This window comes from Lontra canadensis, unplaced genomic scaffold, assembly GCF_010015895.1.
Source record: "Lontra canadensis isolate GAN:19392208 unplaced genomic scaffold, GSC_riverotter_1.0 scaffold58, whole genome shotgun sequence".
Taxonomy (NCBI): Eukaryota; Metazoa; Chordata; class Mammalia; order Carnivora; family Mustelidae; genus Lontra; species Lontra canadensis.
In genome coordinates, this window is record NW_022631052.1 from 6,719,223 (window position 1) to 6,863,401 (window position 144,179).

General features: G+C 43.0%; 4 protein-coding genes and 1 non-coding gene across 13 annotated transcripts in view; 3 read left to right on the top strand and 2 right to left on the bottom strand.

Moving 5' to 3' along the window:
• Positions 1–14,023: 14,023 nt before the first annotated feature.
• On the bottom strand, positions 14,024–91,126 carry PTPN11 (protein tyrosine phosphatase non-receptor type 11). Of its 2 annotated transcripts, none has more exons than XM_032876239.1 (16): positions 90,945–91,126; positions 69,494–69,616; positions 62,464–62,658; positions 59,860–60,052; positions 54,946–55,062; positions 54,164–54,277; positions 38,659–38,755; positions 35,830–35,909; positions 35,539–35,697; positions 31,737–31,868; positions 27,428–27,594; positions 26,191–26,258; positions 25,547–25,698; positions 17,081–17,193; positions 15,237–15,338; positions 14,024–14,347 (listed from the first exon to the last, which is right to left on the bottom strand). In XM_032876239.1, the coding sequence occupies exons 1-15, from the start codon at positions 90,956–90,958 to the stop codon at positions 15,269–15,271; spliced, it is 1,794 nt and encodes a 597-aa protein (XP_032732130.1). In that variant the 5' UTR covers positions 90,959–91,126; the 3' UTR covers positions 14,024–14,347; positions 15,237–15,268. The 2 variants fall into 2 exon arrangements, with proteins under 2 accessions (XP_032732130.1, XP_032732131.1); XM_032876240.1 differs by having other exon boundaries at positions 27,428–27,582; positions 90,945–91,124.
• On the top strand, positions 75,597–76,298 carry LOC116878602 (charged multivesicular body protein 4b-like). Its single transcript, XM_032876241.1, has one exon. It carries the CDS (start codon positions 75,597–75,599, stop codon positions 76,269–76,271), a length of 675 nt encoding a protein of 224 aa, XP_032732132.1. The 3' UTR covers positions 76,272–76,298.
• A 15,663-nt stretch (positions 91,127–106,789) lies between the features above and the next one.
• Positions 106,790–111,651, top strand: RPL6 (ribosomal protein L6). Its single transcript, XM_032876242.1, has 7 exons — positions 106,790–106,808; positions 107,709–107,945; positions 108,034–108,132; positions 109,219–109,362; positions 109,880–109,928; positions 110,490–110,674; positions 111,461–111,651. The coding sequence occupies exons 2-7, from the start codon at positions 107,709–107,711 to the stop codon at positions 111,611–111,613; spliced, it is 867 nt and encodes a 288-aa protein (XP_032732133.1). The 5' UTR covers positions 106,790–106,808; the 3' UTR covers positions 111,614–111,651.
• Positions 111,652–129,092: 17,441 nt separating this feature from the next.
• HECTD4 (HECT domain E3 ubiquitin protein ligase 4) overlaps positions 129,093–144,179 on the top strand; it is a 186,823-nt gene continuing 171,736 nt past the window's right edge. For all 8 annotated transcript variants that reach the window (XM_032876243.1, XM_032876244.1, XM_032876248.1 and 5 more), the window contains exon 1: positions 129,093–129,442. In XM_032876243.1, the coding sequence (XP_032732134.1) occupies positions 129,266–129,442 (177 nt within the window). In that variant the 5' untranslated portion in view covers positions 129,093–129,265. The remainder of the gene's footprint in view (positions 129,443–144,179) is intronic.
• On the bottom strand, positions 140,530–140,646 carry LOC116878733. The gene has a single exon (XR_004384879.1). It is a non-coding gene; the product is annotated as a small nucleolar RNA SNORA67 (small nucleolar RNA).

A 144,179-nucleotide genomic window follows, 5' to 3' on the forward strand; every position in this document is an offset into this window, starting at 1 on the left:
TTGCTGAGTGAGAGCGCTGCTTTGCATACATATAGCAAGGAAGCAAGGAGCCATGAGCTATTTCCGCCGCTGAATTCAGTCACCCTTAAACTTGCAAGAACCTGGAAGCCTGCAGACTGCGCCTGTCAGACAGGTGCCTTTACCTGCTTGTCTTTTCCTGCTAACACCCTCCAATGGTTCTTCTCCTGGCTGGTATTTCCTTTGAGTTAAGAAATGGCAGATGTTAATTGTGGAGGCAAAAGACTCCTCTGCAGGGGAAAAATTAGGTCTATTACCTTGACCACGTGAACAAGGTTAATGTCATCACTGAAGGGACACATGACACGAGCCTCGAGTTGGGACCCACTGGGGACACAACATCACCCACATGGCATTTTTGCCAAAAACATTGAACCTGAAATTAATCATAAGAAGCAATCAAATCCAAATTGACAGACATTATACAAACAAATGGCCTGTGGTTTTCAAATACAAATGCCATGAAGGACCAAAAGGCAAGGGAACTATTCTGAAATCCAAGAGACTGAATAAAAAAGACAGCTAAGTGCCAAGTATGATCTTTGATCAGATCCTGGTTCAAAAAAAAAAAAAAGAAAAAAAAAAGGCTGTAAAAGACCTTTTGGGGACCACTGGGGAAATGAAAATATTGCCTGTATGGTAGACAACAGTGTTGTATCAATGTTCAATTTCCTGAGTGTGAATATCGTATTGTGGTTATGAGAGCGGATGTCCATGCTCTGAGGATTTGCACACTGCCATACTGAAGATAAAGGGTCATGGCGTCTGTACCTGGTTCTTAGATAAACAATGATAGATGATAGATCGACAGATCCATCGATCGATAGATAACAGACAGATAGAGAGATACATGGTATAAACAGGGCACAATGTCAGAAATGGCCCCGTCAGGGTGATCAGTAGATGACTACTGATTGCACTAATCTATTATTCTTGCAAGTCTTTTGCAGGTTTGAATGATTTCAAATTAAAAATTGTGGGGGAAACTGTTTAATATCCACACACAACCATGTGCGAATACACACACACAGGCCATTGACATGCTGTCACAAAGGTGCAGAACCATCTCCCCAGTGGGGAACATTGGGATAACCAAGCATCCCAGTTTGTCTAGGACAAACATTGTTAATAGAGCCCCCTAAAAAGTGCTCCCCCTACTTATGTCAAGGGCGGTTGCCAAAAATGGAAAGAAAACATCACCATCGTCTGACTTCTGTTGTATCAACTTCTATTCATTCATTTCTCAAACATATACTGAGTCTCTAATGGTGTACCAGCAGCTCAGTCAGTATACAATGCTGAGTAAAGTCAACAGGGTTCCTGCCCTCGAGGATGAAACTGATCATCAAAAAAGTCATGCCTGGCCAACTATAACCCACGGGCCAGATCCAGCCTGCTTTTTGATAACTCGTGGGCTAATAGAAAGAAAGAAAGAAAGAAAGAAAGAAAGAAAGAAAGAAAGAAAAAAAGAAAGAGGAAAAAAGTTACATTTTTAAATGGTTGGAAAAAATCAGAAGGAAAATATAATCCTGGGACATATAAAAATTAAATGAAATTCAAACTTCAGTGTCCATCAATAAAGTTTTATTGGCACACTGCAGGACTCTGGCTGTCTCTGGCTGTCTCTGGCTGCGGTCCTGCTCCAACAGCATAATTGAATGGTCATTAACAGACATCATATGGCCCACAAAGCCAAAGATATTTAATGTCTGGCCCTTTGCTGAAAAAGCTTGCCAACCCCTGGTGGAAAGCTGTGTTTTCAGTGTGGTGCCCCTGGTTGCTGGAAGATGAAATAAAGTGATATAAGCATAACAGCACCACTGGTGCCTCGCACTTAACAACATGCTCCACAGATGTGTGTGGGCTATGTGCCTCAGTTCACTCATCTGTAAAATGAAGACAGTAAGAACATCTACCTGGAGTGGTGGTTGCGTGGCTGTAATAAGAAAATGGAGGTCAAACACTTGGCACAGTACCTGCATATAGTAATCACTCAATAAACAGTAACAACTGGCTATTAATGGAGCTGATTGCATCACTGAACTTTCTACTGACAAGCTGATGGTCTCATTTATTGTCTCAATTAACCTGCTTCATGTTTCATGTGGAAATATCTCGAATGTTCAATAGAATACATGGAACGTTTAATCTTACAAACATATGATCTTCTATAATTGGCTATAAAAATTAATAACATGGAAACATTTAATGAAAAGACATTTTTAAAGCCTCTGGCACCCCACCTGGCTCCTCTCTGATCTCATTATCCTCCTCCCTTCCTCAGACCAAAGCAACAACTATCCAGAGACTGGGGCTTATCCTTCTCATATTTTTCTCTCTAGTTTCAGTACAAGTAATTTTGTTTTCTCCACACATCACATTATTGCTTTCCTATGGTGCCAAAGAGGCAAAATGAATGGTCTCATTCTGTTCATGTTCTTCTATGATTTGCTTGTCCCTTGGTTTGTATGGTTGGTCTACCCTGATGTGATCTACCCCTCTCCTCTGCTATATCAGACACCAGCGTATGGGAAACCCCCTACTGAGTCCATCCATTCTTCTGCTGAAGGGGCCATTTGGGGTATCTTCCATTGCTTTGCTCCTATAAATGAATGGCTGTTCTTGTTTGTGTATGTCTACTAACTCACTGATTCTGCACAGCTGCATGGGAAGTACATTGTGATGGTCAGCCCCTTCCTCAGGGAGGCTCTGAAATCTTAAGTTACTTGCTGACGTCTCACAGGCAGGACTCAGGACTGGGTCTTTATTCTCTGCCTTCCCCCAGTCTCACCTCTTTCAAAACACCCTCTTAACAGTTTGAAACAATTTCCCAGTTTTCCAAAGCGGAGGACATGATCGACCCATTTCTGTTCCCAAGATTAAAAGCCATTAGCAGGGACGCCTGGGTGGCTCAGTCAATTGAGCATCTGCCTTCGGCTCAGGTCATGATCCCAGGGTCCTGGGATCGAGCCCCACATCAGGTTTCTTGCTCGGTAGGGAGCCTGCTTCTCCCTCTGCCTGCCTCTTTCTCTCTCTCTCTCTGTCAAATAAATAAATAAAATCTTTCCAAAAAGTAAAAAATAAAAGCCATTAACAAAAAAACAAAAGCATGTTGGCACTTTCAAAGTATATCTGAATTAAGTTTTGCATTCTGTGCCAAGGAGGAAGGCTAGTGAAGGATTTGCAGTACTAATTGATGATAAAAGTAAAAGATTTTTACCCAACAATGACCTTTTCTAAGGGCTGTGTAAACCTGAATGTAACCCATGAATTTTATTCACATCTTCCCTGCTATGTGCCATCAACAGGTAAATCTGTATAACACAGGAACAGGCTATGTTAATGGCTGGCAAGACCTTCCCAAGCCCTACAGGAAGATCACAGATGTTTACTGAGCATGTACTAAGTGCTAGGGAGAGCATTTATTGCCATAAAGTTCTCAATGGTCCTTCACAGGAACTACCATGATTTACATTTTCCTGAGGAGGAATCAGAATCGAAGCCTTAACTGACTTGCCCAACATCACACAGCTAGTAAGTGGCAAAACCAGGAAACAAATTCAAGCCTGTGCTGTCCCAAATCCCAGATTTTCCAAGAAAATCCACACACCTAGGACTGAAATGTCCTATCTCCACTGGACCCCAGGTGTATTTAGTATCTTAAACCAAAATGTTTATCCTAATTTACCCTTAGTGGAAACCTGATGACTTATTCTAAAATATAAAGATAAGGATCATATGGTCCCAGCCAAGGATTTTAATCCATTTTCAAATACAGAAAAGGAATTAAACACAATAAATCAGTTCTCAATAGGGCACGGCTAGAGGATCATTTGTGTGCGTGAAGCTCGGGGTTTTTTTCTGTCCATAACTCAAACCTTTGTTAGGCATTTTCTAAAAACTTCATACAAAGTAACCCTTGGGGGAATCAACCCTTTAAAAAGACAGAAATTGATTTTAATGTGGGGGGGAACACATGGTAATATGGAAATCAGCAATCAAACATGTATGAATGATGATGGGAAAAAAATTGCTTTTACAAGTCTAGGAATCTATCAGGACCCAGACATCTGTCACCTCCTGAACAGACTTTAATTTTAGAGTTTGCTTCCTTTAAAATTCTTTCCCCTTCTCTTCCCATAGTTAGACGGATTTCACATATGCTTGGGATTTCACAAACTCGGTCTTGGTAGATGTGATATCTAAGAATATCTGAAGCCGTTTCCAAGTTGCTGTGGAATAACGCTTGTCTTGTTCTCTGAAATCAAGCCTTTGGGTTTTTCTTACTCCTCGTGGCTACTCTTGTGACGTCAGGTGATTCTCAGCTGCATGTCTGCAGACACGAACTGACCCAACCCTGAGTATCATTTCCAGTGGCATTTAGCGGCTTAGAAATCCTCCAGTGCATCACGTTTCAAACTACAAATGTGCCTATGCATCCGCTGGTGATCTTGTAAAAATGCAGGTTGTGACTCAGTAGGGCTGAAGTCGGACCTGAGACGGCATAGCACCCCAGGTGATGATGGTGTCGGTTGCAGACTGCACCTTGAGTGGGGAAGCTCCAGTGGGCTTTTTATTCTCTCTTTACCCCCTCACCCCACCCCAGATCCATTCTCTGCCCTACAGACTCCAGCACCTGGACACCTTGGCTCTCTGGTTTACAGGTGAGTTGGCCAATGGAAGGTGAGGTTAACGGATTGAGCCAATGAGAAGCAACAGCAGGACATCAGAGTGCCATGTACTTAACATGGAAGAGGACTATGTAGGTGTGATTAAATTAAGAGTCTTGAGGTGGGGAGATTATCCTGGTTTATCTGGGTAGGCCCAATATAATCATTTGGGTCCTTATAAGTGAAATAAGGAGTCGGGAATGTCAGCATCAGATGTGACCAGCTATTTGTGGCTTTGAAGATAGAAGAAGGGGCCAGGAGGCAAAGAGTGTGGGAAGCCTCTAGAAGGTAGAAAAGGTAAGAGAGTGAATTTTCCTTTACAGTCTCCAGAAGGAATGCACCCCTCCAAAAACCTCAGCTGTACTCCAGTGAAACCCATTTCACATTTCTGACCTCCAGAACCGTAAGATAGTGAGTTTGTGGTTTTTTAAGATTTTAAGTAATTTCTGCACCCAATGTGGGGCTCAAACTTGCAACCCTGAGATCAAGTGTCGCATGCTCTACCAACTGAACCAGCGGGTGCCCCAAGTTTGTGTTGTTTTAAGCCACTATGTTTGTGTTAAATTGTTAATGCAGCAATCAGGGATCTGGGGAAGAACAAGACAAAGTCCCTGTCCTCTCAGAACTGACATTCTGGTGGAGAAGACAATGAACCAACAAATAAACAGAGCAGGTAACTGGAGGTAGCGACATGTGCTGTGGCGAACACAAGACACGGGGGACATAACAGAGAGCGTCTTGGGAGGTCTCCACTTTGCTTAGGGTGGCACAGAAGGGTGTTTTTGGGAAGATGACATTTGAACTGAAATAGAAAACGACAAGAAGTCAGCCATGTGAAGATCCGGAGGGAGAGCATCTCAGCAAAGAGGATCAGCACGTGCAAATGTCCCGTTCCTGAAATCCACTTGGCAGATGTCATGAGTACATGACTGTAGGGAGCTCCCGCCATGGACAGAGGCTAGAGAATCACACAGAGCTTCACAGCCAGGGGAGGTACTAACATCCTCCAGGGGAATTTGGTAACACATGGGGGCGCTTGTGGTTGCCACAGGGACTGTGGGCACCACTGACATTTACCAGGTCAGGTCCAGGGATGCAAAATACTCTAAAATATGGAGGAGAAGAGCGACTTGGGTGGCTCAGCCCTTAAGCACCTGCCTTCAGCTCAAGTCATGATCCCAGGGTCCTGGGATGGAGCCCCACATCAGGCTCCCTGCTCGATGCCCAGAAGGAGTCTGCTTCTCCCTCTCCCCCTGCTTGTACGCTCTTGCTCTCTCGCACTTGCTCACTCTCAAATAAATAAAATCTTAAAAAAAGAAATAACTAAGATATGGAAGATATGCAGGGAAGATATGCAGGGAAGTTCTGTCCACTCCAGAAGCCCAGTAAGGAACTGGGATTTGATTCTGAGCATGATACAAAGCCACTGGAGAGCAGAGGACTATTGGAATCCAAAGCGTGTGTTTAACATACCCCTCTGTGGGTCTGACTTGAGCTGAGGGGGTTAGAAAAAGAAAGAAAATCTGAAGCCATTCTCAACCCAGCTGCTGGGACAATTAAGACCAGTCCCACGTGGCGGCTGATGTAGAGACCTGAAGCTAAGAACGCATTTCCCGAGCTGGTCTCCTCTTTCCCCCACCCTGAGAATTATAATCACAGCAAGACCAAAACCACAACTCCCAGCCCAGACAGATGTATCCCGCACACACCTACAGAAGAGTAGTTGACAGAAAGCGATCCTGGTGACTCGGGAATTCCAGCCACCTCAGTCAGTTGTAGAGAATTCAGTATCTTTATTCCCCTGGAGGTGGGGGAAAGATAAAATAAAATAAATTAGAAAAACAGAGGTTTATTCCTAACCTCAAAACAAGACAGATCCAGAACTAAATAGAAAAAATGTCGGGGTGCCTGGGTGGCTCAGTGGGTTAAGCCTCTGCCTTCAGCTCAGGTCATGATCTCAGGGTCCTGGGATTGAGCCCCGCATCGGGCTCTCTGCTCAGTGGGGAGCCTGCGTCCCCCCTTTCTCTGCCTGCCTCTCTGCCTCCTTGTGATCTCTCTCTCTCTCTCTGTATCAAATAAATAAATAAAATCTTTTTAAAAAAAAAAGTCAAGCGAAATGAAGAGTTCACAAAAAGGCATAAAAATGCTCAGCCTCACTTTCGTGAGAAATGCAATCAGAGTTACATCGAGCTATGATTTTTTTACCCACCAGGCGTCAAGGTGCAGGTTTGACAAATGCCAAGCAGATGAAAGTGTGAGGCAACAGGCTGCTAGGGATAAAGCAGGTTCAGCCTCACTAGAGGACAATTCAGCATTACCTATCCTAGTAAGAAGTGTAAGACCCCCTGGAACCAGCACTTACGGTAGGACATGTGTTCAAAGTTGCTCACTGTCCTTGGGGTATGATGGGAAACTCTCTGTGGGAGAAAGGCGTGGAGGGCTATTTCCCTGTGTGCTCTACTGAACCTTTTTTTTTTTTAAAGATTTTATTTACTTATTTGACAGAGAGAGATCACAAGTAGGCGGAGAGAGGGGTAAGCAGGCTCCCCACTGAGCAGAGTGCCCAATGCGGGGCTCAATCCCAGGACCCTGGGATCATGCCCTGAGCCGAAGGCAGAGGCTTTAACCCACTGAGCCACCCAGGCGCCCCTCTACTGAACCTTTTACATTTTGTTCTAAGTGAATGTATTACCGATTCAAAAATACACAAAATTCCAAAATTCAGAAGGGCCCTAAGCCTCAGGAGGGGAACCCTATAAAAACAAAGCCATGTTGGCAAATGGATGCAGAGTTTCGGTTGGGACAATGATAAGCTTCTGGAGATGGACGGTGGTCACTGCCATACAACAATGTGAATGCATGTGAGGCCACTGCACTGTCCACTTAAAGATAGTTAAAATGGTCAATTTTATGTTTTGTGTATTTTACTATGATAGAGTTAGTTTGAAAACAAAACAAGCACACGAGACTGAATCATGAGGCCACATTCAAATGCCATCATTTCCAAGACTCAACCACACTGATGAAACTCAGGGGCTCAGACCACCTGAATTCTCCATGAATAGTCCTGATTGAATATAATGTCATCATTCTTAATAAAGGAACTTTGTTAATTATAAAGCTAAACTGCAATTTTTAAAAGTTTTTTATTTATTTAAGTTATCTCCACACCCAACATGGGGCTCAAGCTCAACGACCCTGAAATCAAGGGTCACATGCTCCTTGGACTGAGCCAGCCAGGCGCCCTAACTAAATGACGATTTAACTTTGCTTTGTGAGAGTCTACAAAAACGCAATGCAGGAGAAAAAAATCCTTTGCCCCAACGACATGAATTTGATTTCTCCCTTAAAAAATGTGATGTTGTTGATGATTACAGAGTGAAATGGCTCATTCCAAACCATAATGTACACTCTATTATACGAGGAAGTCCCAGCAAAACTGGCCTAGATTACCGAAAATAGTGACTTTAGACATCAAGAACTGAACAGTTAAAAATGCAGTGGATAGATACACAGAGAATGGAAACACTAAAACATGTAAATATGTACTCCATTTTGTTGCAAAAATGTGTCCCAAAAGTGCTAGAAAGGCCATTCATATGAATCACAATACAGAGAATTATTCTCCTTTGTTCAGTGATGGAGATGCAAGAGTTGAACAGAGAAACAGCTATTGCTTGCAAGTTCATTTTTAGAAAGAGATACACACACACACACACACACACACACACACACACACACGTTTCCCCACTGGTCAGGAGGAAGCTCAAGCGACCTCCACCACTGAATTCTAATTCCCTCTAATCCACTCCTATGTAACTTTCACTTGACATTAACAACCTGGACACTGTCTACTCCAGTTCAGTTAGAACTACCTGCCTCCCTTCAATTAGACCCAGCGCCTCGAAAGTAGGAACAGTTCTGTTCATCCATTCCTCGGGGACTAGCCCCTTGGGGTGTGGGTTTCATCTTTGCTGAATGGAAGAGAATCTGAAGCCCAAATCCCTGCCAGTCCAGTATAACTACAGTCTTATCAGGTAGCGAGGACTTCGAGTCTGCAATCCCTTTGTGCATACGCTGCCAGCAGGCTTTATCGGGCAGTATCACTTTCTCACAACCTTCATTTTAGAAGCGGTATTTTATATCATGATGTCACTTCAGGATTTCTCAATTGTCTGACCTCAAATGACATGAGTATCAACTCGTTGGTAACTGCTGCTATTGATAAAAGAGCAATCTCTATTTTGGACTCATTATCATTTTGCAAATTCAGTTCTTTGGAAGCATCGCCAGCTCCTGGGCGGGAAATGGCACCTGCAGTGAAGCCATTCACTCGAGGTCCTGACGGTCCCTTTGTGTGGCCTCTCCCAGAGCCAAAGCGAACGGCTGCATACAAAGCATACATGTAGCGGTGCCCAACAATGAGTAGGGACTTTCTTCAGAAACTTTCTCACTGACAAGATGACCAAGTCCATCCAACCCTCAGTTCTCCATCCACCCCTCAGTTCTCCATCCACAATTGATTGGTTACGGGAATTCCCGCTTTGTCTCTAATCTGCACATTTTCTTGGGGCTTTCCTCGTGCATAGGAACGAAGAACGTTCCTTGTGCGTAGAGCTGGAAGGCTCTTTCACAACACGTAAAGATATTGCCGATGCCTTCTCAAGCATGTATGGCCCAGGATCTCAAGAAGGATTATGGGGAATGAGGCATCTCCAGGCTGGCGGCGCACCCAGCACCGTCTCTGGAACCCCAGAGGGTCACCAGCACAGCAGCACAGAGGCCCTCCATCTGTGGAAGGTTACGTGCCCCTGGGAGAGACAACGAAGCCCCTCCTCATAATCCTCATCATTTGGAAGTGGTTGTCTGATCTCTGCCTTTCCTGCTGTGTCTGAGCAGCCCGCATCTTCAAGCACTTTCTGCATCCCAGTGGGAATCTCTGCCTTCTGACCTGTGCAAGGCCCAGCTCCCACTAGGACGTCACCCCTGGGAGGGTGGCCACCATGTCTGTGCCAGTCACCGCTCAGCCCGAGTCTAGCACAGGGGCAGCGTCTGGCATTGCCCAGGGGCTCCCTATTTTGAATGGCTAGAGGTCTGGTCACACGGGTGAAACCAGCTAAACCTGACGGATACGTGTTGAGTAACTCAGCCGAGACTGAGAGGACAATATTTCACAGTGTAAATAAGTAATATGAATCTCTTCTTAGATTTACAACAGAGAACTGAGAACTACCCATTGTGTTCCTTATAAAATGATTTCTTTCTGCCAAAGTTCACGTGGCGCTGTCAGAAGCAGCAAATGGCCTTGTTTACTTGTCGCCTAAACTTCAAGGGACGAGACAGTGTCCTGTGGTACACAATTTACGAGCCTCTTCTATCGGGTACCATTTACGTTGTTTGTATGTTTCCTGATCGTGTCCTGTATGTTTTATACACATACTTTCTATTCGTTACTTACTCCTAAGTTCTTGCAAATAGCATCCCCTGCCTGTCTCCCAAAGCTAGTCAGAGTGGGCACTGAATGAATGCCTGAGGAACTGACTCATATATTCTGTACTCCCAGATACCTTTCCAGGTAAGAGATGCTAAATGTCAGCATTTGGCTAGTGGAAGAGGTTGAGTGACCTATCATCCCGGTTTTTCCTGGACATTTCCAACGAAGTAAATGACTAATGCCATAAAATAAGAAAATGGTTTTATTCCTAATTTTTAGTTCCCATACAGTTTACAAATACACGTTTACTCTGATAATACGGCTTTGCAACTAGCAATGCAACTGAACTAACACCCATAAATACAGGTGGGGAGACAATTAACATCCACTAATGTTTCTCTACATAAACTATTCCTTTCATGTCATTTTTTTAAAAAAACAATTGCAAACAGACTACATAATACATGGGCAAAAAGGCAATTAAGTGAATCTCTCGAAACACTAAATGTATAATAAACAGTGCATATTATCAACATTTACATGATTCACATCAAAATGATGACATCCTAAAACGTATTCCTTTTAAAGGATAGATTTATCAATAAAATATTACATATCTTTTAATACTCTGGTACAATACTTCATATACTGCAGGAAAATTAAATGTAGGTCTAGTCATCAGCTTAATAAAGGATCCTTTTCCATTAGCTTTTATTAATAAAAGAATCACAATTATGTCATAAATAAACAGGCAAATTATTAATTACATGATTTGAGGTTTAGGATGAAAACTTGTAAAAATTAGTTTGATATACAGTAAAGTTATACAACACACTAAAACCAACTGTTTAATATTTTTGCCTTGTGTGAACTGCCCATACTGAAAAAAGAACAAACTTTTCAATGATAGAAGAAACAATAAACTGTATTTTCAGGAGGAAGAGGGAGAAAGGTTTCAACAACATTAAGGGCTATTACAGAGTCTAATAAAGGCATTATGAAATCAGGGAGGCCATGTGCTTGCTATATAAAACTTTATTCCCCCAACAACATACAGAAAACAGAAACTGCACTGGGTGTGTCCTTATGTCTACAGTCTAAGTTCCCCTCATGGATTAATAAGCTACAACAAAACACTTCACAATTGCATACCTTTCCACATTCCCCCAAACTAGAAATAACCCAGGATGTTATATTAGTTCTTCAGATCCCCAGTAAAGGTACCCCTAAAAATAATCTTGATAATCTTCTTGGCTGTTCCAAAGCAACTGGGCTCCATAAAGAATGTACAAACACCAAGAAAGTCGGACGGCAATTTTCTCATGCCCATTTTGCCACCTCTGAAAAGTCACTGATTCAATGGGAGAGACGACCATGATTTTCAAGAGGGTCACCCACTGGAGGTGAGGTGTCTTTATATATATATATATATTTTTTTTTTTTTTTTAAAAAAAGCTCTTAGGACTCTGAAATTTGGCTTTTTTTAAAAAAGAAACCCCAATACCATGTGTCAGATAATTTCTTCACCCCAAATACAAAAACCCTATGAATATCATTTTAAAATACTCAACCAGCTACAGGATATTGTGCAAATTTAATGTCTACCAGCAATCCAGGAGCAGACTTCATCCCTGTATCTATCACACCTACTTGCCAGGTAACCTGATCAACCTATTCAAGTTCTGACCGCGCAGGCCCCACACCTCTGACCTCCTCACAAACCACCTCTTTGGAACTTCCATTTCCACAACTTTTAACACCTGCACCTCCAGCTCCCCACATTTTCATCGCCCCTCTCCCCGATTCCATCTCGTGGAGAGGAATCTCATCTGAGAACCTGCAATCCCCTTTTCATCGGACACATGACAAACCTGAGCAACCTAGGGGCTACAATAATCTTGTGTTGGCAGAGGTTTACATCGAACATGATAGCTGGCTGACTTCGTGGAGGGAAATCTAAATGAAATCAATGTCCTGTAACAAGCAAAGCTAGCCTAGATCAGGCGATTCTGTTCTGAGCACGGAACAACTCCATCTTAAGCTACAGGCGGAGACATTAATACAGCAGGTAAATTTGTACAATCGAACCCTTGTATGCTGGTGAAAGACTTTGCCCTCAAAGTCCAGAGTCTCAACTATAGCACAAAATCAAGGCAAAGGAGGAGAATTCAATGCGACAATGCAATAAAAGGAGTAGGATTCAAGACCCTTGTTGCAAATACTGAACTGGAATCTCTTGCTTTACAGGCTTGACAAGAAGACAGTAGTCACTGACATTCCCCTTAGAAGGTGATTACCTTTGGGCCACACCAGTGTTCTAAAGCCATTCTAGGTTCACTGGTTTGGGGGGGGGTGTTGGGGGGGGCGTCAATGTGCATTTTGTCTGTGAAAATGGCGGCGGAGGCAGTTTCCAAACTACCTCAAGACTTCACGGGAGGTAAAGACCTCAGAACCGAAGCACTTGAGGGGCTGGACCGGTCAGGAGCCAAAGCAAGAAGACTGTGCAAGGAGACCGTAACCTAATGGCCAAGCCGCCATGGCACTTTACCATCTTTACAAAGTCAACCAGTGATTCTTTCACTGAAACACACTCACCGAAGGATGATTCCACACACAGGGCAAAGAGGATGTCTTTGGAGAAGGCACTTCAGGTAGAACGGTAGCAAATCCTACTGCTTGACTAGAACAAAAATGAGCCACTGCTAATTCAGTCAGAGGGGCGGCGGCGGCGGACTGAACCCACGCGCGGGGAGGAAGCACCACCTGCGCCGCCGCGCCGCCCTCCGCCGGAGCCTCGGGGTGGGGGTTCTGCGTTCAGATGCCCTGCCCCCTCAACACAGCCCTCCTTAGGGACCAGTTTCCCAAAGTGCTGGTTCAGAAAATATGCTCAGAGCCAGCAGAAGTGGAAGCTTCTAAAAGGCCCTCTATTTGTCAGTCTGACTTCCAGCTTACACCAGCAATCGCAAGCAGCTTCCACTTCCCAAGGTCATGAGCAGCTTCTCCTTCTAACCATTGCTGTTCTCGTGTCGCACTGCTTCTGACAGCCCATTACTCTGGGGGCCCCCGTGGATCACACCTCTCCACTCCATCCCCTGGTGCCATCCCCCTTCCCGAATCTGGGCTGGCCCTGGGATGCTTTAATCACGAGAGGGCAGTGGAAGTTCTGGGTTGAAGTCTTAAGCAGGCCCGGCCATTACTGCTTGATACCCTTGGGAGTACTGAGCGGCCATGTAGGCGGCCGGCTACCCTGCTGGCGAGGCCACTTGGAGCCATCGCACGCAGAAGAAAAGGCCAGGGGCCTGCAGAGAGAAGCCCACCCACCCCTGACCACACGGGCAACACCAGTGAGAGGACAGGTACAGGTCAGCGGAACCCAGCCCAGACTGAGAACAGGGAGGAGGCAAACAAGAGAAGTATTGTTTCAGCCGCTGCGTTTTGGGGTGGTTTGTCACCAACAACGATAACCACGACACTGGTTAGGTATCCACACATGCGCTTCCCCGCCCCCCCCCCCAAATACGAGACAATGACTCAAATGAAAAGAAAACGTGACAAACATTTTCCCACCACATCCTTCTCAGCCTGGTCATCTGCTAAGAAGAAAACACATCTTTTCTCCCAAGTTTCCATGATTCTTTTTTCCCATGATTTTTTAATGGCAATGCAAAGGTAGATAGTCGACTTCTGACAGTCTGGGGCCACTGGCTTAATTATCATTTAGCCAAAAAAAGAGGCCATCAAATGAATTACCCACTACTGGATAAGCAATGATAAATGAAACTGTTCTCAATCCCACAGGATGTTGTCACCTTTTCCAAAACGTTTTTCCTCTTATAAAAGCCCTGCCATCCCTCACGAAGAGAAAAATAATTGAATTTTTAAGGTCATAAAAAGAAAAGAAAAGAAAATGCCAATAAGTAGAATTTGAATCACCATCATCATTAAAATATAGAACACAATTAACGGCTTCCTCAATTTAAAATAAAATTCTATAAAATATAACACTGTCTACATTGTAGAGATGATTTCTTCTTATCTGAGGAAATGAGTAATTGGTAATCAGGTATTGTCGAGTTAGAATATAGTGGTCTTTAAATAGTTCTGAATTTTGCTTATCCAAAGGTAGTCAACCACAACACAAGCCTTCCAAATTCAAATTCATTCTTCGCATGTACTTTCTTTCATCTGTTCTTGATCTTTTCAGGGAGAGGGTAAAGGTCCACATCTGGGGAAGAAATAAGCTAGAATTTTTAAGGAGCACACATCTAAAAGTTTCTCAAGGCATTAAACCATTTTTCAAGCACATTGAAATCTTTTAAATGTACTACCCATTGAGATGGGAATTTCAACTTGCAACATTGAAACTATGAGTTTCCAACAACCCTCACAACCTGGGTGGCTGTCTACAGAGGTGACTGAGGGAGGAGACGTACAAGGGAGAGGAGATCCCAGAGACAGTGCTGGAAGGTGAGAGGGGTATAGGCCCGGGGAGGCCAAAGCCCAGTCACACAGCCAGTCAGGGGCCAAAGCGGATGAGAACTCGGGCATCCTGACGCCGACCCTCCAGAGCTGTCCCCTGCTTCCCGGGCCCCCAAAGACTGTCTCCCCGCACAGCTTGGGTCAACTGATTCTAATACAAATGGAAGGTACAGTGACCCCTGCCCTTCCTCACCCACATCAACCGTCTCTCTGCCCCTCACAGAATTAATTCCGAATTTGGTTTCAATCCTTAATGAACTCAAAAATAAATCCAGCTTGGGAAAAAGGAGCTTAGGAAGAGAAAAAAGAGGCTGGTTTGTAAAACTTCGTTGTGGTGCCCCTCGCTAGAACACTCACAAATTATCTGCCTGTTAAAAACTCCACCAATGAGGGGCGCCTGGGTGGCTCAGTGGGTTAAGCCTCTGCCTTCGGCTCAGACATGATCCCAGGGTGCTGGGATCGAGCCCCGCATCAGGCTCTCTGCTCAGCGGGGAGCCTGCTTCCTCCTCTCTCTCTGCCTGCTTCTCTGCCTACTTGTGATCTCTCTCTCTATCCAATAAATAAATAAAATCTTTAAAAAAAAAAAAAAAAACCACCAATGACATAAACCACCGGGAGCACGTCCATGTAAATACCTGTGTCTGTGCTGAAGTCTTGCTGGGTGTTCTCATCTGAAACTTTTCTGCTGCTGCATCAGACCCACATTTTCATAGACTCTAGCATTATCTTCTCTCATTCTGAAAAGAAAAAAAAAAGAAAGAAAACATGAATAAAAGCGCTGACTACGCTAAGCGCGCACAGTATTTATAAAGCACATAATCTATTCTTTGGGAGACCCGAGACGGTACAGACACAGGCCCCAGGAGCTAACGCTCTAGGACAGGCTGTGAGACACGAACATACAAAAGCAAGCTAACAGTAGAGTAAGAATCTTGAGCCCCTGTGTTCTCTGGGGTTGGAGGAAAGCGAGCCGTTTTTCTGGCAGGCAGAGCAAAGGAGGCCTATACGATGAGGACTTTGAGTAAGGCCTTCAAGCAGGGTAAAATGTGAGCACATAGAAAGGACCGGTATTCATTTCAAGCAGAGGGATCCTAACAGGCAAGAGGTCCAAGGAAGGAAAGAGCAGGGGCAGTGAGGCCCACAGACCCACGGAACCCTGAATCCCGCTACATGAAGGGGAACAGTGAGGGTGAAGCTCATGGTGGTGTAGGGCCCGGGGATGGAGGGCCAATGCACCAGAGGCCAGACTCCATTCTACTGAGCAGAATGGAGATCAGAGCAGTCCCTGGGGGACAGAGGACCCAGCAGCCATATATGCCAACCTGAGAGGGACAAGAAGGGGCTTGGAGTCCGAGGTATAAGGAACACGATGGGAGTGGAGAGGCAGAGAATGTGTCACGTGGAGAGGCCACTGGCAGTAAGGGAGCGGTCATAGTTCCTGCGCTGTGCCAATATTCAGGGAAAGATCTCTGGCCAGGACTCAGAGCCCTGATGAGCTTGGCGCCACGGCACATGACAGCAGACTACAATTTAAAATATCAACTTTCCCGATCAGTCCACGGGGAAAGCAAAAAGCAGGCAGAAGAGGCAACTTGGAGGAGAGAATACTTTTGCTGTATAATTTCATTTCAATGTTAACTAGAAGCCAAATGTAAATACAAGTCTCATATTTGCTATCTAAAATGTGTATATAGAGTATTAAAGTCAGCAGGGGTTTAAAAATCCACATCAGAAGCAAACAGAGATAAGACTCTTGGGCAAAAATAAAAAGTAAATGTTATACCACAGACTACCTTAGAATATATAGAAAAACAATAATTTAAGACTGCCGTTCACATAATCGATTTAACAAATGTTTTCCTAACACATATTTTAGCTTAAACAAGGGGTTGGCAAAGTTTTTCTGTCTCAGTCTCTGGCATATAATATTCTCTGTGCTGCCTTTTTTTTTTTCTTTTTAAATATAACACCTTAAAAACCTTTCGTGAGCTGTACAAAAATAGGCATGGCCAGAATTTGGCCTGAGGCCTCCAGTTCGTGGACTCTTGGTTTAAAGGCTCAAAGAAGATTTTTGTTCTCTACTGACAGGAAAATTAGCAGATCATGATGGTGTTGAGACATTAATGGTCAAGTTACTTACTTTTATTTAGCATAGAGTCTTAAAACAACCAAAGGGGCGTTACCTACCTTTGTTGTCTATCATTAACAAGAGAAATCATCCCCACCCCGTAAAAAGGAAAATTAGATTCTTCTTAGAGAACCACCACTGGATAGACTGATAACCTCACATAATCATAGTTAGTGTACCAATCAGCCTTTGGTTTAGGTAAATTAAAATTTAGTTTAGAAAGCCACTGACGCACTTGTTAATCAGCAGGGTAACAATAATGACAGGCATGTGTTGCAAAGACCTGCTGGTTTTTAAGCTTTTCTATAGGACTGTGTTCGGATAGAAAGAATTTCCTTCATTACTACTTACTCTGCACAAGATGGTGTTGGGGTACAAGGCGGGAGGGGACTCTGATCTCCACTTGTCTGGTCCGTTAGAGAATACTTAATATTTGTATATTCATGCCCTTTCCTCTTGCTTTTCTGAAAGGTGAAGATTGCATATATGAGGAAATGGACTTTTTTAAAGGGAAAAAGAAGCAAAGAGGCATTGTACCAAAGACAGACGGACAGACAGGCAGACAGAAAGGTTGGACCCCGAATAATGACACACTGATCAAATGTTAGGGAATTCACCTCAACATAAGTAACACCATACAAGTGAAAAGTACTTTTGAACCATATAATTCAAAAGCACAGAGTCATGCATTAACAACTTACTATATTAAACCAAATACATCTATTTCTGAGCTAAGAGAGAATTCTCACTTTCTTCGCCACATTAACATCTAATCATTTCATAGTTCACTTGCAACACATTTAATGATTCTCAGATAAACAGTTGGGAAAAGAGTTCCAGAAGTTAAGTTCACCCCGTGTAAAAATGGCCTACAGGTACAGAAGATGGTAGCACTTTACTGTATCCTCCCCACCTCCCACCTCCATCCCAGAAAAGACCCTAGCATCTTTAAAACTTCATTTTTGGCTCTAATGATACTCTTGGGGGGAAAAAAAAAATTGGCAAGGAAAACCAGTAGAATATAATCTCATTACAGATGCAGAGTGAACTATATTTGGTAGGAGTCCCGGTTACACAATTTATCACTCTTCACTCCTAAGTTCACCTAAAAACAACCAATTCTGAAAACTGAACCCACCAATCATCATTATATAATGGTGCCTTCATTCAGTGATTATTCAAGAAAACCAGCAAATATCAGAAAGGGTATCCACATCAGATACTGACACAGAGCGGGGACTTCCACTCGCCGCTGGGGAGAGGCTGAATTGGTGCACTATTGGTCCGAACTCGCGGGACTGACCAGTTGGTATCCAGTAATAACAAAACTATATTCGACAACCTTAAACATTTGCTTCTTGAGAAACTCATACACAGAAGCCTAAAAGGGCTATAAAAGGATGTCCAGTAACATGTTATTCTTTTTTTTTTTTAAGATTTTATTTATTTATTTGACAGAGAGAGAGAGAGAGATCACAAGTAGGCAGAGAGGCAGGCAGAGAGAGGAAGGGAAGCAGGTGCCCGACATGTTATTCTTAATAATGTCGACACCAAGAGAATAAATCGATATGATGTATTCATACCATGAAATAATATGCAACAGTGAAGAGAAAGAACAAAAAGACAGACTGTGTGGGGCGCCTGGGTGGCTCAGTGGGTTAAGCCTCTGCCTTCGGCTCAGGTCATGATCTCAAGGTCCTGGGATCGAGCCCCGCATCGGGCTCTCTGCTCAGCAGGGAGCCTGCTTCCCCCCCCCTCTCTGCCGGCTGCCCTGCCTACTTGTGATCTCTCTTTCTCTGTGTCAAATAAAGTCTTTAAAAAAAAGAGAGAGAGAGAGAGAGAGATACTGTGTGTTTATCAAAACAGTTTTCATAATCAATGTTAAGTGGAAAAACACAAATTACAAAACAATAAAACAGTATGATAACCATCTGGCTGAACATTCTAAACATATAAAACAGTGTTATCTATTGTGTGTAGATTATTGGTATTTGTATTTTAAAAAGAGACTGGAAGCAGGGGTACCTGGGTGGCTCAGTTGGTTGAGCACCTGACTGCAAACTTAGTTATTGCCCTGTAGTTTCAGGGGTAGAAATGAGGGGTGCACTTGGGCTGACAGCTGTGCCTGCCATATTCGATTGCTGTTATAAAAGGAAAAAAGAGGGGTGCCTGGCTGGCTCACTCAGAAGAGTGTGTGACTCTTGATCTTGAGGTTGTGAGTTGGAGCCCCAGGTAGGGTGTAGAGATTACTTTAATAATAAAAAATAAATGGGAAAAAACTTGGAAGAAATGTGACAAAACAAAATGTTCAATTACAGGTGTAAGTACTATTATTTTAAGTTTTTTTTTTCCAAAATGAAACATAAGGGGTGCCTGGGTGGCTCAGTCGGCTAAGCAACTGCCTTTGGCTCAGGTCATGATCTCAGGATCCTGGGTTTGAGCCCTGCATCAGGCTCCCTGCTCAGCGGAGAGTCTGCGTCTCCCTCTGCCGACTGGGCCTGCCGTTCCCCCTGCTTGTGCTCTCTCTCTCTCTCTGACAAATAAATAAATAAAATCCTCAAAAATAAAAAATAAAAATAAATAAATAAACAAAATGAAACATAAAACAAATTTAAACCCACTGGTGAAGGTTCTTCTTCTCCTTCCTCAAAACTCACCCTAAAACATCAAATAAAAAGCAGAAAATCTTATTTCGCATACAACAAGAGTTGTTACGACTCCAACCTATAAACTATAAAGCAACCATATGTGAATATGGGACCAAAATAAAAAGGAAGCCGCACAGCCTAAGAGATTTGCTGTCTGACTCTTCACAGAAAAAGCTTGACATTAACAGGCCCCTAGCTGCTTGCTGTCTGTCCGCTCCCTCGTGTGGTCTGCAACCGTGTAGAAAAGGAAACGTCCTAAAGGACAACTGGGTGACAAGATGCAAAGTGCTGGGGACCTTGGATGACCCCGTGGAGTTGAGATGCCCACTTCCTTCCCAAATGGACTGCCAACTTGGATTTTTATGTTAGAAGAGAAATGAGCTTCTGTCCTGTTGAAGCCACTATTAATTAGACTGTAAAAGCAGCCCAACCTGTTTGTTACCTGACCAAGCAGCCGTCATGGAACTTACAGTCTAGGAAAGAAGTTACAAAAAAGAAATCCAAGGAGAAAATGTCTTGTTTACACAGTATTTTAATGTTTTGAACAACTGAGGGGTTGTTGTTTTTTTTAAAGATTTTATTTATTTATTTATTTATTTATTTGACAAACAGAGATCACAGGCAGAGAGGCAGGCAGAGAGAGAGAGGAAGGGAAGCAGACTCCCTGCTGAGCAGAGAGCCTGATGTGGGGCTCTATACCAGGACCCTGAGATCATGACCTGAGCCGAAGGCAGAGGCTTTAACCCACTGAGCCACGCATGCGTTCCTGAACAACTGTTTTTAAAAATTGAAAGACCTCTGGATGCCTGGGTGGCTCAGTGGGTTAAGCTGCTGCCTCCGGCTCAGGTCATGATCCCAGGGTGCTGGGATCGAGTCCCGCGATCGAGTCCCGCATCGGGCTCCTTGCTCAGCAGAGAGCCTGCCTCTCTCTCTGATTCTGCCTGCCTCTCTGCCTACTTGTGTGCTTTCTCTCTCTCTTTCTGACAAATAAATAAATAAAATCTTTAAAAAAAAAAAAATTGAAAGGCCTCAAAAAGCAGCCACAGATTCTTAGTGCTGAAATACTGACTCCCACAAAAAATGAGTCTTTAAAAGACAGAATTTAAAATGAAATATTAAGGGGCACCTGGGTGGCTCAGTGGGTTAGGGCCTCTGCTTTCGGCTCAGGTCATGATCTCAGGGTCCTGGGATTGAGCCCTGCATCGGGCTCTCTGCTCAGCGGGGAACCTGCTTCCCCCTCTCTCTGCCTGCCTCTCTGCCTACTTGTGATCTCTGCCTCTGTCAAATAAATAAAAATCTTAAAAAAAAAAAAAAAAAAAAAAGAAATATTAAGTGGAAGACCTGGCAGAGAATATCACTTATTTTAAAACTCGATCTGGACAGTTGGGCATCTGACTGTTGGTCTCAGTTCAGGTCTTAATCTCAGGGTTGTGAGTTCACGCCCTGTGTTGGGATCCACACTGGTGTGGAGCCTTATTAAAATAACTTAAAAAAAAAAAAACCACCTTATTCTGAGTTGAAAAATCCTAACTCTATTTTTTTAAAGAAATACACAATCAGTAAGTTGAAGTATGAGCTTGCTTCCTACTCAACACTTTTCTAAATCGTGGTAAAAGAAAAACAGACAACATGAGATACAGGCTCCTGACAAAATTCTGAGTGCACAATGCAATACTGTCAGGTATACGCTATTGTTATGCATCAGATCTCTAGAACTTTTCATCTTAGATCACTGAAAGTCTATACCCACTAAACAGCAACCTCTGTTTCTCCCTCCCTACTAAATACTTTCTTGAAAAAAATCAGTATTTTTACATATAGTGATTACAAAAGAATTTTCTAATGGGGAATACTTAATACAAATGGGACAGGAATTATTTCAGTCAATTAAGTTGCTCAAGGAAAAGCATAAAAATACGGGAGTTTCTCTGCTTATTTAGAAAGAACAAGAAATAAAACTGATCCACAAATCAGATGAGTTCATTTCTCAGGACTGTGACAGCCCAGGCTGTCCGTATAGAACAAGAAAAAAATCTCAGGGGATAGAGATTCTTTTGATTTAGGGGAGGGGTGTAGAGGGAGATTTGTTACGGAGCCCTAAAATAATGGTCTGAAATTGACCTATCCTTCCCCTGAATTCAAGGACATAGCAGAGTTACCAAACCTTTTGTAATATTTATACTAAATCTTACAGCCTTGCCAGCTGACACACAGTCAAGGTTGAAAGGAGGGTCCAACCACAAGTCCTGAAAATCATCTGGCATTAAATATCTTGCCATGTGAAATTAACTGCAGTCCATTCTTAAACTTTAATTTACAAAAAAAGCTTCAGGTGCCTGGCTGGCTCCGTCAGTAGAGCATGCGACTCTTGATCTCAGGGTCGTGAGTCCGAGCCCCATGTTGAGCAGAGAGATTACTTAAAAAAAAAAAAAATTAAGACTACAAAATAAAGCATATATTAATTTTTTTTAAAAGCCCAAAAGCCAAGAGCAGGAGGAAAAGGGACAAATGAAAATCCTCTTGGGGCATCTGGGTAGCTCAGTCTGTTAAGTGCCCAACTCTTGATTTTGGCTCAGGTCATGATCTCAGGGTTGTCACCCATTCTGACATGAATGAATGAATGAATGAATGAATGAATGAATGAGAAGGGAAAGCTCCTCCTTAGAGAAGGCTCCCAACTAATAAATGAAAAGGGACTTATGGAAGTAGGAAACCACCACTGGGCAGATATCGTAGGAGTAAATTTTCCAGGCAATAGTGAGTACATGCAAAATTACTGGGCAAAAAGAATGATGGAAAGCAGGTTATTTATATAGTCTCAAACATCTTCCTATAAGATACTACGTAAAAAGGAGGAAATCGGGGCACCTGGGTGGCTCAGTTGTTAAGCATCTGCCTTCAGCTCAGGTCATGATCCCAGAGTCCTGGGATCGAGCCCCATATCAGGCTCTCTGCTCCGAGGGGAGCCTGCTTCTCCCTCTCCCCGCCGCCTGCCACTCCCCTACTTGTGCTTGCTCTATCAAATAAATAAATCTTTAAAAAAAAATAAATAAATGAAATAAAGTAAAATAAAAAGGGGGAAATCGTCACTGCCCAGTGGAGAAACCTGACAGACAACACCTTCAACAAGTGATCAAAGAGAACACTGCCAGCCGTGAAACGTGTCAACAGAGGTGCTCCTGACGGGAGGTATCAGGACGGAACATGGCTTCTATGACAGGCCTGTCAAAAACGCATGACCTGAATCTAATCAAGAGAGCACATCAGACAAATCCAAATTGAGGGGTATTCCATCAAATAACTGGCCTGAACCGTTCAAAAATGGCAAGGGCGAGGAAGATGAAGACCGAGAAACTGTCCCAGAGGAAAGGAAAGCTATGTGACAAGCAAATGCGCCAGGGGACCCTGGACCACAGAAAGACAGGAGGACGACAAACTGGAAAATTTGATATGGTCTGCGGACTAGAAAACCGTGCTGTATCAATGCTAACTTCACAATGGTTAGGTGGAAGAATGTCTTCATTTCCAGGACACACACATTAGAGCATTAAGAGGCAGGGGCGCAAAAAGGTTGACAACTTACGAGCATTTCCTTTTTAGAAGCACACGTTGTAGATATAGAGAGAAAATACAAATGAATGATAAAGTGTGTTGAAATGTTAACAGGGTGAAGGGAATTCCATGCACTGTTTTTGCAAATTAAAAAAACAAAATCTTAATACTGTAAATGGAAGTTAATAAAGAAATCTACTTTCAAGTAAATGGCAGAGTGTGGGAAGAACCCTTTATAAAAACTTGAGAATTTTCTCAAACTCCCATCACTTGCACCTTCTCTTGGACGCCCACCTGTTTCTGCTTTGCCTCCTCCCAGTGCCGCTGCTACTTCCTGCTTCCATCCCCAGGCTCACCACCCCGATGCTGGTCGTTTTTCATCTACCCTCTTTCGAAAATTCCTTCAGTCCCGAAGGTCCTTAACTCTTCAGAATTGTGGAAATGATGGTATTGAAAAGAATAATCAATGATCCTAAGTAAGTTTCATTCCTTTGCTTAATTTAAAACTCAGGCCGCCTCACTGTTTCTTAAGGCTACTGCTTAAGCTTTCTATCAGATGACGGTACCTCTTACCAAAATGGCAGTGATAAAGATATTCTTAAAGGAGCTCCTAAATCCGAATCACAGCTTGAGATTTAGGGTCAGAGAGACTGTATATGGTAATGAGAACACCTGAACTGCTATCAAGGAAGGGAGGGGTAAGCCCTTAAGTCACCAAAACAAGGATAAATGAAGCTTCTGAATGAAATAAAAGGAGCTTTCTTCAAATAAATAAATAAATAAATAAATAAAAGACAGCTTTTTCCCCAGCTTTTCTAAACAAGATTACATAATATGCCTCAAGATATTCCTGAATTTAGGGGCGCCCAGGTGGCTCAGTGGGTTAAAGCCTCTGCCTTTGGCTCAGGTCATGATCTCAGGGTCCTAGGATCGAGCGCCATGTCTGGCTGACTGCTTAGCGGGGAGCCTGCTTCCTCTTCTCTCTCTCTCTGCCTGCCTCTCTGCCTACTTGTGATCTCTGTCTGTCAAATAAATAAATAAAAACTTTTTTAAAAAATGTTTAAAAAAAAAAGATATTCCTGAAGTTATACCAATTGTGTTTATACTATGTTTATAAATACTCTTTGTATTGATTAGGACCTAAGTCCTTCTCTTTAGGCAACTTTATGCTTTAACTATTCCTGGCCCAAATTCACTATAACTGGGAGACAAAGAGAAAATACCCTATAGTGGGGCACCTGGGTGGCTCAGTCATTGAGCATCTGCCTTCAGCTCAGGTCATGATCCCAGGACCCTGGGATCGAGTCCTGCATCAGGCTCCCTGCTTGGGGGGAATCTGCTTCTCCCTCTGCTCCTTCCTCTGCTTGTCCTCTCTTTCTCTCAAATAAATGAAATCTTTAAAAAGAGAGAGAGAGAGAGAGAGAAAATAGCCTACAGTAACCATCTAAATATTTCACAAAACTTACAATGATACCAAGTCAGACTTAAGGCACTGAAGGTCAAAACCAGTACTTTGTTGATTATTTGACCTTACATATCTATACCAAACTGTTGTTGCTGAAGATGTTTTTGTACAATGAAACAATCTAGTGTTTGGGGTTTAAGATTTTATTTATTTAAGAGAGAGCGTGTGCGGAAAGGAGCGGAGGGAGAGGGACAAGCAGACTCTGCACTGAGTGTGGAGCCCAACACGAGGGCTCGATCTCCCAAGACCGAGAGCATGACCTGAGCCAAAATCAAGAGTCGGATGCTTAATCGACTGAGCCACCCAAGAGCCCCTCTAGTGTTTTGACGTGAACTGAGAACGTACTAAGCTAACTAACAGGTATCTTACTTTGGCTAGCCAAGCTTTGATAACGTGGCTGCTGTTCTGCTAGGCTGGAAGTCTCACAATTTGCCGGCAGGTAGCATCCTGAGAAGCCGGGTCCTCTGGAAGGCAATACACAGGGTAAAGCAGGCAGGTATCGGTGCTGTTTAGACACTTCCCTCTGCAGCAGAGCGGCAGGGCTGAGAGGGGAGTGGGGGAGACGCCCAGATCCCCAAAGGAGCAGTCTCCTCATTTCCCTCCTCTCCGCGTCTTCCTAATTAACTCAGCTTTGTGTCTGTTATGAATAGCTTCAAATGGAAACACTCCAACTCCACATTCTTCTTCATTATGCATGGCTTATTAAAATTGAAATTTCACTGTTTCCAACTCAACCAAGTTGATGGTTCAAACTACTGTGTGCTATGAAGAGTGAAGCATCCGTTTAAGAGATGAGATCTGGATAAAGACAGCCCAGATCTAAACCAGAACAGGCTGGAAACTTCGAGGCTTTCAGTTCCAAACTTGCCCTGTGAAGCTCCTCGGGTCTGTCTGGGAAAATCCCAACCTTTCCACAGGGCAGTTCCCCAAACTGCCAGGCCAGGACGATAGCAGCTAATTCCCTACACTAATCCATCCTGAAATATCAGAGTTATGAAGAGAGGCCCTTCCTAGGTGGGAATGAGATTCCCATTCCCAAACAGTGACAGGTATCTCTCAGAGGCCCATCCTGCTCAAAAGAAAAGCGCATCTGGCGGAGCTACCCAGAAAAGAAAATGAAAACCTGCCCACCAGCCCCTCCAGCACCGATACCTGTTCTTCTTCAATCCTGCGCTGTAGTGTTTCGATGTAATGCTGGACAGCCATATAGATGAACCTATACTGTGCTTCTGTCTGGACCATCCCTGACCTCTGAGACCGCACCATCTGAATGGTTTTGGGAACATCAATGTCACAGTCGACACCTGCAAAGCAAGCACCATGAGGCATTAGGAAAAACCGCAGGGCCGGGATGAAATGGTTTAAGGCACAACTTTCAGCCGACTCAGAGAGCAAATTTAGTCTTTAATGTTCTAAATGAACTTGTTCCAAGGGCTACACTGGCCTTCTGACCGATACAAATGATTCCAGAAAATTACCCGAGAAAGTGTTGGAGGTCGGGACCCCCTCGCCATAACGTCAGCCTGGATGAGGTGGGTGGGCAGAGACCACCGCCACACCGTCAACAAAAGACCATGGCAGTGGGACCCACAGCTCCTAAGCTGTGTTTCATGTCAAAAGCTCAAATAGACTCACTTTTGTTCTCCCACAAAGATAATGAAAGTCAAAGCCCTCAGCCCAGATTTTGTGAAAATGTTTTAACACTCAAATTCTCTCCCCCAGGCTATTTTCACTAGCACGTTCCTTCCATAAACTAAAAATGGGAACTATGGCTTCTTGCCCTCCAGATGACCTACCTTTCTCTCTGATGATGTCAATAAGGATATCAATCACAATGAACGTCCCTGTCCGGCCGATTCCAGCACTGTGGGCAGAAGGACAGAGAGCAGTGACGATGGAGTCGTTCATGGGGGTTTCAGACTCAAAACCAACTATTAATATTAACAGAAACAATGTCTGCTCTTGGGAGTATTTTTAAGACTGTCTATTTGTATTTGAGAATAGATTAGCTACGAGCACAGGGTTTTGGAGTTAGTCCAAACTGTACTTGGAGCCCAGCTTCTCTAGTACCATGTGCCTGAGCCAAGTCTCATACCTCTCTGACCCTCAGTTTCCTCGTCTGTGAAATGAGGATAATGGTACGTACTTTACAAGGTGGTTGTGTGGATCAAATGTCAGTCACGTATGGGAAACACTAAGCTCAGAGGCTGGAACAGAATCAGTTCTCAATAAACAGTAGCTTTTAAAAAAAAGTGATGTTCCAGTCAGGTGGCTCAGTTGTTTAAGTGTCTGCCTTTGGCTCAGGTTATGATCCCGAGGTCCTGGGATCGAATCCCGCATCGGGATCCTTGCTAAGTTGGAAGCCTGCTTCTCCCACTGCCTGCTGCTCCCTCTGCTTGTACTCTCTCTGTGACAAATAAATAAAATCTTTAAAAGAAAAAAGAAAAGGTGAAGTTTCACACACAGCTATTTGCCCAGTGTACGGATGAGCTTTGGGAAACTAAACTTTCCCCAGTACGACCATGAAGCCCAGACTTGGGTGCCAGCAGGCTGTAAACCATGGTGAGGGGCCACAGGCGGGGCTTCTGGAGCCTGGGTGGGGAGTGGTCCAAATCTTTTGAAGCAAACAAGTGTTTTATGGGGGTGGAGGAGGCGGGGGGCGGGCAGGGAATGTATCTTATTTCTGTGGCAGAAGAGAATAGGATCACAATCAAAGTGATGAATTCTAAATCACCGTGTTTTTTTAAAAAGCAAAAAACACAAGCAGACATTACTAGACTACGTAAGGGCTCCCTGAGAATAAGGATTAAGTTCACCACCCTCAGCCCAGCCACCGCCAACACCTGGCAGTCCCGCAGGACCCATGAGAAAAACACTCCGGGGTCAGTGTCCCTTAACGCAGTTTACGCATGCCTCAAAGAGATTAGATTTTTCTCACAGTTCAAGAGCTGAGGTGGGTGAGTAAAAGCAAGCCCTAGTGGCACAGAGAGCGGGGCCAGGCTGCAGCCCAGGGAGGGGGCAGGGGCCGGTCACCTGCAGTGAACGACCACAGGCCCTGCGTCCATAATGCTCTCTTGCTTATGGTGGACCTCCTCCAAGAAGTCCAGCACGCCCCCAGGGTCACTGGGCACTCCGTGGTCCGGCCAGGTCCGAAAGTGGTATTGCCACACGGTTCTCTCTGTATTCCCCTGGAGTAGAGCCAAGAAAAACCAGAAAAGAATTAAATAAATCAAGGGGTTGAGGAATCACCCAGTGCTGATCTTCCCCAGACCTGACGTGAGCCAACGGAAGAGGCGGGCACCAAGTCTCCTCACGCTCCATGTAAAGGTCAGATGAGTTTCCCAATCACGTCTCCTTTTGGATCTGGTTGAGCAATCCTGAAGGCAACTCTTTGCCTCTGTCCTAAGAACCAAAATGTCCAGGACAGCAATTAGCTCCTCAGGAAGCTACAACCAGAGTCACCTTTCTGAATCCTCAGAGGCAGGCAACGTCCCCGTTCCTCCTTGTGCACGGGTAGCCCAACTCAGGAGGCAACTGAAGCTTCTGGGACCTGGGGCTCTCCTCCCAGCAGATAAAAAACAGCTATCTTCTCAAGACATGTATTCCTCTTTGCCTTTTACACCCAGCCCCTCTCCTCCCCTCTCCCAAAACACCCACTTTTATTATTTCATCGTAGTATTTTAACCTTCTGTTTAATACAAAGTAGGTAAGAAGTCAAGCTTTGTGATCAGAAGGCTGGGTTTAGGCCCGAACCCCCGCACTCATAATCACTGTGGTCTCCAGACCTCTAAGCCTCAATTTCTTCATGTGCAAAGAGGAATGATAATCTCCCTCACCATGCTACTGAGAGGGACTTAACAAGACTAAGTAAACACACAGCCACTCCTTGGCGGCACCGTCACCAGTGCCCTTCTGAGGACGGGGGTCATTAACAAAGGTCAAGTCTAGAGAAGACCAAAAGCACCACGTTCTGGGTCTACCCAGATGAGGCAGCTGTAGCAGTCCTGCTGACTGCTCCCTCTCTGTCCTCTGTATCTGAAGGAAATCCAAGCTACTGATGTTTTTAAAGGAGATTTGGAAAAGAGGGGCGCCTGGGTGGCTCAGAGGGTTAAAGCCTCTGCCTTCGGCTCAGGTCATGATCCCAGGGTCCTGGGATCAAGCCCCGCGTCCGGCTCTCTGCTCAGCCGGGAGCCTGCTTCCTCCTCTCTCTCTGTCTGCCTCTCTGCCTACTTGTGGTCTCTATCTGTCAAATGAATAAATAAAATCCAAAAAAAAAAAATTTTTTTTGTAAAAAAGAAAGAAAAATGAAGCCAGTGTTCACCACCACTGACCTTCAGTACATTCAAGTTAGTTGAACCACAATTAAGATCTTTTTGTGAATTACGTGCATTTAATTTACTGATGTCATGATAAAATTTTTCTTGATGATACAAGTCAGCTCAAACTCAGGGGCTACACAGGAACAACAGGAACGGAACCCAGAAGCCCTGTGTATCCCTGCTCCTCCTCCTTGGTAAATTTCTGTCCCAAAAGATCTCCCTGCTAGGAAATGTAACAAGATCATGTCACAGCACTTTAGAAAAAAATATAATGTATTCTATAAAAAGCAGGTAACATGCGACCAGGGATTCTGGAGAAATCACCTGTCCTCTGATGGCGCCTCAACCCATGGGTATAAAACACAAGCCCAAATGCCAACATTTCCTGTACCTGCTGCTCAAAAATCTCTGTTAGCAAGAAGATGGATGGTTTATCACTAAAACTGAAGAAACATCCACCTGCTACTCAGAAACACCTGATAACAAGAAGATGGGTGGCTGAGCCTAAAATTGAACGAACCTATGTGGTATCTCTGGCCAGTGTCCTCTAAATGTCTTCCACTTCTGTTTGACAGCTATGTTTTTTCAGCTTCTCTCTCCATCTCTGCAGCAGGGTAAACCTCCCCCCACCCCACCATCAGCAGAAGCGCAGCCCCGCTAACATCAGAAGTCCCAGCATCCCATCCCGGACCACGACCGCCCAGGCTTCCAGCTCGCTTTGGTCCCCAGACCACGTCGTGGAGCTCAGCAGACCACTGAGCCCTCTTCCGCTCTCCACCCACCTCTCCTGCCCCCACTGTCCCCCTGTCGGGCTTGGGTTCTGCATACGACTTTTTTTTAAGGAGGCTCCATGCTGGGCGTGGAGCCCCAACACGGGGCTTGAGCTGAGATCAAGAGTGGGATGCTCAACCAACTGAGCCACCCAGGTGCCCCCCCGCCCCGTGTACTATTCTGACAATCCCCCTTTCACCCTCTCTCCACCTCTCTCCATCCACCGCACCCCTGGGCAAAGCCCCAGGCCTGGACAAAACCAACGGCGCACCTTCTCTGTTTTATAAACGTGGAGAAAAATCACACCAGGGGACTGGTGTCACTGAACATTCATGTTCACCAGCTCAACTGGGCATTCAGCGCTGCCTGAAAACTCAATGGATTCCTCACCGTCTCTACACATTATCATTGAATACTTTTCCCACTTACCAAAGATAATTTGTCTCTGATTCCCTTCGAATGCCAGTTGATGGCCTTGCCTCATGGAGAACATCAAGAAACTGCATGTAGGCTCCTCTATCTGCGTGCGCGGTCACCTCCTCCTCCTGCCCCCCTGCTGCCATCCATCCGCGATGCTCTGGAACCCATCTCCCCCCATCGCCATCCTCCATTCCTGCCTCCCTGGCCTCTTTGCTTTGCCGTCTCCAAGGCATCTCACACTTTACCCATCCCTCCTCCCGTTCACCCTTCTGCCCCTCCACCAAGCCAGCGCTCAAGCTAGAGAACTGGCGGTCATCCTTAACACCACCCCCACCCCCCACCCACACTGTAACCAAACCCCTTCACATCGCCTCCTCTCTCTCCTCCAGGCGGGCCTCCTCCGTCCACCGCCCTGCACCACCTTTCCCCGGGACCACGCAAGCCCTGCCTTCCCGCACAGCCTCTGCCCGCTCTTCTGCCCTCACCGCAGCGACACTGTCCCCTCACACTGCGTTTGATTCTTCCCCACGCCCTGCAGGTGCCGCCTCAATGCATCTGGCACGTCCGTCCATCCGTCCATCCGTCCGTCGCTCCTCTTCCATTTATTCTGGCATTTTGCATAGTATTCGTTTGCAAAGGCGGGAATAAGGAAACAAGTGTCGGAGTCCCTGGGCTCTGACCTGGAGAGGAGGCCACCAGACCCAGAACACCCAACAGCCTCCTAGCAGTCCTGCCGGCCCCTCGGTTCACCCGGCCCGGGCCCCCCGCACCGGGGACTGTCAGACACACCCCTGGCGTGCGGCTCTGCGTCTGCGTCCACTTGGCAGCAGCCTCGCCCAGCCCCCAGCCTCCTCACACACGGAGCTCACATTCTGAACACGACACTTGACACTTTTCCCGACTTGGTCCCCCCTCTCTTCGGCTTATTCTCTTGATTCCCCACTTGCCTTCATTCCCCATAAACCCCATTTCCCTTTCGTCTGCACATCAGGGTTCACAGTGACACCTCCACCTGGAGGGCCTCCCTCCCTCATCTTCGCCAGTGGAAACCTGACCCAGACAAGCCCAGCGTCTTCCGAGACGATCTCCCTGACGTCCCAGGCAGAAGGAAACCCAGCCTTTGCTGCGTTTCATGGCACTTCGGACCTGCTGCAGCCCGTCTGCTCGGGAGCACGGCTGTCTGTGTGTGTGCGTCCTCACTGCTACGTGATTCCAGTTCCTCAAAGACTTCACTCATCTCCGGGTCCCCAGACGACCTTGAAAAAATAAGCCCCTCTAACCCCGAAATTAAAATGAATCCAAATCTGACCCTGCTTTATAAAGTTAGTCACCCCAGTGACAAACTTAAACTACGTGCAGTTAAGATCAGACGCCATGGAATGTGGTCACGAAACTGGCCTCAGGCGCTTTGCCACTACTGTTCCCGCTGCTGGAAGCACTCTTCCCTGGGCTCTCTGGATGCCTGGCTCCCCCACCTTGGTCTCAAGTGATACGACCTCAGAGAGGCCCTCCCTGGCTACTCCATCTCAGGTACCCAGTCGCTTCTAACATAACTTCCTGAAGCCTTCATAGCCTCAGACCAACTGGAAAGCTTAACTGGTTCCTGAGTTTTTAACCTTCCATCTCCCTAGGCTCTGGGAGGGCAGGGATGGCCCCCATCCTGTTTGCAATGTATCAGTATGCACCTGGGCACCTGGTACCTAGAAGGCACCCGTTAAATCAGTGAGTAAACGAGGCCACGAATGCACGCAAATATGAGTAACCGCATGATCTTGGATTACTCCCTGCCAAAACCAGTTACTAAAGTCTCTAAAATACGACAATATACTTACTTGTCCAACCTTTGAAAGTTTAAGTTCTCTTAATGTATAGTCATGAGCAGCACTTTCTTTGACGTTCCTAACACGCATGACCCCATATTCTTTCAGAGCATACTCGTCGGGCCAGTATTTGACACATTTACTCTGAAAGGGATCAGAGAAAAGACAGTTAATCTCTGTGAATTCTGAAATTAAAGCCTAAACCAGAGGAAAATAAATACTCAGGAAAAAAAAAAATTTTGAGTCTTGCTTAATGATCAATATTCAGAAAATGGCCTATCTAGCATCTGGTGGATTTTCAAAGAAAAGGAAAAATAAGTTCAAATAAGAAAAGCAGGTGCGTGGAAAACCAGGGAGAAGCCGAAAGACAGAGCAGCCTTTGCAGGGTTGTCTGATTTAAGACGCATGTCAAAGGACGGTCAAGGATTGTTCATTTATCTCCAAAGAACCAAAGATGCAGAATGAGGGACTAGCCCGTCTGAGGGTTCTGTCTAGCAATCACTGACGTCTGAATTCCAGAGATCTGCCAGTCCCTCTGCAGGGAAGGCAAGCAAGCACTCTGGAGGTGGACAGGTTGCCCAAAGAGCCAGACTTGTCTGGTTCATTTCCGCACCCGTGTAGGAGGACTCCGTGCCTTATCTAACCCACGTGTGAACAGCTCCAACACAGCAAGGCAGCCGACGGGGTTTTGAACCAGCTGCTTCTTCTATATCCAGATCCGTTCGCTACCTACTATACACGTCCCCTTCGCTTCCCTGGGTGCCCTGGAACAGCGAGCCTGCAACAGCTGCTGGCGTCAGAGCAGACAGATTGAAAAATATGGAACCAACTACATCATTCTTGGTGCCAAAGAGGAAGATATTTAGCTCAATGAGAAATGAGCCTGTATATATCTGGTGACGTGTCCTGAGCAGAGAATGTTTTTGTGTTTTGTTTTTTTCTGGGAGCGGACTTCCCACAACCACCAAGATACCAATATCGGCAAGAGAAATTTACCTTTTCTATTAGGAAGACAGGGAAATTCAGTGCTAAAACTATAATTAAGAGAGCAGCTGCAGGCATCCCCTCAGTCAATGATTAATTGAAAGAAAAAAAAAAAACACAGCAGAAGGAAAGTTGAACAGAAGAATTAATAGTGCAACTTTTTTGCCTGGCAATGGCTAATACGGTCTATTATTTATTAATATTCTGAATTCAGCTTTCTCCCTGCACTATTTGGTAGATCCAAATACCTCTTCAACAGATTTGATACAACTTTTATTATCCCCAAATAAGCACTTTAAATATTAACTGTACTCAATGCTATTGCTGGCCAATCAATTCTGTGACTGTTCGTTGTTCAAGAGACTCAACAGAGAACAAAAAATTAAATCACAACCCTGAAAACATTTCAGCAGACTTTGAACATCAGCAGACTACCTCGGCCCTCCTCCTAGTTTTCCAAACTCTGACGTAGACTTTGGCAAACAAATTCTAAAATGTGACAGCTAATACATTTTAAACCAAGGCCCAGGACTCAAAGGGAATCTAGAGTCTGAGACCAAGAGAGCACGCTATCAGAACTTCTGGGGGCGCTGGGGTGGCTCAGTGGGTTAAGCATCTGCCTTCGACTCAGGTCATGATCTCAGGGTCCTGGGATCGAGCCCCATGTCGGGCTCTCTGCTCAGCAGGGAACCTGCTTCCCCTCTCTCTCTGCCTGCCTCTCTGCCTACTTGTAATCTCTGTCAAATAAATAAATAAAATCTTTAAAAAAAAAAAAAAAAAGAACTTCTGGACTGTGGAGAGAATGCATCCATCATGCTCTCCACCCTGGGACTGAAGAGCATAAGCAGGAAGCAGGCACAGACTTGCAGGGTGGAGGCAAGCAGAGGGGCAGGCTGATTTGGCCCAATGTCTGCCTGTTCTAGGAGCTTCTGGCAGGTCTTCCGAAAGGGACCAAAACGAATCCCCCTGAAGTGACACAAGAACCTTCTCTTTGTGCCCCCAAGTCCTATAAGGAGAAGTAGCCGCCTATGAACCAGACAACAGGCAGGAGAGATGGCTCAGTTTTCCTTTCTATACTCGGGCAGGTGCCTGAGTTAAACATCTGATGTTACTGTGGGGAGCTGCTGGAGGAAGCCTCTGTTTCACAATGACCAGATCCGGCCTTAAAGGTTTTCAGAAGCATGACAACTAGTTAGCACAACAATGAAAATCCTACAAAATCATGCTGCCCTTCAAAACTGATAGGAAAATTCATCAGGAGCGCTAAAATCCAGAATCACTCATCTGTCTCAGGTTTAACTTAAAGGTATGGCTGCTATATTCCATGCAAATTTTATGTAAGCCAATTAAAGTGTAACTACAAAATAACTTTGACTAAAACACAGAACTTTTCCACATTAAAAACCCACATGGATGGGCTCACTCTGGGATAACACAGAGAAATGTCACTCAGTGAGATCTGTCTGCTTCTCTCTAGGTGTGGGCTGTTACAATTTTTAAAACCTGAAGTGTCATGAAGAGTGTGGGGAGAGGAGTACTTGACATAGCAGCTGGGTTGGGGGCGGGGGGGGGGCATGCTGGGACAACCACTCCGGGAGCAGTTTGGCGGAGTGTCTTCGAACTTACAACATGCCTACCCTGTGACCTAGCATTCCTTTTTATGAAATCTAACCTAGAGAGACACGTGCCACACACAAACACACACACACACACACAGAAGTAAGAATAAGATTATTCACTTTAGCACTGTTTGTTAACAGCAAAAACGGAAACATTTAAGTGCCCGATTCATAATGGTAAAATAACTTATGGTACAGCATTACTATGGAACATCATGCAATTACTAAAAAGAAGGCAACAGGCTACTATGTACGAATAGTAGATGTTAGAACATTCATTTGGGCGGGGCCCAAGATGCATGACAAAGTTAGTATATGAAAACACTTTTGCATACAGTGTTTTTCCAGAAAACAGTGCTATATACCTCCACAGGCACACATACATATGTAAGCACACGCATACACGTAAATGCCTCTCACACATGTATGTATGTAAATGCCAAGAAGAGAGCATGGAGAGATACACATCACACTGGTGACAGGGACTTTAAATGGGTGGACAAGGTACAGTGACAAAGGCAATTTTAACCATAACCATAATGTGTTTGGATATGTATATGACTATATTGCTTAAATAATTCAAATTAATGTTTAAATGCTCACACGTCACAAGTATAATTTATATGACCAGTGAAATCACTAATAAGGACATTAAAACGGTTATTACAAATATACTCCATATGTCCAAAAGGTATAAGTTAAAAAGAGAGACACAAAAGACATTAAAAGGAAATAACAACAATAATAAAACTTCTAGAGATGAAAAAAACAATGTCTGCTATGGAAAACACACTAATAGTAATAACAGCAGGTGACACACTGCAGAAAAAAGATTAACTTAAAGACACACAGCCAAAGAAACTATCCAAAATGAAACAAGGGGGAGAAAAGACAACCGCACAAAATGAACAAAGCCTCAGTAGGCCTCAGGTCAATGCCGAGCAGCCCAATATACGTGTAATTGCTCTCCTGTGTATGCAGAAATAATAAAACATTTCCAAAAAGCCACAGATTCCAGAAGCTCAATGAATCCCAAGCAGAAGGAACATAAAGAAAACTACACCAAGGCATGTCACAACCAAATTTCTTCTACTCTCTTTTCTCCAGAGGGTCAGTTAGAATCAGCTTAATTTGTTTATTCAATTCTTAACATGTTCAACCTGACATGGCCAATACTTTAAAAATACTGTATCAGAAGAACTTGAGTATACCTTTCCTCTCTCCACTTCTTTCGTTGTCATGACAATCACTCGGGAGTTCTCTTGAAATACCATCCGCCAAAAGTCATTCACTGTGTTTTGCAAGCAGCCTTGCGTGGCAATGTAACTCTTTTTGGGCTTTGAATTGTTGCATTTGGTTTCAAACTCAGGCTAGAAATTTTAGGAAGAAAATCCATCAAACACCTGAATGTTGCTTTCAGGGTCACAAGCAATATAAAACATAAAATACAAACAATGGCTGGCAATGTACAGTCAGAAAACACTGTGGAAAGCAAAGATTACCATGATAATATTTGCATTGATGTAATCTGAAACGGGCTCATTGGGATCACCATCGTGTAGGACAACCCTGGTATGATCAACTGGAAGAAAAAGAGATCACAGTCATACTTCCTCAGGACACGTCACTTCAAATCAGTTACCCTTCCACCCAGTCCAAGTTTTGTTCACTTAATGATAAAACCACATAAAAGATTAAATCCTAAATGAGCACAACAATGATCTGAACACCATATGATGCTTCATAATGCTATCTTTAAGACGAAAAAAGTAGCAACGGGAACTCCCTGGTCTTGACAATTTACTATGGATCTATAGGATATTATCAATGGGAGAAGCTGGATAAAGAGTACATGGGAACCGGGTGCCTAGGTGGCTCAGTGGGTTAAGCCTCTGCCTTCGGCTCAGGTCATGATCTCAGGGTCCTGGGATCGAGTCCCGAGTCGGGCTCTCTACTCAGCGGGGAGCCTGCTTCCTCCTCTCTCTCTCTCTCTCTCTCTCTCTCTCTGTGCCTGCCTCTCTGCCTACTTGTGATCTCTCTCTGTCAAATAAATAAATAAAATCTTTTTTAAAATGTTTTTAAAAAAAGAGTACATGGGAACCTTCTGTATATTTTTGTAACTTCTTGCGAGTCTAAAAGTATTTCAAAACAAAAAGGTGGCTTTTTTTAAAAAAACAAAAGGAAGAGTAAAGTACAGATGAATGACATAATGTCTGAGATTCACTTCGACATAATTTGGGGAGAGAGGAAGAGTGGCTCAGAGTATAAATGAAACAGGACTGGGTATGAGTTGACAACACTGAGAGCAGGGCAGCAGGTATGTATGGTTTTTTATACTATTCTGTCTACTTATGAATATATTTGAAACTTTCCATAATACAAATGGTGGGTTTTTTTTTTAATGAAGCAGAATGAAATACGTATCTAGAAGGTAAGATTTTGATAGTATCAACTGACTAAATTCTGTACAAAAGTACATGATTGATACAGGAGTCTGAGTGCTCTACCTAAGCAACTTATTTTACCATGGGGGGTGGGGCACTCCTGGGAGATTCAGTTAAATGTCCAACTCGTTTTGGGTTGTGAGATGGAGCCCCGCGTCAGGCTCCACGCTGGGTATGGAGCCTGCTTGAGATTCTCTCTCTCTCCCTCTCCCTGTGCCCCTCCCCACCTTATCTCTCTTAAAAAATTATTTTACAATGGGAATTAGTAATACAGCTGCATGTCTCAGACTCCCCATCTCTAAAGAAATAAGACGTTAATCAAGAGGAAGCATCTGACTGGGATTTTTAAGAGAGGAAAAGGCAGTGATACTCTATTCAAATTGCATATGATTGTTCCCGTCACCTTTTCCTACATCCCTGCATCTTACTAACGAGTTCCATTAGGTCTCCTGAGCAGAAAGGAAAACTTAGACATAAACAGGATGAGGCTTCCCCAAGGTCATGAGGACCATGCTGTGACTCAGATTGATTCTCTGCAAATTCCTACCGCCTCTTCTCACTACTATTAACATTCTCCCATCCTCACCTACACACAACTCAAATAACCATATTGATGCGATATACATATGTACCATGTACGTGTACCTATGTACACGGAAAGACCATGCTACACACACACACAGGCACACACACGTACACTCACGCACGCAAGCACAATGGGTTTATGATACCTGACAAAATGGCTTGGATCTGATGAGACATTACTGCAATGCTCACCAAATTTGCTCATGCATTCCAATAAACTTTAATTGTGAAGTTTTTGAACACCGAAATATATACACATACATATACAAACAAGCCCTATTTTTAAGTTGGTAAATACATTATGCATGCACTGCCATCAATCTCTATGTCAGATTTAAATTTTTCTTTCTTTCTCTTTTTAGATAAAGGATATAAATCAAAAGAAGTTCTCAGTGTTCCTTCCCTTCCCCCCAGCAGACTGCCCTGCAACAGCCCCCTCTGGAGATCCCTCCGAGAAAGAGCATGGTGCTAAGACCGTGGCTCTGGGGGCTCTGATGCCCGTTCTCCCTTGCTTGCAACCTTGCTGAAATGGTCTATAAAACTGGGAAAATCAGAACGTCTGCTTTCTATGCTGGAGTAAGAAGTAAGTGAGACCGATGCAGAGCCTGGCACAGGGTCAGCCCTCAGGAAAGAGGGGCTATGACAACTGCTTCTTGCCATCTCTGGGGCCCTCACCTAAGACCTCCATCCTTCCAGGCCCCTTGTTCTCTGTGGCTCGGCTTGGGCTCTACTGGGCAGCACTCAGGTGTTAAACGCCTTATGGATACCTCTGGGTCCTTTTCAAGCTAAGTGTAGGTATGTACCTGTATCTCCTGTAACCCAAGCTCCAGAGGTCAGGGAGCAGAGCAGTTGAAGAGTCCTTGGGGGGAGACTGCCAATTCCCCAGAAGAGGGAATGGAGTCCCAGCGAGGAGGTGGGCCTTCCCCAAGCCCCACAGGCTGAGTGCTGAACGAAGGGCAAGGACACAAGCCTGGGCCCCCTAAGGGTCTTGGTGTGGCCTGACCCTGGGAGATGGCAAGCCTTGAGATTCTCACTCTTAGGCAGATAAAATTAATTAACAGAAGGAAACAACCCACTCAAGGATCACCGGGTGGCAGTCTGACCCAGGACAGGCAGCATAGGAACGCGGTAAACGTCAACCATCCCACCATGTTTGACGATTCTGGAAACCACTCAGAACTGAAAGGGGCTAAGGCCTCGGATCTTCTGAGGAGGCACGTGACGCACAAGAAAAGTTACAGGGACACTGAGGAAGCCAACACTCCAAGAGTCACTGTTACTGAACAGAATATTAATACTTACAGGGCAGGATGTTTTTATATCTATTTTTGTTCTTATTTTCTTGCCTCTGACCCTCTTTTCGGCTGTAGAGAAGTTTGCACTCCTGCTGTTGTAGTGTCTGGAGGGGAAAAAAAGTAAATATTATTGCATGTCGAAAGCTTTAAAAAAAAATAAAATAAAGCATGGCTCAGCAGTTCTGCTGTAAGAATTTTATCCTAGGAAAGGTTCAGGGTTGCGACAGCTACAGGAATGCTCATCTTAAAACTGCATCAACAGTGCCAAAAACAATTTCCGGTCAGAAAGGGCTGCCTGTATAACACTGCCATTAATTCATACAAACAAATGTTCTACGGCCATTTAAAAAGACATTCTAGGAAAATTTTTAATGCCTTGAGAAAAATGATCAAGGTAAGTGTTAAGTGAAAAGAAGGTCAGACTTCCAAAACAGTATTATTACATAAGCCATATGTTTGCATTCGCCTATGTAACTAAGAAATGGCAGAAGACTATACATCAAAAAGGTAATGAGGATTGTTTTCTCAGGGTAGTGGGATTATGAAGGCCTTTTCTTCACTTTTTTGGCCTAAATTTTTTACAATGAGTTAATATTTATTAGTAGAGAAACCTTTTAAAGTAACAATTACTAAGAATGAAAGTCGGCGGGGGGAGTGGTGCCTGGGTGGCTCGGTCGGTTAAGCATCTGCCTTTGACTTAGGTCATGGTCCCGGGGTCCTCGGATCAGGTCCAGGGTCAGCTCCCTGTTCGGTGAGGAGCCTACATCTCCCTCTCCCCATGCCCCACTCATGTTCTCTCTTACTATGTCTCTCTCTCAAGTAAATAAATAAAGTCTTTGAAAAAAAAACAAAAAAAGGCATGAAAGTCAGGGTGCCTGGCTGGTTCAGTCAGAAGATCATGTGACTCTTGATCTCAGAGTTGTGGGTTCAAGCTCCACACTGGGTGTAGAGATTACTTAAAAAAAAAAAAAAAAAAAAACTCAAAAAAAGAATGAAAGCCAATGAGCATCAGTGTAGAGCATATAAATAACAGTTGGGATCAGGCTCTTGACTTTATGATCTGCTGCCTACTTTTACCATTGTTTAATTCAGAGCAAACTCCAACAGAAGAGGTATTGGGTACGGCTGGATCGGGGGCATGCAAGCTTTGTTCCTCCTATGCCAGAAACCCACGTTAGCGTGCGAGGCAGCTAGCCTGCATCTACACAAACACCCACTCCCCAGGTTTCTCCCAGCCAGAGAATGAGGAAGAGAATGTTAGATTCCTGGAAGGGGTCAAGAGGGACACTTCTGTAGGGGAAGGAGGTGGGGAACATGATCAGGGAGAGACTAAACAAGGCAGCCACAGTGGGACTAGCCCCAGCGGAAGAGGAGACATGGGGAAGCAAAAAGGATCCTCTGGAGACAAAGACAGCAAGGTGGACAAGCCAGGCAGCAGCATGTTGAAGGGGTAGGTTTTATTTTCAAAATTACAAAAAGTACCTCTTTTTTTTTTTTTAAGACTTGGATTTATTTGAGAGAGAGAAAGAGAGAGAGCGCACAGGAGCGAGGAGAGAGACAAAAGGAGATGGAGAAGCAGACTCCCCGACTGGCAGGGAGCCCGACGCGGGACTCAATCCCACGACCCTGAGATCATGGCCTGAGCCAAAGGCAGATGCTTAACCAAGTGAGCCACCCAGGCGCCCCAAATGTACCTCTTTAAGGGACCATTAGTTTCCAAAAAGTCTAATTTGTAAGCAGAAATGACAAGTAGGCAAATCAAGAAAGTGGAAGGCAAACTAAAAAGAAGAAAATATATGTGTGCTGTATACGTATATATAAATCCCAGCTCGTAAAGGTTTCTACCAGGAGTGAGAGTCAACGTTTCATAACAAGCAGCCCACTGTATTTCCATTCCATTTAAGTGAATTTCACAGACAGGTATGAAAATCAGGATTTTAAATTGCTATTTGACTCTCAGATTGAAAATGCAGCATTTGGCCTTGACACACGGCTTGTAGCACAGGCGGTTAGCTAGCCGGAGCCTGGGCAGGAATAAAATACAATGGACACAGAACTCCGATGACGAGACAGTCATTCCAATTTTTAAAATGAGCCCAGATTAAGTAATTAAAGCCATTTGCCTTCTGCGGGCTGGCATTTCCTCTGAACTGTGAGCCAGTCTTCCCGAGTGATGTCGCCACGTTAGGAAAAAAGGTTCAGTTGTGATTTTCAGATAGGCAGGTGAGGCTCAAAAAGCAGCTCAAACACTGCAAACTGACTCAGCCACTTAAAAGTCAAACAAGTGAAGAGAAACAACATCCACAAAAGCTATAAAGAGCGGCGGGGCGGTGGGGGGAAGGGGGGAGCTAGGAAATAACTAGCTGCTTGATTCAAAACCAGCCTGACAGTGAGGCGCTCAAGCGAGCACTTAGCCCAAGTCTCGGCTTCTCAGAACAAGGCACACTCTTCTCTGAGCTCACGGAGGCCTGCCTCTAACCTCAGCTTCTGCTTCGCTGTCTGTGCCTCAGCTTCCTCGAGTGTCACGTGGGAACAGTCCTAATTACCTACCCCGCAGGGATGGCGTAAGAGTTAAGTGAGATTACCGTGGAAAAGTGCAGAAACACGCATGTTGGCTGGACCCTCTCCCCAGGTCGACCTGGGGCTCCCCTCATCCTGCATCAAGTTACCAATCGCCTCTATCATGCAGATTTGGGGTCTGTACAGCACACAGGCTGAGACAGGCCTATCGGCCCCAGAGTCTTCCAGAAAGGACAAGCCCAGAGCACCTGCACCCCGGGCACCGTCCGTGCTAACCAGCAGCGGCCGGCAGCTGTCACAGATTAATAATGACTAACTGTGTGTCTCCCCCCAGCTCTATCCTCGGTGCCCATTAGTCCATTCCCATCTGTGCCTGGTGCCCAAGTTGTCTGAACACATTTCATTTCCCGCAGAGGAAGGCTGCCATCCATCTAGAGTGCGGCTGAAAACAAAAAGAACTCAGAAGGATGACTGGCCATGCTCTGCCCACCGAGGCTCCCTAACTGCCCCCGAGATAATCAGCTACCACCTGCTATGGGGTGCACCAGGCTGATGGCTGGAAGCAGCAGAAGAATATCCTATACGCCGGCCCCTGCAGGCTACAACCCTTCCGTGGTTTATCTTCCACAACCTCTCTCTCACCAGCAGTCCCTGGGGCACAAGAAAGCTGCAAACGACCTGTCAAGCTAAATGTCACTGTGTCTCCATCCGCATTCTCCACTGGGCAGTGGCAGGGATGCTAATGGTAATGACAGGCAGAAAAAGGGACAATGTACAGCTGGGACAGAGGCTGCAAGATACCCCATTTGCCCAAGTATTACAAACAAAGAATTTGGATCAAACGATGAACCCTTAAAAACATGCTAGAGGCTAGTTACAGTCTCCTGATTGCACGAGCCAAAACAGATTTTTTTAAGCCTTAAAAAGGCACCAAGAGAAAGCCGATTCCCTGCTCCACATTGTACATTCTGAAGCGCCCAGGAGCTGGGGCGCCTGGTTGGCTCAGTTGGTGGAACATGTGACTCTTGATCTTGGGGTCGTGAGTTCCAGTCCCACCTTGGATGCAGAGATTACTTAAAAAATAGAATATTTTTTAAAAAGAAGAAGAAGAAGTGCCCAGGAACATGACCAACGGTGGATGGGACAAGTGCTCACAGTGCAAAAACAACCCCCTGACATTTATGACGAATGAACACCCCTGAGTCCCACTCCCTGGAGCCCCTGCCGGCCTAAATGCCAGTAGCAGCATTCCCCACTTACTGTAATGACCAAAGGAGACCCCCACATGACTTCCAGAGCCCTGACTGAAACCACTGGACCTGACTCTTGACCAGAATGCCATGAATCCAAATGCAGCAGGATCAAGGAGAGACAGACAGACACACAGCAAACAAAATGGCAGAGCCTCGCATCGCCAAGCACCATGACAACAGCCCAATGATCATTCTGCCTGCACTGCTCTGAGTAGCGGGGACAAATCAAAAAAATAACGCCACTAACCATTAAGGCCACACCAAACTGTACAATTACTCTGCTTCTATTTTTTTTTTAAAGATTTTATTTATTTATTTTGAGAGAAAGAGAACGAGCGTGACAAGAGTGCTGGCGGGGGGTGGGGGGGGGTTGCCCAGAAAAGGAGAAGGAGAAGCAAGCTCCCCACAGAGCAGGGAGCCCAATGCAGGACTTGATCCCAGGACGCCAAGATCATGACCTGAGCCGAAGGCAGAGGCTTAACCCACTGAGCCACCCAGCCACCCCAATTTAGTTTTCTTTTAAAAACAAAACTACAGGGGCGCCTGGGTGGTTCAGTGGGTTAAAGCCTCTGCCTTCTGCTCAGGTCAGATCAAGCCCCGCATCGGGCTCTCTGCTCAGCGGGGAGCCTGCTTCCCCCCCCTCTCTCTGCCTGCCTCTCTGCCTACTTGTGATCTCTGTCTGTCAAATAAATAAAATAAAATCTTTAAAAATAAATAAATAAAAATTTAAAAATTAAGAAAACAAAACTACAAGGGTGTATATATGATGGATGAGGTGGGGGAGGGGTGGAGATGGAGGAAAGAAGATTAATAAAATGTTGCTAAGTGTCAAAGCTGGGTGTTGGGAAAAAGAAGGTCCATCACACTATTTTCTCTACTTTTGGGTGTTTGAAAACTTTGATAATACAGGAAGGGTTTTTATAAACAAAGTAATAATAAATAAAAACGTAAAAGCTCCTACGAGCTCTCCCCCCACATACAGCCCACTCTTGGCCATGGCCTCCTGAAGGACAGAGAGGGAGCTGAGAAAGGCTGTCGGGCAGATGGTCTCCCTGGCTCTGACGCCGTGAATAATTATTAAGACAGCGGTAACCACCTGGGCAGGATCCAAAACCAGGCCTTCTACCCGGTCTGAATGAACTTCTGTTTTCCTTTGGCATCTGTCCCCTATGCAGAGGAACGCTGCAATTTCTCATCCCGTCCTCTCTACTGCAAACTCTGCAGTGTCACCAGGCACCACGGGCGGGTGAAAGCCCCCACTTCCTGACACCACGCTGCACGGCCTGTCACCACTTCTGTGCAGTGGACTTGGGGCAGCTTGTCCTCAACGCGTCCACAGCACCAGCTGGGACTGAAGGGGCAGCTATAGACTCCGTCACCAGAGAAGGCCCCATATGATGGACAAGCACTTACGAAGATGACAGACAGAACTAACCCAAGATCTGGACCCCATCCAGCTGCCTATCGTAAGCCCCGTCCCCTTTCCCCCAAGAAGGTGGAGAATCAGAAGAAAAATGAATTAAAAGGCACGGTCCCTATAGAAGAACAGGTTCTGACACACGAAACTGCACCAAACAGTCAAGGCAAATCCATAATTAAGTGTGGAATTAATTATGTGGTGTGGAATTTAGCAAATGAGATCCATGAAAACTAAGTGAAGCAGGTTTCTGGAAAGAGCTGAGGCCTGAAGGAGATGAAGTATTGAGACTGGTCCAAGGAAGAAAGGAAGACATCCCAGCAAGTTAGAGAGGGCAAGCAAACGTCGCCAAGAGGCCAGAGCTACTAAAGGGTGAAGGAGGGGCGCCTGGGTGGCTCAGTGGGTTAAAGCCTCTGCCTTTGGCTCAGGTCATGATCCCAGCATCCTGGGATCGAGCCCCACATCGGGCTCTGTGCTCAGCAGGGAGCCTGCTTCCTCCTCTCCCTCTGCCTGCTTCTCTGCCTACTTGTGATCTCCGTCTGTCAAATAAATAAAATCTTAAAAAAAAAAAAAAAAGGGTGAAGGAGAACGGCAGATGAGTCTAGAAGCTGTGTGTTAGAAAGTGGTGGCAAATGGGGTTAGATGCAGAGAGTCAGAAAAACTTGACAATGAGGCAGAAGACTCTTCAACAGCTGACTGAAAAGAAGCATGGACTTGGAGTCAAGTCTACTGGAAGTGCACCATCAACCATGTGTCCCATGGGGACAAGTTTCTCACTTTGTTTGGGCTTTAGTTTCTTCATCAAAATGCAAAAGTTATGTCTCGGGTAGGAAATGGGGACCCGCTAATGGTTTCTGAGCAAAGAGGGACAGGAGAAAGGCTGAATGCAGATTCACATGAAAGGTGAATGAATATCAGACAGGGGGGAAAGAACAGCTTGTGTCTTCCGGGGTGATGAGAGCCTGCACCCCCGGTGTCAGCGAGACCCCTCTGCCACAGCCTCCCTGAGCAGCCCAGAGCAGGCACCTTGCTCCCTCAGCATGCCCACAGATGCAATGAGGTCATGCACCCTAGCCCAATACGCAGCACCAAGTAGACAATAAATGCCAGTTTCCTTCCATCCTCTAAGAGCAGAGAGACGTTAGGAAAGAAGATTCAACAGCACTTGGTGAGTGGCAAGGTATGGGAGAAGGGGACAAAGAGGAACGATGAGAGGCTCTTCCTTCCGGCCCACGGAGCCAAAGGGTAAATAGCTTGAGCACCAGAGACAGTGAAATAAAGGGGGTTATTCGGTTTGTAGGGGGACTACTTGACTCCTATTTTGAATGCTCAAATTTGAAGACACAGGACAGCCAAGAAATGTAGAAGGCATAATTTAAGAGGCAAAACCAGAGCTCAGAAGCACGATAAACTTCGAGGTAACCAGCATAGGTTGAGAATGCATGTGCTCCCTAGCGGAGAGTGAATTTCAAGCAAGATGAACAGAGGGCCCAGGGGCACCTGGGTGGCTCAGTGGGTTAAAGCCTCTGTCTTCGGCTCAGTTCATGATCCCAGGATCTTGGGATCGAGCCCTGCGTCAGGCTCTCTGCTCGGCAGGGAGTCTGCTTCCTCCTCTCTCTCTGCCTGCCTCTCTGCCTACTTGTGATCTCTGTCTGTCAAATAAATAAAATCTTAAAAAAAAAAAGATGAACGGAGGGCCCAGACCATGTCTTCGAGAACCAGCAGAGTTAGCCGGTCAGGAGAACAAGCAGGGAACAGCAAGAGGCACAAGGAGGGGAAGGAGGCAGAAACCAGGCGCATGCTGCCACATGTCACAGAAACCAAGAAAAGCAAACCGTGGGAATGTGGAGCTGGACAGTGGTCTCCAAAACAGCACCGGGAAAGAGAGGCTAAAGCGAAGACTATTTATGACACAGTAAGAAAGCCCCTGGTGTCTGCCGCCAGTGTTTGCTCAGTACGTTGGAAGAAGTCACATCCCAAGGTGAGACGGGCAGGAGTTCAGAAGAAATGGAAGCCGCAGCACTGGGCCCCTCGATGCAGAACACAGAGGACGATGGCAGCAGTGGAAAGAAGCAAGGTCGTTTAAGGGCAAAAGGGAAACGTGAGGCAGAGATGGGGAAGCCCCCGAAAGCATGGGGGAAGATGCTCTGGGAAGATGTCAAGCAGCTCCAGCAAAATGACCCAACTCCAAAGAGCAAAACCTGACACCGGAGGGGCAAAGAACAGAACAGAGAGAGGCACCAGGAAACAAAAGAATTTCTCCAGAACGGAGCGTTTAGCTTGCAGAATAAAGCCTCGAACCGCAGCAGTACTCTGCCCACAGGAAGGCAGCGGGTCTCCTATTAAGCAACTGGGAGCGCAGGCCGACGTGGACAATCCTAGTTCCGGCTCCGGCCTACCATCCCGGCACCTTCTTCAGCACAAGGCTGGAGCCCTGGCAGGGGGCTATTGTTCAGGGGCAGTGGGGCTCGGCCACCAAGGGGAAGGAAGATTTCTGCTAGAGATTGCCAGCCAGAATTATGATTCTAGACACAGCGTTGGGGTGCAGTTAAAGTCTTGTTTCCATAAAACCAAAGCGTCTCCAAGTAGAATTTATAGCTCCCCTGAGCAGGATGTAATCACTTTAAGGAAATCAAACCGGACTGTGGGTTTGAAGACAGGCATTAGCTCCTCCTGGAGACACGTCGGTTGGCAGAGCTGCTGGCAGGATCCAGGACATCTGTGTAGCTGTCAGGGAAATGACTGCAATGCCCACAAACTGAAAACAGCTTCAGACCATGACAGAGAGAGGCTTGCGTAACAGGAGGAGGATGGGCTTTAAAAACAAAAAGCAAATTACTAAAGAAAACGAGCTTTACGGCGCTGGGAAAAAAATAACCCCAGTTGATATGATGTTGTGTGGTGTTTGTATGGGTGTGTGTTGTGGGTTTGGTTTTTCTGTTTTTATAAGTCCAAAACAGGAGGTTCAAAGCTAAAATTTTTCTGAAATTCATTCCTGCCACCCTGAATCAAATCTTCTTGGGCAAGTGTGTAGATGTAAGTGTGTAATCTCGAAGACTAAAATGTGCATTCATAATCCTCAAGCAGGGCCTCCCCATGAAAACTGCATGGGAGTAAGGAGGCACATCTCAAAGCAAAGCCTGGAACATTCCCTCATACTTTTTAAGCCTCAGAAAGCTGTTCCCTGTTGAATATACAGTCTGAATCCAATACCAATCTCTCTCTCTCTCTCTCCCCTCTGAAAACAACTTCTATTCAACACTCAATACAAACACATCCTTTGCGTCTACCACACACCAGACTCTCCTGTAGTCTCTCCTGGGGCTGCAGGAAATAAGACAGGACTACCTGTCCTTGTATGGCCCATGGGCTGCTTTGGGTTCTTTCCTTAGGATAATATGCACACAGGAGACCTTAAATAGCAGGATTAACTCTCTGTCTTTTTCTGTTCACCTTTAGGGTTTCATTTCAGCAAAACCTCTTGTTATTCCAACAGACCTAGTAACGTCATCTGCTTCTGTGAATTCACGGTACAAGAGATAAGCATGAAAACAACAGCTACAGAGAGTGCCCGTGAAGTCCAAGGACAGCAAGGATTATCAAGGAAAGGGCTGCTACTAGGTGCAAGTGTAATAAGAACCGATCCAGGCGTGCGGAGAGGGATCCAGGAAGGTTTTCCTGAAAAAATGACCCTGAGGCTGGGAACTGAGGAGTGGTAGTAAGGTGAAGTGAGAAAGGAACATTCTAGTACAAGCCCACCCATAACACCACAGGAACAATCATACTCCCATCAGATGTCTAACAGGTAGTTCAAACTTTAACAAGTCCAAGATGAAAGTTGACCACCTGCCCCCAAACCCATTCTCCCAGTCTTCCCATCTCAATAAATTGTGACTCCATCCTACCAATGGCTCAAGTCAAAAACTTTGATCAAATCCTTGCCCCAACTCTGTTGTACCACATAATCCATCGACTCCACCTTCAAAACGTCTCGAGAACCCAGCCACCTCTGCTGCTGCTACCCTGAATCAAACCACTGCCATTTCCCTGCTTGGATTACTGTGATTTGCCCTTTTGCTGGTCTCCCTGCTTCTGTCTGCCCCTTACACAGGGTGTCCCATGTGGTAGCCAGCATGATCACATCCCTCCTATGCTTAGAACCCTGCACAGACTTTCTGTCTTTCTTCAAGTAAAAGCCAATGGCCTTACACTATAAGTATTACAATACTTGGAAGAGAGTGCAAAGACCCTCTAAATACAGCCACGCAGTATGCACGTCACCAAGACACACAAGGGCTGAGTTCAGGTTTCAGACAAGGCACGTCGCAGGCACAGAATTCTAAGATCATAACCTGCCTTTTCATTTATGTAATAAGTATCTCATTTCAGCAGAACTTTACTTCATTACAAACAAATATAGAACTATTATCCGCTTCTTCCCATTTAAAAGCAGAGATATACCAGAGACACAAGATGTTTACACAGACCAAAAATGGGCAGTCTCTAGGAAAAAATCAGACTTGGGGTCACAACGTCTTCATCCTACAACATACCCTAGAAGATCAACAACCTGAATTTATCTTAGAAGCAAAAGAAAAAAGACTCAAAGCGCTTCACAAGAGACTCTATTTAAGATGCGTCCAACGTGGAAGTAATTTGTAAGTGTCTTCTGGGGTAACATACCTGAAAGGACACACAGAGTTTTACGGATAACAAAGAGTCGGGCATAGAGACAAACAAAACACAGCTGTCAGAGTTAAGTTAGGAAAGGCACTGCAATTTAGAGCTCTGGTTCACTTTTAAAGACCATCAGAACACATGGTTAAGAAAGAACTGATCCCAAATTTATCACCTCCCAGGAAACAACTAAAGAACGATCGCCAAAACAATAATGTCTTCCTGCCTTGCTGTCGGGATCAAACTTCAGTTTCAAAGGATTTATGGTGTGTCTCCAGTTCCACACATCTAATTTTTTCTATAATGATTTGGTTCTGTTCTTAGCCATATTCTCCTGGCCACAACCTCAAAGGGCATTTTTTTTTAATTAACTAGATTTGAGCAGGAGGTACCTAAGAGATCTAGAAAGATCTAGCTTTGGTTATCAGAGTTAATTAGTAATTCTGATACAGTGAATAACAACTTAGCACAGCAGACTGACCTCTACAGAGAACAGACATGATCTTGTTTTTTCCATTTCTCCCAAAAGCCAACTCAATCTCCCCTTTGCCGTTAATGATGTATAAAAGAAGACGTGAATTTGAAATGTCACAGCGTGAAATCATCAGGTTAGCATGTAGAATCGTTCTTTTTCTAAGGCCAGAAAAGTCAGGCTAGGAGTTGTTCTGAGTTCACATCTTGACCCGACCAACAAGATCATGAAAACACCCCTACCGCCACAAGCTCTCTGGGACGATTTGACTTTGTTTCCCTAAGCACTGCCCAAGTGAACTTAGTGTTCAAAAACCCACCACTACATGAGACACCCACCTCACTGCTGTCATTTTTTTTAAAGTTCATAGTCACTGTAAAGGAAAAGTGGTGTATACAAATGATCGTCTCGGCTACCATTTTAAAAAAATGTGTAAGATGAACATGGATCTAGATCATATTGTAGCTTGCTATTTCTTATCTTTACCAAGAAGGTTTGATATCTTTTAATTTTAATTAAAATGATATTTTTCAGACTTTAAATATGCTAACCAAAATTATGTAGGATAACATAATAAAAATTAATGATGAGTAACAACCATTGTGTTTTTTAAAGTGAAACATTTAAAAATGTTACTATTAACAACAGTCAGCAAAAATAGGAAAAGATGCAGGCACAAGACCACTCCTTGTGTTTTCTCTGTGATACACGGAAATTATCCAAATGCCCATCAATAGGCAGAAAGAACGATGGTACGTCCACATATGGAGTCCTATGCAGTAAAATTGAATGAAGACTGTCTCCAGATAATACTGTGGATGATCTCCAGGAAGGTGAAAACAGCAAGGCTGGGAAAAAACGTGTCAAGTTACGCTACTGTTTATCTGTGAAAGAGTGGGGATATGGAAATATATACATATTTGCTTGTATTTTAAAATGTAATGATACACTACAACTTTTTGAAAAAAATGGCTATAAAGGGAGAAAAGGACAGGGGAATCAGGTAGACTTCTCTGAATACACTTTTTAGGTTTGACTTTAGGATCAAAGGCAACATTTCATATACTTACGAATAAAATTTCTAAGACCCAAACCTAAAATGAAACCCATAACCTAATTATATAGCCCATTAGTTTACAACCACACAGAGAGGACTATTACCAGCGAGTTTAAAGCCTAGGAATGAGACTATCCATCTCTGAAGGATCTACCCCAAGACGTGTTGGGTTTGTTGCTCTTTAATGGAAAAAAATATTAAACCATTTTTAGTAATCACAACTTGGCAAAATCCAGACCATAAAGAACTTCCAGGACAACAAACCTGCTTTCTCTAACAACAACAATAAAGAGGGTGCTATGGTCTGAATGTTTGTGTTCCCCCAGAATTCATGTTGAATGAAATTCTAGCCCCCAAAGGTGACGATATTAAGAGGTGGGGTATCCTTATAAAAGAGACCCCCCAAGGTTGCCTGGATGGCTCCGTCAGTTGAGCATCCGACTCTTGATTTTGGCTCAGGTCATGATCTCAGGGTCATAGGATTAAGTTCAGGATTCTCTCTCTTCTCCCCCTCTGCTACTTTCCCTCTGCCCCCCTTCCCTGCTCACATGCGTGCATGCACTCTTTCTATATATAAAGAGAGGGAGAAACAGACCCCACAGAGCTCCCTCATCCTTTCTGCCATGTGAGCATACAAGAAGTCTGCAACCCAGAAGAGGGCCCTCACCTGACCATGCTGGCACCCTGACCTCAGACCTCCAGGACCATGAGAAATACGTTACTGTTCATAAACTACCCCGCCTGTAGCAGCCTGAGCACACAAAGACGAGAGAGAAGGAGAAGAAGGAAGGGAGGGGGAAGAAAGGATGGAAGGGAGCCAAAATATAAGAAACAGAAGACTTTCAAAAGAGAAAGATGTGTGAGGGGCGCCTGGGTGGCTCAGAGGGTTAAGCCTCTGCCTTTGGCTCAGGTCATGATCTCAGGGTCCTGGGATCGAGTCCCACATTGGGCTCTCTGCCCGGCAGGGAGCCTGCTTCCCTCTCTCTCTCCGCTTACCTCTCTGCCTACTTGTAATCTCTCTGTGTGTGTCAAATAAATAAATAAAATCTTAAAAAAAATTTTTTTAGGGGTGCCTGGGTGGCTCAGGGGGTTAAAGCTCTGCCTTTAGATCAGGACCTGATCCACACATTGGGCTCTCTGCTTGACAGGGAGCTTACTTCCCCTTCTCTCTCTCTGCCTGCCTCTCTGCCTACTTGTGATTTCTGTCTGTCAAATAAACAAATAAAATCTTTTTTTTTTATTTTTTTTAAAAAGAGAGAGAGATGTGTGAAGCTTATCTGACTCATAATCCAACAAATAAATTTTTTTTAATTATAAAACAACTAGCATGATATACTGGTATTTGATGAGCTTTTACTTTTTCTAGATGTATAACAGTATTTTGATTATTTTTAAGAATTCCATAAACACAGATTTATTAATAAAATAATATTATTTGGCAAAGCTGATAATGATGCAAGAGGGTTCTTTATACAAATCTATTTTATATATTACATTCACAAAAATTATTTTAAGATTTTATTTATTCATTAGAGGAAGAGAGAGCACACAAGCAGGGGGAGAGGCAGAGGGAAAGGGAGAAGCAGACTCCCCACTGGGATGGGAGCCTGACATGGGGCTCGATTCCAGGACCTAGAGATCATGACCTGAGCCAAATGCAGACGCCTAACCATCTGAGCCACCCAGCTGCACCTCAAAACTTTTTCTTAATCAAACAGGAAAAAGCAGTTCTTGATCCACACAAATTGTGTGTATGTCCGCACGTGCACAGATGGCAATCAGGAAAATGCGAACAGTGAATGACATCCATTAATGTTAAGGAATTATCGTTAATAGTTTTAGGTGTGAGAATGATATTCTGGTTAAAATCTTTTGAAATGAAATAGTTATAGATGAAAAAACACATGGAACTGGCGTCAAGATAAGCCAAGGATGGAGCACCTGGGTGGCTCAGTTGTTAAGTCTTTGCCTTCGGCTTAGGTCATGATCCCAGGGTCCTGGGATCGAGCCCCATATCGGGCTCCCTGCTCAGTGGGAAGCCAGCTTCTCCCTCTCCCACCCCGCCTGCTTCTGTTCCCTCTCTCACTGTGCCTCTGTATCAAATAAATAAATAAAATATTTTTAAAAAATAAATAAATTAGCCAAGGCTGGGGCACCTGGGTGGCTCAGTCAGCTGAACATCCAACTCCTCGTTTTGGCTCAGGTCATGATCTCAAGGTTGTGGGATCAGGCCCCGTGTAGGGTTCCATGCTCAGTGAGCAATCTGCTTGAGATTCTCTCGCTCCCTCTCTCTTTGCCCCTCCCCCCGCTCTTGCTTGCGCTCTCTCTCTCTAAAAATGAATATATAAAATCTTAAAAAAAAAAAAAAAAGATAAGCCAAGGCTCAGGGAATCAGTGGGGAGTAATTAAAGACTGGCCACCTGGTGGCTCAGTCAGTTAAGCATCTGCCTTTGGCTTCAGGTCATGATCCCAGGGTCCTGGGATGTATTCCTGCACTGGGCTCCTTGCTCAGTGAGAAGCCTGTTTCTCCCTCCGCCTGGAGCTCGCCCTGCTTGTGCTCTCTCTAACAAATAAATAAAATATTTTAAATAAATAAATACATATATAAATAAAATTTTAAAAGACTGGCCATATATCAACTATTGTTAATGCTCAGTGACAGACACATTTTTAGGATTATGCTCTTCTCTCCACTTTTGTATATATTTGAAATTTTGTGTAATAAAAGGTTTTGAAAAATAGCTTCTCCATTCAAATTTTAATGTAAGGTTTGTAAAATTTCTATACTTATCCATCGTACCTCATAAGGCTTTATGAAGACTACATGAAATGAATGAAATAAAGTGAATGTAATTAAAATGAATAGAAATGCTGCCCTTTATTTTCTCTGCTGGCGGGACAGAATGAAAAGAGCACTGAGCGTGAGGTTTAAAAATCCTGACTCACTATGTTGATCATCACTTTCTTGGTGATGCCCTCCCTCACGGTCTTCCCTCTCTCAACTAGAGAGGGAAGCTCCTTAAAGACAGAAACCCTGTCAGTCTTGTTCACCACAATGTCCTCGGTGATTAACCCCATGCCTGGGATGAAGTTATGAATAAACCTGAGCTCAAGTTCCTGCTCAGCAACGTGGAGCGAGGACTAGGACCGCTCTATTGTGCATTCAACCTCAATGCCACAGTACAATCGGTCTTTGTGGTGTAGACCCTGGACAATTTACTTAACAGCTCCTCCTCTGTAAAACAGAAATGATGTCTATCTCAACAAGTTGATCTGCCCTACTGTGGTTTCAAAGACTTCATGTGGCCATTCACTCACTCAACCCACAATTATTTATGAAGTCTAAAGTCCTATAGAAAGTATGGCATAGTCTACTATTCCCATAAACAGAAGAGTAATAATAAATTGACACAAATATTAGCTAAATATAAACACCCATTCAATGACTATTTATGGAATTTCTACCATGTACTAGGCACTGTGCCACAGGCTAGGAGGAACTATGAAGGTAAGTATGGTACAACTCTTGTTTTTGAGGAAGTTTGCAGTCCAATGGATGAGAAGAGAGAGAATGATGTTACAATACAAATTGGCAAGTGACATACCAGAATGGAACAGGAACACAGCACATTCCCTCTGGACACATTCTCCTACCCAAGTTGGTTTCAGGGGAAAAAATCAGTTCACTTAACTTCCCAAAGTTATAAATGTCAACTCCCAAATTAAAACTGCCATGAGATATTTCACTTTTACTTTTTCACTGCAATAAGGCTACAGATTCTTTCTAAAGAAGCCAGCCCATGCTGGAAATCTTCCAAAGGAATTAGATCCTTTTGTTTTTCTGGGTGTTTGCCAGCAGTCCAAACCAAAAGAGGCAAATGGAGCTATTGGCTCATTCATTTAATATTAACTGCCAACTCCCTTCTCCCAGAACACAATGGCCTTCTATTTCAAAGAAGCCCCCTCAGCAACTTGTTCCATGTCAATCAATGGCTGAATTAAGAAAGAACACAGATTCAGGTCTTTTAGATCCAATTCCAAATACAGGGCCAATGTCTCTCTCATTAAAAATAGGATTTAATAACTCATGTAAAAAAATTTTTTTTAATAACTTACCTCAAATTCTTCCCAAAAGCCTTGTTTGACTTTATCTGTGGTCTCAGCTAATTTGCTTAGCTCTCGAACCCGGCTTTCTATTTCAGCAGCATTGATACGTGTTGTGTTGAGGGGCTAATCAATTTCAGCAGTTGGTGTGAAATGAAGAAAGTATTACAAAAAAAAGTGTTAATGCAAAAAAAAAAAAAAAGAGTTCCATGTTGATCATTTGTAAGGCAAGGACAGGAAATTCAAAGGACACAGTAATTCACAATAAAAGTTTTCAAATACAGTTTCACTTTCTTTTCTGTTTTGTGAGGAAATAGGTCTTTCTTCAATCTCCACACACACTTTACTCTGCTAATATTCAAACCTATTTTTCTTTATAAATAGACTACAATATTACTTAGAGCGATGATCTAACCTGCCATTAGGTAAACTTCAAGACAGCAATTACTCCAAAGTGAGTTAAGTATAATAACCCAAAGGTAACCAAAGGTTGATCTAGATGCAAACTTGGTAAAAGCTTGCTTTAAAAACACTATGAGGCCTTTTAGAGATACACCTGGAGATAATCACGGAAATGATGTAATATCTAGAATTTGTTTCCAAATGCCACAGGAGGAGGGCAGTGAGCACAGGAACAATGAAACAAGCCTTGGTTAGCTGATCACCGTTGAAGGTGGGTGATGAGTGTGGGGAAGTTCATGAGATTACTTTACTACTCTCTATTTGAAATATTCTATGTTGGGATTTTTTGTAACACTACAAGGAGATGGGGCGTTAGCTTTCCGTATGCTCACCTGCTTGAGTTGTAGTACTGTGCCCAGTGTTTCCACCATGGGATTCTTCTTGTAATGCTCCACAAGATCTGTCAAAGAATCAAACCGTTCTCCTCCACCAACATCATATTTCAGTTCCTTTCAAGACAAGAAAAAAATCCTGCTTATTACCTTTATGTTAAATTACTGCTTTTCCCAACTGAAGTACAGAGACTGACTCTCTCCCTCCAAGATCAAACAGCTGGAGGAGCACAAAGGAGAGGAAGCAAGGATAATGGAACTGGAGAGGCCGAGCCAGAGTGAGGTGTGAGCAGCTCTAAGTATCGCTCAGCAACAGCGATAGGTGTGAGCAGCTCTAAGTATCGCTCAGCAACTAGGGTACAAAAAATCGTCCCCTTCCTAAGTTAATTAAGTTAAAAGAAAGGAGAAACAGTATTCTTTACTATTTATTTACATATATAGGCTAAGAAACTATACAGTAGGCTGCTGAAGAAAAGGTAAATAACTACTTCTCTCTGAAACACAACAAACTCCAAGGCTTGGGTAGGCAGCACTAAAAGCCAACATACATGTCTCTACTTTCCTCTTCCAATGAAAATTTAAAAGGGAAACTATAAACAGAGGCCAGGAAATTTTTTCTGACAAAAGATCAAAATGGGCTATTTAAGGGAAACAACAAGAAAAGATGTTATTATTATTAATACGATACCCTAGAAATTATGTAAGAAGATATTTGGGTATGATCTTTTATTTAAAATTAAAATTGTGGGGGCGCCTGGGTGGCTCAGTGGGTTAAGCCACTGCCTTCGGCTCAGGTCATGATCTCAGGGTCCTGGGATCGAGCCCCACGTCGGCCTCTCTGCCCAGCGGGGAGTCTGCGTCCCCCTCTCTCTCTGCCTGCCTCTCTGCCTGCTTGTGATCTCTCTCTCTCTGTCAAATAAATAAATAAAATCTTAAAAAAAATAAAAATAAAACTGTGGGGGCGCCTGGGTGGCTCAATGGATTAAAGCCTCTGCCTTCAGCTCAGGTCATGATCTCAGGGTCTTGGGATGGAGTCCTGCATCAGGCTCTCTGGTGGGGAGCCTGCTTCCCCCTCTCTCTGCCTGCCTGTCTGCCTACTTGTGATCTCTCTCTCTCTCTGTCAAATAAATATATTTTTTAAAAATCTTTAAAAAATAAAAAAATAAATAAATAGAGTAGGGAAGAAGCACTTTCAGAATGACAAAGGAAAGACCTCTGAAAATCCTTTCTTCAATAAAAGCAACGAAAACACTAGTAAAGGGACACTTGGGTGGCTCAGTCGGTTAAGCATCACATCAGACTCTTGGGTGGCTCACATCAGACTCCCTGCTCAGCAGGGAGTCCGCTTCTCCCTCTCCCTCTGTCGCTCCCCTGCTTGTGTGCTCTTTCTCTCTGACAAATAAACATATAAAAATTCTTAAAAAAAAAAAAAAAACTAGTAAAAATTGTCATCAAATTTTCCAGAACTCTGGAAACTAACCAAGAACTTGCAACACTCCAAGGACCATTTATTCAAGAAAAATGATTGCATCTTGGTAAGGAGCAAACGATGACATTTTAACTTGCCCTATATTCCCATGTATCTCTCTCTAGCTCTTCTATAGCCTTGAAAACCAACAGCCTCATAATCATGGTAGCTGTGAAAGCCAGCAACCTCACACAGCTGGAGAGAATGAATTTGGAGCTCTCTCAAGAGACCGATCCCCAGAGAATAATCCCTACAGGCAAACACAGTTTTATTACACTTTACAAATAAATATTTTTTACAAATTAAAGGTTTGTGGCAACCCTGCATCAAGCAAGTCTATTGACAGCCATTTTCCTGACAGTATTTCCTCACTTTGTGTCTCTGTGTCGCATTTTGGTAATTCTTTCAGTATTTCAAACTTTTTCGTTATTATTATATTTGTTTGTTATGGTGATCTGTGATCAGTGATTATGACTTGCTGAAAGCTCAGATGATGGTTAGCACTTTTTAGCAATAAAGTATTTTTTTAAATTAAGGTATGTTGTCCAAAAGAAAAGTATACTGTCTATTGTTTTTCAGGCACAATGCTTCTGCACACTCAATAAACTAGAGTATAGTACAGCATAAACATAACTTCTATATGCACCAGGAAACCAAAAAATTAATTTGACTTGCTTTATTGCAACATTCATTTGACTGCAATGGTCTGGAATCGAATCCATAATACCTCTGAGATATACCTGTATTGGGCCTATTTAGCATCTCCCTGGAAAAATCCTGTTTTCAGAGCCTGTGTTTATTTGACCTGACTTAGAGCCCTGTCTTCAGGGGATCCGTCCAAAACAATCCGCAGCAACCGTTCATATCACAGCAGCCCGCACTGGCAATTCCAGTTAAGCCAAATAAAACACGGACCAAAATGAAAAAGGGAAAATCTAAGCAATGTCCACGGAGGGCGTGGAAAACCTCTGACATAGACAAACCAAGAAAAAGACTCTTAATTATAAAGAACAAACTGATGGTTACCAGAGAGGAGGCAGGTGGGAAGATGGGGGAAAAATAGGTGATGGGATTAAGGAGGGCACTTGTGATGGGCACTGGCTTTTGAAGGAACAAGCTGAATCAGTATTGTACACCTGAAACTAATATTACACCGTATGTTAACTAACTGGAATTTAAATTAACAGTTAAAAAAAAGACTCTGACATATTCTTAAGAAGCTAGGAGGCTATGTGCATGTGCAGGGCTGTGTGACGTTCAGGAAAGATCCAAGAACACCCTAATCTTCACCTCTAGCTGACCTTGAGGCTCCGTACAAACAGAAAGTGAAGGCTAAGGCAGAGCTGTAATCTGCCAGAACACTGAAACTGTACCCCAACACGCACACACACAGCCCCCGTGGCAAAGGCTGGGAGACTTAATGGTTCACGGCATTTAAGGAAATCTCTGTTCAATCATTAACTGACCACTATGTTAACAAAGCAAAGACTTCAGTGGCTACACAGAGCAAAGAATAAATGAAAATCAAGAAACACAGAAAGAGAAACAATAACTACAGAAACAATAAAAAGTAGCAACAACAAACCCTGGAAAAGATGGCATCTGATTTCCAGAATCACCACATTATGTTACTTAAAATGTCTAGTTTCCAACCAAAAAAATTAGGAAAAATGCAAAGAAACAGGGAAGTATGGACCAAACACGGGGGGGAAAGCACTCAGTAGAAACTGTCCTTGAGAAAGCCCAGATAAAAACTTGAAATCAGCTAGTATAAATATGTTCAAAGAACTAAAGGAAGGGGCACCTGGGTGGCTCAGTGGGTTAAGCCGCTGCCTTCGGCTCAGGTCATGATCTCAGGGTCCTGGGATCGAATCCCACATCAGGCTCTCTGCTCAGCAGGGAGCCTGCTTCCCTCTCTCTCTCTCTCTCTCTGCCTGCCTCTCTGTCTACTTGTGATCTCTCTCTGTCAAATCAATAAATTAAAAAAATCTTTAAAAAAAAAAAAAAGAACTAAAGGAAAATGTACTTTATAAATTAAAAGAAAATATGAGGATGTTGTCTCACCAAATAGACTATCACAAAAATCTGTACACAAATGTTCATAGCAGCATTCATAATAGCCAAACGCCCATAAATTTTTTAATGGATAAACAAAATGTACTCTAGCCATACAATGGAATATTTTGACAATAAAGAGTTGGTTGACACACACCACAACATGGATAAACCTTGAAGACGTTATGTGAAGTAAAAGAAACCAGAGGCAAAAACCACATATTACATGATTCCATCTATATAAAACATCCAGAAGTGGCAAATCCATAAAAATAGAAAGTAGATTAGTGGATGCTGAGAGCTGAAAGGAGGGGAAATAATGAGGAGTGACTGGTAATAGATACAGAGTTTCTTTTGGGGGTGCTGAAAATGTTCTGGGAATTAGTGTCAGTAGTTGGATAATATGTGCATATACCAAAAACCTGTCCACTCTAAAAGGGTGAATTGAATGGTCTGTGAATCATACCTCCATAAAGCTGGGGGTTTTTAATATATATTTAATTTAATTTAAAAACTGAAGCAATAAGTAAATAGTTTCTTTTTAGGAAAGTTTGACACAAGAATTAACCTCCTTAGTCCTTAGTCCTGTCACCACACTAAGAACAAGAAATAGTGAGGGATGCCTGGGTGGTTCAGTGAGTCAGGTGCCTGCGTTTGGCTTAGGTCATGATTTCAGGGTCCTGGGATCGAGTCTGGCATTGGGCTCCCTGCTCAGCAGGGAGCCTGCTTCTCCCTCTGCCTGCTGCTCCCCCTGCTTGTGTGCTTTTCTCTCGTGCTCTTTCTCTGACAAATAAATAAGTAAAATCTTAGGAAAAAAAAATTAAAAACAAGAAATAGAAAGTTCAGGGGCGCCTGGCTGGTTCAGTTGGTAGAGCCTCTGACTCTTCACCACGGGACTGAGCCCCACATTATGTGTAAAGATTACTCAAAAATAAAATCTAAGGAAGGAAAGGAAAGGAAGGAAGGTGGGAAGGAAGGAAGAAAGAGAGAGAGAGAGAAAGAGTTCAATTCTCCTAGCCTTGATGCACTAATTGCAAAAAGAAAGCAAATACAGTATCAGGCCAGACAGTGACAACCCTAAGGAGGAGCCAAGGCCATCACTTTAGAAACAGGGAGACTGAGGCTGACTCCAGCCAAAACAGATCAGATGGTACAGGGCAAAAGATGATGCTCTGAGGCATGACTTAATCTGCCAGCGATAGACTGGAAAGAGATAATTTAATAAAGTTCTGAAATGATGAAATAATTGTAATAAATAATGTTCTGAAAGCATATAAGCCTGTGCCTGAGCACAGAAAATCTGACTTCGGAAGTGACGTCTGTCTTCCTCCAGCAGAAGAATCACCCAAAGAGGACATTTTGCCAGAGCTGTGGTTCAAGCGGGACTTTACCTGACAGCGGATCATGACGTGGGTCACTTTCGACTTGCCATCATTGCTCTCCCCTTTGTCGTCACCAGTTCGGACAGAAAGAACAAAATCTCCGGGGTGACTCTGGCTCTCTCGTACCAGAAAGCTACCGTGTTTTCCTTTCTCCGTTAGTAATTTCTCTGCTTCTTTCCCAGAGAGGTGTCCATGAAACCACCTAAATTTTTTTAAATGAAAATCAATTGAGTTTTGCCACGGGTTCACAGTATTCTTTCACATATATAGCCAGCTTTCCTAAACACAATTAAAAAACAGATCCATTCCTCCAAGAGAGTGGCCAATCCCATGCGGGACAATTTGCATCCCAAGCAGGCAGGAAAAATGAGAAAGATGTTAAGAATAACCATTAAACTTCAAATGATCCCACAGTCATTTGTAAACAAATGCCCTCAAACTTTCCTATTTTCTCTTAAATCTCCCATTTCTTAAAAATGTACCTTGTGGGGTGCCTGGGTGGCTCAGAGGGTTGAACCTCTGCCTTAGGCTCGGGTCATGGTCTTAGTGTCCTGGGATCGAGCTCAGCGGGGAGCCTGCTTCCCCCCCCCACACACACACCTGCCTCTCTGCCTACTTCTGATCCTGATCTCTCTGTGTCAGATAAATAAAATCTTTTTTTTTTTAATGTACTTTGTGTTTTCTCCATGCCCTACTCCAAAAACACCGACTATTTAATCACAGCCATTTAAAGAACTTAAAATGGGGGTGCCTGGGTGGCTCAGTCAGTTAAGCATCTGCCCTCAGCTTGGGTCATGATCTGGGGAACCTGGGATTGGGCCCCACACTGCGCTCCCTGCTCAGTGGGGAGTCTGATTCTGCCCCTCCCCACTCCCCCAACCCCCCACCCTCACTCATGCTCTCTCTCAAGTAAATAAATAAAATCATTTAAAAAAATTAAAATAGAAAGTCATGATAGAGACAAAAAAATCATTTGAATGTTTGCCCTTGCTTTAGTATGTGAATACTACATAAAAAAGGATTTTCACTATAAATTAATTTAAGCATTCCAAATTTCTTAACATTTCCAACCAATACTTCAATAGCCTCAAAGGTTGCTGTCAGTATCTTTGGTCTATATACTGGGTTATCATTCCAAGCTCTAAAAGCATGTAACATCTAGAGAAAGGGCGAGGAAGTTTGCTAAAAATGTGAATTCCCATGCCTCCAGAGATAGCAATACATTCGTTTGACAGAAGCCCAGCAATAAGCATTTTTACCCAGTACTCCAGAGTCCTGATGTGGGCCATCAGAGGACAGGCTCTAAGACAATATTACTCTAAGATACTATAAAAAACATTTTGGGGTGCCTGGGTGGCTAAGCTTCTGCCTTAGGCTCAGGTCATGATCCCAGCGTCCTGGGGTGGAGCCCCACATCAGGCTCCCTGCTCAGTGGGAAGCACCCTCTCTCCCTCTCCCGCTTTCCCTGCTTGTATTCCCTCTCTCACTGTCTCTCTCTCTCTTTCCCTGTCAAATAAATAAATAAAATCTTAAAAAAAAAAAAAAGGTACTATAAAAAACATTTTAGAGGGGCACCTGGCTGGCTCAGTTGGAAGAGCCTGAGACTCTTGAACTCAGGGTCATGAGTTCAAGCCCCATGCTGGGGAGGGAGGGGGTAGAGATTAAATAAATAAACAAAAACCAACTTTTTAAAAAATTTTAACATAGTTATATGACTAATGTGTCTTTTCCCCCCAGGACCTTGGTGAGAGAGCAAGCACAATCGTGGCAGATAGCACTAATGGCTCATTGCTAGAGGAATAGACTTTGAGTTATTTTTCATCCACACTCAACCGAACAGAGTAAAATTTGGAAATAAACTGAGTTGGCCAACAGCCTTTTGCTTGAAGCTGCAGTAGTATCTGGGGAAACAAATCCGCCTAGAACAGCACTGACATAAAGGGGCAAGCTGAAGAAAGCTGCCTGCAGATATAAAATACACAAACCTAACAGAGACCCTGAATGTGTCCTGAGTCAGATAGGAGACTGGGAATGTCGAAAACCAATAAAATCAATAAAAATAAGTCAAGTCCTGGCTTTCATCAGCTTGGTTCCTATATAAGGGGAAGAGGCCCTATTGAAATCATTTAGCTCCCTCTAGGCAAGGTCATTCTCCCACATTTGTGGACACAACAGAACAGAACTGGTGAAAAACCCTCTGAGCTCCGCTTTTCAGCTGCTGAGCTTAAGCTGACATCTGTTGGTGGCACCGCTGCATAGCTGGTCGGGAGCGAGCACAGGCACTGCGGCTGTTTTGGTGCCTCCCTTAGCAGCTGTTTTGCTCTCGGAGCTCTCAGAGATGATCAACTCAAGTTCAGTCATCTTAAAATGACTGCACGCACCAAGTATATACAAGAATTGTCTGAGAGCACTGCGAAACTAAGTGTAAGGAACACTGATCGAAGCTTTTACAGAAAGGGGCGCTCAGAAAATAATCTGGTCCTGTGGTTCTTGCTTCAGGAAAACTGAACTTTAATTACAAAGATGACCTCTTGGGAAACAGATAAAGCCAAGGCCCCACGATGCATTCGTACAACACCTACAGCATCAAAGAGATGCACCACAGTCACTGACCTTTCAGAGGTAGGATCTGCACAGTTCAGAGGATATTTAAGCTCAATAACATCTCCATTCTTCTCTTTTAATTGCCCGTGATGTTCCATATAATACTGGACCAACTCAGCCAAAGTGGCAAACTTCTCTCCTCCGTACAGGTCATAGTAATCACCAGTGTTCTGAATCTTGATGTGGGTGACGGCGCCATTTCTTCTACAAGAGTCCATTAGGGGGAAAACAAAAACCAATAAAGTATAGTATAAATGGACGTCATATTCAATATCAGATTCCGCCTACACCTCGAAACACACCCAAGAAGCCAGTTTATACTTTTCCTGTAATAAATGTGGTGAGTGAAAACCACACGGTCAACCATTTCAACACCAAGGGGCTTTGTTTCTTGGCTCCTTTCCCTTCTACAACTTTTATTTTGGAAGTCTAACCTATCAAATTGCATATATTAAGTGATAATAATTTTTCTCATCAGTAATTAATAGAGACACATATATTAAACATCAATCTATCTTCTAATCCAATAAAAACACTGTAAGTATTTTGCCCCCCCCCCAATGAAACTGTATAGCTACCCAAGGACTGGTATGAGAATATTCATTGCAGCTTTATGTGGAATAGAAAAATCCTGGAAACTCAAACATTTATCGCCAAAATGGATAAATAGTTACATACTCACACCACAAAACATTACACAGCAATTAAAGAAAAAAAAAACACTAAAACATACAACTACAGGGATACATCTCAAAAAACATTACATTAAGAGAAAAAAGCCAAGGGTGACTGACTGGCACAGTCAGAGGAGCATGTGAGTTGGGGTTGTGAGTTCAAGGCCCACACTGGGTATAAGGATTACTTAAAAATAATATCTTTTAAAAAAAGAGAGAGAGAGAAAGAAGACAGGCACAAATGAATACGTACTGTATGACTTCATTTGTCAGTGAACTTGCGGAATAAGCAAAACTAGTCTATAGGGTTAAAGAATAGTGGTAGCTACTTAGAAGGAGGGAAATTAGAAAGGGGAACAAAGGAATCTTCTAGGGTGATGAAAATATTCTGACTACGGTGTTGGTTACATAAATAAATACATTTGTCAAAATTCATGTCACTGTACACTTAAGATACCGTATATGATCATACCTTAAATCATACCTTAAATAATCACAGACCTTAATCGTACCTTAAAAACACAGACAACTGACAGTTTCCAGCACAAGATAGCTAAAATGTTTTCCCATTGAGGTGACAAAACATTGATCAAAAGTTTCTAAAACTTGGTTTTTTAGGGGCACCTAGGTAGCTCAGTTGTTAAGTGTCTACCTTTAGGTCGGGTCATGGTCCCACGGTTCTGGGACTGAGCCCCGCATCGGGGTCTCTGCTCAGCGGGAAGCCTGCTTCTCCCTCTTCCACTCCCCTAGCTTGTGTTCCCTCTCTCGCTGTCTCTCCGCCAAATAAATAAATAAAATCTTAAAACAAACCTTAAATAAATAAAACTTGGTATTTTAGTTAGCCTAGGCAGCCTGTGATTTCCATTAAGTTTTCTGAACAAATGAATACATCACAAGGACACTCATTTTTACCAAGGGGCCAGGCACTTCCAAAATGATAACCATTGACCTATATGAGCTTTTAGTCTGATCCTGCAGATTATTGATGAAGCCTCTGGAAAATATAAACACATTTCTACCAAATAAAAAAGAACATGGGGACTAAAGAAAATAAGAAAAACCATCCCAAAATGTTCCTGACAATAACCTACTTCTAATTATTGGTGACAACCTTCTCCAGTGGGTAAAGAGGGTCCTTCCGGTCACCCTCACCTTCGGGTCAACTATATCCGACTCCACTTGAACATCTGAGCTTCCCATTTCTAGCCTTTACTTAACGCCATAACACAAAGAAAGATATTTCAGGTATGAACGACATTAATACACAGCCACACAGACGGAGCTCAAAAACATAATCGTGCATGAAAGAAGCACAGCATAGAATGATATGCTCAGGATGTACCATTTATGAAAATTTAAGCACACACACAGTAATACTATAGATTATTTAAGATACAGTGATACCCACACACATATATATGTGTTATATTTTATTATTGTGAAGATACTATTTCCAGGTAATGTTACTTATTATATTACAAACATACACACACACACATATATATATATATTTTTTTTTTTTTTTTAATGAAGTATAACAAACTCATGAGACTAGCTGCCAATGGGACAAAAGGAAGCACAGGATCAAGGATGGTGAGTAAAGGGAAATTCTGTTTTATTTTATATTCTATTTTGAAGGGAAAATGGCCATAAATACAACATGAGTGATTATACATAACTTTATGTATTTTTCTGTATTTTTTTTTCCTCAAGATTATAAAGGGAGAGTGGGAGGAGGAGGAAAAGAGGGAGCGGGAATCTTCCTTGATGAACTGAATATAAGGTAACATAATGATCAATTTTAAAGCATAGGCACATAACATAAAGGTTGGATTGCACAGAACCACAACAATAATCACATCATAGATGCACGCATACACACGTGCATACACGCACTCACAGAGGCACGCGGACATCTGTAACAGTGGCTACACACAGACAAAGAAACAGAAAAAGTGAAAGTCGGCCGCGTTGCACAACTGTCAAAAGCAGTGGTTCTAAGTTCACAAAAAAGATATACAAATGGTCTTTAAATGCATTAAAGGATGCTCACCTTCAATCCTGAGAGAAATAAAAATTAAAATTCGCAAAGACACCATTTCTCATCTATCAAGCTAATGAAAAGGAAAAACTTGACCACACTCAAATGGTGACGCTGTGGAGAAACGGGGCCCCCCACGCATGACTGGTGGTGCAAGACGGTGCAATCACTACGGAGAAGAATCTGAAAAAGCAATGCCACCTGTGCATTTACTGTCTCCCCCAATCACCTCCCTCCCAGGAATTCACTCCAAAGACAGCTTTTCCAAAGCACAGAACATATGCAAAATGTGATCCCATTCACTGCAGCCGTATCAGCCGCTGTTAAATATTAGAAAAAACTAAATTCCCATCTGTAGGGAAATTGTATACATTTATACACTATTCAGTTGACTATGAAGATGAGAAAGATTACTAAAAGATTTCTGTAAGTGAAAAAAGTAAACTATAGGGAAAGATAGTATTCTACTTCATGTGTACAAAGAAACAAAAGGATAAACTAGAAATTAAGGGAAATGATGACCTACAGGGATGGATGGAAATGGTGCAAGGGATAGATAAAAAAATGAGATTTCTCAGAAAATACCTTTTTATACAGTGTTATTTTTAAATCTTGTAAACGCTTCACATATTCAAAACATACAATTTAATCAACAAAGATCAGAAAAAAAATGAATACCTGAAAAACAATGAATACAAACAGAAATCTCTTTTCGTAATTAACTCACAACCACAAAGAAAATTAATTCCAGGGGCGCCTGGGTGGCTCAGTGGGTTAAGCCTCTGCCTTCAGCTCAGGTCATGATCTCAGGGTCCTGGGATCGAGCCCTGCAACGGGCTCTCCGCTCAGCAGGGGGCCTGCTTTCCGCTCCCCCCACCTCTGCCCACCTGCCTCTCTGCCTACTTGTGATCTCTGTCTGTGTGACTAATAAATAAATAAATTCTTTTTTTAAAAAATGACAGTGGTATAGTAATTCTGGAACTATTTTTGTATTATAGAATTGGCCAAGTGGTCATATATTGCTGCATCTGGAAGCAGGGTTCCCCACACAAGAGAAGGGAAACACAAATATGGAATGGGAAAAGGTGAGAAAGTTGCATTGAACTGGAACTATCAGTAAGAACACTTGGTCTAAAATATATAAATATTTATTTCCCAGCTCTGTCTACTGTGAGGGCTAAGAAGCAATAAACACACCCAGCTTCTAAATCTTGGTTCCTGAACACTATTTCCCATTGAAAGACTCAAGGCTCTTGAGAGAAACGAAATGATTCCAGGCTTGGGGGGGAGGGGGAACTACAAAAATAGCCTAAAACATCTCACAGAGCCAGAAGGCAAGGATGTACTCAAAGATCACTGAAGAAATGTCAAAAGGATAACAGGAACCACGCCAGCCAAATGTGGGGCAACTAGAACACAAATTAATAATGAGGGGCGCCTGGGTGTCTCAATCATTAAGCATCTGCCTTTGGCTCAGGTCATGATCTCGTGATCTCAGGGTCCTGGGGTCCAGTGCCCATTGGCTCCTTGCTCAGCAGGGAGTCTGCTTCTCCTTCTTTCTCTCCCCACCTGACCCCCTCTCCTGCTCGTGTTCTCTCTTTCAAATAAATAAATAAAATCTTTAAAAAAAAAAAAAAGAAAGAAAGAAAGAAAAAAAGAAAAAAAAAGAAATAACAGAATTAGAAAAATAATTTTTCAGGTGCCATAAAATGATTTATTCAGACAAACTTCATCAACGAATGCTAAAAACACGAAGTGAGAAAATGCTGGGGAAGAAGACACAAACTATCATCCATCAGACCACTTAATAATTACTAAAAGAAAAAGTGTCTTTGTAATGAAAAACTCTGGCAAGCACCTGAATCTAACAGTTAAACCAAATAACACCAAAGGATGGGCCAAACAGGCACTCTGTGCTTCCTCCTGTGAAATAACGGGGTGGTCCGGCATCACCTCTGGAGTGTGCTTGCCCAAAATGTTTCATGTGAATGTGAAAATGAGGAAACAATCAGCAAATTGAGATTGGAGGACGACCCAAGAAATGACTGGCCTGACTCCCCAAAAAGCTAAAAGATGGGGATAAAAAGAAAAGGTCAGGAGAGAGAAAGAGACTAGAAACATAAAAATTAAATGCAATGAATGATCTTTGACAAGATTCTCCTGAATCTAGTCTGGGGGCAGGGGAGGGGTGGAGGGTGGAGAGAGACTCAACTGCTTCTAAAGCCACTACTGAAATAATAAGGGAAGTCTGAATACAGACAGTATATTATATATTTGACAATATTATTAAAGCAAGGTTAAAATGTATTACTCTTAATGATTCTGTAGCTGTCCAGAAAGCCCTTGTTTCTCTGCCATACACACCGAAGTATTTAAAGGTGCAAATAAGGGCACCTGGCAGGCATAGTCAGTAGAGCATGCAGACTCTTGATCCCAGCGTTGTGAGTTCGAGCCCCACGCTGGGTGTGGAGAGTACTTAAAAATAAAATCTCTAAAAAAAAATTTTTTAATAAAATAAAATAAAATAAAGATAAAAATAAATATCCTGATTATCTGCAACTTATTTTCAAAAAGTTCAGGGGGGAAAAAAGTGTATACACAAACATACTCAGAAAGAGCAAACGTGACAAAACCCTGGCCGGTGAAGAGAATGTGCGTGTCCACTATATACACCTTTCACCTTCTCTGCAGGTCAGACATTTAAAAAACAAAAAAACGTTGAGGAAAAAGGGGGAAAAAAAATCACACCAATTCTCTAGCCCTGGTTCTGCCACTGACAAGCCGTGAGACCAGCTAACTAACTTAACCTCTGTGCCTCAGCTTACTCATCTGCAAAATGAAGGTAATTGTGGAACTTATTCCCAGGCCGTCGAGAAAATTAAATACAATGATATGTGCCGAGTGCGTGGTGCAATGGCCTGGTACATATGTCAAGTCCTCAGTCACGTCCGCTATCAGCAGCAGCAGCATTATCATATGCTCTCCAACCAAACTCTTACAGCCCAGATATCACACAGCTTTAAGTTAGAAGCCTGTGCGGAGGTAAATCCTTAGGACTGAAAGATCCATTCCTTGAACTGAAACACAAGGGCGCCTGGGTTGCTCAGTTGGTTAAGCGTCTACCTTCAGCTCAGGTCATGATCCCGGGGTCCTGGGATCCAGCCCCGCATCGGGCTCTCTGCTCAGCAAGAAGTCGGCTTCTCCCTCTCCCTCTCCCCCACCCCCCGGCTCGTGCTCTCACGTGCATGCACTCCCTCAAATAAATAAGTAAAATCTTAAAAAAGAAGAACACAAGTAAAAGCTAAGGACAGGGGCTCCTCAAAAAAACTAACCTAACCCAAAAAGATATTTCCCAAGTCCCAAAGGGGATCCTAAATAAACCGACCAGTTTATCCAACCCTCTATTGTGGGACACTGAGTTGTTTTTAGTTTAAAGTTTTTTGAACAGTATGACCAGCATCCTGTTACATGTCTCTGTGAGCAAGTGTGACAGAATTTTTCTAGAAACTTTCTCTTATGTACTTATTCCCTTTCCTCTAGATTATTCGAGGAGCTGTAACTCTACTGCTTTATGAATCTGCTTTTATTTTTTTTTTAATTAAGAAGTAAGTAAATTATGTTGGCCATTAAAAGGAAGAATTAGATCAGCAGAGAACTCAAAAACTTTAAAAAGGAAGTTGCAGAATAGCAGATATATTATAAGACCATGTATATGAATTCTAAAAACACACAAACCAACTTTATATTGTTCACAATAGCATCGAGACAGTACAAGTATAAAAACACATTCAGGAAGGATATATGCCAACCTCTCGATGGTGGTTTCCTCTGGGGAAAGAGGGAGGAGAACGGGACTGGGCAGGGGAACAAAAGGGACCACAACTTCCTCAGTGATGTTAATTACTTGAAAAAGAAAACTGATCTGAAGTAACTCTTAGAAAGCAATTTTCCCAAAAAGAAATCAACAGAAGGAAAAGGAAAAATGCAAGCCACCAGGTTCAGGATGACTAGAACCAGGATGGAGCACTGTGTGGCTTAAGGACTTGCAACACTCTGTCCACCTCACCCTCAGGGGTTTCCTCAAGGGAGAAGAAGTGCCCATGATGACACCCCTTTTGCCGCATTCCCACATGCCCACTCTCAGGAGGCCACGCCTGAGCCTTGCAAGCGGGCTTGAGTCGCATCTGACACGTAGACCAGGCCTCTCCATAGGCCCACAGGCAGGCCTTCAAACTCTCAATGAGGGTAGCAAGTTGTCCTGGAGGGGTTTCAACATTTCCCACCGGAAAAACCCTTGCAGCATTCTCTTTTTCTTCCAACTTACCTGACGGAAAGGGTGAAGTCTCCAGGGTTGCTTTTACTGGGCCTTGCTAAAAAACTGCCATCAACGCCTCTTGTCAAAAGCAGGTTTTCGGCCTCCACGCCAGTGATGTTTGGGTGAAACCATCTTGAGTGAGAGAAAAATAGAGCAATGAAAACCAAAATTCTCCAGAAATTCTCCAGAAAGCACTACTTTCCACACTATGACAGCTAAAATGCCCATGAGTAGAGTAGCTAATAAAAATATAAAATAGGACCTTCCCTTCCTCTTACCCCTCTTCTCTTTAATCACCGCCCCCCTCCTTGACTTCCTCTTGGAAGGATCCTGGGATCCGCTAGCTAGCGTAGTCAGTGGGGCCAGGGTCATGGTCAGTGAGACTGGGGATGGGGGTATGGGTACGAAGCCGAGGCCAACACCTTAAAAAATAGTCCATATGGTCAGGAGATTGAACACATGGAGTAGAATTAAACAAATAAAGAAAGAAACTAGTGAATAAATAAACATATTAAGGATAATGAGAGCCAGGTTTCTCACTATTAGAGAGGGGATACAAATATGGAAAGGGGAAAACCAGAATAAACCAGATTAGAATTGGAGGCAATATAAACTCTAGTTTTTTAATACACATATAGAGATGGCTACAGAAATACAGCTGTATGGTTCTGTGCAAGTCTATGTGCTTTTGTGCATGCAGATGCATATGTATCTTCCTAGTTCTCTCTTCCAAAAGGGCTTGGAAGCAATAATACCCCAGAAGCCATCAGCATAACCAGCCCCGTTATCATGATTTCTAAATACCATTCTCCAACAAAAGAAACTGGGTTCCTTGGAGAAAGAGCTGATTCCAGGTCTGGGGCACTAAAAAAGTAAGACGAGCTTGGAGTACCTTACCATGCCACAGTGCCCTGCTCAGCGGGGAGCCTGTTTCTCCCTCCCTGCCCCCCCCCGCCCCTCCCCCTCCTAGAGCTCTGGCTCTCTCTCTCAAATAAACAAATAAAATCTTAAACAAAAAAATACATGGGGACAAAGGGAAAGCTCTTTGCAATAGAATCACAAAGAATAATATATAAGCAGTATAGAATACACAATATTCTATATATATATGTAATATATAAGCAGTATAGAAGGTATAAGAGGATTAGAAAATCACCAGTTGGTAACCAGCACATGAATGATTCAGGCAAGAATCATCAGAGGACACTAAAATTGGTGGGTGAACATTTCAGGAAGGATGGTATTTATAACAACTCAAAGAACCTCCCTACAAAATGCTTATTAATTAACAAATAACAGATATTCATGAACCTCATAGTGGAGAACTTGACAGACTCTATCTTAACCAGTTGATGAAAGTTAACGTCACCGGTTATGGATTAAACTGGCATCATGTGCCTCCTGACAACACGCACTGAGAACACGTGCCATTTCTATGCTATTCCTGCCAAAAATGCATTACCTAATCGAATTCGGAGGAACATCGGACAAACCCCAAGTGCGTGACATTCTACAAACTCACTGGCACGTACTCCTCAAAAATGTCAAAACTGTGAAGGGGGAGGGGACAGCCAAGAAAGAACTTTCCAGATTACAGGCCAGAAATAGGACACAAGAATACACTGCATGGTTCTTTCTGGGCGTTATCACTGACCAGGGGGAGGAAGAAATTTGATAATAATACTATTATAATGTAAATTTCCTGATTTTGACAAGCATACTGTTAACTATGTCTGTGTCTCTGTTTTTAGGAAATACACACTGAAGTATTTTAGAGTAACAAGACATCATATCTGGTACTTATTCTCAAATGGTTCAGACTGAAGTTATACATACAGTGTGTATATATATATGGGGAGAGGCAAATGTGTACAACGTTAGCTGCTAAATCTTGGTTAAAAGTACACCAAAGTTATATTATTCTTACAACATTTGTATAAATTTGAAATTATTTCAGAATAAAAAGTTTTTAAAAACACACAAATAGGGACACCTGGGTGGCGTGGGTTAAAGCCTCTGCCTTCGGCTCAAGTCATGATCCCAGAACCACGGTTCTGGGTTGGAGCCCAGCATCGGGCTCTCTGCTCAGTAGGGAGCCTGCACCCCTCTCTCTCTCTCTCTGCTTCCCTCTCTGCCTGCTTGTGATCTCTGTCAAATAAATAAATAAAATCTTTAAAAACAAACAAACGGCGCCTGGGTGGCTGGGTCAGTTGAGCCGCTGCCTTCGGCTCGGGTCATGGTCCCTCGGTCCTGGGATCGAGTTCCGCATCGGGCTCTCTTCTCAGTGGGAAGCCTGCTTCTCCCCCTCTCTCTGTCTGCCTCCCTGCCTACTTGTGATCTCTGTCAAATAAATAAATAAATCTTTAAAAAACACACAGACACACATACAAAAATAATGAAGTCCACCATGAATGCCATCCACTTCAGAGAATTCCTCTCTAGTTCCCAGCAAAATTTCCTTCATGGATTCCAAAAGTCACCAAGATTTGTGGTAAAAAGAGTAATTTCTGAAGTCAAATTATCTGACCTTTATAGGCTAATTCAATACTCCAGGGAACGTACATCATTATTAAACGTAGAGTCCTGGCACTGATAATCAAATGAACTTTCAAGAGACTTCTCTACAAATATTGGCCCAATTACAGTGTGTTAGGACAGTGAAGGAGAGAGAAGGCAAGAGGGAAGAGCTGTCATAAATCATTCATTAAGGGCACGGAGAGCTCTGCAGCCTTGTGATTAGGGCTCCACTCACCCAGACCCAGGTGCACATCTGAGCTCTACCGCTTACTAGCTCATGACCCGGGCAAGTTCTTTCCTCCTCGGACTCAGTGTCCTCAAAAAGGCAAGGATCGATCATTTTTTTCTGCAATGATAATTCTTATGTTCCATTTAAGAATAAACTGAGAATCCATACAGTATGGTATCATTCAGCCATTATAAGTAACAAATTACTGGGAGCACCTGGATGGCTCAGTTGGTTGAGCAATAGACTCTTGGTTTTGGATCAGGTCAGGAGCTTGGGGTCATGGGATCGAACCCCACATTGGGCTCCATACTCAACACAGTGTCTGCTTGAGCAATTCTCTCTCTCCTTCTCCTTCTGCCCCTCCCCTTGTTTGTGTTTTTTCTCTCTCAAATAAATAAATAAAATCATAAAAAAAATTAATGAAATACTGATAAATGCTACAATTTAGATGAACCTCAGAAATATCAGGCTAAAGGAAAGAAACCAGACACAAGAGGCCACATGTTCTATGATTCCATTGATGTGAAGTGTCCAGAATAAGCAAATCCATTGACAGAAAATAGATTAGTGCTTGCTTTGAGAAGGTGGATAGCTAATAGGTACAGGGTTTCTTTTGGAGGTGATGGGAAAGTCCTAAGATTATAGTGCAGTATGTGAATATACTAAAAACCACTGAGCTGTGTCCTTTAAATATGCATGGTATGTGAGTGATATCTCATTAAAGCTATTCAAAAAAAAAAGAATAAGGAGTGCGCCTGGGTGGCTCAGTGGGTTAAAGCCTCTGCCTTCAGCTCAGGTCATGATCCCAGCGTCCTGGGATCAAGCCCCGCGTCGGGCTCTCTGCTCAGCAAGGAGCCTGCTTCTCCCCTCTCTCTCTCTGCCTGCCTCTCTGCCTACTTGTGATCTCTGTCTGTCAAATAAATAAATAAAATCTTAAAAAAAAAAAAAAAAGAATAGGGGCTGGGCAAAAAATAAAATAAATAAAAAATGAAAATAAAAAAGAAGAAACTGGGATAATAAAAAAGAGGGCTTACTAAATTCACTCATGCCACAAACAGTGGATACCCAACACAGGCTATGAGGACCACATGCCAGTTATCAGAATAACCCTGCCCTCAAGAGGGTTTCTTTGCAATGGAGAGATTTAAAAAAAAAAAAAAAAAAGGTAACTAAATAAAATGTCACGTGGTAATAACTGCTACAAGAGGAATAAAGTAACTGGGCACCTTGGTGTCTCAGTCAGTTGGGCATCTGCCTTCATCTTAGGTTGTGATCCCAGAGTCCTGGGATCAAGCCCCTATCAAGCTCCGTATTTGGCAAGGAATCTGCTTCTCCCTTTCTCTCTGCCCCTCTCCCCTGCTCATTCTCTCTCTCACACACACTCCCTCTGTCAAATAAAATAAATAAAATCTTTTTAAAAAATTTAGGGGTGCCTGGGTGCCTCAGTGGGTTAAAGCCTCTGCCTTCAGCTCGGGTCATGATCCCAGGGTCCTGGGATTGAGCCCCGCATCGAGCTCTCTGCTCGGCAGGGAGCCTGCTTCCTCCTCTCTCTCTGCCTGTCTCTCTGCCTACTTGTGATCTCTCTCTCTCTCTCTGTCAAATAAATAAATAAAATCTTTTTTTGAAAAAATTTTTTTTAAAAAGAGGAAGAAAGCAGCGAGAGGGGATGCTTATAAAGGGTACAGGGGAGGCAGGGTTCAGTGATAAGGTAACATCACGAGACCTCAAAGAAGCAAGGCAGCAACATGCCTGTTTACGGGAGAGGGACATACCAGGCAATGGGCGGACAGTATATGACACGTATGCAAGAGGCCAGTGTGGTTGGGGCAAAATGGGCAAGGGACAGACAGGCAGAGGAGGCCAGTGAGGTAATGAAAAGCCAGACGATGTAGGGTCTTGGAGACACTATAAAAACTTCAACCTTTATTTTTTGTGAAATGGTTAAGGACTGGAAGGTTTAGGCAGAGGAGCAACACGATCTGACTTACATTTTTAAATCACCTTTCAAACGACTGCACAGGGAAAACACACAAGTTAGTTAAGAAAGCCACTGTGATAAACAATCCAGACAAGAAATGATGGTAAAAGGACCAAGGTGGCAGCAGTGGAAGGAGTGATAAAAGTCCAACTAGGATTATCTTCAGGGTAGATAAGAGGATTTCCTAAAGGATTATACATTTAATAGGAAAGAAAAAAGTAAGAAGACTCCTAAGTTTGGAGTCTAGTCAACTAGAAGGTTGGAAACATGGAAAGGGGGGCACCTGAGTGGCTCAGCGGGTTAAGTCTCTGCCTTCAGTCCAGGTCATGATCTCAGGGTCCTGGGATCGAGCCCCCTATCGGGCTCTCTGCTCAGCGGGCAGCCTGCTTCTCCCTCTCTCTCTGCCTGCCTCTCTGCCTACTTGCCATCTCTGTCTGTCAGATAAATAAATAAAATCTTTAAAAAAAAAAAAAAGGCTCTAGAAGATTAAAAAAAAAAATGGAAAGGGTAGGGAGAGCAAAATCAAGGGTTAGATTTGGTATGTGTTAAGTTCAAGATGCTTAGTTGTCCAAGTGTTGGTGCACACTAAGCACTAAATGTTAGATATTATTATTGACAATCATAACAATAAATGTAAGGTTGTTCTGACAAGGAATAATCTATCAACATTCCTGCTGTTTACATTAACTGAAATTCATCTTATTTTTACTTTTTCCTATACCATCTCACTAGTGTTTTAGGGGGAATCTAAACATCATTCTGACTGGCCTTGAGAAAAATCCCATGGGCTACAGCTAGACAGCCCTCATTCACATTCCAGCTCTGTGAACATGGGCTAGTGATTTCACTTTCCTGTTAACTCATCCAGAAATGGACATAGTAACAAATACATGTGTGGAAACACACTACTGCCTCCACGAACACACACACGTGGAATCCTCCTGATCTACACCCCAATATTTTTCATTTACCACAGCTTGAAGATCCTTCTGTGGCAGTACATTCTTTTTAATGGCTACACAATATTCCATCGTGTGAATATACTCGCAAGAATTTAATCCCCATTACAGGACATTTATAGTTTGCCTAGGTTTTGTTATTGCAAATAATGCAGCAGAGGGGCACAGCAGAGGGGCTCAGTCGGTTAAGTGTCCGACTTAGTTTTGGCTCAGGTCATGATCTCAGGGTTATAAGACTGCGCTTCACACTGGGCTCTGAGATCAGTGGGGAGTGGGCTTGGATTCCTGCCCTCTGCCGCTCCCCCAGTGCACTCACTTTCTCTAAAATAAATAAATCTTTAAAAAAAAAAAAAAAAGACAAGGGGAGTAGGTGCTGGACCCGAGCAGAGCTGAAGCAGGAGGCACAGGCCGGCTTGGCAAGCAGAAACCATGTCACTGTTCGGGAAACTGTTTGGAGCAAGAGGGGGTAAGGCCAGCAAGGGCAGCCTGACCCCTCAGGATGCCATCCAGGGGCTGTGGGACATGTTGGAGATGCCAAGTAAGAGGAAGGAATTCCTGGAGATGAAGTTGGAGCAGGAGCTGACCGCCACCAAGAAGCCCGGCACAGAAAGAAGCCCATGGGGCCTCCAGGCACCGAAGCGCAGGAAGAGGTACAGAAAGCAGCTGGCACAGATCGATGGCACACTATCCACCATCGAGTTTCAGCAGAAGGCCCTGGAGAACACCAGGACCAACACAGAGGTGCTCAAGAACATGGGCTCTGCTGCTAAGACCATGAAGGCTGCCCATGACAACACGGCCATCGACAAAGTTGATGAGTTAAGGCAGGACATTGCTGACCAGCAAGAACTTGCAAAGGAGCTTTCAACAGCTATTTCAAAACCTGTAGGATATGGAGAAGGGTTTGATGAGGAGGAGCTCATGGCAGAATTAGAAGAATTAGAACAGGACGAACTAGACAAGAATTTGCTGGAAATCAGTGGACCCGCAACAGTCCCTCTACCAAATGTTCCCTCTATAACCTCACCATCAAAACCCAGCAAGAAGAAGGAAGAGAAAGAGGATGACATGAAGGAATTGGAGAATTGGGCTGGATCCATTTAACTGGTCCAGTGTAGTCCAGACAGACTCTGGTGGGCTGTGCAGTGGACAGGTGCGTGGGGGTGGGGAAGGGGGAGGACATGCGCAGGCAGGTTCCATCACTCCTGAAACTCCCTCCAAAGCAGTAGGGCTGCATCACTGCTCACTTGCTGCATAGAACGCTCTGCACCCAGCAGGACGGGGAGAGGGGCAAGGGCGGGGGTGGGGGGTGGGGTGGGAGATGCCTGCTGTTTATAATGTTGCATTTCTGCAAAATAAACTGTATTTGCAAATCCCCAAAAAAAAAAAATCAATACAGCAGAAGACATCCTTTACAATCATTATTATACACTTTTTCAAGTACATCCGTAAATTAGATTTTCAGAAAATTGCTTTGGCAAGAGTTTGCCTTTCACTTTGACAAATCTCCCCAGCGGCACTCAAAAGAAGGTGCCAGTTTCGACTCCCATAAATTGAGTGTGAAAGCCCCTGTTTTCTCTCACTTTTGCCAATACTGCATATATTACCAAATTTTTTCATCTTGGTCGATCTGATTCATGGAAAAAAGTACCATTCTAGTTTGCATTTCTGTGTGACACTAAGCACTTTTTTATGTTTTCAGAGCCCCTTTTTCTTCCTTTTCTGTGAGTTGTCAGTTTCTCACTGTTCGCTTTCTCATACATTTTTTTCCTTCTTACTGATTTACAGGAGCCCTTGAAATAACCAGAAAATGATTCTTTAGTATATGCGTGGCAAATATTCATCTTAGCTTTTTGCACTTTTCACTGTTTGTGGTATTCTTTTTCCACAGAAATTCACCTTGGCATGGTTAAATTTATCGTTTTTTTTCCTTTATGATTTTGGGGTTTCTCACTATGCTTAGAAAAACTTAATTCATAGCACTGTTGTGAGACACAAATAAGTTAATACACATAAAATGCTTAGCACAGAACCAGCCCTTAAGAGTTTCACCTTTGGAACTAGGAATTTAGTTTTTAGGCAGAATAAGATACTTACAATAAAGGAACAGATTTTCACAGGACCCTGCAAGGTGTGGCCCCAACCTAATTCTCTCTCTTTCTCTCTCTTTTTTGTTTAAGATTTATTTATTTATGAGAGAGAGAGAGAGAGAGAAAGAAAGAGAAAGAGATTGAGCATGAGAGGATAGGGGGAGAGGGAGAAGGAGAGAGAATCTTAAGCAGACTCCCTACTGACCACATAGCCACAACCCCGAGATCATGATCTCAACCAAAATCGAGAGTCAGATGCTTAATGGATTGAGCCACCCAACTGCCCTCCAACCTGACTCTCTTATTCTGGTGACTTCTCTGTTTTCTTCAAGTATGCCCCATGTGGCCTTTGCACGTGCTTTTCTTCAGACGCTCCCATCTCACCTTTTCACAGCACCCTGAGCATGATACCACCCTGGGTGATATCAACATGAAATCTAATCACACATTCATCCAAATACCAGGTTAAAGACTTGACTGGCAGCTCCCAAGAGAGAGAACCTGCCTGCTACCATACCAATGTGTACCTCCAGCTCCACACAAAGGGGCTAACACATGATTTTTTAAATATTTGTGATTAGAAAGGAAGGACAAAAGCAGCCGTTGTGGGAGATGGGAACGCCTGTCAGGGCTCTTCCACATCCATAGTTCCCCATTGATATAGGTCATAGGTCGTGTCACAAGAGGCTGTCAAAAGAGAAGTGTCAGCTGGCAAAGGCTCTCTTCAGACCTACCCCACTAGCTCTTCAAAAAAAAAAAAAATTATTTCTAGTACACAATTTTTATCCGATTTGTAGTGCTAAGGTGGTTATCTTCCCTTATCTGTATGGTTACAATTTTAATATTTTTTCCAAAGCAGAGGCACTTGGGTAGCTCAGTCGGTTGAGTGTCTGCCTTCAGCTCAGGTCATGATCTCAGGGTCCTGGGATCTGAGCCCTTGGGTCGGGGTCTCTGCTCAGCAAAGAGTCTGCTCCTCCCTCTCCCTCTGGCCCTGCCCTCTCTCCTGTGTGTGTATGTGCACACATGCTCTCTAAAATAAATAAATAACATCTTAAAAAAAAAAAAAGAATTTCCTTATACACAGGTCCAGGACACCTTGTGCATAAGGCAAAAATGTGTCCCAAAGCCTCCCAAAGCATTTGAAAACCCCTAAATTTGATATCTTAACTATACCAGGAGGGAAAGAACTCTTGGTTTGCTTCTCTGTCTCTGTTACCACTCTTGCACCTTTACAGTACTTCACCCAGCTTTGTTGTGTGCCCCTCATCTGTAAATGTGCAGGTGTTCATAACCATGGTAACAAATACATATTAAAAAACAAATGAGATGCTTGGGTGGCTCAGTCGGTTAAGCACTTGACTCCTGATTGCATCTCAGGTCATGATCTCGGGGTCATGAGATCCAGCCCCATAATGGGCTCTGCACTGAGCGTGGAACCTGCTTAAGATTCTTTCTCCCTTAGGGTGCCTGGGTGGCTCAGTTGTTAAGCATCTGTCTGCAGCTCAGGTCATAATCCCAAAATCCTGGGATTGAGCCCCACACCAGGCTCCCTGCTCCATGAGAAGCCTGCTTCTCCCTCTCCCACTTCCCCTGTTTGTGTTTCCTCTCTTGCTGTGTCTCTCTCTGTCAAATAAATAAATAAAATCTTAAAAAAAAAAAAAAGAAAAAGATTCTCTCTCCCTCTCTCTCTGCCCCTCCCCCACCCTTCACTATCTCTAAAACAAAACAGGGGCTCAGGGTTCTTTCTATAGGACAAGCTAAATAAAGTAGACCACATTGTGCACCCCCATAAACAAACCCCATTTAAAGCAATGAAATTTTATATTTAATCGGGACATTGGAAGAAAAGAACCAAAGTCATAAACATCGCTACAAAGTTTGGCAACCATTCTACCAGGGTTCTGGTAGATAGAATATAAACTGTTTAGTTTTCGGCTTTAATTTATGAGTCAGAAGAAAATATAATTTTCTTTCTATTAAGTGCATTTTTTAAAAATCACACCTATATTCTGGATTTGTTTTTCCCTTCAACAAAGCCAGTAAGCAAACATATTTGAAAGAAGTATATGTATTTTCATTTACTAATATGAGTTGCATTTTTCTAAACATATTAAATTTTTTTCCCCTTCCTAATTATTTGGATTGGAGAAGGTCAGGATAAGGCACAGGTTTATGTTTTTTGCATCTTGCAATTTAATTCGGAAAGAAATATTTCAAAATACGTAAAAAATATATATATATTTCTGTATCTGTTTTTAAAAAGCTACGGCTGTATAAAACTGAGGTATAACTTTATTTTTTTTAAAGATTTTATTTATTTTATTTATTTAACAGAGAAAGACACAGCAAGAGCAGGAACCCAAGCACGATCAAGAGAAGTGGAAGAGGGAAAAATGGGCTCTGCACTGAGCAGGGAGCCCGACGCAGGACGTGATCCCAGGACCCAGGGATCCTGACCTGAGCCAAAGGCAGATGCTTAAGCATCTTAAGCCACCTGGGTGCCCCTGAAGTATAACTTTAAATGTCCCTGTTATGCAATTAGCAAGCATCTTACTACAGTAAAGACTGGATATGCCAAGAACCATCAATGGGTGCTAAGTCTAGGGAGAAACTGGGGGTGGGGTGGAGCAGGATACCTGCATGGTCTTACACTGTGTCTTCATCAACCACTGATTAGTTACAAGGGAAAAAATATGGGGCGCCTGGGTGTCTCAGTTGGTTAAGCATCTGCCTTTGGCTTAGGTCATGATCCCAGAGTCCTGGGATCGAGTTCCACATCCATTTCCTAGCTCAGTGGGGAGCCTGTTTCTCCCTCTGCCAGCTGCTCCCCCTGCTTATGCTCGCTCTCTCTCTCTCTCTCCCTCTGACAAATAAATAAATAAAATCTTTACCAAGAAAGAAAAAAGAGAGAAAATATTATACAAAGGAGAAAATGGACAAACCCTTAACCAGGTAGTCACTGATAATTAACATCACCAGCAGACATCATGCATCTCGAGATACGATACTCCAGAAGAATACAATATCGCCTACATAGTACTCTGGCTGAAATCTAGTAATGATGAAACAAATTCAAAATGAGAAATATTTTATTTTAAGAGGGGAAGGGGGAGAGATCACTAGCATGAAAGACAAAAGGTTGTAGAGTATTCTGGATTAAAGAGATCTAACAACTAAATACAACTGAATCCCGTACTAGAAGAGGAAAAAAAAAAAATGCTATGAAGGACATGATTGGGTCAACTGGCACAGCTGGAATACAACAGGTTAGATCAAAGGATTATTACCGGGGCGCCTGGGTGGCTCAGTGGGTTAAAACCTCTGCCTTCGGCTCGGGTCATGATCCCAGGATCCTGGGATCAAGCCCCGCGCTGAGCAGAGAGCCTGCTTCCTCCTCTCTCTCTGCCTGCCTCTCTGCCTACTTGTGATATCTGTCAAATAAATAAATAAAATCTTAAAAAAAAAAAAAAAGGATTATTACCAATGGTAAAATTACTAGTTAAAAATTTTAAAAGATGGGGTGCCTGAGTGGCTCAGGCAGGTAAGTGTCTGCCGTCAGCTCAGGTCATGATCCCAGGGTCCTGGGATCGAGCCCCATGTCAGGCTCCCTGCTCAGTGGGGAGCCTGTTTCTCCCTCTCCCTCTGCCTACTTGTTCTCTCTCCCCTCTGTTAAATAAATAAATAAAAATCTTTTTTTAAAAAGATAACTTTATTCTTAGAAAATCAACACAAGTATTTAGGAGCAAAGGGCTATGATCTATGTAATTTATCTTCAAATTTTGAAGAAAAAATTATACAATATTATATATGTGTATTTACACACACACACAACGTGAAGCAAATGGGATGGGAAGTTAACAGTTGTAAATCTGGGTAAATGGTATTCCAACCGTATGCATGTTCTTTGCATTATTCTTATTCTTATAATTTTTCTCAAAGTTTGAAACAAATTCCAAGTAAAGTTAAAAATTATTTTAAAATTTTCTGAAAAATCCATTTGCTCAAGACACCAGCATGATTCCCATCATCAGTGAGTTATCCATCCTTATCCCTGAAGCTGGCTATACTAGGTACCAAAAAGGGATGACAGGGAGAAGACAGAGATGAGAACCTACATGGAGAGAGAGTATGAGGACAGAAAGAAGACAGATTTATAGTTTTACTACCAATAATATTATATATTTAAATAAGAACTTACAAATTATGAAATCAAGATCTCTCCACGCTTATTACAAAGGCTTTTTTTCAGCAATTGTGAACCAGTTCCGACAGCAAGAACAAAATAATGTTGTATTGGCTATCATACTTTATGGCTGGTTAAAATTATGGTAAGATTTACTGAATGCCATGTCACAATGTAACCATTACATTCTCCTATTTACTTCTCAAAGTTTCTAAAGCAGGATCTAAACCCACAGCTTGTCTTATTGTAACCACATGTTCTCACCTTTGCATGTTTCACAGAAATAACGCTTACATAGAGTATCCTGCTGGTGCTGAGGGTGCAAAAGATATTATAAATTGACTTCCACTGCGGAAAGTGTATGTAAACACCACTCTACCCATCACGTAGATTGACAAGAGGAGATAAGGCCAACGGTTGTCTCTTTACCCCTTTATTAAATAAACTCTATTATCTCCTTTACAACTTACAATTATACCGATCATGTTATTAAGAATGAACAGAGGAGGGTGATGTTTACATGGGAAATTGTAACCAGCATTTAACACAAAGACCGGACAGAGCAAGGGCTTAATAAACATTGGCTATCACCTTTGTTAGCATTATTATTACTGGTGGAAAACAGCAGGAAAGATTCTTCTCAGGCGTAATTATGTCAGTATCACACAGGCCACTCTGACATATGTATCATTTATGTTACACTGCCTTTTAATAAACTTAACTTCAGGGTTCAGGGGCTATCCCTACATTATTTCCAATAGCATATAATTAGAAATTTAAAAGTTCTAGTCCATAACCTATGTACTTGAGAGCTTTGATTTATTATAAACTCTTCTTCCTTAGCAATTTTTTCAAAAAGCACTGGTAATCCCCAAAAACTTTTTCCCACTCACATTTAATATTTGTGTTCAATCACTGATGTGTAGCGTGCTTATTACTACTAAGGAGAAGTTGGAGTTCACTCCGTCCCTTAGAATTAGGGAGGATAAAGACAAATAGTAGAATTAATATCATGGCGCTGGACTCAAGGATTATGAACAATCGTAATATTAGGTACTGAGGCCATACATCTCGAAACCTGGCCCCATTTCCCACCTGGTGTGAATGTAAGCAGTACAGGTTAGTCTAACCTTAAAAAAAAAAAAAAAAGTAGCATAAATGCATCTGCATTACCTGAAAAGATGGGAAAATGCAAATTAGCAGAACTCCACTTGAGTTTATCAACAAAGTGATTAATACCACGGGTCCAAAGGGTATCAGATGAGAAGAGACAGATACATTTCCAGTCCTCCCATGTACATACTAGTCATTTAATTAATGGCTGTTGATGGAATGATTTGGGGGGGCTGGATAAAAAACAGGTAGGATAAGACATCAGGAGGGAAGTAGAGAAAAAGTCACATGGGGGAGAGGGAAGGAAAAGTGTCCCCCTTTTGCTCATTCCAACATCTGCAAACCTGCCTCCCCTGACAACCCCTTCTAACTGGCCACCTTCTGGTGTTATTACTTAATAAGGGTCTCAGGTCACACATGGCCTAGGCAGGTACCACCCATCTCTTCCAAGGAGCTGAAAGCATGTGTGCACGCACACACACACACACACCACCACTTGTGAGAAAGAGCCACAAATCAATGTCCAAAACGAAATGCCTAAAACACAGGAGCCTGAGCGAGCCTGAAGAAACAAAAGACAGAATCCCTGCCTGCAGGGGAGTTTACAAACCCAAACAATTTGCTAGGAAATCAAACCAGGAATCTAGATAACCACCCACCTCCCTACCCCCAACCCTCCCTGTCTGTGAAGGCAGATTCTGCAAAGCCTTAACTCTCTGAGGATAGGAACTTATTTATGTCAAGTGAGTCTTAAAAAAAAAAAAAAAAAAAAAAAAAAAAAGCTGATGAACCAAAAAGAAAATACAATGATGCTGAATATTTTGTTTTATCTATGCACCCTCTTCCCCCAGTGGTGTGGGGAAATAGTCAAGCAGGCCAATAATTTCAGGAACTTATTCTTATTCAAGGCTGCCATGCTAAGAAGAGAATTTAAACTAGGGATCCAAAGTCTAATTTCGGTTTCTCGACTAAATATAAAGTGACACTGGGTATATCTTTCTTACCAGCTGCTCTGAAAAAATCATTATCTTTGTCCTTGGGGAGAAAGTTTATAGTTTGGTACTTGCTGCAGATTATAAGAATATTCCTCTTTTCTAATTAAATTTTAATATCCTATAGGAAAAGGGTAAGTCATGAAGAAAGGGCAGTCAATGGGGACAAGCAGTCTAAGTAACAGAAGCTAGAAAAAAGTTGTTGAGGCAGCTTTTTAATGGTAGCGGATAGCTCTGTCTTTATGATATCCTCTCATGGAGCTTCAGTGCTTAGCACCACAGCTCTGACGACAAGGCAACAAAAGCAAACTGCCTCTGAAAGTCTTTCTACAAATGGCTTCTACCTTAGTTCAAAGCCTCTCTCTCACTTGTCTGCTCTCCCCAAGTCCACTCGTGTCTCCTACAATCCTTCCTTCATAATAGCCAGAGGGATATTTTTAAACTGACCAGCTCATGCCACTCCCCTGATCACATCCTTCTATGGCTTTACGCTGCTCTTAAAATACAATCCAAGCTCCTCGCCATGGTCCACATGACCCTCGAAGACCTCATAAGGTCCTGTGTGGTCCAGTCCCCACCTACCTCCCTAGCGTCCCCAGTGTGCTCCCTTCTGCCCTTGAAGTGCTCCAAGAACTTCCCCACCTCAGCCCTTCGACACTCGCTGTTTCCCAACACCTGAACACCGAGGGCCTAGCACAGTGCCTGGCACACAGTAATCCCACAATAATAATTCTTGAGTGAGCGGATCAATGTTTCATTAGAATGGTTCCATGGGGAGGGCCTGGGTGGCTCAGATGGTTAAGCATCTGCCTTCAGCTCAGGTCATGATCTCCAGTTCCTGGGATGGAGCCCCATGTCGGGCTCCCAGCTCAGCAGGGAGTCTGCTTCTATCTCTCCCTCTGCCTCTCTCCCTGCTTGTGCTCTCTCTCTGAAAGGAATAAGTAAAATCTTTAAAAAAAAAAAGAAGAAGAAGAAGAAGAAGAAGAATGGTTCCATGGGAGGTTAAAGACTTGCATCTAGAATCCACTACCTTTCCAAGCAACATATCCTATGTCTGTATATATTTATGTGTGTATATACAGACACATACAGTGTATATATATGTATACATGTACATATGTATTCTAAACAGAATATCCTCTCCTGATAAATTTCTATTTCAGTTTGGTACTAGCTTTACCAAACTCATTTGATGCTGGCACACAAGTCTGTCTCCCTCTCTGAATTCAATGCTCCTTGCAACCATGAATAACATCTTCCACATTTCAACGTTGTCAACGACCACGGCACATGTAAGTTTGCAAAATGCACACAACCCTCCGAATCGCAGTAGTGAACTAAGCTCCCATTTAGGGAGTTTGAATCCAGTTCAGGGTGTTAAAGCCTTGGCCACAGTCCACAACTCCCACAGAGAGTGAGCATTTGCCTCATCTTAAAGGTGAGGCAGTATCTGCCTAGCCTTAGAAATGTCAGTGTCAGATGGCAAGTGCTGTCTGTTTCCCAGAGGGAAAGAGGAATAAGGACAGTATCCTATTGTTCTACAGCTGCCTGACAAAGCACACTAAGGCCCACTAGTAACAATCACAAACCTGAGCTGGCTCTGCTTTTTCAGGATCTCGTGTGTTCTCTAAGTCTCTGCACTGACCATGCGCAAGAAGGGTAAGTAATCTTAGCAGTGGCCCCTGCCTTTGAGCAGTTCTGGCCAAAACCCGGAGCTGACATCGGGACACAACATTAATGAAGTCATCCCAGCAACTGGGAAGGCCAAGGCCTGTTATTTTTCAGCAAGGCACGTTTACTTACTCCCACAGGAGAGAAACCAACATGGCCACCAGGGAGAGCCTGGGACAAAAACATACTTGACCAGCAACAGATAAACCAAAAGCCTGGAGTCTGAGAACAAGCTAAACGTTCCGCTCCTCTCTGGCTCGAGTCACCGTACATCATCTTTCAGAGAACAAAAGCAAATGGAACGGCGCCTGGGTGGCTCAGTCAGTTAAGCGTCTGCCTTCGGTTCTGGTTATGATCCCAGGGTCCTGGGATCGAGTCCCATGGTGGGCTCCCTGCTCGGCGGGAAGACTGCTTCTTCTCCTTCTCTCTCCCTCTGCTGCTATCCCTGTTTGTACTCTCTAATAAATAAACAATCCTAAAAAAAAAAAAAAAAAAAAAAGGAAAAGGAAAAGTAAAGGACCTGCCATATGCTGAAAGAGGGCTTGGAGAATGCAGGCAATTTTGTCAGCTGAGCAAGGCAGAGTGGTGCACACCAGCAACCTCAAAAATCTAAATTCGGTACTGCCACCGCTGAATCACCTGTAGGGGGTGGGTGGGGAGTCATTTCATTGTTCACTGCCTTCATTTCCCTACTTACGATGTTGAGAAATAGCAGTATACTGAATATGCTGACATTTTAATTACAGAATGCATACAAAGTCTAATCTTATACACACCAAGAAGAATTATTTTGATAATTAGGCAAAATGAAACTGAGAATAACACTGGTCACTCAGGAGTCAATTCCTGTGGTCACCTCCTCAGAGAGATCATTCCTAAATTCATCAAACTAACATTATCCCCACTTGTTTTGCTGTTTGCCCTCCCAGCAGTTACTACTACCTGAAATTGTAATCTTCATTCGCAGGTTTTTCTTTTCTCTCCCTCTCTCAACCAAATGAATAGCATCTTTGCCAATCTTACTGCTTTATCCTGCCTGGTTCAATAACTATTTGATTGAATTAATACCGAGGTTAAAAATAATTTGAAAAAGAAAAACAAAGCTGGAAGACTAACATTGATCTCAAGCCTTATAGTAAAACTACAATAATCAAGACCATGTGTACTGGCATATGGACAGATAAACAGATCAATGGAACAGCATGGATTCCAGAAACAGACCCACATATAAATGGACAACAGATTTTCTACAAAGATACAAATTCAAAAGAAACAGTCTTTTCAACAAACAGTGCTAAAACTGGATATCTATATGCAAAATAAATATATGTACGTGTACACATACATACAAATCTTCACACCTCACCATATACAAAAATTAACTCAAAGTGTATCATAAACCTATTAGAAAACATTTGGGACCTTGGGTTAATTAAGCAAAGATTCCTTAGCATGATCCATTAAAAAAAAAAATTGAGGGGCACCTGGCTAGCTCAGCCAACAGAGCATGTGACTCTTGATCTCTGGGTTGTAAGTTCAAGCCCCATGTGGGGTGTAGAGATTACTTAAAAATAAAATCTTTTTAAATTAATTAATCAATTAATTTAATAAAAATAAAAATTGATAAATTGGATCTCATCAAAATTTAAAACCTCTGTTCTTTCTAAAGGGACTGTTAAAAAAAAAAAAAAAACATGAAAAGACAATGGGGCTCAGTCAGCTAAGCATCCAACTCTTGGTTTCGGTTTAGGTCATGATCTCAAGGTTCTGGGATCCAGCCCTGCATCAGGCTCTGCACTCAGAGGGGAGTCTGAAGAATCTGCTTGAGGATTCTCTTCCTCTCCCTCTCCCCCTCTCCCCACTCATGGGTGTATGGGTGTATGGGTGTGTGTGTGTGTGTGTGTGTGTGTGTGTGAAATACATAAATAAATATTTAAAAAGGGGGGGGCACCTGCGTGGTTCAGTTGGTTAAGCATCGGTCTGCCTTTGGCTCAGGTCATAACTTCAGGGTCCTGGGATGGAGTCCTGAACCCTGTTCCCTGCTTAGAAAAGAGTCTGCTTCTCCCTCACCCTCTTGCTCACCACCCCCACCTATGCCTGTGCACTCTCTCTCTCAAATAAATAAAATCTTAAAAAAAAAAAAAAAAAGATGGAAGACAAACCACAGACTAAGAGAAAATATTTGCAATTCTGATAAAGGACTTGTTTCCTGAATGAAGAATTCTTTTTTTTTTTTTAAGATTTTATTTATTTATTTGACAGAGCAAGAGAGAGCAGAAGCATGGAGGGAGAGGGAGAAGCAGGCTCCCTGCTGAGCAGAGTCTGACCCAAGGGTTCAGATCCCTTTACTTGAGATCATGATCTGAGCCAAAGACAGATCCTTAACTGACTGAGCCACCCGGGTGGCCCTGGAATAAAGAATTCTTGAATCTCAATTGAAAAAAAAAAAAAAAAACTGAATAAAAATGGGGGAAAATATTTGATCAAATAGACATGTCACCAAAGAAAATATACAGATGGCAAATAAGCATATGAAAAGATGATCAACATCATTAGTCACCAAGGAAAATATGAATTAAAACTACAATGAGGGGGTGCCTAGGTGGCTCTGTCCGTTAAGCATCTGCCTTCAGCTCAGATCATGATCCCAGCATCCTGGGATCAAGCCCCACGTCAGGCTACCTGCTCAAGGGGAGTCTGCTTCTCCCTCTCCTCCCCACTTGTGCTCTCTGTTGCCATCTCTCCCTTTTTGTCAAATAAATAAGTAAAATCTTTTAAAAAAATAAAAAATGAAAACGACAATGAGGGGTGCCTGGGTGGCTCAGTCAGTTAAGTGTCTGTCTTCAGCTCAGGTCATGATCTCAGGGTCTTTACATCTGGCCCTCTGCTCAGCAGGGAGTTTGCTTCTCCCCTGCCCCTGCCCCCATCGCTCATACACATGAGCACTTGCTCTCTCTCTCAAATAAATTTTAAAAAATCTTTAAAAAAGAAAACTACAATGAGATACCATGACAGATCCACTAGAATGGCTAAAATTTAGAAATTGACCATACCAAGTGTTGTTAAAGGTGTGGAGTAACTAGAACTCTAATATGCTACTAGTAGGAATATAAATGGTATAACTACTTTGGAAAAGTTTGGCAATTTCTGAAGAAGTTAAATATGCATTAACTAGATGAGTTAGCCATTCCCCCAAGAGGTATTTTGGTAAATACCTCTTGTTGTACAAACATTCACAGCAGCTCTATTTGTGACAGCCAAACTCCAGAACATTCCAAATGTTTCCATCAACAGGTGGATGGATAAACAAATGGTAGTACACCCATACGATGGGATATTACCAAGCAATAAAAAGAAATGAACTTTTTGATACATACTACAACATGATGAATCTCAACATAACTATGCTGAGTATATGACACCAGACATAAAATTCCATTTATATAAAATTCTAAGATTTGTAAACTAAGGTGTAGTGACAGAAAGCAGAACAGTGGTCCCCTGACAAGGAAGGGATTTAAAAAGTCACAAGGAAACATCATACAGGGTGATGAACATGTTCATTATCTTCACGATGATGATGGTTTCATGACTATGTGCATGTATCCAAACATCAAATTGTATGCTTAAATATATGTAATCTAATGCATGTCATTTATACCTCAATAAAGCGGTTAAAGGGGCGCCTGGGTGGCTCAGTGGGTTAAGCCTCTGCCTTCAGCTCAGGTCATGATCTCAGGGTCCTGGGATTGAGCCCTACATCTGGCTCTTTGCTTAGCAGGGAGCCTGCTTCCCCCTCTCTCTCTGCCTGCCTCACTGCCTACTTGTGATCTCTCTGTCAAATAAGTAAATAAAATCTTCTTTAAAAAAAACCTGGTTAAAAATAATAAAACAGACCTGCAATCTGAAAATATAATAAATAATTTCCAATTACATGTGTTATGTTCACAAGCTGACTTTTTAGGTGGCACGCATTTCTTTCCAATAACATAAGAGGGCCAGAGAAACGGAATGATCTTTGCCACTTGCAGCTTTGGCCATACCCCCAACTTCTCCAATTCTACACTAACAAGCTGGACAATGTAGGGTCTATTACTACTAGGCCCCTTCTCCACTCCCAACCCCCAGTCTTTTTGTCTCCTAAAGAAGCAGATCCTTACTTGTCTGGAACAGCAGACACAAGGAACAAAAGGTTCAATGACTATTTGACAGATTAAAGAATAGACAACTGTTTTATTTAAAAGCTCCCTAAAGAATTAGAACATTTGAGGCTATACACTGTTCCTCTGAAATGCAGTTCTATATTACCCAGATTTGTAAGCACTTGGCCAGGAGACCTGTCCAAATCACTCACTTCCTAAGAGGTTTTGGTTTTGTTTTCTCTCCCTCTTTTCATCCCACAAATAAATAATTTGCAGGTGTATTTTGAGAAGACATTCCCAGTATTTTGAAAATTCTCTCAAATAACCCCAACAGCTTGAAACAGTTTTTCCAATGTCTAAGACAGTGACCATAGCAAGCCAATAAAGGAAAAGACCAAACAATGGGTCTTAATGTGTGAATCGTATATAGAGTGGCAATACAAAATAACAGGATCATTTTCTGAAAACAATAGGTCACACTGAAGTTCAACAACAAAATAAGGCTTACAAATGATTAACAATAGTTATAAAATAATAATAGCAACATGGTGATTAAACAGTGGGGATTCTGGCTCCACCACTTATTGGTTCAGTGACTTCAGGCAAGCTGCCTAACTTCTGAAAATCAGTTTACTCATCTTTAGAACCAGGATAATAGAAAGAAGAAGAAGAATTCCTCTTCTCATAGGGTTACAGTGAGAATTAAATGTGTTTGACTTACAGTAAGAGCTAAATAAACATTAGCTATTAGAAGTATTATTACCTTGAACCTGCAAAGGATCTCATTAATTCACTAATCCTCCTTTGACTCTTAGGTGCAAAACCCTGTCATTTATTAGCATGAAACTTCTGAGCCTCAGTTTCCACATCCGTAAAACGGGGGCGATTAATGTTACCTGACTTTCGAGGCTGTGGTTGAGGATTAGCTAACAAGAGATAGGGCTCCCTTCCCTCCCATCTCCCAAAGCGAAGACCGCGGAGGAAGGAAATACTTCTAATAGCAGCAGATACAGTCAGTTTTTCCATTTCTGACACGTGAGGGGGGGGAACGGAGGTGCAAAGAGCCACATAAAGGGGTCAAGTTCCCGAGTGAAGCCCCCAAACGCACGCGGGAGGCAGAGTGAGTGACCCAGAGCGGCTCGACTGCCGGGGGCCGGGCCCCGCGCAACTCCCTCCTCTCCCCTCCCGCGTCCCGAGCCGAGGAGCCTCCCCAAGTGAGCGGGGTTATTTCGGAATCACCATGAGGCAATTCTCATGAGGCAATGGGTCAGGAATGCGGCGCCGAGCCGGGCCGCTGGCGTCCGCGGTTCCCTGGGCGGCTCTACCTGCCCGCGTCCTGACGGGCATCCCCAGGGCTGCGGGAGCCGGAACTCGGGGAGGCAGGAAATGAATGGGGACCCGAGAGGTGGGGGCGCGGTGGCGCCGGGCCCCCGGCCCCGGGAGAACGAGAAGTTGGGAGGGAGACTGCCCCCCGCGACCCTGAGCGGGAGTCCGAAGCCCGGCCGGGGCGCCCCCTCCCGGGCGGGGCTGATCGAACGCGGCGGGGGCCGGGCCGAGGCCCGGGCCGGGCCCTCGGGGCTCCTCACCTCCGCGATGTCATGTTCCTCCCGCCCTCCGGCTCCGCGACGGACCCGCTCCTTGCTCAGGCTCTGCTGGGCCCGGTCACATCGGGCTGGCCCGAGGGAGGCCCGCTCGGGACCGGACAGGGAGGCAGAGCCAGCCGGCCGCGCGCAGACCCCCCTCCAGGCCTGGGGATCCCGGAGACTGTGCAGCCGCCCCCCAAGCTCGGTTCGCTCCTCCTCCTCCCCCGCCTATCCCCACCGGCGCTGCCGTGACGTCACCCCGCGCGACGCCCGCCGCCACTTCCTGCTCCCACTCCGCCCGAGACTGAGCGGCGGCTGCTAATGGCAGTTCATAGTCTCCGTGGAGCCGCCGCGACGCAGTTAGCAAAGCACTTGCACCCTCCTTTAGACCCGGGCTGCAAGGCGCGCGCGCGACGCCCTCACTACTGACCGCATTCCCACGAAGCGATTGCATTCGCTCCCACCGTGTCAATTTTCATCCCTGCCCTGAGAGCCAAATCGAATTTCATTCATTTTATTCCACCATCTCCGCTCCACTTTTCAGCTGTGTAACCTTAGGCAAGTTCCTGAGCGTCAATTGTTGAGTCTCTGCGCTTCAGTGTTCTCCATTTCTTCATTTCTGTAAAGTGAACATGGTAATTGTATTCTTTTCATAAGATTATTATGGGGATTAAATATGCAAAATGCTTAGAACTCGGCCTGACCTATTTAATAAGTCCTTTGTGATTGTTATCTGGATTATCATGATAATTAAACATCTGTTGAATGTTTTCTTTCTGGTAGGCACTGTTTAAAACTATGGGGATACAAAAAACCACAATGGGGATACTGTAGTGAACTGAAGGCTAAAACAGTCAAGAAAATACTGTATTTCCGTCTTCCTTTCTTTTCCCCATACCCTTTTATAGTATCACTTTTTAAAGATTTTTATTTATTTATTTTAGAGAGAGAGAATACCAAGTAGATTCCTTGCTGAGCCCATCAAGGGGCTGGATCCCACAACCATGAGATCATGGCCTGAGCAGAAACCATTCTCCTGTTCTATGAAGGAGTTCAAAACCTGTAGCATTAAATGAAAACTTTGGTGGGCACTCCACCAAGAGTGGATGCTCCACTGACTGCCCTATCACCAGGTATCCCTTATCTTTTTTTTAAGATTTATTTATTTATTTGAGAGAGAAAGAGGCAGAAGAAGAGAGAGAGAGAGAATCTCAAGCTGACTCCATGCTGAGTGGTGGACTCCACTGGAGAGTCAGTCTCCCAACCCTAGTCTAAGCCAGGAGTTGGAGCTTAATCCACTGCACCATCCAGGCACCCCTATATTTCATCTTCGGTAGAGTAGTTAGGTAAGTCTTCACTGAGGATCACAATCTGTGTACAGATCTGATCCTAGAGTAGTCAGTGGGAATGACTCTGGCAAATAGCATTTCAAGCATAGGGAGAGGCAAGTGCAAAAGCCCTGAGGCAGGAGGCTGCCTCCTGTATTCCAGAAAATATGACAAGCTCTCTGACTGGAGCGCAGAAGGCCGTGGGAGGGGTGAAGGGAGACCAGTAGAAGATGAGGTGAGAACAGAATAGAGATGATCTGGGGTCCTATAGAAATGGAGGGCCATTGAAAGATTTTTAGCAAAGAAGGAATATAATCTGTGTTTTAAAATTAAAAGTAATAAAGTAAGGGTACTCTGGGAGAATCAGATCAAGAGAGCAAGTCTGAAAACAGACTAGTTCAGAATACTGTAATATTCCAGACTAGAGATGATGGTGGCTCAGACCAGAATGAGAAGCTAGAGCCTTTACCTGATGAATGTCCTTGTGATTCATTTAAAGGCCACAGATCTAGTAAGTGGCAGAGTCAGAATTCGAACCCACATCTACGTAGCTCCAGAATCTTTATTTTTATTTCCTCCCAATGCTCCCCACCTCATTCCTGAAAAGAGAACTCTAACACTCTGATATAAGGTGCTGACTTCCTAAGCCTTGGTGATACCAAAAAAAAAAAAAAAATCCTGACAAAATGTATCGTTAATATATGTCAGTTTAATTTAGATAATAGACCTTCAACAAGCAGTTGCCTACCCTGTTTCTTTCCAGACCCCCTAAAAGTCCTGGCCCTCTAGATGACTCAAACAACACTGACTGATGTTAGACCCGCAGGCTTGCCCTTTCTAACCCATTCTCCACCAAATAAAAAGAGTAATCTAAAGTGCAAAAGTAGTCACCCCCTGCATTGAATACTTCAATGGCTACTTATTGCTCTTAGGATGAAATCATAAAAAAATTTTAAGAACTCAGTCTGGTCCCTCACTTACCTCACCAGCCCCTCTTCCCAGGACTCTGTGACCCAGCCATGCTGAGTGACCTTCAGTTCCCCTCAATATATGAAGCTCTCTTGCAGCTCAGTATCTTTACACAATCTACTCCCTCTCCCTGGAGGTTTCTTTCTCACCTCCTTCCTCATGAACTCTAATCTATGTCTCTGATCTCAGACTAGAAGTCATCTCCTCTGGGATAGGAAGACTTACCTGATTTTCCCAGTCCAGGTTAGATGGTCCCCAAGACACCTATCCTAGCTTAGAACCGAACACAGTCCACTATAAATCTAAGAAACAGTACTATGTGGGGGTTAAGTTCTTGATCTCCAAAGCTCAGCCTGCCTACTTGGCTATCCAGAGGAAAGTCACTTGACTTCTCTGTGTCTCAGTTTCCTTCTTGAAAAAATGGAGGGGTCCACATGTTACCACAGGTAGGTGGTGAAGCATGAAATATTTCCCCCTGGGGGCGCCTGGGTGGCTCATTTTGTTCAGTGTCTACCTTCGGCTCAGGTGATGATCCCAGGGTCCACCTGCTTGTGCATTTGCTCTCTTTCTGTCAAATAAATAAATAAAATCTTTTAAAAAGAGAGAGAGATATTTGCTATTTATGGAGTACTTAGCGCTGGCCACGTAAGTAGTTGCTAAATGCTGGTTATCGTTTGTCTCTTTTCCAAAGTAAACGGTGACCTCTTTGAATGCAGAAACCATTGCTTCCCCACTCTTTCCTATATTCTGTACAGGCTGCAGCAAGAATGATTTTTTGAGAGTACAAATCTAATCATGTCATTCTCCTATTCTATGAAGGAGTTCAAAACCTGTAGCATTAAATGAAAACCTTGCATTAGCACACTAGGCCCTTCTAAATATGAACAGTGCCTACCTGTTCAGCTTCATTTACTCCCACTCCCTCACATAATCTCAGAGTTTCCAAAGCCCTCTTGTTGTTTCTTGCATCCCTGTCTTCCTAAATTGAGTTCTTTCTGTCTGGAACACCCTTTAAGCCCATCTCCAGCTGGAAAACTAAGCATCAGGCAAGATTCAGCTCTAACTCAATCAGCTCCTCCAGGAAACATTCTCTGCACACACCCCTCAAACACTTCCTGAGAATAAAACAGAGGAACCCTGCCTATGCTTTAGGGGCGGCCTAGTCATCCCTCTAAAGCCCCTAACAGTTTAACATCGCTGTTGGTTGATTCTTCTGTCTCTTCCCCTAGATCATGGGTTCCTTTTAGAACAAAGTCATTGTCTTTTTTTTTTTAATATTTTATTCATTTACTTGAGAGAGAGAGAGAGAGAGCATGAGAGGGAAGAAGGTCAGAGGGAGAAGCAGACTCCCCATGGAGCTGGGAGCTGGACGTGGGACTCGATCCCGGCACTCCGGAATCATAACCTGAGCTGAAGGCAGTCGCTTAACCAACCGAGCCACCCAGGCGCCCCAAAGTCATTGTCTTCTTCTACTTTATTTTATATTATTTTTTTTTAAACAGGCTCCATGCCCAATGTGTGGCTTGAACTCACGACCCTGAGATCAAGAGTCACATGATCCATTGACTGAGCCAGCAAGGCCCCCCCTTCTTCATCTTTGTATGCCTAGAGTCTAGTACAGTGCCTGGTTTAGAACAGGCTTATGAAATGTTCATTTAGGGGAAAAAAAAAGAGGTATTCATTGAGACATTTTTTTTATTTCTTTCTCAATCACAAAAGCAATACAAATTCCTTGCAACAAACTTTATAAAAACAGTAATTTTCCCTGCTTCTCATGTATGCATATTGCCAACTCAAACTCCCACCAGTGTTAATGGTCTGATATGTATTCTTTCACTTTTCTCTATACCTATACAAATACACACACGTATATCTCACACACACTCACATAAATAACATATATACAGATTTTGTCTTTTTTTACTTTTTTTAATTTAAATTCAACTAATTAATATAATGTATTATTGGTTTCAGAGGTGGAGGTCAGTGATTCATCAGTCTTATATAATACTCATTGCTCATTATATCACATGCCCTCCTTAATGACCATCACCCAGTTATCCCATCACTCCACCACCACCCCATCCAGCAACCCTCAATTTGTTTCCTATGATTCAGAGTCTCTTACAGTTTTTCTCCCTCTCTGATTTAGTCACGTTTTATTTTTCCCTCCCTTCCTCTATGATCTTCTGTTTTGTTTCTTAAATTCCACATATCAGTGAGATCATATGATAATTGTCTTTCTCTGATTGACTTATTTCACTAGCACAATACCCTCTAGTTCCAAACACACACTTAAAAACAGCAAGATTTCTTTTTTTTTTTTTATGGCTGAGTAGTATTCATTCATATATATATATATATATATATATATATATCACATCTTACTAATCCATTCATCTGTCAATGGACATCTGGACTCTTTCCATAGTTTGACTATTATGGACATCACTGCTATAAACCTTGGGGTGCAGATGCCACTTCGGATCACTACATTTGTATCTTTGGGGTAAATACCAAGTAGTGCAATTGCTAGGTCATAGGGTAGCTCTATTTTCGACTTTTTGAGGAACCTCCATACTGTTTTCCAGAGTGGCTACACCAGCTTGCATTTCCACCAACAGTGTAAGAGGGTTGGTTCCCCTTTCTCCACATCCTTGCCAACATCTGTCCTTTCCTGACTTCTTAATTTTAGCCTTTCTGACTGGTGTGAGGTGGTATCTCATTGTGGTTTTGATTTGTATTTCACTGATGCTGAGTGATGTGGAGCACTTTTTCATGGGTCTGTTGGCCATCTGATTGTCTTCTTTGGAGAAATGTCTGTTCCTGTCTTCTGCCCATTTCTTGACTGGATTATTTGTTCTTTGGATGTTGAGTTGGAGAAGTTCTTCATAGATTTTAGATCCTAGCCCTCTATCGGATATGTTATTTGCAAATATCTTCTCCCATCTAGTTGGTTGTCTTTTGGTTTCGTCAACTGTTTCCTTTGCTGCCAAAGCTTTCTATCTTGATGAGGTCCCAATACTTCATTTTTGCCTTAGTTTCCCTTGCCTTTGGAGATGTGTCTAGCAAGAATTTGCTGTGGCCAAAGCCACAGAGGTTGCTATCTCTAGTCTCCCCTAGGATTTTGATGGATTCCTGTCTCACATTAAGGTCTCTCATCCATTTTAAGTCTGTTTTTGTGTATGGTGTAAGAAAATGGTCCAGTTTCCTTCTTCTGCATGTGGCTGTCCAATTTTCCCAACACCATTTGTTGAAGAGACTGTCTTTTTTTCCATTGGACATTCTTCTCCTGCTTAGTCTCAGATTAGTTGACCATAGAGTTGAAGGTCCATTTCTGGATTCTCTCTTCTGTTCCATTGATCTGTGTGTCTGTTTTTGTGCCAGTACTATACTGTCTTGATGATGACAGCTTTGTAATAGAGCTTAAAGTCTGGAATTGTGATGCCACCAGCTTCGCTTTTCTTTTTCAACATTCCTTTGGCTACTTGGGGTCTTTTCTGGTTCTATACAAATTTCAGGATTATTTGTCCCAGCTCTGTGAAAAAAGTTGATGGTATTTTGATAGGGATTGCATTGAACATGTGATCGCTCGAGGTAGCATAAACATTTTTAACAATATTTGTTCTTCCAATCCATGAGCATGGATGTTTTTCCATTTCTTTGTGTCTTCTCAATTTCTTTCATGACCGTTCTATAGTTATAAATCTGAGTACAGATCTTTTGCTTCTTTGGTTAAGTTTATTTCTAGGTTTCTTCCAGTTTGGGGTGCCATTGTAAATGGGATCAACTTCTTAATTTCTCTTTCTTCTGTCCCATGGTTATAGAAATGCAACTGATTTCTGTGCATTGATTTTATATCCTGCCACTTAGCTGAATTCCTGTATGAGTTTTATCAATTTTAGGGTGGAATCTTTTGGGTTTTCCACATAGAGCATTGAGTCATCTGCAGAGAGTGAGAGTTTGATTTCTTCTTTATAGATTCAGGTGCCTTTTATTTCTTTTTGTTGTCTGATTGCTGAGGCTAGGCCTTCTAGTACTATGTTGAACAGCAGTGGTGATAGTGGACATCCCTGCTGTGTTCCTGACCTTAGGGGAAAAGCTCTCAGTTTTTCCCTATTGAGGATGATACTGGCTGTGGGCATTTTGTATATGGCTTTTATGATACTGAGTCCTCTATCCCTACACTGTGAAGAGTTTTAACCAAGGAAAGATGGTGTCACATGCTTTGTCAAGTGCTTTTTCTGCATCTATTGAGAGGATCCTATATTTCTTGTCCTTTCTTTTATTTTGCTTAAAGATTTTATTTATTTAGGAGTGCTTGGGTGGCTTAGTCAGTTATGATCCCAGGTCATGATCCCAGTGTCCTGGGACTGAACCTCACATTGGGCTCCTTGCTCAGCAGTGAGCCTGTTTCTCCCTTTCCCACCCCACCTACTTGTGTACTCTCTCTCACTGTGTGTGTGTGTCTCTCTCTCTCTGTCAAATAAATAAATAAATAATCTTTTTTAATAAATAAATTTATATTTATAAATTTGTTTATTTTATTTAATATAAATTTATTATAAATTTATAAATAAATAAAAAATCTTTTTTAAAAGATTTTATTTATTTATTTATTTATTTAGTGGAGAGATAGAGAGCACAAGTAGATAGAGTGGCAGTCAGAGTGAGAGGGAGAAGCAGGTTCTCTGCTAAACAGAGACCCCGATGCAGGGCTCAATCCCAGGACCCTGGGGTCATGACCTGAACCAAAAACACCCACTTAACCAACTGAGCCACCCAGGCACTCCTTGTCCTTTCTTTTATTAATATGTTGTAGATTGATAGATGTTGAACCATCCTTGCAGTCCAGGAGTAAATCCTAATGGCTTCTATCTTGGTGAGAATGTTTACATCCATGGTCATCAGGAATCTTTGTCTGTAATTCTCTTTTTTGCTGGGGTCATTGTCTGGTTTTGGGATCAAGATAATGATGGCCTCGTAGAGAGAGTTTGGAAGTTTTCTTTCCATTACTGTTTTTTGGAACAGCTTTCTAACTATAGATACTAGTTCTTTAAATGTTTGGTAGAATTCCCCTGGGAAGCCATCTGGCCTTGGGCTCTTGTTTGTTGGGAGATTTTTGATGACTGCTTCAATTTCCTTGCTGGCTATCAGTCTGTTCAGATTTTTCTATTTCTTCCTGTCTCAGGTTTGGTGTTCATATGTCTCTAGGAATGCATCCATTTCTGCCAGATCACCTGATTTTTTGGCAAACAGTTGCTCATAATATGTTCTTGTATTGTTTGTATTTCTCTGGTTTGGTTCTGATCTCTCCTCTTTCATTTATGATTTTATTTATTCAGGTCCTTTCTCTTTTCTTTTTGATAAGTCCTGCCCGGCATTTATTAATCTTATTAATCATCCAAAGAACCAGCTCCTAGTCTCATTGATCCGTTCTATTGTTCTTTTGGTTTCTATTTCATTGATTTCTGCTCTAATCTTTATTAATTCTCTTCTCCTGCTGGGTTTAGGCTTTATTTGCTCTTTTTTCTCCAGCTCCTTTACATGTAAATTTAAGTTGTGTATTTGAGACCTTTCTTGTTTCTTGAGAAAGGCTTGTATTGCTATATACTACCCTCTTAGGACCACCTTTGCTACACCCCCAAAGGTTTTTGAACAGTCATGTTTTCATTTTCATTTGTTTCCATGAATTTTTTAATTCTTCTTTAATTCCCAGTTGGCCCATTCATTCTTTAGTAGGATGCTCTTTAACCTCCATGTATTTGAGTTCTTTCCAAATTTATTCTTGTGATTGAGTTCCAGTTTCAAAGCATTGTGCTCTGAAAATATGCAAGAGAATGGTCCCAATTTTTCATACTGGTTGAGACCTGATTTGTGACCTAGTATGTGATCTATTCTGGAGAATGTTCCATGTGCACTCGAGAAGAATGTGTATTCTGTTGCTTTAAGATGGAGTTTTCTGAATACATCTGTGAAGTCCTTCTGGCCCAGTGTGTCATTCAAAGCCCTTGTTTCTTTGTTGATCTTCTGCTTAGATGATCTGTCCATTGCAGTGGGAGGAGGGTGTTAAAGTCCCCCTACTATAATTGTATTATTATTAATGTGTTTCTTTAATTTTATTATTAATTGGCTTATAAATTGGCTGCTCTCATGTTAGGGGCATAAATATTTACAATTGTCAGATCTTCTAGTTGGATAGACCCTTTAATTATGATATAGTGTCCTTCCTCATCTCTTATTACAGTATTTGGTTTAAAATCTAATTTGTCTAATATAAAGATTGCCACCCCAGCTTTCCTTTGATGTCTATTAGCATGATGAATGGCTTTCCATCCCCTCACTTTCAATGTCTTCGGGTATAAAATGAATCTCTTGCAGATAACACGTCAATGGGTCTTGCTTCTTTATCCAATCTGATACCATGTGTCTTTTGATTGGAACATTTAGCCCATTTATATTCAGAATAACTATTGAGAGTTATGAATTTAATGTCATTGTATTACCTGTAAAGTCCCTGTTTCTGTGTATTGTCTCTGTTCCTTTCTGATCTGTGTTACTTTTGGGTTCTCTCTTCACTTAAGGGATCCCTTTTAATGTTTCTTGTGGGGCTGGTTTGGTGATCACAGATTCTTTTAGTTTCTGTTTGTCCTGGAAGCTTTTTTTCTCTCCTTCTGTTTTAAATGACATCCTAGCTGGATAAAGTATTCTTGGCTGCATACTGTTCTCATTTAGCACCACGAATATATCATGCCAGTCCTTTCTGGCATATCAGGTCTCTGTGGATAGGTCTGCTGCCAGTCTAATGTTTCTAACCTTGTAGCTAATGGACCTCTTGTCCCGAGCTGCTTTCGGGATTTTCTCTTTATTGCTGAGATTTGCAAGTTTCAGTATTATATGTTGGGGTGTTGACCTATTTTTATTGATTTTGAGGGGGCTTCTCTGTGCCTCCTGGAGTTGAATGCCTGTTTCCTTCCCTGGATTAGGGAAGTTCTCCATTATAATTTGCTCCAATTTATCTTCTGCCCCTCCCTCCCCCTCTCTCTTTCCTCTTCTTCTGGGATCCCAATTATTCTAAAATTGTTTTGTTTTATGGTTTCACTTATCTCTCGAATTCTCTCCTCATGATCCCTTAGTTGTTTATTTCTCTTTTTCTCAGCTTCTTCATTCTCCGTCATTTGGTCCTCTAGATCATTAATTCTTTCTTCTGCCTCATTTATCCTAGCAGTTAGGGGCTCCATTTTTTATTGCATCTCATTAATAGCCTCTTTAATTTTACTTGATAAGATTGTAATTAGATTTTAATATTTTATTTAATTTTAATTTTAATTTGATTTTAATATTTAATAAGATTTTAATCTTTTATTTCTCCAGAAAGGGACTCTCTAGTGTCTTCTCTGCTTTTATCAAGCCCAGCTAATATCTTTATAATCGTTATTCTGAATTCTAGTTCCGACATCTTACTTATGACCATACTGACCTGGCAGTCAGTACTACCTCTTGTTCTCTTTTTTGAGGTGAGTTTTTCCATCTTGTCATATTCGCAGAAAGTGTACGCTCTTCTGTTTATATAGTTGCAGCAATTCTTTTCTTAGATCTCTGGTTGAGTTCACAGGTGGTCAGAATGATGTGATAGCTATCTAGCTGAATTCCTGGGACCAAACAAGACTAAGGTCTCCTCCTCCTTGACCATCCTGGACTCCTCCAGGACTTTTTTTTTTTCTATTCTGTTTTTTAAACAAGCTCATAATATGTGTCTATATTTGTGGATTCATAATATGTATGAATCCATTATTATAATAAAATAAGTTTGTGTATTTATATGCATATATAATCACAAGGACTGTATATGTTTGTGACTTAATTTTTTTCTCTTAATATGTAGTAAATATCCCTAAACCAGCATTTTTGTCCAGTGTAAATATAATAAATGAGTGTAAATGAGCCATATATGCAATATTAAATGTTATAGTATTTAGAGGCACCTGGGTGGCTCACTGGGTTAAGCCTCTGCCTTTGGCTCAGGTCATGATTTCAGGGTCCTGGGACCGAGCCCCGCATCAGGCTCTCTGATCAGCCGGGAGCCTGCTTCCCCTCTCTCTCTGCCTGCCTCCCTGCCTACTTGTGATCTCTCTCTCTGTCAAATAAACAAATAAAATCCTTTAAAAATAAATAAATAAATAAATAATTTTATTTAGTATGTTTTATTTAATTAATAAAATAAATAATTTTAATTTAATAATTTAAATAAAATAATAATTTTATTTAATTTATTAATAAATAAATAAATGTTACAGTATTCACACTTTAAAAAGTAAAAAGGGGTATAATCAGTGAAAATATGTTTACCCCAATGTATCAAGATATTATCATTCAACACAAATCAATAAGTATAAAAATTAGTGAGATATCTTAAATTCTTTTTTTCTTATTAAGCTTTCAAAGGCCAATGTGTATTTTACCCTTACAGCACATCTCAGTGTGAACTGGCTACATTTCCAATGCTCCATAACCACCTTGGCTAATGCTACTGTATAGACAACACACTTACATGGAAGTCATTCTCTCCCATTGCTGCATAATATTCTGTAGAATGGATATACATTTTTAGTCCACTTCTGTTAATGGACATTCGAATTATTTCTAGGGTTTGGGGGTGGGGAGTTGCACTGAAAATAGTGTTTCCATTAACTCTCTTTTATTTTTTAAAGATTTTATTTTTAAGGGGCTCCTGGGTGGCTCAGTCGGTTAAGCGTCTGCCTTCGGCTCAGGTCATGATCCCAGGGTCCTGGGATCGAGCCCCGCACCAGGCTCTCTGCTCAGCGGGGAGCCTGCTTCCTCCTCTCTCTCTGCCTGCCTCTCTGCCTACTTGTGATCTCTGTCTGTGAAATAAATAAATAAAATCTTAAAAAAAAAAAAGATTTTATTTTTAAGTAATCTCTGCACCCAACGTGGGGCTCAACCTCACCCCAACATCAAAAGTTGAATGCTCTACTGACTGAGCCAAGCAGGGCCCCCTTCATCAACTTTCTTTCTTTTTATTTTTTTAAAAGATTTTATTTATTTATTTGAGAGGGAGAGAGAGAGAGAATGAAAGGGTGGTGGGGCAGAGGGAGAGGGAGAAGCAGACTCCCTACTGAGCGGGAGACAGACATGGGGCTCAATCCCAGGACCCTGGGATCATGACCTGAGCAGAAGGCAGATGCTTAGCCAACTGAGCCAGGTGCCCCTTTCCCTCTTTTTTTTTTTTTTTAAGATTTATTCATTTTAGGGGAGAGGTGGGGCAGAGGAAGACAATCTTCAAGCAGACTCACCGCTGAGTGCAGAGCCTGACACAGGGCTCAATTTCATGACCCATAAGATCATAACTTGAGCCAAAACTGAGAGTTGAATGCTTAGCCAACTGAGCCATCCAGGCACCCTTCCCTGAACTTTTTTATGAGAAAATTCAGTGAATGAGTGAATCACTAGATTGATCTTAACTTAGGGAGGTATTATCAATGTTGTCAATATTGTTCCAATTCTGCATATATATTATTTTAAAGATTTTATTTATTTATTTGTGAGTGAGCAAGAGAGAGCACAATGGGAAGGGGAGAGGGAGAAAGTGAGGCTGACTCCACGCTGAGGAGGGAGCCGGATGTGAGGACAATGAGATCATGACCAGAGCCAAAATCAGATGCTTAATGGGCTGAGCCACCCAGGAGCCCCCATCCCCAATTTAAAAACAAGAAGACTTATGTGCAGAAGCTTATCATAAGATCATATATCAAATGAGCTCCAGGTTACAAGGTCAGTACCCTCTCTGTGGCATAACTGCCTGCTGATTTTGTCTTTCTGTGGCACCAAGAGGTAGGATTCAATGTACCTGTGTAACATTGGGTAAATCATTTGTTATAAATGAGTTTCAGTTCTTTCATCTTAAATTCCTACTACAGGGGCACCTGGGTGGCTCAGTCAGTTGAGGGTCTGACTCCTGATTTTGGCTCAGATCATAATCTCAGGATCATGGGATAGAGCCCTGCTTAGAGCCCCACATGGGACTTCGTGCTCAGAGTGGAGTCTGCTGGTCCCTCTCCCTCCCTCTCTGCCCCTCCTGTCTTCTAAAATAATAAGTAAAATCTTCAAAAAGGTTGCCTTGAGGCTTAAAATGATTTAGTCTCTGCAAAAATGTCTCCTTTGTAATTAATGAAGCACTGTGCAAATTTAAGAGCATTTTATATATGGCAAAACTAGGTGCTTGATAATAATGTTTACTTTGTAGCTAATACATTGACAATATTTTGTCCAAATAATTTTGCAGTACCACAACGAAACACAAGAGGGGGTTCATTTGTGTTTTTATTTCAATGGCAGGTCATTTAACATATTGGTGCATTTACTACGTGAAAGCTTGTGAAATTCTTAATTTTTTTTAGAGACTTAAGTGAGCAACTCTGCACTTCACTCATTCCAATACACTTTCCTTTTTTTTTTTTTTTCCCAATACATTTTCTGAAGTGACTATTTTTAGGTGTTTTGCTCAGGAAGCTGAACAAGTAAAGCTGCTGACATTCCCATTCTTTTTTTTTTTTTTTTCTTTTTAGATGTTTATTTATTTGACAGACAGAGATCACAAGTAGTCAGAGAGGCAGGCAGACAGAGAGGAAGGGAAGCAGGCTCCCCACTGAGCAGAGAGCCCAATGCAGTGTTTGATCCCAGGACCCTGGGATCATGACCTGAGCCGAAGGCAGAGGCTTTAACCCACTGAACCACCCAGGCACCCTGACTTCCCATTCTTAAGAAAGAGTAGTCCCCAAGCTTTTCCTTGAGACTATTACAGGCCCAGACAGTGAATAATCCTACACTGGCATCAAATGCAGCCTCCTTAATTTGCATGGAAGGAAGACAGACTCGTTTCAAAGCCACGTGTTTCAGCAGGCATAGCCAGTCTGCATTCACTGTAGTGTGAAAGGTTCCACGGAAATCTCTGAGGCCTTCTGAGACATTTGATCACTACATTTGTATCTTTAGTCATCCAGAATGGGAAAAGGCTACATGATTCCCAGGGGACACAGTCGCAAAACAGGTGATTTGGATCTGAAGAAAATCAAGGTGAAAAGCTCTCACCACTAACAACAAGCAAATGAAAGAGAATGGAAAATTCTGGCCAAAAGGTGTCACATATGTGGACATGTTGCCTTAAGGGCTTGGATGCAGTAGAAAACAATAAGATACAGTGTTTTGTTTATTTTGAAATTCTTCTTAGTTCTAATATGAGCAAAGAGCTCTCTTTTTCATCTTCATTAGTCATCATTTTAATCTTTATATATGAATGGTTGAAAGTGCAATCCCTGAAATCAGATCCCTGTTATGAATAAGTTACTTGACCTCTTTGAGCTACAGATTCCTCTTAATAATATCCTTCGTATGTTGTTGAGAGGATTGAATGAAATAAAGCAAGGCATATAACACGGGTTCTAACCACATAGAATACAGTACTGTTTTTATTATCCCTGCTACATAAACATTTGGCAAAATATTTGGCACCTGGTAGGATCTCACCAACAACTATGATGTTGATGTTGATGACAGTGGTGTCATGCAGGGGGGTGGGGAGGCAGGTGATGATAACAAGAACTAACATTTATCTAGCACTTACCATGCATCAAATACTGTTCTTCGTGATTTTGTGTATAGTGACTCGTTAATCCTCCCAACAACTCTGTGGAGAAGGTAATATTGTTTTTGTCTTTTCTAAGATCTTATTTATTTATTTGCGAGAGAGAGAGAGAGAGAATGCACGAGCAGGGGGAGGGGCAGAGGGAGAAGCAGACTCACCACTGAACAGGGAGCCCCACATGAGGCTTGATCTCAGGACCCTGAGATCATGACCCGAGTCCAAGGCAGATGCTTAACTGAATGAGCCACCCAGGCACACTGGCAGGTCATATTGTTATCTTCATTTTAGAAATGAAGAAACTGGGGGTGCCTGGGTGCCGTAGTTGGTTAAGCATCTGACTCTTGATTTCAGCTCAAGTCATGATCTCAAGGTCCTGAGATCGACCCCACGTGGGGCTTCCCGCTCAGTGGGGAGTCCACTTCTCTCTCTCCCTCTGCTCCTACCCCTTGTTCATGCTCCCTCTCCCTCAAACAAATAAATTGAATCTTTTTTTAAAAAAGGAAATGAAGGGAGGCCTGGGTGGCTCAGTTGGTTAAGCAGCTGCCTTCGGCTCAGGTCATGATCCCAGCATCCTGGGATCGAGTCCCACATCAGGCTCCTTGCTCGTCAGGGAGCCTGCTTCTCCCTCTGCCTCTGCCTGCCATTCTGTCTGCCTGTGCTCGCTCTCTCTCTCTCTGACAAATAAATAAATAAAATCTTTAAGAAAAAAAAAAAAAAAAAAAAAAAAAAGGAAATGAAGAAAGCAGTACAACACCTGAAACTAATGTAACATTGTGTGTCAACTATACTTTGATAAATAAAATAAAGTAAAACAAAATTTCCAAAAGAAAAGAAAAGAAATGAAGTACAAAGTAACCAGAAATGCTTGTAGAAGGGATGAACAAGCATGCTCTTATGTTTCCATGCCTCTTGCATTAATTTTTCCAGTTAGCACTTTCACCTGCCAAATTTGTATTTACTCTTCCAAATCCAACACAAAACCCAACTCTTTTGTAAAACTTCCAAAATCTCCCAGAAGAAATAGCTTATAATTATTCATTTTTTTTCTGTTTGTTTTTCCTTTGAATGTGTGTTCTTTGAGAGCAGGAATATATTTTATTCATTTTATTTTTTTAACTTTTTTTTTAGATTTTATTTATTTATTTGTCAGAGAGAGAGATCGCAAGTAGGCAGAGAAGCAGGCAGAGGGGAAAGGGGGAAATAGGCCTCCTGCTCAGCAGAGAGCCTGATGTGGGGCTCGATCCCAGGAGCCTGGGATCATGACCTGAGCTGAAGGCAGAAGCTTAACCCACTGAGCCACATAGGCGCCCCTTATTTTTTAACTTCTTTAAAGAATTTATTTTAAGTAATCTCTACACCCAATGTGGGGCTTGACCTCAACAACCCCAGGATCAAGAGTTACATGATCTACCAATTAAGCCAGCCAATTCTGTCTTTTCTGACTCTCGGCCATTGAGCATAGGCTATAGTCTGAATAGGGGATGCAGGTATTAGGTCAATTGCAGAGAAAACGTCCATGAAAGGTTCCCAACTAGCCTTTCATAGGAAAGATTTCGCTTTTTTTTTTTTTTTTTTTTTTTGGAATTTGGTCTTTCATCTATCTCTCCCCTCTTATAGGGAAATGTCAGTCCTTTCTAATGCCCTTAGTAAGCAAAATAAAAAATTGTAATTTATGTCGACTTCCAAAAGTATTTTGAGAATTTTATTGGTCTATAAAGTGAAATATGTTCAAAATGTTCTTGGCTATCGCCTCTTAAAAGAAGAAATTGCTCTTCGTACGTCGGGAAAGGGAGAGAAAACTACATTTCCCATAATGCCTCGTATCCGGAAGGAGGTGAGACTCAACACTTCCCGTGATTCCTTATAGACCGGAAGCCGGGACCTTAGTTCTCTTTCCCATCTTGCAAGGTAAGAATGGCGGGTCCCCTCTGCAAGACTCGATATCTGGATCCCCCATCCTTCGCCATCCGAATCAGGAGGGTATCAAGTGGACACCTGCAGGAGTCGGACATGCTCGGGGCCAACTGAGAGCCCTCCTAGACGCTTCATTTGTCTCGCCTGGGTTTGCGCGGGGGCACGAAGTGGGTGAGGTGGGGTGCCAAATAGGCTCCGGAGCTCCCGGCTGCTTGCCACTCTTCTGGGCTGGGGTTACAGGACCCTTCTGGAGATCCGTAGTGGGGTAGTGGGACGGTAGGGACCAGGATGATGGCGCGTGCTCCGGAATGCCCGGTTCGGGTTCCAGAAAACGCCTCTGAGCTCGTCGGAGCCACGTTGAGCTTTGGGGCTGAGGCCAAATGCCACTTTTCCTTCTTAACACATCCGCGACCGGAAATCGCCTCTTGGCTCTGCGCTTTTCAGTCTGGTCTGAGTTTGGGCTGGTGTGTGTGCCTTCCTAAGCCGGATTTCTTAAGTGAGACAGCAGTCTGGAAAGTGCAGAAGCCCTGGAAGCAAGTGGTTTCAGGGTCCAGCGTCGCTGCTCCATAAACTGTGGCGATTCGTGAGATTTCGAATTCGCAGAACAGGAATAAAGATCGAGTGCAACAGGGACTTTTAGCCACTAAATATTTAGCAAACAGTTGTAAGAGCTCTCCAAATTCTTAAAAGCTAACCACTGTGAGGGTTATTGCACGTGTGTGTGGTTTGGGGTTTTTCAGGGAAGGGGTGAAAGGATGTTATGGCTACTTGGGAAGAGAGGGTGAGGGTTGGAGGGTTCGTGGTCTTGGAAGCCTGTCAATGTACTGTGTAGACATGCTTTGTCATGAGATAACTGGAGAAGTCCCTTTTTTTTTTAAACGTGTGTCCTGGTAGATGGCGGGCGAAAAAGCTGAAAAGCCGGATACTAAAGAGAAGAAACCTGAAGCCAAGAAGGCTGATGGCGGTGGCAAGGCTAAGAAGGGTAACCAGAAGGCTAAAACCCCGAAGAAGGGGAAGCCCCACTGCAGCCGAAACCCTGTCCTAGTCAGAGGAATTGGCAGGTACTCCCGATCGGCTATGTATTCCAGAAAGGCCATGTACAAGAGGAAGTATTCGGCAGCTAAATCCAGGGTAAGGGGCGAGGAGGGTCACTGACCTTGACTTCTGTCTTCACCTTAGAAATTTTTGTCTGCCTGACTTTGACGCATTTCTGTGACAGGTTGAAAAGAAAAAGAAGGAGAAGGTTCTTGCTACCGTCACAAAACCAGTTGGTGGTGACAAGAATGGTGGTACCCGAGTGGTTAAACTTCGTAAAATGGTAAGATTTGGAAGAGCCTGTAAACGGGAGACTTGAATACCGTGAGGGGTTTTTGGTATTCTCAGGTTTTAAAGGTGTGCGTTGGCCAGAAAATGACTAATGGAGGATTCTGGGTTTACCACCAGGCCTCTTAAATGTTTGTTGTTTGATCTTAAGCAGAGTTGCTTTTCCTCGCCGGTAAAGCAGGAATAAAGGTCTGCCCCACAGCGTTGGGAGAGTTACGTGGGGCACGAATTCTCTGTGCCGCTGGGCCTGTAGAACAGTACATACCAGAGGACTGTTGCTTGGCTCCTCTACCATGCACAAGACCCAACATTTTCTCAGCATTTGCTTTGTAATTTCCATTATGAAAATATTCCCAGGTGTATTACGGTCATCACAGTTGGAAATTACTGCTCCAGAGGGGATTACTACTTCGATTCCTTGTTACTGTTTTTGTGGGCTAGTTGTCTGTTGGGTGCTAATGTTTGTGGTTGAAGCAGGAGGTTATTGTGTGTTACTTGTCGTACGCGTAATGGTCTGTGTAGGGTCTTGTTTTTACAATAAATGAACCGGCGGTCCTGATCTGAACTGTGGGGTTTTGTTTCCCTTTGTGCGTAAATGGGAGTGATGCGCATTAACGTGGAGGATGTGAACACAATGGAAAAACAAGCCATGCGTCCTTCATAATCTCCAGAATGTGTGTCAGATGTGTTTCTGGAGAAGTACAGTTTAGGTTAAGGTCAGGGACTCCAGGAGAGCTTGAGAGTCACTGCTGTGCTGCAGTGTGTGATGATGAGACAGTGTATGGGAGTTTGTCATTTAATCCCAAGTCTACAGAGGTAACTTGCTTGATGCTTTTCTGTCTTTGCCTGAACACTCTGCTCCTTTAGTTAAATGGATTCCTTCTTGTGTTTTGCATAGGAAAGGATAAGCAGCATTTACTTTTCCAAATTTCCTATGACTTGGGAGAGGTGAAAATGAAATGCAGCAGTGTAAATCATTTAAAGTGGGCGAAAAGGGTGTAGCAAGCGTTCCGCTGTCACAACCAGCTCTACTAATCTGATCTGCTTGTTTAAATAAGTTGGACCTGTGGATTCCTTACAGCCTAGGTATTATCCTACTGAAGACGTGCCTCGAAAGCTGTTGAGCCACGGCAAAAAACCTTTCAGTCAGCATGTGAGAAAACTGCGAGCTAGCATCACCCCTGGGACCATTTTGATCATCCTCACTGGGCGCCACAGAGGCAAGGTGAGCAGAGCGGACGCTTCAGCTCAGGGGCTTGAGGTGCTTGATAATCATGTGTTGACACTCTGGGTAGAGTTTCTGCATTTGCCTGTGGTAGCTGTAGTTCGCAGTGAGGGGGTGGGGGCGACAGTACCAGGAGCCCAGGCACTAGCATGACGCTTTCAGTCCATAATATACAATAAATTATTACCATTTCCTGCTGTTGGGGATACGTATTACAGATGATTTAGATGTCCCTGTACCCAAAAGTATTTATATATTTCGGTTATTTCCTTAGGATAGCTTTGCAGGGATAGAATTACTGAGTTAAAGAAGGTAATAGTTGCTCATTAAAAACAAGCGGGCAGAAGTATTGCTCATATCCACGGGTCGCCCCTGTTGGCAGTTGGTATGATTCTAGAGTTGCTGAGTGGATACATACTTAGAAATTTCCTTTACCAAATTTAGAAGCATAAGATTTGATTAATTTAGAAATCTGTTTTTAACACAGAAATGTCTGATGTGTCTGTTTGATTTACAGAGGGTAGTTTTCCTGAAGCAGCTGAGCAGTGGCTTGCTACTTGTAACTGGTAAGAAGATCCTTGGATTTTATATTCTCTGAAATTTGACACTTTTAAATGTACTTTTGTTCCCACCTACATGGAAGTTCCAGTGTTGAGATTACGTGCCCTATTTCATTGTCTTGCATACACCTGAGTTCTAAGGAAGCAGGTATTTAAATTTTGTGTGGCAACATAGCACCAGGTAACTGCCACCTGAAGAATGGTTGGCTGTTAACCCCAGGGAATGGTCCTGTGTGAGACTTGTAATCGGTCTGCCACTTGGAACCAGAGTACAGTGGCCAAACAGGTAAAAAGCGAACTGTTCACTCTGGAAAGCAGTGCTTGGTTTAAATTTATCAGGGACCTGTGGCTGTGTCCAGCTGTCTCCCAGCTTGGGTGACTTAAGATTTGAAGAAGAAACCGTGGACAAACTGAGAAAGTCTAGATGCTGGCTATAAAAAGGGCAGTTTGAGATTTCTTGACACTGAGTAGAAAATTCAGTACACCAGGTTTCTTTAAATTTAAAGTCTGTTCTTAAGTCGTTGCTTTCTCTTTCCCTCAGTATATTGATTTTTTTCTTTTCTTTAGGACCTCTGTCCCTCAATCGAGTTCCTCTGCGTAGAACACACCAAAAATTCGTCATTGCCACTTCTACCAAAATTGATATCAGCAGCGTGAAAATCCCCAAACATCTCACTGATGCTTATTTCAAGAAGAAGAAGTTGCGTAAGCCCAGACACCAGGAGGGTGAGATCTTCGACACTGAGAAAGAGGTAAGCTTCTCATTCTGTCTTGGCCCCTGATAGCTCCACTTCCCTAGGTGGGAGTGAAAAAAGTTTTCACAAGGAGTTGACAAAGACAAGTTGTTAATAATGAGGAGTATCTGGGGGATGACCTCATTCCAGATGGTGCTGCTTTCAGTGATTCTTAATGGTGGCTGAGAGCTCCGATTAGACTATATTTTAAGATTTTATTTATTTGACAGAGCACAAACAGGGGAGCAGCAGAGGGAAAGGAAGAAGCAGGCTCTCCATTGAGCAGGGAGCCCGATGCAGGCGCCATCCCAGAAACCTGGGATCATGACTTGAGCCTAGGGCAGACTCTTAACCACCTGAGCCACCCAGGCACCCCTAACTGCTACTGTTCTACTGGGAGTTCACACTTGTTTATCCTTTTTTGGGGAGGGGTGGGAAAGAGAATCTTAAGCAGGCTCAATGCCCAGCTCACAGCCCCACATGGAGCTTGATCTCACAGCCCTGTGATCATAATCTGAACCAAAGTCAAGAGTCAGACGCGTTACTGACTGAGCCACCAAGATGCCCCTACCCTTGTTCATCCTCGATGTGTATTAAAGTAGACCAAAGGAAAAGAGCTACAGTTTTTGCTATATTAAAAACAAGGTTATACTATACTACTTTATAGCCCTCCAAGGGAAAGATGATCAAAATTGCTTTCTAAATATCCCTGGGATTTAGTACTTGTGAGATAGGATTCCTGAGTCAAATGGAGTCTGGTACTTATGCCCTACTTTTAAATGATCTTTTCTTTCTCTCCCCTAGAAATACGAGATTACAGAGCAGCGCAAGGTTGATCAGAAAGCTGTGGACTCACAAATTCTGCCAAAAATCAAGGCTGTTCCTCAGCTTCAGGGCTACCTCCGCTCTGTGTTTTCTCTCACAAATGGAGTTTACCCTCACAAATTGGTGTTCTAAATTTCTTACAAAGAACCTAATTAAATAACTGATCAATTCCTTTGTGTCTTTTTTAAAATGTTTATCTGCCTGGAGATGTGGCTTGACTTGGCCAGCTTATAGGGTCTTAGCCTCTGCTGAGAGGAGGGGAAATTGGGAGGGTGGCACCAGCTGCAGGGGAACCGCCTCTTCAGCTTGGTGTCAGCATTTTAGCTTAGTGTCTGGCTTGTCACCCAGCACCCACCGTATGAAATAGCACCATTTCGCCGAGTACCACGGAACAGGTCAGTACTGGAGTAGAAGGACAAACTGCCCTTCAGGCCACAGATTTTCCTTCCTTTGATGATGATACAGTTCTCCCCTGTCGGCCCAACTCAATCATTGCTGTTAGTCTTCCGTATCTAGTTTCGTTTTTTGTTTTTGTTTTTTAAAGATTTTATTTATTTGACAGAGATCACAAATAGGCAGAGGCAGGCAGAGAGAGGAAAGGAAGCAAGCTCCCTGCTGAGCAGAGAGCCTGATGCGAGGCTCAATCCCAGGACCCCGGGATCATGACCTGAGCCGAAGGCAGAGGCTTAACCCACTGAGCCACCCAGGTGCCCCGGCGTATCTAGTTTTTTAAAAGCACATATGTCGAGTATAATGATTTATCGTCCTTTTTTTTTTTTATGTCAAAGCCTCATGTGCTATACATACTATTACACAGCTAGCAACATGTTTTGGACATTCTGTAAAGTCCATCCTCACTGATGCAGAAGGTAGTGTATCATTATATGGATTTTTTTATATCATTTATAATTGTGTACAAGGTAGTAAAACAAATACAAGTGTGCACACAGATGAGTATCAGGTAAATATTTTGGGCTGGGGAAAGATTTATGCATTTTAATTTTAGTAGACTGCTAAACTGCCCTCCCGTGGGGTTTGAGCCAGATGTTCTGTACAACAGTGTCTGTTTCTCCACGGGCTCGCTTACACAACGGGTCCTCAGATTTGGGGTGTTGGCAGTAGATATGTGAAAGATGACCCTGGTGGGTTTTTTGAAGTTGCTTTTATTGGCAGTTTACATTAGGTGAGATTCATAATTTTGAGTGTGGAGTTCTGTGACACTTGTGTAGTTGGGTAAGCATCGTGACTAGGAAAGTTCCCTCGTGTTCGTAACATCCACTCCAGGCAGTCCCTGATCAAACTTCAGTTCCTGTAGTTCTGCCTTTGCAAAATGTCCTACTGTATACTAAGCATAATGTTACTGAGATTTGTTCGTACCCGTGGCTCAGTTCTGTCCATTCCGGTAGATCCATAGATTACTGTTCTAAAATTCACCCACTGAAAGACATTTTGGGTTGTTCACAGTTCCTGGAGATGATGAATAAAGCCGCCGTCAACATTCACATACAGGTTTGTGTGTGGGTATGTTTTCATTTCTGTTGGATGAAAATGCAGGATTACTGGGTTATATAGTGAATGCGTGTTTGTGTAAGAAACTCGCAGACCTTCCCATTTTGCATCCCACCTGCAATGTGTAACAGTTCCAGTTAATCCACTTCCTTCTCAGCACTTGGTATTTCTGATTTTTTTATAATCGAGATGTAATTGACAACTGTCAGTTGGTGTACAGTGCAGGGGTATAACGTAATGATCACTACCATTAGTCTAGTTAACATCCATCACTATGTGTAATTAGAAAATCCTGTGAGGCTTAAATCTAGCAATTTTTTTTTTTAAAGATTTTTATTTATTTGACAGAGGAGAAGCAGGCTCTCTGCTGAGCAGGGAGCCCAGTGCAGGGCTCAATCTCAGGACACTGGAATCATAACAACTGAGCCACCCAGGCACCCAAAATACAGCAACCTTCAAATAATGATACAGTATTATTGATAGTAGTCCCCATGCTGTGTTACATCCCCATCCCCACGATTGTCTTTTTTTTAACTCTAGTCTCTCCACTAGGTATATAGCATGTGCTCTGATACAGTTTTGAAACAAATCAAATGTCACTTCTGGCTGTGGTCTCTAGTGGTTTTTTATAGCTCAGGTTCAGTTCCAAAAGTCATTTTGGCCACAAGGTCCTCTGATTGGCCCATTTTTAAACCTACTCTTCCTCTGTGCCCTTCAGACACCAGTTAGGGAGTAGGTACCACAGGTTACCCCATTTCTGTCTGACCTGGTTTACCTTACAACTGTGGTAATTGTAACAATTAACAATTATTTGTAATAATTGTAACAAACAATTATTTGTTACTGAAAGATAAACTCAGAAGAGCCGAATGGAAGAGATTATAGCACAAGGGTAAGGGTAGTGGGGGAAGCATGTCATCTCCAGGTAAAGGAGGTAAACCCCTCCTGGCTCCTCTGTATTCACTAACCCAGAAGGCCATCAAACATTGTTCAGATTTTTTGTTATTTTCCCAGAGTGTTTACAGATGTTAATCGCCATCTTCTTCCCCACCACATTCCCAGACCCAAACCACACCCCTGCGGTACCTTCCCTTAAGCCTAGGGAGGGCTATAAATTTCAGCCTTATAATCTATTGGACTTCATGGTGACCAGCCCCATCTTGAGGCTGGGGTCCTATTCCAAGTCACTGCATTAGCATAAACTCAGTATGATCTAAAGGAGCCTCTTAACAGTAACAAAAAACCCCTCTATCACTGGGGAAATCCCATGGGTTTTAGGAGCTTTGTGCAGGGACCAGGAGCAAAGACCAAGTACATTTTCGTGTTAATCACATTCCCCATCTCAAGATCTTCAGCTTCATCACATGGGCCTAGTCCTTTTTGCAAAATGAAGTAATATACACAGCAGTCCAGGAATAAGGGCATGGACACATTTGGGGCTATTATTCAGCCTGTGGGGCCCCCAAGCTGTCGACCAAGGTCTAAAGCCCTATTCCCAACTTTAGGGACTCTAACAAACGTTGAACAGAGCTTGGTGCTGCTCTGCAATGCACAATGCAGAAAAACAAAATACATATGAGGAAAGGCAACAATGTTCTGAATTTCCCCATACCTTATACAAGTATAAAACTGGAATTTCTTTGGGAAAAGGTGTGGAATAATTCATTCAAAAGATATCCGAGTGCAGTCAATTGAAAATAGTGCAGAGGTTAGTGTTAGAGCTTTGGGAATGGAAAACACTTGGATTTGAATCCTGGCTTTGCTGCTTATTCATGTACCTTTTAGATAATATAATAATAGGAAATGCTATGGTTCTGAGTATGTGCTAAGCAGTTAAAAGTATATACTTTTTTCTGTGTAATTGTGATAAGATATAACAAAATATACAATTTTTAACATTTTTTTAAAATTATTTATTTGACAGAGATCACAAGTAGGCAGAGAGACAGGCAGAGAAGGGGGGCGAAGCAGGCCGCCGGCTGAGCAGAAAGCCCAATGCGGGGCTCAATCCCAGGACCCTGGGATCATGACCTGAGCTGAAGGCAGAGGCCTTAACCCACTGAGCCACCCAGGCGCCCCAATTTTTAACATTTTTAAGTGCAGTTCCTGTTGTGCAACCATTACCACCAACCATCTCCAGAACTTTTTTTGTCATTCCAAACTGAAGCTCTGTACCCATTAACCACTGATAACCCATTCCCCCTCTCCCCAGCCTCTGGTATCCTAGTCTGCTTGGTCTCTGGAATTAGACTATTTCATGTATCTCACATACAGTGTTTGTGTCTGGCTTATTTCACTTCGCATGATGTCTTCAAGTTTCATTCACATTGTGGCCCGTTTCAGTACTTTACTCCGTAAATGACTGAATCATATTCCATTGGGTGGATATATTACATTTTGTTGATTGTTTCACCCATGGATGCAGGTTTGGGTCATTGAACCCTTTTGACAACCATGAATAAGGGTGCCACAAACATTGATACAGATATTTATTCAAGTTCCTGCTTTCAATGATGTTTGGTATGAATTAGAAGTGCAATTGCTTGGGGGTGCCTGGCTGGCTCAGTCCGTAGAGCATGCAACTCTTGATCTTGGGGTTGTGATTTCAAGCCCCGTGCTGGGTGGAGAGATTGCTTTTTTTTTTTTTTTTTTTTTTAAGAATTTATTTATTTGACAGAGAGAGATCACAATTAGGCAGAGAGGCAGGCAGAGAGAGAGGAGGAAGCAGGCTCCCTGCAGAGCAGAGAGCCCAGTGTGGGACTCGATCCCAGGACCGTGAGATCATGACCTGAGAAGGCAGAGACTTAATCCACTGAGCCACCCAGGCATGTGAGAGATTGCTTTTTTTTTTTTTTTTTTTTTTAACTTGTACGTTAAGAGTCTCTGTAAGCCGGCTACCAGCAAGTGATACAACAGCAAAACACAAAGTTGGAACTTTTAGAAGTCTGCTCTGGGGAGGGATGTTGCTCAGGCTGCTAAGCTGGGGCAAAACACTAGCTGGGACAGTGTGGTCTCAGGATCCCTGGGATCACAGGAAGACTGGGGGTACCTGAGAGCGGCAGAGCTTCCAGGTATTGGAGTGGGGAAGCTGGCTGCAAAGAGTGAGCCCACTCCTGGGCTCACTCCCAGCTAGGGGGTCCTAAACCTAATCACAGCACAGTCAGGTTGACTACTCTCAGAACTGGGGCCCAACAAGTGGCAGAACCAGTGAGACCCCCCTTCCTCCCCCAGGAGGAATGGTGCAGGTGTGCACCACAGGAGTCTGCAGGGTTTGGAGACTCAAAATAGGGTTGTGTGCCTGCGATAGGAGCGCTGGGTCACAGGCTGGATGAGCACGGAGTGCAGACAGACACCAGGCAGACAGGGATGATTGCTTTTCTCAGGGCACACCAAGGAGTGGGACCGCAAGGTTTCCTTGCACCGGAATCAGCAAAGAAGAAGCAAACTCTCTCTCTTTGCAGATGACTCGATATTCTATGTGGAAAACCCAAAAGACTCCACCCCAAAATTGATAAAGCTCATACAGGAGGGGCACCTGAGTGGCTTAGTGGGTTAAATCCTCTGCCTTTGGCTCAGGTCATGATCCCAGGGTCCTGGGATCGAGCCCCACATGGGACTCTTTGCTCTGCGGGGAGCCTGCTTCCTCCTCTCTCTCTCTCTCTCTGCCTTGCCTCTCTGCCTACTTGTGATCTCTGTCTGTCAAATAAGTAAATAAAATCTTAAAAAAAAAAACTCATACAGGAATTGAGATAAGTGGCAGGATATAAAATCAATGCACAGAAATCAGCTGCATTTCTATACACTAACCATGAGACAGAAGAAAGAGAAATTAAGAAGTTGATCCCATTTACAATAGCACCCAAAACCATAAGAAACCTAGGAATAGGGCGCCTGGGTGGCTCAGTGGGTTAAAGCCTCTGCCTTCAGCTCAGGTCATGGTCCCAGGATCCTGGGATCGAGGCCCGCATCAGGCTCTCTGCTCAGCAGGGAGCCTGCTTCCTCCTCTCTCTCTGACTGCCTCTCTGCCTACTTGTGATCTCTTTCTCTGTCAAATAAATAAATAAAATCTTTAAAAAAAAAAAAAAAGAAAGAAACCTAGGAATAAACCTAACCAAGAGGCAAAAGATCTGTACTCAGAAAACTACAGAACATTCATGAAAGAAATTGAGAAGACACAAAAATGGAAAAACATTCCATGCTCATGGATTGGAAGAACAAATATTGTTAAAATGTCTATGCTACCTCGAGCAATCACACATTCAATGCAATCCCTATGAAAACTTTTTTCACAGAGCTGGGACAAATAATCCTAAAATTTGTATGGAACCAGCAAAGACCCAGAAGAGCCAAAGGAATGTTGAAAAAGAAAAGCAAAGCTGGTGGCAACACAAAGCCAGACCTCAAGCTCTATTGCAAAGCTGTCATCATCAAGACAGTATGGTACTGGCACAAAAACAAACAGATCAATGGAACAGAGTAGGGAATCCGGTAATGGGACCTCAACTCTGTGGTCAACTAATCTTTGACTAAGCGGAGAGATACTCTTTATAAGGAAAGAATATCCAATGGAAAAAAGTCTCTTCAACATATGATGTTGGGAAAATTGGACAGCCACATGCAGAAGAAGGAAACTGGACCATTTTCTTACACCACACACAAAAATAGACTCAAAATGGATGAAAGACCTAAATGTGAGATAGGAATCCACCAAAATCCTAGAGGAGAACAGAAACACAACCTTATTACCATATAATGTATTATTGGATTCTGAGGTTCAGGTCTGTGATTCATCAGCCTTACATGATACACAGTGCTCATTACATCACATGCCTGCCTTAACGACCATCGCCCATTTACCCCATTACTCCACCACCATCTCACCTAGCAACTCTCAGTTTGTTTCTTATGATTAAGAGTCTCTTGTGGTTGTTCTCCCTCTCTGGTTTCATCTTGTTTTATTTTTTCCTCTACTCCCCTATGATCTTCTGTTTTGTTTCTTAAATTCCACATCTCAGTGAGATCATATGATAACTGTCTTTTTCTGATTGACTTATTTCACTCACCATAATACCCTCTAGTTCCATCCATGTCATTGTAAATGGCAAGCTTTCATTTTTTTGATGGTTGTATAGTATATTGTATATTGTATATCCAACTGTATATATATCTGTTGTGTGTGTGTGTGTATCTATGTATATAGATAGATAGATAGATAGATAGATAGATAGATGTACACCACATCTTCTTTATCCATTCATGGTCATCTGGACTCTTTCCATAATTTGGCTATTGTGGACATTGCTGCTATAAACAGGGGTGCAGGTGCCTCTTGGGATCACTACATTTGTATCTTTGGGGTAAATACCCAGTAGTGCAATTGCTGGGTCATAGGTAGCTCTATTTTCAGCTTTTTGAGGAACCTCCATACTGTTTTCCAGAGTGGCTGCACCAGCTTGCATTCCTACCAACAGTGTAGGAGGGTTCCCCTTTCTCCACATCCTCACCAACACCTATCATTTCCTGACTTCTTAATTTTGGCCATTCTGACTGGCATAAGGTGGGATCTCATTGTGGTTTTGATTTGTATTTCCCTGATGCTGAGTGATGTTGAACATTTTTTCATGTGTCTGTTGGCCATTTAGATGTCTTCTTTGCAGGAATGTCTGTTCCTGTCTCCTGCCCATTTCTGGATTGGATTTTTTGTTCTTTGGGTGTTGAATTGGAGAAGTTCTTCATAGATTTTGGATCCTAGCCTACTATCGGATATGTCATTTGTAAATATTTTCCCATCTTGTTGGTTCTCTTTTGGTTTTGTCGACTGTTTCCTTTGCTGTGCCAAAGCTTTCTATCTTGATGCCCCAATACTTCATTTTTGCCTTTGTTTCCCTTGCCTTTGGAGATGAATCTAGCAAGAATTTGCTGCAGCTGAGGTCACAGCCTCATGTAAATCATAAAACCACATTGTGGCTGAATGTGTGAATTTTTTTGCACAGCATCTTCAGATTCCCTAAGCAAGAAAAACCTTTATGAAGCAACTACTTTATTCCAAGCACCATGCCAGGCAGTAGGGACTTAGGGATTAACCATAAAAAAAAACAAAACAAAAAACTCAGTATCACCAGTGGCTGACTGACAATAAAAAGCACATATTTCATCCCTGCTGTGGATAGGCTGTGGGTTGGTTTTACCTCAAGGAAGGGATCTGTGGGGCTCAAGTGTGCCACATGTCTCACTGGGGGACAAACAACTCCCAAAGCACGAGCTTCTCTTGACTGATACCAAATTGCACAAACAGATTTCACCTCTGTTCACATAACATCTGATAAAACTCCATTGGCCAAAAGGATGTCACGTGGCCAAGCCAACCTCAACAGGGCGGGGAAATCTACTGCACTCACTCTGGTGGGCCGTCTGGGAAAGTCCTTCTATTAGTCTCCTGAGCTGCGGTAACAATATATCACTAAGTGTGGTTTAAAAAAACAGAAACCCAGTCCCACAGTTCAGAAGGCTGGAAGTCCAACTTCAGGGGGTCGGCAAGGTTCATTCCTTCTGGAGGCACTTCTAGAAGAAGACTCCACTCCAGGCCTCACTCTTAAGTTCTGGCAGTTGCTGGCAATCCTTGGCATTCCTTGGCTTGTGGAGACGTCATTCCAATCTCTGCCTCTGTTGTCACACGGCCTTCTTCCCTCTATGTCTCTTCTGTGTCTCTGTGTCCAAATGTCCTTCTCCTTATAAGGTCACAGTCTTCAGATGAGGTGACCCCGCTCAATCTGGTATAACATCATTTTGACTTGATTACATCTGAAAAAGCCCCTCTGTTCAGATAAGATCACATTCACAAGTTCTGGACGGACATGAATTTGGGGGGAACACTCTTCAACCCACTATAGTCACATAACAAAGGGAAGAGCTGTATAATTTTAATAAAGGGAGAAAGTGAAGAACTGAGGAGACTCTTTCCAGTCTATCACAGAACTACAGCAAAAGCCCAGGGAAGGGAATGATGTTATCTAGTCTGCAAACTGTAAGTTTCTCAGGGGGTTCAGTGGGTAGGGAGGGGGTGAGAACCATGAGAAAAAACACTGTAACTCAACGAGAGCTTGATCCTGAGAATTTTGTGGGCCACCAACAAATTCGATAGAGATCAGAATGTTATTACGGGAGAGGAATTTGATAATCATATTTGCATTTTTTAAAAGATTTTATTTATTTGACAGAGACCCTCATATTTGCATTTTTGAAAGATTCTATATGGACACAGGTTTAAGGAAGACACAAGGGAAAACTAAAATATGTTAGTAAATGGGCAGTTGCAGGAATCTGATCGACTTATTGATTTTTAACTCATTAGAGCCTTCAGTATGAATTTTTATGGAAAAGAAACTTGCTGGCATAAAAATAAGTAACTTTCAGGGCACAGCCTTCAATAATACTAAAATTGTGGGGAATAAAACCCACAAGTGTGACCCTGGAGTCCTAATGCTTCATGACAAGAGAAATAGCCACCCTTGTGCTCATTTCATACAATTTTCAAGTTAGCAGGTGCACATGTCTGTAGTTCCTATGAATGTACGTAAATTTCTGTGTTCTGATTTTCTTCATAGAATATTATCTCGTATATCCTTTACATTGCCATCAAAACTTCAGAATTATTCTTTTCAATGGCTGTGTATTATTTAATTTTTTTTTAAAGATTATATTAATTTTTTTGAGAGAGAGCATGAACCCAGGGAGGGGCAGAGGGAGAAGGAGAAGCAGCCTCGAGGCTGAGCAGGGAGCCCAGAGTGGGGCTGGATCCGAGGACCCTGGGATCATGACCTGAGCAAAGGCATTTTTGTATGAGCCACTTAACCTAATGAGCCACCCAGGTGCCCCTTATTTTATTTTCATTAAAAGACTTATTTATTTATTTAGAGAGAAAGAGAGCGTGAGCGGGGTTGGGGATGTGGGGAGGGTCAGAGGGAGAAAATCTTCAAGCAGACTCCCTGCTGAGCATGGAGCTGAACTCAGGGCTCCATCTCATGACCCTGAGGTCATGGCCTGAGCCGAAACCAAGAGTCAGTTGCTTAAGTGACTGAGCCACCCAAGTGTCCCTTATTTTATTTTAAATGTACATTATTATCTCTCACCTCTTGGATTTTGTACGTGCTATTCGGAAGGCCTGGAACATTCCTCTCTACTACTACCCTTCCTCTAACTCCAGTCATTGCTTTGGATCAGTTTCTGGGCTTCCACCTTAAAGACATTTGGGACTGGATAATGTGTGTGTGTGTGTGTGTGTGTGTGTGTGCGCGCGCGAGCAGGGACTGTTCTGTGCATTGTGGGATGATTAACAGCATCTCCGGCCTTTATTCACTGGATGTTAGTAGCATTCAACCTTACTCATGATGAAAAAAATCATTTGCAGATGTTGCCATACGTTCCCTGGTAGCCAAAATCATCCCCAGTTGAGAACCACTGCTCTCAATCTCCTGTCTGCCCCCAAGTCTCACCCCAAATATGAAACAGGTGCTCCTGCTCTGTATTCCCCCCTCACAGGCAGGACTGCTAACACAGCAGTGTGAGGTCTTCTCCCCCCTTAGATTTTAAGCTTCTTGAGGATAGGAGCTATGACTTAGTTCTAAGAGTCCGGCAGAGAGTAGGAAGGTAACAATTCCTTGTTAGGTGAAAGATTTCCACAGATCAATATCTAGGAGTGAAATGATGGCTCAAAAGGCGTGGTCCCTTCAGGACTTTGGGTATATGCGGTCAAGGACTTTTCCAAAAAGACATGCTGACTTCAAGTGCCACCAACAATCGACGATGTGTTTGCCCAAGAGCTTCACCATCTCTGGGTTGAAATTAAAATCTGATTTCAATTACTGATGAAAAATGGAGCCACATTTAATAGTAACTAACACTTGTTGAGAGCTGCTTACATTTCATGCATGGCGCTAATGGTCCTGCCCATATTAACTCATTTAATCTTCATGAAAGCCCTATGAAGTAGGTATGATTACTGTGAGCCTATTTTAAGGTGGGAAAACTGCAGCACAAATGTGGAATGATTTGTCCGAGGTAACATGCAAGGGAGCTGAGACCCAAACCCAGGCAGTCTATGACTCAAATGTCATACACACTGCATTTCATGTAATGTTTTTCTTCAGGTTACCAACTTTTCCGGACCATCCTCTCTTCATTTAACCAACTCAAGCACATCATTCAACGCGCCATCCTTGGGGAACCTTCCCCACGTCTCAGACCAGGTCCTTGAACTTCTGATCCTTTGCAGAAGTACTTGTTCCAAGTCACTTCCCCATCCTAAGCTTCACGATCGTCATCTTTCCCTGCACAAAGCAGACGCTCAGCCCAAATACGAAGCGGGGGCTTCTCTATATGATCTGTCATCACAGATAGGACTTCTTGCACTCAGGGAATACGGAATTAATGAAAACATAAAGTGCTTGCTTTTCTTTTTGTGCAAACTCCATGACTGTGTCTTTGGCTTACTTTTCCTTTGCGGGGGGACCGTTTCTTAATCTAAGTGTTTGCAGCAGAGGAGCTTTTTTTTTGGCAAATTGGCGAGTCGGAATTTTAAATTCCATGGCAGCAAGGCCTCTGCTGGCCACAAGGCGGCGCCAGAGGACACAGCAACTTTCAGAGCTCCGTGATGTCTGATTTTTTCCAACAGGAGCTGCACTTAATGCTGCTTCATTTAGGGCTTTTCATCAGCGTGGAGGCTGGTGCCTTAGTTATGGTAATTCAAAGGAGCGCCTAGCAGAATTTTCCTTCTTCATTTTTTCAAATATCTCTTTCATCCGATGTCCTTTCCCTGCCGCTTCATAGACCCTCCCACGAGCCAAAATAATCTTCCTTGAATAAAAAAAAAAAAAAAGAAGAAGAAGAAGAGGAAAAAAAGAAAAAAAGAACAGGACCTACCAGATCATTTGGGGGAGAAAAAAAAAAAAGATATTGAGTAGGTGTATGTTTCCTCTTTGAGACTGTGATTAGTGAGATGGAAATAATCAATCTCCCCCACATATTCTGTCAATGTGTGTGTCTGTTAGCAGATGTGCGCGCATGTTTTTTTTTTTTCCTCCTGGTGTTTTGAAAAACCTTAAAAATTAACATGGCTGTTTTGTTTAAAGCTATTTCAAGCTCTATTAAGGCTTTTCAAGGACCACTTATCTTCACGCCACACTCGCATTTCTGTGAGCCCAGTAAGGATTAGAGACTCGTTTTAGACAGTCAGCTGGTACAGAAAAGCCAGCAGAAGGGAGAGATATTGCAAAATCCCAGAGGGGCCCCAGCTTGAGCTGAGGCCAGTGAACATCACGTCAGCAGCTTGGGGAGCAGGGAGATGGTCTCCATCAACAAGCTCGCGGTCCCTTGGAGAGATGCCTCCCAGGGAAAACTGAGGTCCAAAAGCTATTCTTCCTGATTTCTCATGCTTCCTCTTTGCTTCCAACTTAGGGTTGCTCCATTAACACCTTCTCTTCTCTTCTCTTCCCATCCCAACACCCCATTCTCGAATGGAAGAGTGGGAAGGACAATTCCAAAGAAGAGAAATCATCAACCATAAACCTTTCCTTTCTATGAACCTATGATTGTATGTTTCCTGTGTGCATGGTGTGTGCGTGGCGTGTGTGTGGTGTGTGCGTGGTGTGTGTGTGTGTCTATGTGTGTTGTCTTGACTAAATTTGGATTCTCTTGCCCCAGACTTCCAGCATAGAGTTCTTCTGACCAGGGACTTTCTTTGTCTTTCTGACCATTCTAGAAATTCCCAGTAAATGGTCTTTTTTTTTTTTTCCAGAGGGAGTTCTATAAATATTAATTCATCACCTGCCTCATCATGGAATGATGGCAGCCATTCAGTCCTATGACTAACTAATTACTGTTGCTAAAATATTAAATAACTATTCATTATTCAGTCTAAAGACTTTCAGGCCTGGATATGAGCTGATTTCATTAATTGTGGATAAAGGACAATAGTTCCTGGGCGTCTTGGCTCCTGATCCTGGAATATAAATGGTAAGAGCAGGGGAATGTTTCTCTGAGCCACACAAGAAAGTTGTTTAGATTCTAAAACCTGAGCATTTAAAAACCTACTTAAGGGCACCTGGGTGGCTCAGTAGGGTAAGCGACTGCCTTTGGCTCAGGTCATGATCCTGGGATCGAGTCCCGAATTGGGCTCCCAGCTCAACAGGGAGTCTGCTTCTCCCTCTGACCCTCTCCCCTCTCAAGCTCTCTCTCTCACTCTCTCTCTCAAATAAATAAATAAAAATCTTTTTAAAAAAGTAAAATAAAAATAAAAAAATAAAAGCCTAATTAAAAAATTAGGTTTGGAAGTTGTGAGCAAAAGGAGAATGGTTTCTTTACAGCCCAAATAAAGAAGCTGGAGGGCACCTGGGTGTCTCAGTGGGTTAAGCATCCAACTCTTGATCTCAGCTCAGGTCTTGATCTCAGGGTTGTGAGGGTAAGCCCTGCACTGGGCTTCATGTTGGGCATGGAGCCTACAAAACAAAACAAAACAAAAACCCAAAACCCAAAAACAAAGTGAGGACGCTAGAACTGTAGAATGAGACAGACCTGCGTTCATATCTGAGCTTTGATATTTACTGGCTGTGAGACATTCAGTATCTAGTTGAGCTATGGTGTCCCAACTGGAAGGGGGGACAATAATATCATCTCACTCAGAGGGTTGTTGTGAGGATGTGTGAAACGGTCATTTCATCACATTTGCCTGTTTTATTATTTTCAGGGCACTGATCGGCTCTGAACTGTCGGACTTAATGTTCTTTGCTTCCTGTCTGTCTCCCCCACTCAATTGTCACTCGATTGCGACACTTTTCAGCCTTAGAGTGACATCTGTTACACAGCAGGAATCAAGAAATATTTGTTGAATGAATAAAAGGAGAAAGACCACCTTTCCGTGGAATATTTTCAACACGTTATTATAGCTGTCCAGGTCTCTCAGAGTGGGGAGTCGGTTTTTCACACATGAATTCTGGAATTCAGGTAGATTTCTATTCTATATACCTGCCAAGATTTGACATCTACTAGGGGCTTAGCAAATGCTTGTGGAGGGCGCCTGGGTGGCTCCGTTGCTGAAACATCTGCTTCAGGCTCAAGGCATGATTCCAGGATCCTGGGATGGAGCCCCACGTCGGGCTCCGTGCTCAGCGGGGAGGCTGCTTCTCCCCTGCTTCCCCCCGCCCTCCCAACTAAATAAATAAAATCTTTTTAAAAATGCTTGTGGAATAAGTACCATAAAAATGAAATTAAAATCACGATAGGGGGCCCGAGATTGTTGCACCAGTGCTGTGAATATGCATTATTTATTTGGGAGGGAGGCAGTGCAGGATGGATCCTGTATGGGTTTAAATCTGAATTCTGCCAATTCCTAGGCAGGTGCCAGTTCCTTAATTCTGAGCCTCCGTTCTTGTACGGTGGGGCTGTTAATGAAAAGTCTGAAGGGTATACAGTAGATAAATGAATAGATGTATTCTAATTCTTAGGTGCTCGATAGCTTTTATTTATGTATTTATTGCTTAAGATTGTATCCATTTATTTGAGAGAGAGACAGAGAGAGTGACAGCATGAACGGGGAGGACAGGGAGGAGCCCAGGCTCCCCGCTGAGTAGGGAGCCTGTCAAGGCGGGGCTCGATCCCAGGACCCCAGGATCATGACCTACGCCAAAGGCTGATGCTTAACCCACTGAGCCACCAAGGTGCCCTGATAACTTCTATTTTTAAATTTTTTTTTCTTTTTTCAAAAAATAATACTTGCTCTTGGAAGGAAACTGGGAAAACATTCCAAAGTACACACCACAGATCCCCCCAGTCAGCCGGAAATGCACTACTGAGATTCACTCAAATGTTGTATCAGGCATGATACCCTCCAGGCTTTTATTTTACATCTATAGTCATACATGCATGTAATTTTTTTTAAAGATTTTATTTATTTATTTGACAAAGATCACAAGTAGGCAGAGAGGCAGGCGGAGAAGGGGGGAGGAGCAGGCTCCCCGCTGAGCAGAGAACCCGATGCAGGGCTCGATCCCAGGACCCTGAGATCATGACCTGAGCCGAAGGCAGAGGCTTTAACCACTGAGCCACCCAGGCGCCCCATACACGCATGTAATTTTAAAATGTAATCATACGTAGACATAATTGAATTCCAAAATTCCCTTACTATTTTATTTTATGTATTTAATTTTTAAAAGATTTTATTTATTTATTTGACAGGCAGAGATCACAAGCAGGCAGAGAGGCAGGCAGAAAGAGAGAGAGGGAAGCAGGCTCCCCGCTGAGCAGAGAACCTGATGCGGGACTCGATCCCAGGACCCTGAGATCATGACCTGAGCTGAAGGCAGAGGCTTAACCCACTGAGCCACCCAGGCGCCCTCCCTTACTATTTTAGCCTGATTTTTTTCCGTTTAACAATAAATCACTAGCATTCACTTGCATTAATATTCTTCATAAACTTTATTCTGAATGACTTCGTAGTATTTCATCTTACGGTATACCATTATGATGGTTAACTATTTCCATATTGTTGGACATTTAGACTGGTTATTGTTTTTCCTCTTATAAACAGCACTACCTGTACACCCCTGCATATGCGTCCTTGACTACGGGGCTGATTGTTTCCTTTGAACAACTTCGGAGTTGAATTGCTGTATCCAAGGGTATGCACCTTAATGTTCTTCTGATTCATTTGCTTATTTATTCTTTATGAGAACTATTCTTCAGAGCAGTTTTAGGTTCACAGCAAAATTGAGAGGAAGGTACAGAGATTTTCCATATCCGCCCTGCCTCCACACATGATAGCCTCCCTCATCTTCAACTTTCCCCCCAAGATGGTCCATTTGTTGCAACTGAGGAACCTACACTCACACGTCATCATCCCAAAGTCCATAGCTTCCGTTATGGTTCACTCTTGGTGCTGTACATCCTATGCATTTGGACAAATGAATAATGCCATGTATCCATCATTACGGTACCAAACAAGAGTATTTTCACTGCCCTAAAAATCCTCCATGCTCTGCTGACTCATCACTCTCTCCATGCCCCAAAACCCTGGCAACCACTGATCTCTTTCTGTCTCCATAGTTCTGCCTTTTCCAGAATGTCCTATAGTTGGACTCACACAGTATGTAGACATTTTTTTTAAATTTCATTTATTTATTTATTGTAAAGATTTTATTTATTTGATAGTGAGAGAGAGAGAGAGATAGAGAGCGCAAGCTGGGGGAGTGGCAGGCAGAGGCAGAGGGAGAAGCAGACTCCCTGCTGAGCAGGGAGCCCAGATCCACAGTGGGACTGGATCCCAGGACCCTGGGATCATGACCTGAGCTGAAGGCAGACACTTAACCGACTGGGCCACCTGGGCGCCCCTTAACTAATTTATTTATTTTAGAGAGTGGGAAGGGGCAGAAGAAGTCTTAAGCAGAATCCACGCTGAGTGCAGAGGCCAACACCAGGCTCAATCCCACAATAGAACCCAAGGCGGGTTCCATCTCAGGATCTGAGATCAGGGACTGAGCTGAAACCAAGAGTCCCATGTTTAACCGACTGTGCCACCCAGGTGTCCGAAATGTAGCCTTTTCAAACTGGCGTCATTCACTTAGTACCACCTGTTGATGTTTCCTTCATGTCTTTTCTTTTCTTCATGTCTTTTCAATATTTCATTGCTTGGATGGACCTTAATTTATGAATTCACCTGCTAAAGGGCATCCTGGTTACTTCCAAGTTGTGGGAATCATGAATAAAGCTGCTATAAACATCTGTGTGCATGGTGTTGGTCTATTTATTTATTTATTTATCATGGACATACATACATTTCCAAGTCCTTTGATACCAGTGAGTGCTTTTTCTAATCATAAGTCAATACAGGGGCGCCTGGGTGGCTCAGTGGGTTAAGCCTCTGGCCTCTGCTCAGGTCATGATCTCAGGGTCCTGGGATGGAGCCCCGAATCCAGCTCTCTGCTCAGCAGGGAGCCTGCTCCCCCTGCCCCCTACTTGTGATCTCTCTCTGTCAAATAAATAAATAAATAAATAATAAATAAATAAATTTTTTTCAAGATTTTATTTATTTATTTGACAGAGAGAGATCACAATTAGGCAGAGAGGCAGGCAGAGAGAGAGGAAGGGAAGCAGGCTTCCTGCCGAGCAGAGAGTCCGATGCGGGGCTCGATCCCAGGACCCTGAGATCATGACCTGAGCCGAAGGCAGCGGCTTAACCCACTGAGCCACCCAGGTGCCCCTAAATAAAATATTTTTAAAAATTAATCATAAATCAATACAAAGATAGCAGTCTTCACCTCAGCCATTATAGACCAGTCCCACACTGCACAGTAGCTCACATTAACAATTCGGAATGTGTTCTCCTACACATTTTTCTCTACATACATAGTTCTTTCCTTTCGCGTTTTAATAAAATGGGACGGCGTGCATATATTTAAGGTGCATGTCAATCTGTTAAATATTGGTGGAATATAACGAGTTTCAGCCCCGCTAGGGAGCACGTACTGTCAGATGCTGGGCACCAAGCCTTGTGACCGGTGCTTTGTTTTCATCAGGTTTGGGGGGCTTATTGAGTATTAGACATTTTAGTAAATATGAAACACCTACTGTAGGCGCTACCAAGCCCTTAAGAACAACTGTAGCTGTGCCAGATTTTTGCATATATCTCATTTAAATACGAAAGCAGGGAGTGAGCCTCCATGTTCTGCCTAGGGTGGGGGGGTCTGCCCCCTGCGAGAGGGGTGCATACAAGAGTAGGTAGAGGAGGGGAGGCGGCGGCTTCTTCTCCCGGTGGACTGCAGACCCAGGGCGCCCGGAATGTCTAGGGGTAGAAAGAGGGGAAGGTCAGTCTGAGGACAAGACCGAGTAAAGGGCGAGGGACAGGTCCCGCAGACGGGTGAGACTCTGGCAGTCCTGAGAGGCGGGGCCAAGCGGATGGGCGGAGCCTGTATTGTCCGCTCCGCGGGGCATGCCGGGAGCCCCGCCCCCAACATGGCGTCTCACTGACAGTTGGCTGCTGAGCGGCAGAGGCGGGTCCTGCTCCTCAGGGCGGCGGCGGTGGTGGCGGGGCCGGGGTCTCCCGGGCCGGGGGCGGGGGGGATGGCAGCTCGGATCGCCTAGGGCGGAGCTGCACAGGCTAGGCGGCGAGCGGGGCGCTGCAGGCGGGCGCGGCGGCTGCTGCTATGGACTGGTGATCTCGGCTGCTCCTGCTCGCGTCTCCCCCGGGCCGGGCGGCTGCTCCTCACAGTCAACCCCTCAGCCGGGGCCATGGGCTCGTCTGCGGCCGCGGCAGCTGCGGCGGCGGCGGCCGCGGACTCGGCGCAGTGGCTCTCGGTGAAGGAGGAGACCATCTTCCTACACGACGGGCTGATCCGGGTCACCGACCTGGCGGAGCTGCCCAGCGAGATCCTCGGGGCCCCGGAGGCCGCCGACACCGACTTGGAGGTGAGCGAGGCTGCTCCCCCGCCTCTGCCAGCAGATTAGCCCACCCGCCCGGCATCCCCGGGGTCGGACCGTCACGCTCTGCCTCACCCCCACCCCGAGGCCCCCCGAAGGCTACCCCGGCAGGTGTGTGGGCGCGGGGAGGACAGGTCGGGGGCCGCGGCCGCAGGTCCGCAGCCCGCCCTCCTCCCTGCCTCCTCTGGGCCTCCAGCCCGCTGGGGATTGCATTTGTGGTTTCATTCTGAGCGTTCCGACACCCGGCATTTTATTAGACTATCACCCGGCAGGGCCTTCATGCCCTGGCTCTCTCTCTCCCCTCCCCCATGGACCCCCTGGACTCACTTCCAGGGCACACCCAGGTTGCTTAGATTTGGGGACATTTTAATTTTAACGTTGTATACCTCCCGTTTTCTCATTCCCAGTTCTATGTTGATTTTTCTTCCCCTCCGGGGGAGGGTATTGGCAGCTGTCGATCCGTGATGGGCAATCCAGCAACTTCTCTGTGTCGTGCCTCGGATTGACACGGGGCCTTTGTCAGGGAAGCGGGCAGTGTGGACAGCGAGGATGATGCTAACAGGGGTCCTCCGTGCGCTCTCCGCAAAGGGTCACGGGCGCTCTAGGCCTCAAGGCCTTCGTGAGCTCGGAGGGTCGCGGCTTCGGAACTGTGGCAGGTGCGAAAGAAAATCTCCGCATTTGTGCTGCTGCTGGGTTTGGGGGCAGAAGGAAACCAAATATGCTCGGTTGATTAGAACTTTACACCGACTTCGCTTGGTGTCGTGTTTGCCCAGAGGTTGGAATACTGGCAGTATCATTTCATCGAGGCCAGCCGATGCTGACGCTGCAACCCCTCCACTTTGTGGGGTGATATTTTGATGTGTAGGTAGCATGGGGTGTCATGAAATTCTTACTGTCGCAAGGAGGACTCCCTGGGGTAGGGCGCGGAGAGGATGGCCTGTCTTCTGGCTAAAAACGGAATGCGAAGAATCTTTTGTGTTTTGAGGTTTTGCAGGCACTTTGGCTTTCAGCGAAAGGAGCGTTTATAGAAATGGATTAAAACCCATTACTGTGTGATTCTGGAAACGGTAGTGATCCGATCGCGTTGGCCAAGACGTTTGTTTGGGCGTGCTTGAGATGCGAATGCGTTCCACTGTGTTCTGTGTCTGGATTTGAGGTTCAGGTTGCAGCATTACCGTTGTGAACTCTTTATTGACTTATTTTATAGTCTAGCCACCCAAAAGGGAAGATACAAGTTGATAGGAATTCCTAACATAGGTTTATGGTTTTCTTGTGTCTCATTTGGGCCTATTCTAGAAAAAGCAAGTGTCTGAGTGTCTTATTGGCTTGAAAACTCAAAGGGTATCACGGTATGATGGTGGAATCTTTTTATTTAATTGACTTTGTGAAATGTGAAATGTGGAAAGTGGATGCTCTTTGTTCCTTAGAGACTAAGTTCGCAGATCCCAAAATTTTGTTATGTATGTAATATATTTATTTTTAGGATTAAAAAGATAGGAGTAGTTAAAAATACCTGAGCTCTTAAGTTGGCTTTCCTAAGATGTTTACTGCACAAATCTATTATTTGTCAGTGCTTTCCGCAGAAGAATGATCTTAAAGAAAACCTCCCTGGCTTGGATTTTAGATTTTTAAAAAACTCTTAAAGAAAATGTATGTTCTGACCTTTCAGAAACCAGTATGTGTATGGGTAATAAATATGACTGTCAGTGGTAAGGAACTTTTTCTTTCTTTCTATATATTATATTGGCTGTATTGTATCAGTAGAAATGGATAGCTAAGAATGTTTTTGTGGCCGTTAGAACTGTGTTTGAGTGGGTGTATTCACGTTTAGTTATTTAATAATAATATTAAGTATATCCTGTGTGTCAGACATCATCTTACTTAGTTCCTAAAAGGATCCTAGAAGCTAACTACTGTTACCTATTGTAACAACTATAAATGTTGCGCCTGTTGTGCAGGTGAGGCAAGCAAAATGCAGAGTAAGTATGTGACTTGCTCAAGATCACACACAGAGAGCCTGGGCGTTAACCCAAGTCTGTTGGTCTCTAACATGTCTGCTCCTGATCGTAATATCCTCCTTGCATGTATGACATTCATATTTGTAATTATCTAAAATTTCATAATCAGCTAAAGTTAGGGTAGTAAACAGATATTTTTATGTCCTTTGTAGTAATGTATTCATTTTCATATTTGAGGAAGATTAGAGGTTCATCAACTTTTTAAAAAAACTAAATTTTGAGAGGTGCCTGGTGGCTCAGTGAAGCATCTGCCTTTGGCTCAGGTCATGATCCCAGGGTCCTGGTTTTGAGTCCTGCATCGGTCTCCCTGCTCAGCTGGGAGCTGCTGTTCCCTCTCCTGCTCCCCCTTCTCATGTTCTCTCTCTCTCACTCTCGCAAATAAATAAATAACATATTTTAAAAAATAAATAAAAAACAAACTTTTGAAAATGCCACCACCCCTAACCCCTATGAGGTAGACTCTTCTAACCCTCTCCTTCCAGGGGACATCTGGCTGACCAATAGCCATTTCGTCACAGGGTTTTCTAGTTAGATAGACTCCTTCAGTTGACAGTTTTGGATTAGGACAAATTTGGATTAAGCTAATTTAAGATTGGCAAGAAGTGTGCATTAACTGCAGTAGATTCTCAGAATTTTAGAGCAAGAAGGGGCCTTGGAGATAATAATCACTTTCCTCATTTCAGAGAGAAGTTATCTGAGATAAGGAGAGGTTATAGCTCGGTGGTAAAGCTAGTTATGGCAGGACAGATGAATAGATCCTAGCTTTCCTGACTTTGAATTCCAGTGTTCTTTTCACTTTGCAAGTGCTGCTCAAAGTTAAATGTCAATTTGAAAAAAGAACCCACCCTACAAAGTGGATCAGCATTGACTTAACATTTTAATTCAAGCAATAGCATAGCATTTAAATCAAACACTTTCTTACTGGGGTGGTGGCTCAGTTGGTTAAACGACTGCCTTCAGCTCGGGTCATGATCTCGGGGTCCTGGGATCGAGTTCCGCATCCAACTCCCTGCTCAGCGGGGAGCCTGCTTCTCCCTCTTCCACTCTCCCTGCTTAGGTTTCTCTCTCTGTGTGAAATAAATAAATAAAATCTTTAAAAAAAAAATTTTCTTTCTAATGAATTTTAAACAGAAGTGTTTTTTAAAGTTGTTTTTTTTTTTTCAGTAATCTCTACACCCAAGGTGGTGTTTGAACTCATGACCTAAGATCAAGAATCACATGGTCTTCTGACTGAGCCAGGCAAGCCCCTCAGAATTTTTTTAAAATGAATAAATAATGTGTAATCAAATTTCTTCAACAAGTGTTTGTGGAATTCAGAAGTGAGCAGGACCCACTATCCTGGGCATTGAGGATGCAGCAGAGGATAAAATAAAATCTTTGTCTTAAAAAGACTTTTATTTTGTGGGAGGATATATACAATAACAAATAAATACATTTATGTATATGTATATGTAATACCTCAAATGATAAGTGCTGGGGAAGCAATTATAGCTGGGTAGGAGGAATGGGGTGTAATGGTGGGGAAGGATTCCCATAGGATGGGCAGGAAAGGAAAGCACAGAATGGCATTTGAGCAGAGCCCTGAAGGAGGTGAGAGGGTACCCAGATGGCTGCTGGGGAAAGTACCTCGTAGAGAGAGGACAGCAAGAGCCAAGTCCCTCAGAGGGAAACGTAGTTTGGAGCTCTGAGCCCAGTAAGCCAAGGGGAAGAGGAGAGTGGTAGAAGGTGGGGGGTAGGGGATACCAATTAAGTAAGGCTATTAGATAAGGACTTTGAATGTATTAGAAATGCAGAGTGAGGTTTTTTCTTGGTGTTTAAAATAGCTACCTGTATTTTAATTTCTTATTGTTGGCAGAAAGTAAAAACATGTAGGAAATTATTTTTTAAGTGTGAAATAAATATAAATTTAAGAGAAATTTTAAAAAACTTAAAAATGACCACTTGAATATTTCATTTTGTATTACATGTCATAGAACACTAGTCTTTTTTTTTTTTTAAGGGAATTTATAAGAAAAAACCAGCTTATTTGTGGAAGTTCTAAAAGGTTTCTGCTTCCTATCTCAGTTTTCTTTACAAACTCCAGTGGGGAAAGGCCTTGCACATATGGATGTTGACAGAGAAGCTAATTAACTTGCCCAAATTGACCAAGATATTTTGTACCCTACAGTTTAGATTAATTTTGAACTCAGACATTTCAGCTAATATTTCTTATTTTCCATTGTGTGTGTGTGTGTGTGTGTGTGTGTGTGTTTATAAGAACCCACCCTATCCCTACACCCTCACACCAATGCACAATACTTGAACATGGGGAAAAGAAAAAAAAAAGACTTGAACATGAATGTTCATGGGAGCTTTATTTGTGCTTGCCAAAAACTGGAAGCAATCTGAAGGTCCATCAGCAGGTGGATGGATAAACAAGTATGATTTATGCTGAATGGAAGAAGTTAGACAAACAGGAATACATATTGTAAGATTTCACTTATGTGAAATTCTAGAAAATACAAACGAATTGGTAGTGACTGGGAGCGAATCATTGGTTACCTGGGGATGAAAGTGGACTAGAAGGGATGGGAAGAGGGATTACAAAAGTCCATGAGGTAAAGAAGATGTGGTCCATATATACAATGGAATATTACTCAGCCATCAGAAAGGATGAATACCCAACTTTGGCATCAACATGGATAGGACTGGAGATTATGCCGAGTGAAATAAGTCAAGCAGAGAAAGTAAATTATCCTATGGTTTCACTTACTTGTGGAACATAAGGAATAACATGGAGGACGTTAGGAGAAGGAAAGGAAAAGTGAAGGGAGGAAAATCGGAGAAGGAGACACACCGTGAGAGACAGTGGACTCCAAAAAATAAACTGAGGGTTTTAGAGGGGAGGGGGGCTGGGGAGATGGGTGAGCCTGGTGGTGGGTATTAAGAAAGGCACACATTGCATGGAGCACTGGGTGTTATACACAAACAGTGAATCTTGGAGCACTGCATCAAAAACTAATGATGTACTGCATGGTGACCAACATAACACAATAAAAAAAATTGGATAAAAAAAAGTACATGAGGAAAATTTTCAGGTGATGGATATGTTCCCTGTTTTGACTATGGTGATGGTTTCATGGTTGTATATATACATATGTCAAAACTCATCAAATTGTACATTTTAGATATGTGTAGTTTATTGTATGCCTGTTCTATTTCTTTAAAACAAATGAAAAAACCCCGTGCAAGCCCAGAATGCTTTACTGATACTGTTTAGGAAATGAAAAAAGGCTCAGGAGACTTTTTTGTTCATTGTTCGTTGTTTTGCTTTGTAAGGGAAGGAGTCGATCAACTGGAATAAGTTAAGGCTTTGAATACTTAGGACACATTCAGATGAAACCTTTGAGATGATAAGTTAGATTTATAAATGTTGGTCTGTTCTCCTAGGCGAATACCACCAACCAGTTTATCCTTTGGTCAGATTCCTTTGGAAGCGGTTTATATACTTTTATAGGATTCCAATTTTAATATATGTGCTGCCAAAGCGAGCACCTTTTATAGGATTCCAAATTATAAATTTGGAAGAGGTAATGAATAAATTAATAAAACTACCTTTGCTCGTGAGTAAAGTTAATTACAGTGTAAGTAATGAGCACTGGAAGAAGAGTCATTGAATTGTGTGCGGGGTTCTGTGAGCTTGGGCAAATGGCTCACCCAGCTCTCGGCTTTGGCTGGCTAGCTATAAAGTTAGAATGAAGTATCTTATCACGGGGTTGGGGGGGGCAGTATTTGCCTAGAGGTCAGAGTCCGGTTTAAAGAATCAGATTGGGACTGAAATTCTGGCTCTGCCCCGTACTAGCTGTGTGACTTTGGGCAAGTTCCACAGCTTTACTAATCCCTAGTTTCTTCTTCCACTGCAACTTCATCGTCATTGTCCCCACCTCTACTTACTGCCATGACCACAGCATCAGCATGTTGGATGCCAGGCTCTGTGCTAAGCACTTCACACCCATTATCTCATTCAGTCCTCACAAAAACTTTATAAGGTTGTTACTATGGCTATCCTTATTTTACAAAGAAGGAGACTGTGGCACAGAAGTAAAGTAACTTGACAAAGATCATACAGTTAGTAGCAAAGCCGAGAGGGAAATAGATCTGTCCAGCTCTAGCCCAGGGTCCAGGCTCGAAAATTATTATGTTACACGTTTCATCATCTGTAAGAGGGGAGTAATAACAGGGTTAATGGAAGGGTTAGATAAGGAGGGTTGTGATTATGTACTTACAGTGTGTATGGACTGTCTGTATAAGGTGCTACGTTGCTGGAAAGTTGTTTTTTGCATATTCAGTCAGCTGACCATTTTATAGGAAAGCAAAACTGTGCCATCGACAGCATTTTTTTTCTCTTTTAGTGAATAGTGGAGATGGTAGGGGATGTGTGTGTGTGTGTGTGTGTGTGTGATCCCTCTGGAATTTTCTTCCTTCCCAACTTGTTTGCAGTATGGCTAGGCAGATGAGGTAAAAGTCTTCATTTCAGTTTTCCTCCAATTGTGTGCCTAAGGTCTTGCTAAATAAATCAGTTTTGATTATTATCTGTCTTCTTGGTTTCCATATTGACTGTCACAAAGTGCCACCTGTTGGCCTGGGCTACTGGACGGATTGTCCTGCACCTGTTCTTTCCTAGGTCATAAGGTACCTGTGGTGATAATTATGAAAGGCTTGTCAAGTCCTGAAAGGGCCCCATGCTCTGTCCTCCCTCCCCCTCTTTCCATCTTGTTTTACAGTGGTGCTTGCGGGATGAACACAGGGAGTGTAGTCTGATTTGTAAGATGTTTCGTCATTAGCTGTAGATCCACTGTGGGACAAACGCATGGTTACTTCAAACGGAGAGACGACTGCAGATATCGTATGACTGTTACTTTGATCCTGCCTTTTTAAACACAATTTATGTATCCAGTAACATATTTTTTAATTTTAATTTTACCCATTAAGAAGTTTTAAAATGAATGCATGATTATATCTATACAAAAAATGGAAAAACCAATGAAACTGAAGTGCCTTTTGTGCACCGTTCCTCATCCTGGTCTCGATCTACTCCTGTACTGTTAAATCAGTGCTCAAATTTTTAAGGTATTAGGATCATTTTTTTTTAAGTTTTTATTTATTTATTTGACAGAGATCACAAGTAGGCAGAGAGGCAGGCAGAGAGAGAGAGAGAGAGAAGCAGGCTCTCCACTGAGCAGAGAGCCCGATGTGGGGCTCGATCCCAGGACCCTGAGACCGTGACCTGAGCCAAAGGCAGAGGCTTAACCCACTGAGCCACCCAGGCACCCCAGGATCATTTTTTTTTTTTTTAAGATTTTATTTATTTATTTGACAGAGAGAGAGATCACAAGTAGGCAGAGAGAGAGGGGGAAGCAGGCTCCCCGCTCAGCAGAGATGCTGAGGCAGATGTGGGGCTCAATCCCAGGACCCCAAGACCACGACCCGAGCCGAAGGCAGTGGCTTAATCCACTGAGCCACCCAGATGCCCCCCAGGATCATTTTTTTAAAAAAAGATTTTATTTATTTTGTTTTTAAAGGTTTTATTTATTTATTTGACAGAAAGAGACACAGTGAAAGTGGGAACACAAGCAGGGGGAGTGAGAGAGGGAGAAGCAGGCTTCCCGCTGAGCAGGGAGCCTGATGCAGGGCTCAATCCCAGGGCCCTGGGATCATTACCTGAGTTGAAGGCAGATGCCCAATGACTAGGCCACCCAGGTACCCCCAAAGATTTTATTTTTAAGCAATCTCTACACCCAGGGTGGGGCTTGAACCCATAACACCAAGATCAAGGGTTGCATGCTCTATTGACTGAGCCAGCAGTGTGTCTACGATCATTTTGAATGTGTACTTTTATGTGTGTTTGTGTGCATGCATACTTTTTAATATTTTTTCCTGTCTTACAGAAAAGATGTGATGCTAGGCGTATCTTTTCATAACCTTTTTTTTTAAGTCAGTGATATGTTTTGATCTTCCTATGTCTCCATATACAGATCTACCACATTTTTTTAAGTGCTGCATGGGATTCCAGAAACACTAGCCCATTTAGGCATTCCCCGACTGATGGGTGTCTTAGTTTCCTGTTGCTATGCTAACAAATCATCACACACTTAGTGACTTAAAACAACACATTTATTTCTGCATTTATTCTTACGTTTCTGGAAACCAGAAGTCCAAGATGAGTCTAGCTGGGCTGAAGTCAGCTGTTGGCAGGTGTGGTTCCTTCTGCAGGTTCTAGGGGAGAATCTGTTCACTGGCTTCTGTGCTCCTTCCTCTATCTTCAGAGTGTGTGGTCCTGGTTTGAGATCTGTCATCACATGTCTTCTCTGACTGGCTCCTCCAGCATTCCTTTTATAAGGACCCTTGTGAGGACCCCCTCTACCCCACAACCCCCAACCAGGATAATCCAGGCTCATCTCCCCATTTTAGGATCCTTAATTTAATCACACCTGCCAGTCCTTTTTGCCATCCAAGGTCACATTTACAGGTCCTGGGGATTCGGACTTAAATATCTGGTTGGGGGGGTGTCGTTATTCATGCTGCCACAATAGGTAGTTTGGTGGTTTTCAGTTTTTCACTATTTTAAAAAAAGATTTTGTTTATTTATTTGAGAGAGAAAGAGAGTGGGGGTGGGGAGGAGCAGAGGGAGAGGGACAAGTAGACCCTGTACTAAGTGCAGAGCCCAATGCAGGCCTGGATCCTATGACCCTGAGATCATGACCTGAGCCAAAACCAACAGTCAGACACTCAACAGACTGAGCCACGCAGGACCCCCCCTTCAGTTTTTCACTCTTAAAAAAACCCGTCCTTCAGTGCAAGCCCTTGCACGCCTGTTGTGTACATGTTGGAATATTTCTCTAGAGCAGTTCCTGAGAAGGAGAATTGCTGGGTCATAGGTGACCATTTTAAATTTTAATAGATATTGCCAAATTGCTCTCCGAAGTGACCGTATTAGTTTATGCTCCGGAGTAATAGTGTTTGGTAGGACCTCCTTTCCTTACAGCCTCATAGAGATTATTTTAGAACTCATGGATTTGCTTGATTTTATCCTTTGCTTAAGCCAATGGCGCTCTCTCCAAAAGAGGAAGCCCCTAGATGTAACTAGGTACCTGGCAATACATGCTGAACCACGGTTCACTGGAAGAAGCCAGAATGTTCCGTTAGTGCTGCCTGGCTCTTATCACTTCACTTCAGAGGCCCTCTCTTGTGGCCTGATCTCCTTTGTTCCTGACATATACTCATTTTGGTCTGTAATCCAGTTAATACAGACCATGTCCATATTAGGCAGGAGAGAGCAGCTTCTTAATTCTGACGGTCTGGGGCTGTTGCCAGACTCGAGTCGTGCCAGGGAGCTGCCCACTCTGGGAGGAGACCCACTGGCCCCTGCAGTGTGTTCAGAGCACATTGTAGTCGTTAGGCAGACTGTTGAGACACAACTTGTCTTAAAATTTTCTCTCTTACGTGCCAGTATAAAGGGTAATTTTACTTTTCTTTTCTTTTCTTTTCTTTTTAAAGATTTTATTTATTTATTTGACAGAGAGAGCTCACAAGTAGACAGAGAGGCAGGCAGAGAGAGGGGGAAGCAGGCTCCCCGCTGAGCAGAGAGCCCGATGTGGGGCTCGATCCCAGGACCCTGGGATCATGACCCGAGCCGAAAGCAGAGGCTTTAACCCACTGAGCCACCCAGGCGCCCCTCTACTTTTCTTTTTAACTTGTATGAGAAATAACTGACATCAAGTTAATTGTATTTTTATGTGACTCAAAACTTTTTTGCTTATAAGGAAGTAATACATGGATATTGGAGAAAATACCTATTGTGTAAGAAAGAGAAGAAATATCCTTTGATTGTACCATCCAAAAAGTTATATTAATTAATTTTTTACTATTTCCTTCAGTTCATATTTTTTATATATAAACAAAATTGAGATTATACGCTATACACAGTTTTATATCCTTTTATCACTTATTGGGATCAGTTTTGTCAAATTAGGTTTAAAAACATAATTTATTTTATTCATCTTATTTATTTTTCTAAGTAATCTCTATACCCAATGTGGGGCTTGAACTCATAACCCTGAGATTAAGAGTCACATGTCACATGTCCAGGGTGCCTGGGTGGCTCGGTCAGTTGAGCATCTGCCTTTGACTCTGGTTGTGATCCTAGGGCCCTGGGATCGAGCCCCGCATCAGGCTCCCTGCTCAGAGGGGAGCCTGCTTCTCCTTCTCCTCCTCCCCCTGCCTGTGCTCTCTTTCTCTCTCTGTGCGTCAAATAAATAAATAAAATCTTAAAAAGGAAAAAAGAGTCACATGCTCTACCAATTAAGTCAGCCCGGTGCCCCTAAAAACATAATTTTTAATGGCTGCATAGTAACTCATGGATGTAGTATAGTTGTCTTGCTGTACCTTACAGCATTTTCCTCACATCTGCTATTTTTTAAAAGTTTATTTATTTAAATAATCTCTATACCCAACATGGGGCTCCAACTCATAGCCCTAAGCTTAAGAGTTGTGTGCTCTACTGACTGAGGCAGCCAGGCGCCCCACATCTGCAATTTTATTTTATTTTATTTTATTTTATTTTATTTTATTTTATTTTATTTTATTTTTTGCCTCAAAAAGTGACATTTATGCAAAGAAAAAAAAATGACAAGATGTCCATCCCTTGGCTCCTTTCCCTCCCCACTCCTACTCCTCTTCAGCCCCCCAGACTGAACCCTGGGTGGGCCTAGTAGCTGAACAGCCCCTCAGAGGAGGTCAGCGGCATTGAGGGGCATCTCCTCAATGGAGGTGTTGTAGAAGGTCTCGATGTCTCAAAGAGTCCTCTGGTCTTCTTCTGTCACCATGTTAATAGCCACACCCCTATGGCCAGATCATCTACCAGGACCGATTCTGTGGATGTAGTTTTCCCTGTTGGTGGGAAGGTCATAGTTGATGACTAAAGAAACGTGCTGTACATCAGTGTCTCTGGCCTAGGTCTGGGGAGAGGACACATCAGCATGAGCCCGAGGAGGGGACACAGTGGAGCTAGAAGGACTAGAGTGTAGGCAGCCAAAGGAAGGCAAAGGAAACAGACATGCCCTCTCCCCAAGCAACCTCAGGCATGCCAGATCGTCTTCCAAGTTGCTACTTTCCTGAAGAGGGGCACGGGTGGGCTATTTTATTTATTTATTTTAGAGAGAGTGTATGCAGGGGAGGGAGGAGGGAAGGACTTGGGGGGGGGGGATAAGCAAATTCCCTGCTGAGTGGGGAGCCCGACCTGGGGCTTGATCCCAGGACTCTGAGATCGTGACCTGAGCCAAAATCAAGAGTCAGATGCTCAACTGAGTGAGCCCCCCAGGCACCCCCACATCTGCTCTTTTAAAGATAATTCCAGTTTAGAGGAGGTAAAAAAAATGTTTAGTGTTTAGTGTTACTTGTTTCATAAAGTTTGGTAAATCATGTATTTGTAGTGGTTATTAAAGCATGTTTCTGCGATCCATTACTGCTAGACAGTTTATAAGGGGATTTTTATCATGCTGTATGATTCCTATCCTGATAATGTTGAATATTTCTGAGGAGCTTTGAGTTTATAAAGTGCTATTAAGAACAATTGTAGAATAATTTATGTTCCATGATGGGACACTTGGGGTGGACACTCTTGAATCCTTCGTGTTTCTACTGAAACCTGCGGTTGGCCGAATTACTAGGTCATAGCACAGTTTGTAGCAATTTTAGATTAACAATATGGAGATGTGTAATTTGCAAACCATTTTATGCAAATTGTAGGTTTAGTAATTCTAATAACTACAGAAGCATCATTCGAGTAGTGGTTTTATACCAACAAAATATTAACGTTCAGCTTGGTTTGTAATGGATCTTTCCTGTGTTTACTGTATTTGCTCTGTGCTTTGTAGTTTGCGTTACTGATTTCAAATGAACAAAGACAAATATAACAGATGTAACTATTTACAGGGCAGACTAGAAAATCTCGACTTCCTATCTCTATTCATATGTTTGCTTTTCTTACTGTTGAAGTAAAATAATTAAGAATATTAAAGGACAGGGGTGCCTGGGTGACTCAGTGGGTTAAGCCTCTGCCTTCGGCTCAGGTCATGATCCCAGGGTCCTGGGATCGAGCCCCACTCGGGCTCTCTGCTCAGCAGGCAGCCTGCTTCCCCCCTCCCCTCTGCCTGCCTCTCTGCCTACGTGTGATCTCTGTCAAATAAATAAATAAAATCTTAAATAAAAAAAGAATATTAAAGGACAATCTGTGTCAACATATTTTCATCAAAACAGGTACAAAATAGAGGAATGACCTTCTTTATTTCTCGTTTCTGATTCTTTTCTGATCATCTAGTCGTGGTGTAGTTGAGGGACAATTACTCATTTATTTAATGTAGAATGGAGCAAAATGGATGGAAAGGTAAAACTACTTGTGGGAAGCTTTGGAGGAAGCATGTTTTGAGCTTATAAAAAAAAGTTTCCTCCCTTTGGGGGTTTTGAACCTGAGAAATAGAATCCAGGCACCATCTGTAGAATCTAGGGTATTTGTGAGTTAGAATGGGGAAAATCTTATCTTCATTTACTCATACCTTACATGAAATTCAGCATTTCCTTCAATTATGGATATAGTAGAATCCTAGTAGTACTGGCAGAACCTGTGACTTTGTATGACCAGTAGAAATCATTGATATTTTCATATCATATTATAGATGTTGAACATATCTTGAAATATTGTTTATGCTCACCGTCACTTAGAAATTATGGTAAATATTGCATCTTGTTACTCAATATACTGAGAATGAAGCTCCTATAGCACAAATAAAGCATTTTGGTAACTGTATACTGTATTTGGTATTCAGTATACTGTATTGGAGCTTATAATCCCAGGTATTTTATTTTACACATTTACAAATGTTATCTGAGAAGGGTGGACAGGCTCCACCAAAAGCAAATGGTGAAGGGCCCCTGAGATAGCCTTTCTTTTCCCCAGCATCTCCTATTTTAGTTCAAGTTTGCTGACGACCTGCATAGTTTGCAATTTTCTGAAATAAAAGTGACCACATTTTTGAAACTCCTTAAGTAGAAAATGTTATCCTCCTATAAATTTTTCCATTACCTACTGACTGCAAGCTTTTACTAGTAGTAGTTTTCTTGGATAATCTGATTTTTGTCCATGTGTCAAACATGTATCATTAACACGGAAGCTGTTTTTTAAGACAATAAACTATCCCCTAAAAAATGACAGGATTCTTTTGAAATAGAACAGTTGTTTTCCCCACCAGATAATTTGGAATTTTCCCTTGTCTGAGGAGAATGTTTGCCAGCTGAGGCTATATGAATAGAAATTCATTAATATACTTTATCTCAGGATATTCTGTTGCTAATAATAAGCCATTTTAAACAAGTGGAGGCAACTAGTAATAGTTGATATCTCGGGGGAAACATTTTGTAAAATCCTAGATTCATTTGCTTTCATTTCTCAATAGAGTGCAATTATATACTTCTGGTTTCTTTTATTGTCCAAATTGTTACTTTGTGTTTGTATTGTCAAAGTTCGGAAGTTTTACTTAAATAGCCTTCAGAACTGTGTTCTCCAGTTGGTAGCTACCTTTCACATATGGCCATTGAGCCCTTGAAATGTGGCTACTTGGGATTGAAATGTGCTGAAAGTATAAAATAGACATCAGATTCTGAAGACTTCATGTAAAAAAAAATATGTGAAAGATCTCCATTTTTAAAAAAAGATATTATTTATTTATTTGGCTGACAGGGAGAAAGCGCAAGCAGGAGGAGCGGCAGGCAGAGGAAGAGGGAGAAGCAGGCTCTTTGCAAAGCAGGGAGCCAGATGTGGGGCTCGATCCCAGGACCCTGGGATCGTGACCTGAGCTGAAGGCAGACGCTTAACCATCTGAGCCACCCAGGCGCCAGATCTCAATATTTTATATTGATTAAATATTGAAATGAAAATGTTTGGATAATGTGTTAAGTAAAATATATTATTTAAATTAAAATATATTAAAACTTTCTTTTTACTTTTTTTTAAGATTTTATTTTTTTTTTAAAGATTTTATTTATTTATTTGAGAGAGAGAGAGACAGTGAGAGAGAGCGTAAGAGGGGAGAAGGTCAGAGGGAGAAGCAGACTCCCCATGAAGCTGGGAGCCTGATGCGGGACTCGATCCTGGAACTCCGGGATCATGACCTGAGCTGAAGGCAGTTGCTTAACCAACTGAGCCACTCAGGTGCCCTAAGATTTTATTTTTAAGTAATCTCTACACCCAATGTGGGACTTGAACTTACAACCTCGAGATCAAGAGGGGCATGTTCTACAGACTGAGCTAGCCATGCATCCCCTTTTTACCTTTTTATTTTTTATTATTTATTCATCTTACCTATCTGAGAAAGAGAGGGAGCTGGTGTAGGGGGAGGGGCAGAGGGAGAAAGAGAATCTTTTAACTTATTTAATTATTTTTATTAACATATAATGTGTTATTTGCCCCAGGGGTACAGGTCTGTGAATCATCAGGCTTACACACTTCACAGCACTCACCATAGCACATACCCTCCCCAGTGTCCGTAACCCCACCCCCCTCTCCCTAACCCCCCACCCCTAACAACCCTCAGTCTCTTTTGTGAGATTGAGAGTCACTTATGGTTCGTCTCCCTCCCAATCCCATCTTGTTTCCATTTTTTCTTCCTACCCCA

Coding starts and splice junctions, on each gene's coding strand:
- LOC116878602 (XM_032876241.1), top strand. CDS start 75,597: ATGTCACTGTTCGGGAAACTGTTTGGAGCAAGAGGGGGTAAGGCCAGC.
- PTPN11 (XM_032876239.1), bottom strand. Junction 54,278..54,945: donor CAGTACTACAACTCAAGCAG/GTGAGCATACGG, acceptor GAAATTGATTAG/CCCCTCAACACAACACGTAT. Junction 17,194..25,546: donor GCAGGATTGAAGAAGAACAG/GTATCGGTGCTG, acceptor TTCACCTTTCAG/AAAAGCAAGAGGAAAGGGCA.
- RPL6 (XM_032876242.1), top strand. CDS start 107,709: ATGGCGGGCGAAAAAGCTGAAAAGCCGGATACTAAAGAGAAGAAACCT. Junction 107,946..108,033: donor ATTCGGCAGCTAAATCCAGG/GTAAGGGGCGAG, acceptor TTTCTGTGACAG/GTTGAAAAGAAAAAGAAGGA. Junction 108,133..109,218: donor TGGTTAAACTTCGTAAAATG/GTAAGATTTGGA, acceptor GATTCCTTACAG/CCTAGGTATTATCCTACTGA.